Source organism: Gobio gobio (assembly GCF_949357685.1).
Source record: "Gobio gobio genome assembly, chromosome: 21".
Classification (NCBI taxonomy): Eukaryota; Metazoa; Chordata; class Actinopteri; order Cypriniformes; family Gobionidae; genus Gobio; species Gobio gobio.
The window spans coordinates 21,776,996-21,921,174 of record NC_137117.1 but is presented as its reverse complement, the minus strand read 5'-3'; the positions used below and the strand labels follow the sequence as shown (position 1 = coordinate 21,921,174).

The window sequence follows — 144,179 nt, the reverse complement described above, 5'->3', positions numbered from 1 at the left end:
GCTCAGAATCCCCCGCTGCTCGTGTCACCCAGAGGCGACACAACAGAGCCATAAATAAAACAGACGAGAGGAAGCCCAGTCCTTTCCCCTGCATGCATGTGTAACCTCACACATGCGTTACGGTAATTTGATTGATTAGCTGGAATAACTTGTGAGACTTAGTCATATCCCCTTTTGAGCTGCTTCTACAGGACCTGCCACAGAGGTCTTCGGGTGTAAACTGTGATCTCACTTTTTTTTTTACCCCGGCTTTCAAGATTTTATGGTCATCTAAATGTTAATTTAAGTCTGATTGCGTCCTCTTATCGAAAGAGTTGAATGTTCTGCACTTAGAGACATTTAGGGTTGTTAGGCAGTGTGTTGTGTCGTTAAGGCACATCTCCCATCTGTTGCATACATATCTCTTCATCAGCACTTTGCCACAGTGTTTCACAGAACAAAAGGATTCAGTCTTTGCACACAAGTGGAAAAGCAATCATGTGTTTTCATTTGACCCGACAAAATGCTGATGCTATATTGTCTGTTCATTCTGTCACAAAGAACTACGCCGTGATAGCAGCATATGATGAGCAGAGTTTATGGACATTTGGCTCTTCGGTAATCAGCGTGTCTCACTCTGTTCTAGCTGTAGAACAGAGTGAGACTCTTGCCATGCTTATTTTTGATTGCTGTGCTGTTTCTTTGCTCTTGAATAATCTTTAATCAACTACTTAATATCACAGGATTACCTCAATTATTTCACCAGAATATTGACTTAATCAGATAAAAAATATAGGAATTTGAATATCTTCTTTCAAAAGATATTTAGGGATTGGCTCATAATTAATAATAATTACAATAATAATAAAATGTACCTTTCAGGTACTTTTCTAGCCAGTGTTCTTTCAAATGAGATGTATTTATTATTTTGTGCATTGTGTGCTTTTACTTGATAATTACAAAAAAAGATTTGTAATGGTAAACTGGTTATTATTGTGGTAAACTGGTGGTTATTGTACCAGAATTAGATCACAATCCAAAACTAGAAAGTAAAGTTCGTTGGGACAAACTTTTATGTTGGCTCCACTTGACAAAGCCTTGTCTGAAAGTTTGAACGTTTTTTCCTATTTTGTGTTATCATATTGTTAGCATGTCAGAGCATGTGTCTATCACTATTTTACATTTTGTTAGCATGTTTAGCATGTTTTAACACTTTGCAAGCATGAATTACTAAGCACTTATCTAGCATGATGATGTTGACATGTCACCATGTTTTAAGTTGTTGGTAGCATGAATTAACACATCCCAAACATGATTTAGCATGTTGGTAGCATGATGAGCATGTTTTTTTGTTGTTGTTGTTTTTTTTACATTTTGCTATAATTGTTGCTATCATGTTTTGTAAGTCGGATCAGTTAGAGAAGATATAGCAACACGAGTCAGAACAGGCTGAAGGTCTGACCCAATTTGGTCGTTATATCTTGAAAGCCATAGGAGGAGAATTTAGTCTCAGAAGAATAATAATACGTTTAAATAGTAGATCAAGCCAACATAACTAGAGACATGAGTCACATTATTTTGCACATATCTATCATACTGGCTTTTGATGGCACTGCCCTTTGGATTCTGCTCTTTTCAATGATCTGTAATTAAGGCATTTGGGTGTTGATTAGAGCAGCAGGGACATGCTCAGTGACAGTGATTGTCACAGTAAACAGATCCTGTGTATTGAGCCAGACTCCTCTCTTTCACAGAATCCAGGTGTCACATGGGTGCAATACTCTATAAATACATCAGACATGGATTTAAGAGAAATGAGAATGTTATAATGTGTAATAGATGAGGCCATACTTTTTGATGTGCATGGAAAGTTTGTAAGTTTACTTTTAAAAAGAACATTGTCCCTGCGTCCGAATATTCCTACTGAGTAGTATGTCAAAATTCATAGTATTCATAAAACAGTAGGCAAAAAGTACTACTTACAGCCAGATTCTGAAGTGCACATCCACTGGACACTTTACTGTCCCATGAGGCCACGGGAGAGGATTTGTGAATGGCAGTGAAGACCTTAAACCGGGGGACATAACAAACAGTTCTCATGTTATCTTGAGTACCTATAGAGTAGGATTGTATCCTTCATATCTCAGAAGAGTCTTTAGTTTTATCAGATTTATAAACGACAGATACAGCTGTACCGCTTCTTCCCGGAAACAGTCGAGCTCCTGGAGGAGTGCCGTGGTTGGAGCTAAAGATTCACTATAAGTTTGTGTTGTTTACATTATATGCACCTGTGTGAATTTTACTGTAGTCTGCCGTATCCAGATCAGATGGTGGACCTGCGCCTAGACATGACACAAGGAAGCCCTGAGGTGTCGGCAGAGTCAACTAGACTCTTCCCTGTGGCCTCTTTCCCTTCCCCTCTGTACAGATAAAAACACATATGCACTCATATGTATATTCAAACGTGCTTGCCTATAGGCTGAATGCGTAATGCTTGCGTAGATGCCTTTTTTGGGGTTTGCGCGTGGATGATGATGGTATAGTTTCAAAACTATTTCAAATCTATTTCATGGTTTGCGTACTCAGGCCACCAAGTGCCAAGTGGCCGTCAGGTTTTGATTTATTTTCTGTTGCTATTTGCTAGAATCCATGATACCATGTATCTGAACAAGATGTCCAGGACATCCAGCAAAAAAATAGGCCAGCTGTATTTTTTTATCGTGGACATGGGGTACTTTTTATCCCTGCACCAAACCCATCTGGTAGGTTTGCTGCCAAAAAGCTCTTTTTATAGTTTCATCTGTCCACAGAACCAGGTCCCTTTTGAATTTCCATCCGTGTCTGACAACTGAATATGCTGGAGTCTGGAATGAGCAAAAAGGATTTTTCTTGAATCCCTCCCAAACAACATGTGGTGATGTAGGTGTTGTAGGCTTCTTTCTGACCCCAAGACTCAAGTAATCTCTGCAATTCTCCATCTGTGATCCTTGGAGAGTCTTTAGCCACTCAAACTAACCTCCTCGCCGTCCATTAAGACAATATAGACACACGTCCTCTACTGGGCAAATTTGTAACATCTTTAGTTTATTGGAACTTCTTAATTATTGCCCTGAATGCCCTTTCGATGCTTTAGCAAATTTCCTACTGACACTTTCTATTTTGTGAAGCTCAACAATCTTTTGCTGCACATCAGAACTATATTCTTTGGTTTTACTCATTGTGATGAATGATTAAGGGAATTTGGCCTTTGTGTTTCCTCATATTTATACTCCTGTGAAACAAGACGTCATAGCTAGACAATTTCATGTTCCCAGTCACCCTGGTGTGCTAAATTTTTTTAATATTAATGGGAATATGGGAATATCTTCAGCGATATTTTACTCATAAAACATTCTAGGGGTGCCAATAATTGTGGCCAACGTGTTTTTGGAGAACAGCATTTATTTCATAATGTGATTTTCCATTCTTTTACTTCAATGAAAGGTTAGATTTTTGCAAATTTTTGGAATGAAATATCAAAAGGATAAACAATGCAGATTTATTTTTACAGCCATCTTTGATAATATTTACCAGGGGTGCCAATAATTCTGACCACAACTGTACGAGGAATTCCGCCCTTTATGACGTCATACAGGGCCATACTCAAAAAACACTTTCCGAAACTTATACGAGCTCTGAAGGGGTGTATTTGGCTCAGAAATACTCTGTCATACATCTTTTACATACATTTTTTTAACTTTGGCCATGTTTAGCATGAAAATCCAACACTTTAACAGTATAAATAAGTCAAATGCATGAAATGGCTTTAGACATCCCCTTCAAAGGTTAGATATTTTGTGGGCTGTGGACTGTGACTAGAGTTAAAACATTAAAGTCTGCATGAAACGGAAGTTGCAATTGTCTTTTCTTCCTATTGTGACGTATTGGGAATTGATTTGATCGTTGGATCATTGTTGATTGCTATTGCTGCGATCTCATGTGAGTGACTAGTTGCTGGGAGGTTATTGTGCCGCTCTCACACCGGTGAATCAGAAAAGAGATAACGTAGGAAAGAGGAAGGAAAGTTATTTTAATTAAAGATTACAAGGCCACATTCATTTTAAAAAGTAAAGATATGCACAGAAAAACCATTGCAAGTCTTTATGATTATGACTGCTCACACTAAGCATGGCAAGGCTTCATCAGAAAAAGAATAGTGGGTGAAAACTGAAATTGATTGAAAGGGATTTTGTCATAGCACATAGCACTATATCAGACATAGCACTTCATCAGCAAAGTGACAGCAAGCATCACTATTTACCTTGAAGACCTACCTCAATTCCACAAAAACCGACCACAGAGAAGTTCACAAAGTCAACTTCTATGGAAGTGCTGCAATTGCTAAAACTTTAATGACAGACTCCAATGGTAAAATGTGAAAGAATGTTGGTGTAATGATCATTAAACCTGGACAGTCGGAGCACCAAGATGAACTTCAACATCTGCATTGGCCAGCTCAATCACCTGACTTCAAATTATGGTGGGCAGTTTTGGAGAGAAGAATCAGAAGCTGATTCCCCCCTCCAACATCTAATAGTAATTAGCAGATGTTCTGATTGTCAACATTCCCATGGAGACTATTCAAAGGTTGTATGAATCTATTCTAAAGAAGGTTGAAAGCTGTATTAAAGGCAATTGGTGATAAAACACCTTAATATAGAAATATTACCCAGGTGCTAACGTGCTAATTGGTAACACAATGCTTTGGTTAACATAGCAATTGCTAAAGCAATGTAGAACAGTTTACATACACCTGTTCTCAAACTAAGCTCATGCTCCACTTTTCACTATGAGGTAAACAATAACCCAACATATCAGAAGCTCTTCTAAATAGACCTTTATCAGCAGAAACAGCAGAATTCCTCGGAGCAGTGCATCGATTCGTCTGGTTATGTATATTATTTTCAATGTGCTGTTAACTCCTAGCTGACTAAACACCTCTTAAAATTATATTCTGCAGGATAATTTCAAAATCCAAAAGACACAAGATCAGAATGAACATATTTAGGTATTTGTATTAAATATTTAGTCATTATTCTGTAATTTTTGATTGACAATCATTTTACTGGATGTAATTCACACATTTATGCCAGAATTCTTAATTTTCAAAGCAGTCACTCCGTCAACACGTCACTGTTTAATATTAATTAAATGTTTCATTTCTTTATTCAACTATTTTAATACGGCCCTTATGAAAATTAACCATGGTTTTACTACCAATAATAATAAAAAAAAAACATGGTTGTTGTTACTTAAACCACATTGTGTTAACCACAAATCAACTATGCTTTTGCTACACTAACCATAGTTTAACCATGGTATTTGTAGTAAAACTTTAATACAACTGGTAAACAATTTGTGAAAAAAACATAGTTGCATTTTTACCATGATATCAGTCAAATTCATTTAAAAATATAAATTCAACAGGTATTAAATCAGAAAGAGAAAAACACTGTTAATGATAAGATGAGCACTGGACTGCGGCAGGTTAGTTGGGAAATTAATGTATTTATTTTTCAGAATGCTCATTAGGAAGGGAACAATAGCAGGTTGAAGATATGAGATGTAAACATCCTATTTCGAAATGTATAGGCCTACACACGAACGTACTCCCGCATATTATTTTAAAAGAAGGACCTTCATCCCACCACATCAGTCTCACCCATGCTTTCCTCAATTGTTGTTGTGTCTGGAAATCGTGAAAACTGAGGCAAGGGTGTCACTATATTATATACTTTATAATTGTAAATTAGGGCAGCTGGCTCACTGCAGTAACTCCGGCGAGAGGATTCAGCCATTCGTTTTGATTGCGATGGGATAGCACCGGAAATATCAATACACTGCTTCACTTATCGGCTAAACATTAAACACTACTAAATCTCCCACTTATCAATAATCTTGCACAAACAAAACATTATATTAAACTTAATTTTAGCATTTACTCTCTCTTCCGAGTGCCATGGCAAAGCATGCTGGGAAATAGAAATCCCCAGCCCAGTTTCAGTTCAATTTAAGTTGCTCTAAATTAAAAGAAACAAGTTCATTAAACTCAAAAAAGAGAAACAATTTAGATTACTTAAAATGTGTCAGTTTCATGAACTCAAACGAAAAAGAAAATTCTAAATACTCATAAAAGTTATTTTGTTTGAACTATTTTGTTTAATTTAAGTTTTCCCTACTCAAACTAATTAATTATTTTGTATATAAAAGCCCAGAGACTTTTGGTGCGTTCCAGGCAGATTTTTGAGCTCGTAAGTTACAACTTTAAACCACGACTCTCACAACTTTGTAGCGTTCCAGGCAAAGTCACGCCAAACTGCCTGAGCACAAGGAATTGTGGTAGCTAGATGTAAACAAAGCATGGCGGACCGTACGGGGTGTATGCTCATTGACAATCATTTCTATCGCCAAAGGTGCTTACTACTTGTTTATTTGAGGGAAACGGATGAGAAAAAACGGCAAGAGAAGCTGTTATACCTTTTATTTTATGTTATTTGTATATTTGTTTCATAAACACCGCATCCGTAGGGGCTGCCATTGTTGTGACGTCAGAGCTCGGAACTGAGTACATCGATCTAGTACGAGTTCACGGGTTTGACTGCCATTCCAGTGCACTTTCACGGTAGAAGGTTGGCAAAACACGGGTTACGGGTTGCCTGGAATGCAGCATTTATTTAACAAAATCTTAAACAATCAAAATCTTGTGTCTAGCTGTCTGCCATTCACTTGCATTGTATTGAAGAGAGCAGCTCAGATATTGTGCTAAACTTCTCTTGTTGTGTTTATCAGAAGAAAGAAAACCTTTGGAAGAACATTAGGGTGAGTAAATGCTGAAAGAATTTTAATTTTGGGTGTACTACTCGCTCTGAAAGCTTTTGTATAACTGGCATTGAATACCACAGGAAGTAATTTTGACTTGTGCTTCAGGAATGTGCTTAGAATGGAAGTACACTGGGCTAATGTGTTGGAGGGATTGAAAGCAGAAATGTGAAGGATGTTTTTTTTCTTAAAGCATGAATTCTTAAATTAATTATTCTAATCTCATTCCAACACATATAAGCCTTTTAAACAGTGTGCATTTTGGTGTTTACTTCTTGGCCCCATGCACCTCTTTTGTAAGTCCCTTAGTGTACGTAACTAAGGTTTTTGCTTACAATATGTCAGGCAATTTTAAAGGTTTGGGGAATTTGTTTGGGAAAAGTCTTTCTTCAGTACAGCTAATGGTGCAGAAATTCCATACTTTATCTTTAAAGCCCGAGATACATTGCACGATTTTAGCAATCCTATAAGATCATTATAAATCACACTGTGCAACATGGATCTATTAAACTTGGGTACAACATGCATAAAGAAAGACTGTACGATGATGACACCTTGACTCGTAGGCTACGATGCACGTTTCTATAGAAGAATAAAACGTCATCAGCGTGCGCTAGTGGTAACAGATCCATGATGAATCACACATTTGTAGTTTTTATGTGTGCTGAAAAACAGAGGAAGTGGTGAAAGAGGAAGGGAAAAGAGCTTGAGGCTAGCAGTTTTAAGTTTTAGCGCCATGTCGCATTGATTTCATGTCACATTTGTATTGGCTGGTCAGTAGACGTAGGCCGTAGCAGCAAACACACTGTGGGATGATCATGCTAAATTTCAGACACTGTCAGAAAAGGATCGCAGGCTATCTTTGGTCGCATTTTGTATTATTAAGGCTACACTCTATTCAGCAATGATCATTCCTATGCCATGTCTCCTTCCTCCACAGCGAGGACTGTTTGAGCAGTGAAGTGCGAAGGAATCGATTTTAACAAATATTTAAAATGCACATTTACTTCATCTTTCCTTGCCAAAGGAGCCGCTGTGACTGTTGCACAATGGCTGACATTAATGAACATCTGTACATTAATTAATAAATAAACCTAATTTCACGAGTTCGCACTTACATATAATTTATAGAGAGTAATTTAAAGGAACACTCCACTTTTTTTGAAAATAGGCTCATTTTACAAGTCCCCTAAAGTTAAATAGTTGAGTTTTACCGTTTTTGCATCCATTCAGCCGATCTTTGTATCTGGCGGTAGCACTTTTAGCATAGCTTAGCATACATCATTGATTCTAATCAGTCCATTAGCATCTCATTAAAAAAATTACCAAAGACACTTTCAATATTTTTCCTATTTAAAACTTGACTCTTCTACAGTTACATCGTGTGCTAAGACCAACTGAAAATGAAAAGTTGCAATTTTCTACACCTATATGGCTAGGAACTACTTTCTCATTCCTGCGTAATAGTCGCGGATCTTCGCGGCCGTACCATGGCTGCAGCAGCGCAATGATGGAATGCAGTGCCTGAAAGTAGCCCCCAGCTAGGTAACTTTCAATGTGACCGGCACTAAGTTCGTGTAGTTGCAGAGAAAGTTTCAGGCTTGCAACCGACAAATTGTGTTGTGGATTTACCTGTGTGATTAGCCATATTTCTGTGTGTTGTAAAGGGCTGTGATAGTAAGTCGAAGGTGTATACTACCACCATGTTTCACAGAATACCAACGAATCATTGCGCCGCTGCAGCTATGGTACGGCCGCGAAGATCCGCGACTATTACGCAGGAATGAGAAAGTAGTTCCTAGCCATATAGGTGTAGAAAATCGCAACTTTTCATTTTCAGTTGGTCTTAGCACACGATGTAACTGTAGAAGAGTCAAGTTTTAGGAAAAATAGGAAATAGGAAAATAGGAAAAATATTGAAAGTGTCTTTGGTAATTTTTTGAATGAGATGCTAATGGACTGATTAGAATCAATGATGTTTGCTAAGCTATGCTAAAAGTGCTACCGCCAGATACAAAGATCGGCTGAATGGATTCAAAAACGGTAAAACTCAACTATTTAACTCTAGGGGACTTGTAAAATGAGCCTATTTTCAAAAAAAGTGGAGTGTTCCTTTAATGCGTATTTGGAAATGGAAATTTAAAAAGTGTGGAGAAGGGGTTGAGAACTGTCAACGAGCGGAGGTAGGACTGCTGCGTATATATATACACCTCTATTGTTGATTGGCTGAGTGCTCTCCACCTGTGTCAATTATCTGAACGTGCTTCTCCCAAACCTTGTTAATAAAACATAATTTAATACACATGATTTGGCTGCACTAATAACCACTTTTAGAATGTAAACAAAAACAGTTTTTAAATTGATGGATTAAATCGGATTAAATTGTTGATTAGTTATTAAAGTTACTGTTGCCTTTCTATATAAGCTTGATCCAATTTGGCCATTCTCCTCTGACCTCTGGCATAGGCATTTTCGCCAACAAAACTTTATATTTCTCATTTACGGACCATTCTATTTAAACCCTAGAGAAGGTTATGCGTGAAAATCCCAGTAGATCAGCAGTTTCTGAAATACTCCAGTCACTTAAATCACATTTATTCCCCATTCCCCATTCTTAGTTTAAATTTCAGCAGATCGTCTTGGCTATGTCTACATGCCTATAAATGCATTGAGTTGCTGCCATGTAATTGGCTGATTAGATATTTGAGTTGGTGAATAGGTGTACCTAATAAAGTGGCCATTGAGTGTGCATAATAAAGAGATTTATGACAAATGACCAGATATTCTGCAAAACATCTTGCGAGTGAAACTAATTTTGAAGAGCATGTTTGCCATTTGAAACACACTTGTGAAACACATCATGTTCGCTAGTCTTGCAGTGTGTCTATCTGATGTTCCACAGTAGCCTGGTTGAGGAGTCCAAGGACTCCATTGAATCCTTCCCCTGTCATATGTTGCTGAAATGATTGAACACACTGACCTGTGTATTGCCCATGTAACCCATTAGATGTATAAATGTCTCTATGTCATAATGAAGGCAGCGTCCTTTGATACCATCTCTCTCGATTCAGCTCTATTAGGCTACTGATGAGTTTCATTCATTCGTTTCATTCAACAAAGAGTGTTTCTTTTCTGTGGATGTGTCGCCCATGTTGGTCCACGTCTCTAAGCCCCTCGGACAGGAAATGGTGTTGTAACTCAATCAATGTGCTGCAGAATGTGATGAATACATCCGCTCTTATGATGGCAAATAACCTAGCATCTTATCCCAGTGATATTATACCATCCGAGACTGACCGATCCCTTCCCAACCAGCCCCCAGATAAGGGCCTCTGTGCTCTCAACTCCTCTACGCCTCTTATTCCTTCGGCGCACATCTAAAATGTTTAAGGGAAATTGCAATACGACAGGGATCAGGATAGGCCAAGCAATAACTGAAAGTCAGATTGGAAAGGATTAAACTTGTCTGACTGCCATTATGCATTCACTGATTGCAAGAGGGGGGACCAATCTTTACCAGATTTATTCTTGTCCCTTATCTGCGTACTCAATCTGTTCCAGCACTGATGTTGCACATTGTTTGACACCTGTAGGCCACAATTCTTTCAGCGCCCAATCGGTGGCAACAACGACATCCATTAAATATTAAGATGCCTCTCAATCCTGCAATTATTCACAACAGCTCCATTTTGTAACGATCACTGTTCTATGTTAACGTTGGCTTTGGAAAACGGAGTTTAATGTGTCTTTGAGACTGAAGGATGAATGCACCAATAAACAACGTGGTCAGACTTGTGAATAACCAGTAGGCCCTGCGGCTCTCCAGAAGGTGATTTATTGCCATGGCAACACACGGCTTCTCTTGGGGTAAAGGCCATGGGTGTAAAAGTAATTTCCAAAGCAATAATGCAGCTTTCACCTGCTCATTACTTTTGACATTTTCCTCTTTTGTTTCTTTTTTGGAAGAGGACAAAAGTATTGAGTGCCTATTAAAGACATTATTCATGCAGCTCTATGGACTTCAGATCCATTACATACACATAGGTATGATTATTGCTATGAAAACGTTCGGAGATGTTGCTTAATGGTTTCTGACAGAACACAGTGGAGAACTTCTCCTCGCGCTCTGCCCTTGAAATCTCTCATTAAGCTTTTGCATTGAAGCAGGGGTCATATTGCTCATACAGATATCAAGTGAGTTATTGCCCACCAAGGGAATTGTCATGATAATGTTTCCCGTAAATATGCTATTAAGAGATCTGTCTATTTACCTTACTTCAAACATTCATGGCTTGACACAAAGCTCTGCTCTTTATATTCTTTGTATATTATCTGTGCTAGGAAACTGTGAAGTTTGCTGTACTGTATGAACAAAACTTGCAAGTCTTTTTCTAGAAAGGCCGAAGTGGCTGTGACCCGTCTTGGCTTCACCGTTGTTTTTGTATTCACTGGAGACCTGTCAGTTAGGATAAAGATGTTCTGTGATGCCCAGCATGCGAATAGTTGGCTTTGTAGGGCTGCAGATATTGATGCTTTGGGCTAAATGCAAGTTTAATTGATGTCTTTCACTTGCAGGGTCAAGCTGGTTGAGAAAGATGGAGAAATAAGAAAAAAAAACACGGAGAATATAGTTTGCCAACAGCCTTGACATAAACAATATCCCTCGGTTTAAAGGCAACAGTGCAGTGATGATGTGTTACCATGGACTGAATGAAATGTCTTTACAGTAATTTTCACATATATATTATACAGCTTGTTTTATTTGTTAGCGCACTGAAAATGTATCATTAAGTGGTCTGTGCAAACAGAAAGAAACAAATGTACTCCGTATCTGACTGTCCTCTGCCTCATTAGCTGAGTTAAAATTTCAATTAGAGATGTAGCTGATGTCCTCCATGTCACTTCATATTACTGTGCATTATGAGAGCTGATGACAGCTCTATATTATCTTGTGCGCATTTGCAGCTTTCACATTATTCGTTACTCTCTACGATATGCTTAAAGGTCCCATGGCATGAAATCTTCATTTTATGAGGTTTTTCAACATTAATATGAGTTCCCCTAGCCTGAATATTGTCCCCAAGTGGATAGAAATGTTGATCGGTGTAAACCCGAGTTCTGGCTGTCTTTCTCTGCCTTTGAGAAAATGACAGGCCAGACGAGCTAATCCTGAAGTCTCCTGGTTTGACGTCCAAGCAGGAACGGTTTCCTCCCTTTCCTCCGCCCAGAGAATCTGGCACGCCCATGCAAACGCTCGACAGATCATTGCTTGTGAACGAGTGAACGCTGGCAGTTTCTCAGTGTTTGGATGTACAAATGAAAACAGAAGTGTTTTTTCAGTTCCTTCTGATCTGTGATCAGTGATTTCTTATGTGTAGCTAATTATTTATTATTCGTGCACACACTGCGGCTTCTCTCTCTCCCGACAGAACTGTGTTTTCGTGTTTTCTATCTTGTGAGTCAATGTTTTTGTACGTCCTCGTCGCGTCTCTCTGTTCTAAAATGTGCATACAGTCATGAGTTTCTGCTCAACAACGGCAGACTCACATCTTTAGAGATAAACCTCATGCACGCCGAGGCTCGGCCTTCAGCATCCCCGACCCCCAGTTCTGCATCTGGCCCACAGCGGAGGCACCAAACGCGGCGCGAGATTAAGCAGAAGGGGGGTAAGTGTGAGCATATCCGGCTAGGCTAGCCAGCTATCCCCAACTGGATTACATTAGATTACTGTTGTGTCTTTGTTTGCGCTGTGTACTCAATGCGCGTCACTGACGCTTTTCATATGATAGGAAAATATCTAGAAATAATGCTATAATCAACACTTACTAACTCGTTCATCTCGACAGCTGTAATGGTACTTTGCATGTGTTACAAAGTTGGTAGAATAATGATGAAGACGGACTCGGTGTGACTGGGACTCGTGTTTATTCAGAACTCTCAGATACAAACACAATAAACTCGCGCTGACAGACAGCGCTCTCACAACTCAGTAGTTACTATAAATAACTTTGTTAGCAATCGCTCCGTCTCCGTGATGTCCGGTTCGCGAACGAATCATTCTTTTGAATCGGTTCTTTTTAGTGAACCGAATCAGTTCACCAAATCGGACTGAATCGTTCTAAACGGTTCGCGTCTCCAGTCAGCGCTGATCCATAATTTACTAAAGTTACTAACTTTCTGACATGAGTGACAGCCCCTCCGACTAGAAATAAACTAATAACCCGAAGTATATGCTGTAACACAACAGTTCACTGAACTGAGACTGACAGAACTGATGTGAAGTGAACTCAGTCCATCCGTCTCTCTGGCAGCAGCTCGTGCGTCGTAGACCTCGTTAAACCACGCCCCCTCCGCTCATTTCAAGATGTCAGCCAATCACAACAGTGGGCGTTTTTACTGAAGTCTCGCAGCAGACATGCCTCTTGAAGCAGGGCATTCAGCCACGGCAAACAGCAGTATAGAAAAAATGCCTTTTATTTCTAAATTATGACATTTTATGATGTAAAAATCATACTAACAATATAAGTACACCTCAGGAAACATTATAAAATAATAGAAAAATGCCATGCCATGGGACCTTTAAGCACATTTATCGATGCATTGCATATGTGTGGAATCTTTGTGGTGTCCCTATATGCGTTTTCTTCTGTAGAATGTTCCAGAGGAAACGCTGACAAGTTGTTGATGGCATCATCCCATCACACCCAACGCCTACACTCCACATGCACATACATACGCAGATACAATACACAAATGCAGAGACAAGATTGATGACCATAGGCTTCCCAAATGGTTGTCCCTCTATAATAGACAACTTCCATCCAAGCTGCCCAGTGCATGATGATTGGATTATGGTCATAATACACATTCATAGTAAACAGCCTTTCCTCTATCCATAAATCACACACCACCTAGAACACCCAAGTACAGGGAGTGCAGAATTATTAGGCACGTTGATTTTCTGATCATATTTTTTTTCCAGGCACATTTGACCAATTCCAAACCACAGTAATCCTAATAACTACTATTGATTTAGTATTTAATAATGTATAAGTGATATATAATTGTTCATGAAGGCTGGAAATGAAAAACACCTTATATTCAGGTGTGCAGAATTATTAGGCATGTTTTCTTTTACAGATAAATTGAGCCAAAAAAGAGATTTAACTCAGACTGAAAAGTCAAAAAGTATTAAATGCCTATGAGAAGGATGCAATAATAATGCAATACTAGACATTGCAGTTAAGGCATGACCACTGGACAGTGAAATGCTCGTTGGGTCAGCAGGGTCAGACAAAAACATGTGGCGGAGAAAAGACACCTATTAACCGCAAAAGAATTAAGAATTAAGGTGAAGAATTAAGGGTGAAACCATCAGGAACCCTTTAGTCTCCAGCGCCACCATTTTCCAGAGCTGCAACCTACCTGGAGTCTCCAGAAGTGCAAGGTGTCAGGATCTCAGAGACTTCAGTTAGGTAAAGAATCCTAAAAAATGACCCCCACTAGATAAGAATCATAAGCTGAAGTGTTGTAAAAAAATAACTGTTTATGTTCACGTAAGACATAACCGACTGTAAAAACATTTTGACATCATTTTTTGTGTATTTGTCTGTTCAAGCACGAAAAAGACGAGAAAGCAAGCTCAATTTAGTAGCCTACTTTTGCGCTGACGTCTGAGAGGCGGCTTTCGGTGTGTGCACAAAACCCGACTGAATTGAGTTCTCTTTCACGTCACGTCAGGGTCAAAAAGATGTGTGACCTGTGTAAGAATCTTTATGCTTGCTTATGTGTGCTGTTGTGGTTTCATCCACTAATGTTGGGTAGAAAGCTGAATGTCCTTGAGATGTTCACTTGAGCAGAGTGTGTACGGTACCAAATCAACTCACCTCTTTTCTTAGAAATTGCATCAATAACTGTTTTTACAGTAAGTCTTGTGATGAATATAGTTGCAATAGGATCTAGCTTTGAAATTTCATTTTACAAGTCCATTGTTGCAAGCCAAAGCAAATCTATCAGTATGTGATTACATCCCTCTAGCTATCCATGTCTGCATCTATCAATTTTTCCATTTAGGCCCCACTTGGATTGTAGTCCATTGTCTCATCCAGTTGTTGAGATTGAAATAGACAATTCTGCCTGCAAATGAGTCTATTACAGGCTGATTCATAGGAAGAAAAGAACAACAACTGTTTGTGCCCGTCTATAGCTTCTTTTGTGACAGGATGTGTATAGGGAGATTGGTCTAATTATCAATATGATGGGCTCACACCTGAACCTGCCAGCTTTTGTTTAGCTGGATCATCCAGGGGAAGTTGATAGAGATTATAATGTCTTCTCTATTTGAGACATCTGGAAGCTCACAAATGTGCGTGTACAAAATCCCTGTAACGATTCGGTGTGGCTAAACAACACGTGCGACACAAAGACTTTCAAGGAAATGGTATTTAATAAACTCAACCACAGGAGATATAATAAGGCCTAGTCCACACGTACACGGGTATTTTTATAACCAGAGTTTTTCCTCTGTTTTAAAAAACAATCGCGTCCACACAAGCACACAGGACAGTCATTCAGTGTCCACAGAATTTTATTCACTAGAGAAATCAACACTTTCACTAAATATATTCACTATAATAGCCTATATATATTCATTATATTCTACTTAACCTGTTAATGATGTCTTGATTATTTCATGTAGGCTATGTTTAAATGAACCTGTCATGAAAATGACAGACACAAATGATTATATTTCAACAACGAATTGGATTAAAAAAAAAAAAAAAAATTGTATAATTAGATTTAGAAGTTATTGCAAAAACTGCCTTATGTGAAGTTTACATGTTAGCTATGTTATTTGAATGTTGATTATTATACCTAAAAATAAATAACAACTGAATTTAGTTTGGGTTCTGTTAGGGCTCCCTAAAAAGGGAGCCCTTACTTGCACATTACTATAATATTAAAGTTAATAGTATAGTAATGTGCAAGTAAGGGCTCCCTATTTAGTTTACAGCAATATCTTCAATAAACTTTTAGTTATAATTTAAGGACAGACATTTCCTTTTCAGTAAACCACTGTTTAATAAAAATAAATAAAAAGCAATTTTGTAAAACTGCTGTACCGAACCTGTACCGAACCGTGACTTCAAAACCGAGGTACGTACCGAACCGTCAGTTTTGTGTACCGTTACATCCCTACTTCTAAATGTTATTCAGGTTATTTGTGAAACTTCTTTTCGAACCATATAATGATGATCACAGACACAAATATGATGCTTTAAAAAAAAAAAAGGAGATTGAAGTAATTTTTAAGAATTGTTTTGACTCGACCAAAACTGATATTGTCCAAATGGGCTGTTTATTAGCTGTATAATTTGCTATTTTGCTGCCTTCACGTGCTATCGGAATTAGCGCAAATACTAGTTTCCTAGTAAAAAAAATTAGACACGAACGCCCTCTCAAGTCAAAACTTGAATGCGATTTGCTTGTAATTATGTTTTGGGAAGTTCGACATTTACGATAGCATGTGAAGGCAGCATTAGCCCGTCCATTTTCACCATAGACTGTAAAAAAAGATAAACGACACAACTTCGCTCTCTTCTCTTGAAGTAAGTGAAGCCGCCAGTGTCCAAATATGGCACTGACATCTTGGGTCTTGAGTCTGCACAGTAGTGAGCGTGAAGTGGAGCCACAATATCAAGGTCCCGCCCACACTCCTGCCAGTATGTAGAAATTAAAGGTAAAGGTGCTGTATGTAAGTTTTTCACTTATGTGTAGGATATGTATAGGAAACATGCAAAATTCACCATACTTGTTTCTCAGAAAAACAATGCTACAGCCAGTTGTTCTACTTTGAAATGTGCGTTCCGTGTCGGAATTTCTGTTTTTGTTTTGGTCTGTGCAAAACCGCACGTTGCCAATTTACCCAATAGTATTTCGACACCACAGGTTGCCAGTTGGCGGAAAACACAGTGTATTGCAGCCATGGAAGCCAGCAAACAAGCTGGGTCAGAGATCGCAGATTCTACCCAACCTAAAAATCCTCAGAAGCCCTCTCATGTGACTTTACATGTGTTTCAACACAGAACACGATGAGCTTTAGCAAGGCAAAAGAGATGATGCCTCATTCTAAAGCTTTATTATTCTCTGTTGAATAGAGTTACTTTACAGAAATTAGTAATTTATACATACATCTTCAATTATTTTGCAACACTGTGAGTGTCTAATAAAAAGGCTACATTTGTGTTAATCATTTATATGTGACCCTCATGCAGTGGCCACTTGAGGCAGCACAAATCTGGGTTATTAATTCGTTTAGAGGTTATATTATAATGAACCTTTTTGCTTTTCATTATATAACAAATGACACCCTCTCCAATTATCAGGATTGTTCACTTTCCTTTGAAGTCTGATTGCAAGATACAAACACGATCTAAATTGATGTCTGGTATAGCGTCCATAATCGTGACTGGGAAGAAAATGCTGTCAAATGTCCTTTCAAACAGCCATCAGAACACCCCCAACCCCTCAGGGATGTGAGTTATCTCTGTATTGTTGGTCTCTCACTCAGATGGGTGTCACACAGAGAGGTTGAAAGCTTCCGAGAAGTATTGCCTCCAGAACTCACTCTACATGTGTGATGCCACTGCTGGGATGTGGATGGGGTTCATAAAGCCATGTTCTCTCACACAGAGGCAAGCAACCGGAGCATCATGGCAGAGGGAAGCACATCTCTATGGGAATGATGAGAGGTGCGAGTAAAGTGGGTGGGAAAATCAATATGTTAGTATTTAGGTGGTTAGAGAGCATAGTGAACTCCACAAATAATGCATTTTTGAATATATTTAAAAATGATTTTAATTCCTGTTTAGCAGCTATTACTCCAGTCTTCAGAAAGCTGATTTGGTGCTCAGTTTTTTTTTTTTTTTTTTTTGGTGCTCAATTATTAATAAGGGTTATTTTTATTACTAACAATGTTGTTAACAGTTTTTTTTCTGTTTAATATTGTTGTGGAAACTTTTTTAGGATTCTTTGATGAATAGAAAGTTCAAAAGAAAAGCATTTATTTCAAATAAAAATATTCTTTAACATTATAAATGTCTTTACTGTCACTATAAACAATTTAATGTATCCTTGCTGAATAAAAGTAAAAAAAAATTTAAAATCTTTTTACCCCAAGCTATTAAATGGTAGTGTATCACGGTATAAACAAAAATATTAAACAGCACAAACAAAAGTTTTCAACATTGATATTACTAAGTTTCTTGAGAACTAAATCAGCATATTAGAATTTCTCCACTAGACCCCTGAAGGTGTGCTGTGGTATCTGGCACCAAGATGTTAGCAGCAGATCCTTTAAGTCCTGTAAGTTGCGAGGTATCGGATGGATCGGACTTGTTTGTTCAGAACATCCCAGATGCTCGATTGGATTGAGATCTGGGGAATTTGGAGGCCAAATCTCACAACTCACACCTCAAACTTCTTGTGCTCCTCAAACCATTCCTGAACCATTTTTGCTTTGTGGCAGGGTGCATTATCCTACTGAAAGACGCAACAGCCACCAGGGAATACCGTTTCCATGAAAGGGTGTACATGGTGTCAAAGTAACATCCACATGGATGGCAGGACCCAAGGTTTCCCAGCAGAACATTGCCCAAAACTTCACACTGCCTCCGTCGGCTTGCCTTCTTCCCATAGTGCATCCTGTTGCCATGTGGTCCCCAGGTAAGCGACGCACACGCACCTGGCGGCCATCAACGTGATGTAAAAGAAATGTGATTCATTAGACCAGGCCAAATTCTTCCATTGCTCCGTGGTCCAGTTCTGATGCTCACATGCCCACTGTTGGCGTTTCGGCGGTGGACATGGGTCTGCATGGGCACCCTGACTGGTCTGCGGCCATGCAGCCCCATACGCAACAAACTGCTATGCACTGTGTATTCTGACACCTTTCTATCAGATCCAGCATTAACTTCTTGAGCAATTTGAGCTACAGTAGCTCATCTGTTTGATCGGACCACACGGGCCACGTGAATCAATGAGCCTTGGCTGCCCATGACCCTCTCACCGGTTCACCACTGTTCCTTCCTTGGACCACTTTTGATAGATACTGACCACTGCAGACCAGGAGCACCCCACAAGAGCTGCAGTTTTGGAGATGCTCTGACCCTGTCATCTAGCCATCACAATTTGGCCCTTGTCAAACTCGCTCAAATCCTTATTCTTGCCCATTTTTCCTGCTTCTAACAAATTTTTTTTTTAAATGTTGAAGAGATGTGTATATATATCCTACACCCAGTATTATATAAAATTGATTGGGAAATTCCACTAATGGCTTGGTGAGCATAAGATACTTCTTTCAAAATCATAAAAAAAAATTGCAATTATATATATATATAGATATATATAGATATATATATATATATATATATATATATATATATATATATATATATATATATATATATATATATATATATATATATATATATATATATATATATATATATAAATAGTATATATATATACTCACCTAAAGGATTATTAGGAACACCATACTAATACTGTGTTTGACCCCCTTTCACCTTCAAAACTGCCTTAATTCTACATGGCATTGATTCAACAAGGTGCTGAAAGCATTCTTTAGAAATGTTGGCCCATTTTGATAGGATAGCATCTTGCAGTTGATGGAGATTTGTGGGATGCACATCCAGGGCACGAAGCTCCCGTTCCACCACATCCCAAAGATGCTCTATTGGGTTGAGATCTGGTGACTGTGGGGGCCATTTTAGTACAGTGAACTCATTGTCATGTTCAAGAAACCAATTTGAAATGATTCGAGCTTTGTAACATGGTGCATTATCCTGCTGGAAGTAGCCATCAGAGGATGGGTACATGGTGGTCATAAAGGGATGGACATGGTCAGAAACAATGCTCAGGTAGGCCGTGGCATTTAAACGATGCCCAATTGGCACTAAGGGGCCTAAAGTGTGCCAAGAAAACATCCCCCACACCATTACACCACCACCACCAGCCTGCACAGTGGTAACAAGGCATGATGGATCCATGTTCTCATTCTGTTTACGCCAAATTCTGACTCTACCATCTGAATGTCTCAACAGAAATCGAGACTCATCAGACCAGGCAACATTTTTCCAGTCTTCAACTGTCCAATTTTGGTGAGCTCATGCAAATTGTAGCCTCTTTTTCCTATTTGTAGTGGAGATGAGTGGTACCCGATGGGGTCTTCTGCTGTTGTAGCCCATCCGCCTCAAGGTTGTGCGTGTTGTGGCTTCACAAATGCTTTGCTGCATACCTCGGTTGTAACGAGTGGTTATTTCAGTCAAAGTTGCTCTTCTATCAGCTTGAATCAGTCGGCCCATTCTCCTCTGACCTCTAGCATCAACAAGGCATTTTCGCCCACAGGAGTGCCGCATACTGGATGTTTTTCCCTTTTCAAACCATTCTTTGTAAACCCTAGAAATGGTTGTGCGTGAAAATTCCAGTAACTGAGCCGATTGTGAAATACTCAGACCGGCCCGTCTGGCACCAACAACCATGCCACGGTCAAAATTGCTTTCATCACCTTTCTTTCCCATTTTGACATTCAGTTTGGAGTTCAGGAGATTGTCTTGACCAGGACTACTCCCCCAAATTCATTGAAGCAACTGCCATGTGATTGGTTGATTAGATAATTGCATTAATGAGAAATTGAACAGGTGTTCCTAATAGTCCTTTAGGTGTATGTATATATATATATATATATATATATATATATATATATACATATATATATATATATATATATATATATATGCTTTATGTAACTAATATATATATATGCATGTTTTTTGCGATAAAGCGATTGGCTTTAAATTTAATTAAGGGCTACAGTGGACCACAGTAAGACAAAGTCAATTTAAGTTTTTTATAATGCCACATGAGGGCTCAATTTCCTGGTAATTATTGAATGTGCAACGATTTGAGAACAGAAACTATAATTAAATCCCCTCCTTGTGACATTATCATAAGGAAGAAATGTAATGCTCATTATTCCTTATGTCCGTGAATAATCTCAAGGCATACACAAAGAACTCATCAAGTTCAGCTCTATCACTTGTGTTTTGTTGTCAGCATTAGAGTATTTCGTAGGTGTCAAGTATATAACAGTGCATAATGCATTAATCAGCCTAATCCCTTTTCTTTCTGTCTTTGCATGTCTTTCAGCTTTAATGATTTGCTGTTGTTCGATGTATGTGTTATTTGCTGTGTAATTATCCCCATAGATCTGTTAGGGTAGTGGTAAAAGCTCAGGCACATATTTCAGCTAATGGAGTTCTCCATTTGCAGAGTGCGAAGTGTGAACCTTTCAAAATCTGACACTGTGTCCTTATGAGATGCGTGTCTGCTACAGTTCTCCTGTCTCTTCTTCCTTTCACCCATCCTCTCTACCCCAGTATGTGTACTTCAGCTGTGCTCCGTCCCACTCTCAAGTGTTATGGAGACAATTATAGCCTTAATAATGCTCAGATTTCAGTGCAGAACTGCTCGTACTGCAATTATGGATGATGCTGATCTAAAACTTTAGGGAACAAACCTTAAAAGGATGCATATCATGAATAAAATAGTTTTCCTTCAGTCCATATAGACCATTTATTGCAACTATGCGCTGCAAAAAAAATTCTTGCTCCAAAACCCTTGGATTGCTGATGTAAATTCATTAACGTAGCATGACTGCAGATATTTGCATGCCAACATCTGGAGAGGGCTCTCTGCTAGCTATCCCATTAAATGGCAGTTGCTTGGTTAGCACAGGTTTCTATATTAAAAGTCCTTGCAGTTTATTGGAATGTTGATTGATGGGCATTAATAAAAAAAACATTATCATTGCTGAACACTGAACAGATGATATTCATTGTAGGTCTATTTAATATGGTACATTTATAATGTATGTATGGATTAGGGAATTCCACAAATGGCTTGTGCAAAACTACTTTATCTAATCATTTTGAATGATGTTTCTAATAAAAAATGCAAGGTCAGAGATCAAAGTTCAAATCTTTAAAGGCAAAAGGATTTTGACCTTGGTGTCAGGCAACATCGACACACTATTGACTACACTATGCTCACAAAGCTACAAATGAGAAGGGTAAATCTAAAGTTCAGACAGACACATCATGCCCCCATATTTTTTGTGCCATAATCAATATAAGCATACTAAAGAGTTCAACATAAACAAGTTAAACGTGCACTGAGTTTACAACCAAAACATGAACACACATCACAGAAGGTGCTAGTTTATATAAAGCATGCATTTATATGCTATTAACTTAAATTTAAATTAGTTTTAATTCCTCACAGCAGCAGTGTTACATCTGCTTTCCGAGATGCTCACATATTATTGTAGCAGAGTTTGTGCTGAACAAAGAGTAATCAGACTTTAGCCATGAAAATGTTACAAGTGACAGAAATAAGCACACATGTCAGGGCATGTCAAAACACTTTCAGGGCCCAGAAAAGAGCTCAGACTTCAGAGGGTAAGTAGCATATAAGTCTCACTAAAATTATTAAATAATTCAGTTTTGTTCAAGGTAATTAAAGCAGCAGTTTTTCAATAACAATAGAATATGTAAAAGTATAGAATTAGTGTAGTATTTGATGTTGGGTCTAAAAGCACAATATAATTAACATAATAATAATAAATATCTGGATGACTTTTCCATTTTGTTGACGTGACATGGTTAGATTCAGATGGTAAATACAATATATTAAAGCTACACTAAGTAACTTTTCCGTTCACTAGAGGTCGCCTATTCAAAACAAAGGCGTAGTTTGATGATGCCAAGTTTGAGCGCAGAATCTTGTGACATGTGGTCTTCACCTCACAGCCGGTGGAAAAGAATCGGGATAGGACTCGGGCAGAAATCCTGTTCATGGATGTGATTATTAACGTTACTGTAGTATGAAGGAGAAGCAGGAGCGGTTGTTAATAAGAAGAGCGCCACACAAGCCTCGCGGACAGCGGGACCTTTATTATGGCATAGTCGCCAGCGGGACTTTTATTATGCCACAGTCGCCGGCGCCATTTCCGCTTTTCCGGCCATGACTATGAGGTAACGCAGCTCTGTTTATCATATTAGAGACATTTGAGTGTGTTGAAAAGGATGTTATGACGTTTCTCTGTGTGTTCGCTCGGCGGCTGCTATGAGAGTTGTTCACACTGCAGTGAGAGTAAAGCGTTTCTGCAGAATAAAACCGGAAAACGAGGAGAAACGCAGATATGACGCCATTGACAGGCGACTCCCTTACACCCGGTTCCTTGGGTAAAATAGCAATTTTCTCACGATTTACAAATAGTTGGAAACATATGGGATATTGTAAGTACTCAACTGAACAAAATATATAACACTGGCCTTGTGGTTTTGGGATATTTTACCGAAACATTTTTACATAGTGCACCTTTAAGTGGGGTGTCCACCTTGGAGATAATCACCTTATTTATAATGAAACCATCATATTTAAAAAAATATATAAATATATATATATGAATCATATCATATAATAAAATATAATTTATTGTTACTACTGTAAATCTGTATTAAATTATTATGGGATCTCCTTCAATGCTTTTAGAATCTGTATTATTTATTATTTATTATTTTGCTTCTATATTTTTAGTATATAATTCTATATTAACATATTTTAATGACGCCATATTTATTGAACAAAAATGTATTATTTTATTTATAAAAATAAACAGAAAAGAGTTTGCTAAAGTGATTGTTTTGAACAAGTATTAACTAAGACAAAAGCTAAAGTATTTGTATAAATACTGTGTGCCTTTTTCAGAAAGGCCTCCCTCGCCACCCCATTCATTTATACGATTTTTAAACAGAATAAACCACTTTTAGGATTTATTTTCACACAAAAACCTGTTGCTCCATAAATGTTCAATACAAACATATATATTTTTTTCTGCAATCATACACTATGGGAGCAATGAAAAGCAAATTTTTCTTAAAGTGTGCCTTTAGCCCCGTGTACCCTACTGTATAAAATCCTCAGTGCACTAGTCTGCGTACTGTAGTACACTTGATGCACTGTGAGCATATCTGTCCTAGAGCGCCATCTAGTGACCCAAAATAAGTATTTACACACAAGTGAGCTGGGATGCAAATCTGCTTAACCCATTTGTGCCAAAATTTTCTGAATGGTTTCATGCATATAGTCATGTTAATAGTGTCCTATGTGAACATGTTCTGCATTTATTTTCCCCTGGTTTTAGTTTTCTTTTTCTTGAAAATCGTATTTGAATGTGCGGCAACTATAGTTGCCGGTGGGCAAATATGTTGTATGCACCCCTTCAATGTCAAATTTGACTAGGAGGAGAACATTTGGCATCTAACTCAAAATAACTGCTTTCAACAGATCAATCTTTATTCATAAACTAATTTATTATGTATAAAAGTCGAAGAACATTCAATACAAACTCAAAAAAGCTGCATCTATCTTATAATCAGTGGCGGCTGGTGATAATTATTTTTGGGGGGGCGTTTTTTTCCGGGGGGGGGGGGGGGGGGTTACTAAATTCAAGCATTAAATTAAATTAAATTCAAATATATAGCGCTTTTCATATCATTACAAAATTTATGATTTATACATATTTCAAAGCAGCTTCACAGAAAATGCATCTACATTACAATTTAAATTGATTTGTACATGCTATGCATTTCAGAAATGCACATATACAGAGCACACAGATTAGCTAACTATCTATTATTAATCGATATAATACCTATGGCACAGAAATAAGAATTCATTTTGTTAATGAATAGGGTATATAGAGATGAGCATGGAAGAGAAAACAGAGTCTTCACTTTTTACACATTCATTTCCCACATATAATTGAATGAGGAAATGAGAAACAAAAGAAAACAGCCACAAAGGACTAGCATGTTGACTAGAACATACATTTTGCTCTCCTTTCTTTCTGGCCAGCAAATTTCTCAATGATTCTCTGATTAAAGTCAGTCATCTCAGTAGTGTCATGACGTTTGCATTGTTCAGTCAGATATTTGAGGTCTCTTACCCCTGTTGTTGTCCACAAAACTTCAGTACCAACACTTTGAAATAAAAGACAGGGAAAGCAATAAAGGGCATTGCTAACAACACATCCAGCCAGCCACCTACGTTTCTCATAACAAGCGCGTGGAGCTCCGAGTGCAGCTGCGTCCTCTGTCACTGGCCTGCTGCTGGATCTGTAAATCGCGTTGGTCCGGTTCGGGATCTTCCAACGAACGCCTTGTGAAAGAATTTGATGTAACTGCTGCCATCTCTACGAAACTGATCATCCTAAAGGTTTTGGCAGAGTCGGAGTGCTTGTGTCGCCCGTGCACTTTCGCTATAGTGGCCAAGAACGGAAAGTTGAATGACAGGTGACGAGAACCAATCAGATTGGATAAAATAACACGCATCCAATTCTGATTCGCCAGGGACGCAACAACCTGCGTCCGGAGGAGGATCTTTAAGAACCAATTAGAGACCAGCTTCAGGTCACATGCTGCCCGTATATTTTTAGACTCAGATAGACATCCATTTGTCCGGCGTCCCTCGCGCATGAAACCGCATGAAACATATTGAAGAACATATAAAATAGTTAACCCATCAAAGCCAGTTTTTATTAAATGCTGAGGCTCTTACTAACAGCCAGCACATCGTATGAGTAAACTATTTTATTTTTATTTCACTTTTATATCATTTTTGTATACATGTATATTTCTGGAATTTTGATGGGGGCGGCGCCCCAGCGCCCTCTATTGACCAGCCGCCACTGCTTATAATCTGTTGAATATGAAAATACAACAAACAACAAATACATTTGTCTTAAAGTGGTGGAACATAGTGCTGAACAAAGTGCAGCCATTAAGTTGCCCTAACAGGTCATTGTGTATCAAAAAGTTATGAGTAACGAAAAAATTACATCTATATAACATCTATATAACAAAAATAAATAAATAGTCCCATAGAATCACTGTAGTAGGTGATTTCATATAATAATGTAAATGTAAACTCATTACTTGTCTGAATTTCCACATTATAATGGAATCATAAGCTACTAGTCATAAAAAGAATGAGTGTCCTTGACCGATTAGAATGAAACACATCCAGACTGGATGAAGGATCCTCAATATTTTGGCCATTACAAGACATAATATCTTTCCCTATTGAATTAAGGTCTACTGTACAGTATATGTCAGTTAAAGGGTTAAGTTATGTTTTAGGTGGAATATTATGAATGCAAAAAGCACTAAAGACCAAAAATCCTGATTTATTAACCTGTTAATACAGTATACCCCATTTCCGCATTATATGTACTTATATAATTATAAGCGTATAGTTGCCGCTTGGACTTTTGACTTAGTGTACAAAAAACTATAGATCTCTTGTAAGAATAGTTTTGTTTGGACGATTCTAGAGACCTTCACAATTATGTGTATATATATGTGTATAAATGGGTTAAATGTAGTCACTTCCTGTGCAGTGTACTCTTGTAAGAACAAACAAAAAGTGGGGTTACTTTTTACAGTTTTTGCACTGTAAAAAAAATAAATGTAGCCTTTAATTTAATGTATACAGTAAAATACTGTTAAAATTACCATTTTTGGATGTGAAAAAGAACATCTTATAATTTACAGTGAAAAACCGTAAACTGACATTCCTACAATTCCCTGTGTGTGAAATAATGCCAGTGTTTTTGCTATTAATTATATACTGTATAGGGTTTTATGTTACAACTTATATTGCTTAATTAATGTTTATTGCAATAGTGTCGTGTGTTAGGTGTTTTGTATTTGTGTGTATGACTGTGCACCTTCTATTTATTGATATTTAACTCCGCTTGTGAAAAAGGGCTACTTGTGATGAAATGTAATTCTTCTTGTGATTTCTCTTCTTTATCACTTGTGTCATTATGGTGGTTCTCAGTAAATGTTAAAGGTACAAAACTTTTGCAGTGTGGCCTTGCTAATTCAGCACAAAAGGGCTGTTGGCTTTACTGGTTTTAAATGTAATTTTGTAAATTAAACTATTCAGGTTGTTCTGTAAATATGTTTACATTTTTACTGTATTTTGCAGTAAAAAAAAACATATTTTTACAGTGTCTTGATGTTTTAAATGAGTTGAGAGGGACTATAATTTTATTTCATAAACATCTCATAAAAAAAAAACTGAAAAAAGAAGCATGAGACATGAGTTTTAATATTCTTTATTGATTTATAGACATTGATTTTTTTCTTTTTTTCTCCCTGTGGTAACTCCAAGTTTCTCTGATACCAAGTATTTCCATAATTTTCTGTGTTTGATTTAAATTACATCTATATTATTTTACTCACATATGCATCTATTGGTTGATTTCCTTATTGCAATAAACAAGAGTAGCCAGTATGAGTTGAATATTGCTACGTTCCATCACACATACGGTTTTCCCATCTGACAATTTAATTCAAAAATAACTTTATTGGCAAGACGAGGTTTGACCGAAGCTTCTCCGTCCGCATCTGCTCCAGGAGAAGCCTGGGGTGGAATAAGGCTAAGGCTAAAATAGACTTCACCAACTAACATTACACCTGCCCTGAAAGGTTGAATAAATCTACCAAAGACAATTCTGTACAGTGATGACATAGTTCTGACTACAGGATGAACATGGTCTTTACAGTGTTGACGGATGGGACTAAGCGAGTTTGTCTCAAGCATGTGGAGTGTGTTAGCTGTGATGGCTTTATCACCTCACATGGTTTCAATGGAGCACTGGACACCTGGTTTCAGACTACAGCATGTGTCAGTGCGCATAGTGTTACCACAAAATGCTCATTTGAAATCAGCCAAATACTCTGTCCTCTGATTGTTTAAACAATTCAGTTTGGGACAGAAACAGCTGATTGCAAATGTGCAGTTTAAAAGGAATAGGTCACTCCCCAAATTAAAACGCTTATTTAGCCTACTCCCCCTCATGTTGATCCAAACCCACAGGCTGTTGTTTTTTCCCCTCATAGAACACAAAATTATTATCATTATTAATATATATTTTTTAGAATCACTATGCATATGTATCTGCGAATGAAATAGTTTTGGAAAATTCTGATATTAGAATAGAAGTACATTTTGTTTAGGCAACAATGTTGCTTTGAAACAACACCAATGTCAATGGTCTGTACTGTAAAAAAAACTACGATTAAAACAACTTTACTGTTTTAAAAAATTATTTTTTTTTTTTTAGAAAATGATAAAGCTAACATTTCAACCTAGTTGACTAAATTATATATGTTATAGACCGTATGTAGCCTTTTCAGTGCTGCGCTAGTTGTGTTCTGTCTTCCGGTTTGTATGTCCACAGCATGAAGATAAGATCTTATATTATGGATTTATGAATGAACTGCTCATTTTGAAATGTTACCGGTCTACTGACGTTTGTTATGCTTTCTGCTTTAAACATTACAATGCTCATGATAACTTTTCTTAACTCTACAATAAGTAATTCCACTTCACCAGCTAATTATTCATCGACAGCGATGCTATAGAAATATATAGAACAACCGCAAAACCGGAAGTTCTAAAGATGGCTGCGCGCTTGTTATATAATTGGTCTGAACCATTGGTCTGAACAAAAAAGTTAGACTGGCTGAATTAAAATGCAAAATCATTCTCCCACAGTAGGTGGCGTGAATTTCAATGATTCAGAATGTCAAATTTGCAGAAAGACGAGTTTGCAGGTATGATAATTATATTTAGCACTATACGAGAGTCATAGACTCTTTTTGTACACTTCATGGTGTTTTTTCCTTGCCCTGGTCGCTATAAACTGTTGTTGTACTGTGATTCTTCATAAATCTCTCCTGTTTTCCACTGAAAAAAATAACAGCATATGGGTTTGAAATTACATGAAGGGTGTGCAAATGACGACATTAGTTTCATCTTTTAGCGATTTTTAACTATCCCTTTAAGGTAGATTCTGCCTATCACAAGTTTTCCAAAACCGGATTCTATCAGTACACACACTGCACTACACGATACACACCGACATGAAACTACACCATACTAGTGCCTCGGTAACTAATGAGAAACAGAGGTAAAGTTTCATCAAAGCACAATGGTGGACGCTAACCACAGTTAGCATGAAGTAATGGCATTATCATGACGCTTCCCACACAATGCAAACAAAAAAGTGAACTAAGCTACATACACGAAAGGCTCTGGCTGACTACACATTGTTTGCATTCAGATATACCCTGTCCCCCCCACTCAGAGAAGAAAAAAAGACCCTTTAATATGAAGGGCCCGTCTCTGTGTGTGCCCCTTTCTTGCTTTTAAACTCCCAGCTTTTGTACTGTAAAGGCTAATTTATCTCTTCGGAAGAACATGGAGGCCTATTAGCAGCCATACAGAACCATTTATAAATGATTTTCTACAACAAATGACAAAATTCAATTGCTTATTGCATTGCAATATCCAAACAACAGTAAGACATTGTCACACTTTGTTTATCAATGGAAGACTGCCGCGTAGTTCCACCAACGCGACAGGCCCTTGTTTGATGTTTTCTGTATTTGTACTTCACTTCCTCTAAATACGCTTTCTACAACGGGTAAGCCACATTTCGATCCCATCCGAGTGCAGGTTTTCAATCTTCCATAGAAAAATATTCGTTTTTTTTTTTTTTTTTTCAATTCTTTTTTTTGTCAGAATTTCCACAACAATATTTGTTCAACGTAACAGTGTACTATGAAAACGAACCAAAAAAACAACATCAAAACAATTAATTGATCATAATAAAAACAAAAAATGTATATGCATTGCATGGCTTTAGATTCAAGACAGGAAGTTCATACCAAAAAAAGGAGAGATTGCACAGTCGTGTCCTTAGTGACCTCCTCTGCGTCTTCACTCTGTTCATTTTTCTACTCTCTTGGGGTTCCATTGGAGTGGCTGACCTGCGGTGTCAGTCCTTGCCGGGATGTGGGCTGTCTCGTGAGACTGAACGCAGAAGTCGGACAGAAGGGGGGCCGTATTGCTAGGGGTTGCATAATGTCCACCGAACATACAGAGACAAAATGAACAGAGGAGCCTAAAGTATGTACTGTTAGTCCAAGTGTGTGCTTAGGTTTGTTGCCTTTCTCTGAGAATCAAAGTACCCGTCCATCTTATTTCAGCATCTACCAGCAGTTACGTCATTCTCTACGCACATATTTCACTTCTGAATATTTTTCTAAAGTCAACCAGCTTGGGTGTTCTGAACTAAACTACGCTACGCAATAGAATAAATAGACATCTACTGATTTTCTAAGATCTAAGACAGAGGTCTGGGAGTTTTCAGTCAACCGCTCCTAGCGCTAACGGATGTAAAAGCCACACAAAAGAGATCTCGAGTATCTCTCCTGCATCTCTCTGTTTCTGTAGAGAGATGCTACTGTATGAAGTCAGACTTTTCAGCGACGCTGAGCTTCTAAAGCTCATTTCGAACCAGCATTCGGAAAGAGTCGGGCATCCTTAGACCTTCCCCACAATCCCCTGCTGTGAGTCTCGACATGGTGGAACTGCGACTGAGATTGTGTTTTTTTTTGTGATTTTCTCTTGCAAAGATGCCAAAGCCAGACAGGACAAGTCGAATACAGCGAATACTACGAGAAGCGTACTGATGTAACATGGTTTCTGTAGGTTTCTCAAGGTGCATAGGGTTGTGGGAGCATTTATTCAGAACAACAGAAACATTTAACTGTAGTCTTTGTGTGTTGGTTTTGTGTGTTTTGGGGTCTCTAGAAAGTTGCCTAACTCATTCCAGCATGTCTGGCTACGATGTGACTTCTGCTACCTCACAGTATGAGTATAAATAGAGGGAAGGAACAAGGATGTCAGATAAATACAATATTGCTCTATTCCAACAATCCCTGCATTTGTCCATTCACCCACCAACAAATAAAGCACTCAAATCAAACGAACGGAGATGGAGGAGGCAGTTCAGGGTGATGGAAAGAGAGTTGGAACGCCAGTTGCACCCTCCTTCGTGATTGCTCCCGCTTTGCGCCCCCTTCTGCTTCGTTTGATGATTGACGTTATTGTTGATGAGCCGAATCTAGTCATTGCTGTGATGTTTCACTATTTTTTCGTCTTCACAGTGTGCTTTTGGAGGTGAGGCTCCGGACTGGCTGTGATTGGCTAAGGGGGTGAGGGCGGAGTCAGTACGGGGAGAACAGGATCGGACCGTGTGAGGTGCGTATGGGCCCCGGAGCTGGTCTCAAGATGGCGTGGCTGAGGGGCGGACCCTGCAGGAGGTGATGGTGATGGTGATGCGGATGGGGGGCGGGGGCTGCTGCGCGGAGAGCCAGTTGATTGTTGGAGGCGGCCGCTGCCATCGCCGCAGCAACGGCCAGAGGACTCGGCAGGAGGCCGGCGCCTAATGCTTTGGTGAGATCCTATTTAAGATAAAAACATTATGACTCAGTGATATCATATTGTAATGTGACATCCAATTACAATTTTTTTCATCTTGACATACTGTACTCTAATTTGACATCCAATTATCGAATATAAATTTTAGTGCATGTCAGCGCACTTAAATTAGGATTGTTTCCAGTTACCACTTACCGCAAGGTCAGCTCCCCTGTGCTTCTTGTGTCGGCTCAGGAGGGGGTTTGGCTTTCCTGCCACTCCGTCCCGGTGCCGTCGACTTGATATGTGCTGCAAACAAACCAAAAATAAAAACATAGTCCGTAGATGAAAATTCTATATAATATTTTGGGCTCGATAACAACAATAAACACACAGATATTTCATATAGCCATTTCATGATATATGAGCACCATAACCCTTGCTCACCTGTTTGAGCTGTAGTTCTGAGTTGACCCGCACATTGCAGATCTCACAGTGGAAGGTGCGTTCCTGAGTATTGGGGTCTGAGGCCCCGCCTCCCTGCTCCCCGCTGGGCTTCGGACCCAAACGAGGGTATGCCTTAATGGGCCCCAGTCCGCTGCGGGCTTCCAGAATGGTTTTGTGTTTAGTGCCTGAGGAGCACAGAGCAATACAAAGGTGGTTTTATAAATGAGTGTAATTATATATAAAACACATGTGCGGACTGTATACATGCATATAAACTATGGTTCAAAAGTTTGAGTTTGGTAAGATTTTTTTTATTGTTTCTTATGCTCACCAAGGCTGCATTTATTTGATCAAAAACACAATAGTATTGCGAAATATTGTTACAATTTAAAATAACTGTTTTCTATTTTAATATATTTTAAAATCGAATGTATTCCTGTGATGCAAAGCTGAATTTTCAACATTACTCCAGTCTTCAGTGTCACATGATCCTTCAGAAATTATTCTAATATGCTGATTTGACGCTCAAGAAACATTTCTTATTATTATCAATTTTGAAAACAGTTGTTCTGCTTAATATTTTTGTGTAAATCGTGATACATTTTTTTCAGGATTCTTTGATGAATAGAAAGTTAAAAAAACATCACGTTTGATAATTTAATGCATCCTTGCTGAATAAAAGTATTAATTTCTTTCAAAGAAATACAGACCCCAAACTTTTGACCAGTTGTGTATATACACATAAATAAATCAATGAATAAATAAATATTTAAAATAATATAATAAATAAAATAATGCAACAATAATAATAATATAAAACGAGAATATTATGATATAATAAAATAAAAATAAAAAGATTAAATGTATTTATCTATAAAGATAATATAAACTGCACTGTTATATCCAGTTGCTACCACTAGAGAGCACTTGAATCTTCCACTTTGAATTATCCTTGAATGCAGCTGCTCATGCCAGGGATGATTCTTATTCCTGTCCACATGTCTAATAGGCAGTCACTCCATTCTTTTATTGGAATGATTTGCATTTGTGAATCATATCCTTTTTGAATTTCATAAAGGTTACATTACTGTACAGGGCTGCTCATAAAACAAGATATATTGCTTGGCTTTCAATTTCAAAACTTTGTTGCAAAACTGAATTCTTCAAGTCTTCGAGCTTTTTTAAAATGTGGCTGTCCTCAATACAACGAAGCTCATCAATTTTCCATTTCCTGTGTTTGGAGCCATGCAACACATGGTTCTCCTTAAATGTTTCGCCGTCATGTTCCTGGCCTCACAATGTCAATGAAAACACAGCTAAGCTATATGTACAAAAAACACAAAAACACGTGATGTCCACATGCTTGGGTTCCTAAGAACTAATGTCTTTGTTTTGTTCTTAACCAAGAAAACATTGGGAATGTCGACACATTCTCTTGCCAAATCAAAAGCAGACTTCATTTTCTCCCTTTGACCAAAAGAGAACTGAGATTAACCCTACTCCGAAAGAGTGAGCAGCCAGTCAAGTAGTAGTAGAAGAAGAACGCCGTAATCTCAGTTCTCGCGCATGCGTCGTGGCACTCCCGCGAACTCTCGTCAGAGGCTCAAATTGAACAACAATAATAGTGTGATAAAGTCGTTATTTTTGTTGTTTTTCCGCTCAAAAAGTATTTTCGTCGCATGATAGACTTAATACAGAGCCACTGTAGTCATTTGGACTCCTTAAATGACGTTTTTACTTACTATTCTGGGCCATCAAGTTTCAGTCCCTCTGAAAGCCTATGGAGGAGTGAGACAGCTCTCAGATTTCATCAAAAATATACTAAATTATGTTCCGAAGATGAACGAAGGTCTTACATGGTTGGAACAACATGAGGGTGAGTAATTACTGACAGAATTTTCATTTTTGGGTGAACTAACCCTTTAACTTTGGGTTTGAGCAGACAAGGCAAGAAACAAGCACAAATGACCTTTGTGCTGTTCAAAAATGCACTCTTGCAATATTTACACAAAAAATTTGTTCCAGACAATGAGCGTTGCTAGTTTCACTGTATAACGGTCATTAGTAAATGCCATCTGAGAAATAAACAGATAAAACAAGATTTGACAGCTGTGTCGTCTGGACAGAAATAAAGTAAGCTAAAACTCTCCCTTACTCTCCCGACTTATATCTGTGGCTGTCTGCACAACATATGATTTGATTTCTGGCCGTGGTTTGGAGTTTAATTTAGGGAATGGACTGTATTGATTCCAGATAGCTTTCCTTAACCCAGGCCATGATTATAAATTTCCATCAGCAACAACGCCCTGATATCACTCATAACTTGTAATGTTTACTTTAAAACATGGTCGTGTTCCAAGAGGAACGACTTGCGGCTTCCATGTATCAAAGTGTGAATGTTTAATTTTCAGACCACACAAACAATTGTCAAATACTTTATGTACTTTTTTTTGGCCTGGGGAAAAACAAGCTCAACATGAGAAATCCCTAATCAGACGGTATAAACATACTAAAACTATGACTGCAGTTTTTCCTGATAAATAAAAGAGGAGATCAATAATAAATAGAGTTGTGTGTGTGCCTCTGCAGCAATGTCTCCTCAACATCCACCTTCATCTCTTCAAACAGGGTTGTTTGTGTTGACACAAACTGAATAATGGAGCAGAATGAGATCTGCTCAGGCATTCGATATACCACGAGAAATCAAACACTCCCCTAAATACTACAAGCTGCACTGCAATTCAAAAACTGATCCATTCATTTTCGTGCACACCTTTGGGGCAAACCAATAGGACAAGTGGCGCTGTAAAGTTGTGTATAAATCATGAGACGAGTGAAAGCATCTAAAGACGCCTGTTTCAGAAGTTTAAAGCGTTTTTTTCTGTGATGGACATAATTGCTAGTGTTCCTCTGTGAGATGCCTGGAGCTACGCATATTTCTGTTGCTCACAGAACAAGATAAATCTTGCAGACTCTTCTTAAAATAATTATGTCTTCTGAAGTAATTTGTGCAAGTATTGAGAAAGACAACCAGAAGGTCTGAATTTAGCGTTTGCCAAGTGCAAAATTTTAGTAAAAACTATATAAATCCTTAAATGTTAAGCACGTTATTTCCCAGTTTGTCCGCAAATTTATTAGGAACAGCAACATAATACATGGTTTTAATGCAATTGAAGGATAGTCAAACTCAATGCATTCAAATAATAAAAAAAAAGGATCAGTCAGGATCAGTCTTCTACCATCTATGTATCTAGGATGCATATTTTATGGAATAAGGAATATAAAATGTCCATATGGAATGCTTCTTCCATTAAGCCATAAAAAATAAAAATTTAGCAAGCGATTATATATATATATTTGGTGACAGGAATATTTACTGTATATATAATGGAATATAAAACTGAAAATATTTATGGCTGGTAAATTTTTCTCAATACACCTGCCACTGCCAAAATTTTACATTTGTGTGCTTTGCATTTGCACATTATATGTGACCTGCACTGGCAAAATGATTCGCAATGAGCAAATGTTCAATTCAAATGAGTTATTCTCTATTAAAAAACCTACAAAATGACGTATTATTTGTTGAAATCAGACAAAAAAATTATTGAGCTACACCTGTTTGAAGTTGATAGTGTCAACCCGACAGTTAACCAAACATTCACATAAGACATAACAGATAATTTTTGTGTGAATACTCGCCCTGACAGATATTTTAAAATACTAAAAACTGAGTTTAGATGAGTTGTTGCTAAATGAATGTTCACCTTTATTGTGGGCCTCCAACTGGGAGAGTGAATTGACGGCCACTTTGCACAGTGAGCAGTAAAGCAGCTTCTTGGCTTTGTCCTCTTCGGTCTCAGGGTTGCTGGGAGTGACTGATGGCGCCCCAGGGGCCCCAGTGCCAGCCTGTTCTGAGTTAGAAGAGCCACAGCCGGGGGATGAGGAGGCGGCTGGCGGTGGTTGAGGGTTAGTGGGGGTGGGCAGAAGCGGGCATGCAGAAGGACCGGGGGATTCTGGGGTAGGGGGAGCAGAAATGGCCATGGGCCCCGGGGCCACCGCAGGTCCGTTTAACTGTGGCGCTGGCCGCGTCTCATCTGCGAAGCAAAGCAAACAACAAAATGACATTTTAAATGGAGTATTTGTGGAAGTTAATGGGCTCTGCTGTTTCATCTTTAAAAATTACTGCAGCGCAAGAATTCAAGAGCTTTCAGTTCACGCCACAGAAATTGTTTTTTTCCTGTAAACCTCAAACCAAGCGTACTTCAAATACCTCGTCTTAAAGTGTACAAGCCAAGCTTTTATAGACCACATAAAAACAAGTTAGCAAAAAAATTGACTTCATAAAATACAATTATTTACATATGTTTGTATTTTTTATGAGGCTTCACATTTTGTTTAGTTTAATTTACGAAGTAAAATGGGAGATACAGAGAAATATGTAACAATACCGTTTAGAGTATTTAGGACGTGAAATAGCAGTCTTTACTAATTGAAACATGTTTCTGTTGACATGGAGACTAAGAGCAAGCAAAACTCATAATAAATGCCTCAAATAAGGCTATTATGCATGACAATGGGGAAAATGTCATTTAAACTATAGTTAAAATGTTTTTATTGATCAAAACTACAGAAAAAACAGTACTATTTTTAAATATTACAATTTAAAACACATTTAAATATTTCTTATCAATGGTGAATACAGTGGTGCTGCGTAGTATTTTTGTGTCAATGCTTTTTTCAGGATTGTTTGTGTGGCATAAAGTTCCTGCATTTATTTAAAATAGAAATCTTTTGTAAAATTATATATGTGCTTTACTGTCACTTTTGTCAGACTTTTTTTTACATCACAAACAACTTACAAGTCCATGTGTCACTGAAAAGCAAACCTATGACCTGGCATTGCTAGCATAGGTTACCCTACTGGCAAAAAAACATGTGCAATAGCTTTCTCATCCTACATTGGGTACATACTAAAACACCCTAAATGGGAACGGGCGTTACACAGTTCAAAAAGTCTTAGCCCACAGATTATGGCTTTAGAAAGAATCTCTTGGGAAGAAAAGTAAGGAGTGACTTCACTACTCAATTTCCTTGCAAAGATTGCACATGTTTTTGTCATTTTACAAACATTTGACCACAAGGTCTTACATAAGCTCGTAGTCATTCCAACTCAGTGTCTCTCTCCTTAAGAAACACACTTAGATTTTATTCACCATGACATTTGAAGTTCAACAGCCTCTGCTGTGGTGGCAAATCCTGAATGGCAGGTGTATAAGAGCTGGTTAGAGGCAACCAGATCCCTCGTTTAACAGGAAACAATTCTCTCTCTCTCTCACTCTCTCTCTACATTGGAAGTTTCCAGGCAGATTTCTCTATGTGTCTCTCTCTCTCTGTTTGCGGAGCAGATGAGAGTCTGTGCTATATTTCTTTTGGGCCTGAGCTCCTGTCAGAACTTTCTAAATATCATCTGGATCAAAGTACGGCTTGATGACATACTGCTCTTTTGGAAGATGCAGGATGTTACAGCAAACCCCACGACCCTTCAAAAAAAACACCAAATATAGAACACCACTTTGCACAATAGCTATTACAGCATCAGAATGGACGGACCGAACCATCTGGCTTGTACTCAGTGCAGATGTGGTTCTGTAAAGCCTGAACTTTTAACTCTGAGCTAATATTCTCAGTGCTCCTTTTCCACAACACACACCATTCCATTACAGGCCTCCACCCTCTAACAAACACACACACTCGCACACTATGTGTCTGTAGTAAAAAATGTGGGTTTGGCTGTGCACATGTGGTTTGTTTTAGCAGATCGTGGTTCTGGAGGTGGAGGAGAGTGTGTAATGGGGGATTTCAGAATCCTTCATCCTCTGGACGGTTGCCATCCACCACCATCACTGACATGCCCTCCATGTTCGCTGCAATATGCACCCATCTGCCCTCCATTTATTCTTGCTCTGCATATTTGAAAGTGCGGTTACACAACATGCACTCTCAGAGGACTCATATTTAATGCTTAAATTAACACTCGCCTTCCTTCAACTGCTGAAGGAGTCAGCCGCTGTAAACACAAGCTAGTAATGATATAAATATTTTAATCAAAGTTCAGAGGTCCAACAGAACCCCAACAAATTGTTTTAAAATTGCAAATCAACAGTGGCATGGAATCTTGGGCATCACTTTGTATTACAAAGAGGCGGAGACAGGGCTGGTTGAGGGATGTCAACATTTTTTTACTTTTTTTTACGTTTTGTAAAATGTTATACACTATCATTCAAAAGCTTATAGGATAAGTAAGGTTTTTTATATATAAAAAAGTAATTTATGCTCACTATGGCTGCATCTATTTGATCAAAAATACAGTAAATATAGCAAAAATAATTTTGTGAAATATTACATTTTAAAGTAACTGTTTTCAATTTTGATAAATTTTAAAAATGTGTTTTTTTTCAGTGATGGCAAAGCTGAATTGTTAGCATAATTACTTATCTTCTTCAGTGTCACATGATCCTTCAAAAATCATTCTAATGTGCTGATTTAGTATTCAAGAAGCTTTTCTTATTATCAATGTTGAAAACAGTTGTGCTGCTTAATATTTTTATGAAAAATGTGATATGTTTTTCAGGATTCGTTGATCAATATAAATTTCAAAAGAAGAGCATTTATATGAAATAGAAATCTTTTAGAACAGTATAAACATACTATCACTTTCGATAAATGTAATGCATCCTTGCTGAATACAATTATTATGGTCTTTTCTTTCTTTCTTAAATCTTACTGAACCCAATTTTTTTTAAACTATTTTGAACTGTTTTTATGCCAAAGGAACAAACACTCTACTAACCATGATATTTGTTTTAACAGTTCAGCTTTGAATACATGCTGTTTGGTTTTCTAAATTACCCTAATATTCATTTTTATAATACAAATATATATGAAAATATAGGAAGGACTTTTTTTTTTCTTCTGATTTTACCATAACTGATAGCAAGGTACAATGGGAGGTGGAGAGCATGCCAGAATGGTTTCTGCTGTCACTGAAAACAAATACTAAATAAAGCATAACAAATGATAACAAATTCTATTCGACAGTAACTTAATTATAACACACAACAGCATGAAAACACCTGCAGAACAATTGGGGGAAAAAAGCTTTGTCTATTAGTCACATCATGCTGTGAGTTATTCCAGTTATTGCATAGGACAAAATTGGCCTTGACAGAAAGCGTAAATGATGACTGTGCATTTAGTAGAATTATGATAGCTTAGTTACAGACTCCATACAGAACCTGAACCCACGAGAACAATCTCTCAGTTTCCAGACAGTAAACTAAACCTGCTATTAACGCTGCTCCGGTTTCACTGCCACTGAAAGAGCTATAGTGGAGAAGATGGTGTATGACGTGGTGAAGGAGGGGTCTGGTTGTGACCAGTGCAGGTGGATCAGATGTCCAAGGGGTCAGGTAGAAGAGAGGCCGGCCTTCACCCACTCCATACCCTGCCCATCATTAATGATTAATGAGCCCTGAAACAAGATGCCTGAATGAGCTTTGGGACTTATTAATTATGGAGTTGGGTGCATTAATTTGCCTCTCTCAGATCGCTGTTTCCCAGATGCATCTTAGAGCAGGCCTATTTACCAAACGATGCTCTTGTTTTTATATAGTCCGCATGTAAGTGTAGCGATTCTGCCACTGTAGCTCAATAGAACCATGCTGTCGGAGATGGAGAAAGAGCTGGAAATTGAATGCCACTTCAAGCTTATGCTGTGAAATATGGAGGCCCAGACGAGTGTCGTGCAGCCTTCTGTCTCTATATAATCTCCAGATGTGTAGAAGACTGCTGGAAACGTATGGCTTCATTAAAAGGAGTGACTGTGCAGAAGTGGATCTTGGGGACAAACAGAGTGCTAAGACGGTTCAATGCCAAACCTCCCGCACATCCTGCCAAATCTCCACGCTATTACGGGCCCTGTTAGCTGCGCAGTGCGCACAAGCCTTCCAACAAATCTTCACTAGAATAAAAGTGTTTCTACTACTGGAAATGTGAAAAGTTATAAATAAAGAGCAAAGCAAACATCATAATTAGACAAACCACAGCTGAAATTACTTGTAAAAGAGCTAAGAATGTATCTAAGCACAAATTATATTTGTGTGAAATTAAAGTGTATATTAAACTGTTAATATTATTTTTTTAAAAACTATACTTTTTTTATATATAAAGTGTAATTTATTCCTGAAGACTATCAGTCTTCAGTGTCTCGTGATCCTTCAGAAATCATTCTAGAGAACAGTATTTATTTGAAATTAAAAATATATATATATTTTGAATGGCAGTGTATAAAAAATTTTTGGGGGGGTGAACTATTCTTTTAAATTACCAATGGTTCAGCAGACAAGGACATGCAGAAGGCAGCTGAAACTCTATAACCACTAAAAAGGTGACTCCATTGGTCTGAGTATTGTCTTTCTACCTCTGAGAAGATGTTGGCTCCAGTGATGCGTGAAAGAAAATCATCAATAAATTACATCTCCGCCAGCTGAGGTCCAACACGGCTTAGTGTTTCTCATGAAGCGTGGGAATTCTCCTCTTGAGCTTTCACATAAAAACCCACACAGGCACGAGTAGAAAGCATGAAGTGTAGACAAGTGAGATATAATGATTAGGCCCGAGCCCTGATTCATCCCCAATATTTAGTCGCATGCTTTTAAACTCCGACTGCAATTTGGGGTGGGTGGGTGATACAGATATGAAAAGAAACACACTCTGTGAGCTCTAAACTTTTGCTAAATACATTTACACTGCACAATCTCACACACACACACACACATAATTCTCCACACGCTGGGATTGCAATGTCCAGATGGAACTGCAGCTGTCAGGACTCTAGGGGTTGGCAGCTCAATGAAGACTCTGTTGTGAAACTAGTATTATGGGCATTAAAACAAAGTGATTGTCGGAATATACAAACAAGCGAGCCACCGGCCCGCTAGGGGTCGGGGTCATAGGAGTGAGCTTTGGATGGAAAACTGCATTCTTTCATATGTATCTGGTTTCACATTTAGATCATGGCCGGTTTGTTTTGGCTCTCTCCCACTGGAATTCTTTCTAGGGCTAAGGACTGTAGACAGTTTTCTCTGGACAGGCAAATCCCTCAGTGAGAGACACGGCTATACTGTCCTCCTCCATCCTCTGTGACAGAGACGATGAGCAGGATGAGGGGGAGGTGGGAATTAAAGCAGTTAATCTGTAAGTCATATTATATAATGTAAAACTAAGGTGTTCGTAAAACAGTTTGCTTTTTTTTTTTTTGCGTTGAATTCATTTACTTGTCTCATTTAAATGTCTTGACTTCACTTAAAATGTCAAGTTGTCCTGACATTATTTTAACAATTAGGTAAAGTTCCATTTCAAATAAATGCTGTTCTTTTGAGCTTTCTATTCATCAAAGAATCCTGAAAAAACATCACAGTTTCCAAAAAAGAAACTATAAGCAGCACAACTCTTGCCAGCATAGATAATACAAAATGTTTCTTGAACACTAAATCACCATATTACACTTATTTAAAGGCTGAATATAAATAAAAATAGAAATTTGAATTGTAATATATCACAATATTACTATTTTCCTATATTTTTCATCAAATAAATGCAACCATTGTGAGCAGAAGAGACTTCTTTCAAACAATTAAATAACTATGAATAAATAACTATAAATATAAAAACTACTGTAAAAACTATGGTTTTAAAATGTTTAATATTATTGTTTTCAGAATGAGAATTGTACAATGGGAAATGCTGACAGCAAGCATCACATCAATATTCATCACACTCACTCGAGACAAAAACAACACTTCCAATACCTTATGTCACAAACATCATTTTGAGAAGAAGATCAAACACATCCTGATGTCATAAGACAGTAAGTTAGTAAATGTAACAAAATCAACATCAGTGTAAATGCAGTCTACATCTAGTATATTCAGATATCTATCCATGGATGGATGGGGGGAAAATAATGTACACTTTGCAGCTATAACAGCTTCAACTCTTCTGGAAAGGCTGTCCTTAAGGTTTAGGAGTGTTTTTATGGGAATTTTTGACCATTCTTCTAGAAGCGCATTTGTGAGGTCAGGCACTGATGTTGGACGAGAAGGCCCGGCTCACAGTCTCCGCTCTAATTCATCCCAAAGGTGTTCTATCGGGTTGAGGTCAAGACTCTGTGCAGGCCAGTCAAGTTCCTCCACACCAAACTCGCTCATCCATGTCTTTTTATGGATCTTGCTTTGTGCACTGGTGCGCAGTCATGTTGGAACAAGGGGCCATCCCCAAACTGTTCCCACAACGTTGGGAGCATGAAATTGTCCAAAATGTGTTGTTGGTATGCTGAAGCATTAAGAGTTCCTTTCACTGGAACTAAGGGGCCAAACCCAACCCCTGAAAAACAACCCCACACCATAACCACCAAACTTTACACTTGGCACAATGCAGTCAGATAAGTACCGTTCTCCTGGCGATCGCCAAACCCAGACTCATCCATCGGATTGCCAGACAGAGAAGTGTGATTCGTCACTCTCTTCGTCACTCGTCTCCACTTCTTTAGAGTCCAGTGGCGCCGTGCTTTACACCACTGCATCTGACGCTTTGCATTGCACTTGGTGATGTAAGGCTTAGATGCTGCTGCTCGGCCATGGAAACCCATTCCATGAAACTCTATGCACTGTTCTTGAGTTAATCTGAAGGCCACACAAAGTTTGGAGGTCTATTGACTCTGCAGAAAGTTGGCGACTTCTGCGCGCTGTGCGCCTCAGCATGTGCTGACCTCGCTTTGTGATTTTACGTGGCCTACCACTTCGGGGCTGAGTTGCTGTTGTTCCCAATTGCTTCCACTTTGTTATAATACCACTAACACCACTTGACCATGGAATATTTAGTTGTGAGGAAATTTCACGAATGGACTTGTTGCACAGGTGCAACCAATCACGGTACCACGCTTGAATTCACTGAGCTCCTGAGAGCGACTCATTCTTTATACACCTGTGGCCATGGAAGTGATTGGAACACCTGAATTCCACACTCTGGGAGCCTATAGATTATTTGTTTTTTTTCCCCCATCCATCCATGGATGGATAGATATCTGAATATACTAGATGTAGACTGTTTGCAGTTACAATGATGTTGATTTTGTTACATTTACTAACTTGTCTTATGACATAAGGATGTTTGATCTTCTTCTCTGATGTGTGTGACATTTTAAGGTATTGGAAGTGTATGAGAAACTTCAAATAATAAGAGCTAAAAACTTGTTTGTATCGAATCCATGGTCCTTCTGAGGCCTTTAATATAGATTTATTTTGCGATTCATGAATGTAGTTCAAAAAAGTTAAAGCTTCTCATAAAACATCTACCTGTTGCAAGTGCTGATTGTTTGATCCTGATTGAGCCTGGCAATAACAGGAGCATGGAAAGTGGAGGGAGCATAGTCATAAAGACATAGGGAAAGAAGACTGGCAAATAACAGGCACAAGAGGGAGTCACCCTCCCTCTGGCAGTTTATAAACTATGCGCCCCCATTTCATCGCACCATCATTATGATCTGCCAATGTTTAATCACTTCTCATTAAAGCAAGATCAACTGTGATGTTTCCCTTCTCCCTCTTAACTAATCCTCAGACCTCTGAACTTTTTTATATCCACAATCTGTGTCACACAAACTCACTCACTGCTCATCCTCTGCTCTAACCCATCCCTCCTAATCCCAAAGTTTATTCTGAGGCAGAGACAAATAGACTTTTAATACCTAATAACCCTGCACACAGCTTCATAAACACATCAGCTAGGCCTTCCTAATAAAGCTGCAAAACAAGTGTTGATGGTCAAAGTCACGCCACTCTAGTAAAATTAGGCTCTATGTTCGAGACCTTTACCCAGACTTCCTCAAGATGTTTCAACAAGGAATGCACCATCTTATATTTCATAAACTAGCTATTTTAAATATTGTGCTGGGACTGAGGAATGTTGTCTTTGTCTCTTTCTGTTATTGTGCAGTTGGGGCTGTAATTACCCTGTGACAGACCCCAGACCTTCAGTGCTGGGAATGTTCGATTGGTTGCTTCTTGGAGAGTGAGGTCAGACCACACAGATTGAATATTTGAGGCGTTTTCATGTCCTAGTTTTGATTCATAGGGTGAATTAGAGTATCCTCGCTTTCCAGTCACATGTTTTGAGAATTTTGAAGCAGAATACACTGCCTAGCTTTATATTCTTCAAATGAATGTCTTTACTTCCCAAAAGCTCTGTGTGAGTGAGCATAGAAGACCAAATGTGCATGTTTTACAATCGCAATACTGTACAAAGCCACTTATTCTTAAGCTCTTACCTGTTATGTTGGGCTCTGTGTCTGAGACGGTCGGCAAGGGTCCAGTTGGTGAGGGGGACGAGACGGGCCCGGGAGGTTTGTCACTCTCTTGTGGGCGGCTCTTGGAGGTCTCGATGCCTTTGACTCTCCTAGCATGACGGTTCCCCTTGTAGTGGGCTTCTGCCTGACTCTGAAATGAACACACAGGTGATGCTGCTTAATCATTCTATGAGCGTACCTTTCAAAATCCACAAGGAGCTACACACAAACAAAACAGGTACAGAGTTACAAAGTTTTTGATGCTCACAGGCCATATTTGACATCTGGTACTGGATGTCCTGTCCAGGAGTCAGAAAATTATACTGTACTTACACTCTTGCCTCAGGACACTGATGCCACATGACACTCATTTTCTGTGAGTGTGAAATTGACTGTCTTTGGCGATTTGTTCCAGAAATGTTTTTGTTATACTGGTTGAAAGTCTCTTCACATCCTGATAGCAATCACTATGTTAAGTGGTCTAAATGTATTTATATGTATATATCATCTCTGGAAGGCATGGGACCATAAAATGTTCATCCAATCATTGCATTAGGTCTGAATACAATGTCCTACCTGCAAGTCAGCGTATGTATTTTCATACCTCCGCGCACCCTGCTCTCGCAGACGTCACACGTCATAAGCGCATTTAATGCTAAGCAGAATTGTGAACAGACAGTCACAAAGCACCGCAACCGAAACAGCAGCAACCTTTTACAATACAATTGTAAGAAATGGAAACCTTGAGATTGTGACTCTAGTTTATGCATTTCAATGGCAACACTATCAATGACGAAATTAATCTGCAGCAGTCAGGTGGTACAGGTCACTGCTCTTTAAGTTGCTTACGTTACGCCGTATCTCATCTTGGGACGCTTTGCAAACTATGCGTGTTTTAAGGCGTGACGCTCTGAAGGGAGGGTGGGATCTCATCGGAAGCCGGAATGCACACAAGATAATTTCGAGCTACAGGCAAAACAGGCAATTTTGAGGTTTTCATTGTGTTTCAATGTGTTCATTAAGCCCTCATCTAGTGATCCCAATGCTCCAAATAGCAATTAAACATCTAAAAGTATCTTTATTTGTACGTTTTCTGAGAGGGGTACCTTTCCTGTGTCCATGAAAACGATCTTACTCACGCTGACTGACAGATTCGACAGGTGCGCACTAAGACGCCTCTCATATACACGCCGATATACACATATACACAGAATTACAGTATTTCAAAATCTGTCATGGCGAGTATTGACGCAAACATTATCTGTTATGTCTTATGTGAAGGTTTGGTTAACTGTTGGGAAAAAACATCTAATGTGTTAATTTAGATCCGTGCGGTACAGTAGGTCTTAATATATAGGTTGTCTGTTTCATTAATGTTAATCAAACAATTGTGGTATCATGGAAAAAAAGTATAATATACATTTTTCTTATAGATATTTGGTTTTGACTTGGTGTGTGTCAAATTTGGTGTTATTACCAGAGATTTTAAGGTATGGTTGCTAGGTGATTTTGTTTTGGAACCTTCAGAAAACTTTAACTTGATTTTTCTTAAAATTGACTTTGCTGTCTCTATCAACAAGTGTTGCTCGGTCATTTTTTTTTGTCAGATTTCAACAAATCATACATCATTTTGTACGTTTTTTAATAGAGAAAATAACTCATTTGTGATCATTTGCTCACTGCGACTCATTTTGTCACCACGGGTCACATATAATGAAATATTAAAATAAAATTAACATGAAAAATTACATCAAATAATTTATTCCACTAGACAAAGAATATGATGTCTTTTTCCATGATTTCATTATGAACACTGTGTATAAGTAGAAAAGATGAGACAAATGTTAAGTGAAAGGATATATTTAGTAATCTCAGCGGTCATTGCATAAACAGTGCAAAACCAAAAGAAAAAACAAAACAGTTGACTCCTGTAAAAGCTGTAATCTGCATAAACAATTCCACTTCTCTGATGTGGCGCAATCTAGTCCACTCATCGATCACGCTGATTTGACCTCTAGCAGGAACACACGACAAGATATTTCCAGAAATGTTCACACAGGAGCTGTCGCCTGTGGTCTACATCCTCGTTACAGGGGAGCGGGGCCGCCACGCGGCACATCGCGTATCTGTCGTGCCTCCCAGCAGCACGCTTCAAACAGATCACCTAACAGCGGCTTCCCAAAACAGCCATGGCCTCAGAATCATTCTCATAAGGACAAACATGATGATTATTAAGTGGCTGGATTAGCTGTTGTGTGAAACTGAGAATGAGTTGACAACAGTTGCTGCAGACACTGGGAGCAGGACCAAGAGACTCATACCAGAGTGTCATCCAGGGCTCAGACGCTCACAGCATTAAAAGAGGCGTGGAACCTTAGCAGGGACTCATGGGAACACAAGAGATTAAGACAGCTAGGATAGGCCTTTAGAGACCGTTAGGGTACAGTGAGGGAATGGTATGAGGTTGGCCCTTCCTGTCTGTTGTGGCAGGTTGTGGGCTGTAATTGGTGATGACAGAGCCTTATATAGCTGGTGGTCTGTAATCGAAGCCTTTGGGGGTTTGAAGAAGCTGCCCATCTAAAGCACACAGGAAACTGAGGAGGATGTGGGAAAGAAGCACTGAAAGAGCAGTGATCCCTGGGATTAAGGAGGAAAGAGGAGAGGATAGCGATGTGGTTCTAGCAGAAACCAACAGAGAACTCAATGGAGATGGGGCTAAAGCACAGGTGCTCAGTGTGTTTTGGAGACAGAGGCCACACAGACAAAAAAATGAATGTAAAACTGATCAGACTTGCAACAGCGAAGAAAACAATTCAGAGGAAAGAATCCACATCCAAAAACAAATGAGAAACACAGTTCATGCCATTGCTATGTCCAAGCAACAGACTCAAACAGTCTAGGGCGGTAATCACAACCACGAGTTACAGAGATGTCAATACTGGAGATTCCAAGTTTTTTTTTTTTGTTTACTAAAAAAGTCTGTGACTAGGGCTGGGAATCGTAAAGAATTTAATGGTTTTGGTTCTAGTTCCAATTCCTTTTAATGATTCTTTTAGTAAGTATTTGAAAAAAAAATGTTTGCTGTGCCATTGCTAAAATGTCATTGCTAAAATATTTATTTTTTATTCTTGAATAATAATCAGAATAATAATTACGTGTCATAAATGAATGCAAATAATTGGCTTTAACTGTATTAAACAAAATTACTCGACAATCAAAACGTGGAAACATTTTTTTTTTTTTTTAAATAATACTGACTAAACTCTTAATGTGCATCTTTACACATTGCCGAATGAACCAATCAACTGATTTCTCACAGTTAGTTGTAAGCTGTATTTGTTTGATTCTCTAAAAAGAACCTGCTTATTAGAATCAATCATTCAGGAATCACTCTTCACCATATACACTATGATTCACTAAATTCGCGATTCACTAAAAAGAACGATTCATTAAAGTCATTCGTTCAAGAGTCAGACTAGACTGGTTGCAATGCATATTTTTGATTCACTAAAAAGAACAGGTTCGTAAGGGTTGGGAATCGGACTACACTCTTAAAAATAAAGGTTCTTAAATGGTTCTTTGGCGGGGTGTATGGTTCCATGAAGAACCTTTTGATACCAAAGAACCTTTCCATTGCACCAAATGTTTAGACTATAAAATGGTTAGAAATTTTTTTTTTCTTTAAAGGCCCACTGAAGGGACTTGAAACACGCAGCATTATTCAATGTGTTGACGTAATTTCCTTTCAAACGGCTCCAGCTGTTAGCAGCTCCTCCCCTTTTTTGAAACAGCCAATAGCGTTTCGTTAATACCACAGTTTGACTAGAGCCTTTCTGTTTGGCAAAACCGTTTATAATCATAATCTCTGAAATACAGCATTTTGTGCAGAATTTAAATGGGTCCGATATGTTTTGTTGTCTGCGTCGACTCGCGCATATGATCCGCGCTGCGCTCTCGTGTCTCTAATCAACGGCTCTGGTCGAGACTAGGTGTGTGCGCTGCGGCGGTGCGCGTGAAAGTAACTCGAAACCAGACTTCATTCGTCTCAACTGAAAGCATATTTACACTGTCTGAATTGTTTCCTATTGCATATACACTCACCTAAAGGATTATTAGGAACACCATACTAATACTGTGTTTGACCCCCTTTCGCCTTCAGAACTGCCTTAATTCTACGTGGCATTGATTCAACAACGTGCTGAAAGCATTCTTTAGAAATTTTGGCCCATTTTGATAGGATAGCATCTTGCAGTTGATGGAGATTTGTGGGATGCACATCCAGGGCACGAAGAGTGCCCGTTCCACCACATCCCAAAGATGCTCTATTGGGTTGAGATCTGGTGACTGTGGGGGCCATTTTAGTACAGTGAACTCATTGTCATGTTCAAGAAACCAATTTGAAATGATTCATTGTGACATGGTGCATTATCCTGCTGGAAGTAGCCATCAGAGGATGGGTACATGGTGGTCATAAAGGGATGGACATGGTCAGAAACAATGCTCAGGTAGGCCGTGGCATTTAAACGATGCCAAATTGGCACTAAGGGGCCTAAAGTGTGCCAAGAAAACATCCCCCACACCATTACACCACCACCACCAGCCTGCACAGTGGTAACAAGGCATGATGGATCCATGTTCTCATTCTGTTTACGCCAAATTCTGACTCTACCATCTGAATGTCTCAACAGAAATCGAGACTCATCAGACCAGGCAACATTTTTCCAGTCTTCAACTGTCCAATTTTGGTGAGCTCATGCAAATTGTAGCCTCTTTTTCCTATTTGTAGTGGAAATGAGTGGTACCCGGTGGGGTCTTCTGTTGTAGCCGATCCGCCTCAAGGTTGTGCGTGTTGTGGCTTCACAAATGCTTTGCTGCATACCTCGGTTGTAACGAGTGGTTATTTTAGTCAAAGTTGCTCTTCTATCAGCTTGAATCAGTCGGCCCATTCTCCTCTGACCTCTAGCTTCAACAAGGCATTTTCGCCCACAGGACTGCAGCACACTGGATGTTTTTCCCTTTTCACACCATTCTTTGTAAACCCTAGAAATGGTTGTGCGTGAAAATCCCAGTAACTGAGCAGATTGTGAAATACTCAGACCGACCCGTCTGGCACCAACAACCATGCCACGCTTAAAATTGCTTAAATCACCTTTCTTTCCCATTCTGACATTCAGTTTGGAGTTCAGGAGATTGTCTTGACCAGGACCACACCCCTAAATGCATTGAAGCAACTGCCATGTGATTGGTTGATTAGATAATTGCATTAATGAGAAATTGAACAGGTGTTCCTAATAATCCTTTAGGTGAGTGTATAGTGCGCTATGTGCGATTCACCATGTAGAAAATAGTAAATGTGTGAACAGCTGACCGATTTCAGCGCTGCTTCAGCGTCTATTTATAGTGTAGGGGGCGGGCGCTTCAGATTCTAGAGACCATTTGATTGGACAGAAGATTTGATGAGAAGGTGAAGTCTGCGATGATGTCATCAAATTCTGTGATTCATTTTAACGGAAGTGAGAGACTGTAAGTTTTGAATGTGTATATCTCCTAAATGCGAATTTTGCCATTGTTTTGGAACACACCAGCTTATTCCTAACCTTAAGGCTAACATAATCATACTAAACGCTAAAAAACTTTAATTTTGATTTCAGTGGGCTTGTAAAGAACCTTTCACAAAACGGTTCTTCAGGGAACCAAAAATGGTCCTTCTATGGCAGGGATGGGCAAACTCGGCCATGGAGGGCCACTGCCCTACAGAGTATAGCTCCAACCCTGATAAAATCCCTTTTTGGTTCTTCCTGGCACCTTTATTTTTAAGGGTGTAGACTGATCATGTTGTCCATTTCACGCTGTAGATTCAGTAGCGCTGTTGCGTTGACACCGAATAGTAGTACAGAGTTCTTTTGTCTTGAGTATTTTTGTATTTTATGGCAGTCCGCCCACATTGGTGGAGGAATGCATGTGCTAAAATGCAATTGAACGTCATTTGGTTCTGGCTTTTTTGTAAAAATCTGATAAAATGACACTATCATCCTTTAGAAACGGCCAGTTCCTAACTCCAATTCAACTCTTAGCAATACAAATCCAATTTTCATGTCTGAACTCTTTGAACCCACATAAAAAATTCATTCATTGAAATTCTATGTGAAAGTTTTTATAATAAAGTTAGTTACAAGAGAGAGCATGCATTGTGTGAAGAATACCTCAGCCATTAGATATGAATACAAATCAAGTACCAAGCCAAATCCATAATGTGCATGAGAATGAAGTGCTCGTATGAATGCAGCGCTATCTATAGAATAAGGAAATGAGCAAAGTTCTCGCCCAGATGGCACAGGAGAGATGAGATGAGTTGGTTTTGAGAGCCCAAGATTAATTCTTCTAAGCACAACAATGGAAAAAAACAGGGAGCATGAGCATGAAGAACTTTTCCAAGGACAAATTAGGACACAGAGACCAGATTGTCCCAGTCTCATCGAACCACGCGTGAACAGTATGTAACGCAACATACGCCAACATAAATACAATTACCACAACAAAATGGGAAAGGGCTGCATGAGGAGGATTGACAGCTGTGGCTATTCCCGAAGCTCAACACACACATGGAAGGTTAATTTGCCCTAGTGACGGAAAACCAGCCGGTGAATGACGGAAATTGTGCGACATCGGTGGACCACTGCAGCTCTGGCAGGGGGAGGGACACGCATTCAACCCTGTCCTGCAGCAACAGTGACACAAATTGGTGACATCACTTCTGCAGCGCGGCAAGGTTATACCTCCATCTTGCGCTAGAGAGAAAGGGACACTGGCAGCACAGCATAACACAACTCTGAGCTCCTAGTTTGATGAATGCATCAGATAACACTTGCTGGCAGCCAATAGTCTGCTTTTTCCACTACAAATGTCCTCAGTTATCGGCACTGGGGGGGGGGAGAGAGAGATTTGGAATCTATGAATCCATAATGGAGCGTGAAATGATGATGGGAAGGAGGTGAGGGAATAGATATTTTCAAGGAACAAATGCATTGCTTCATTCAGCATAGTAGAGGAAGCAAATGTAGACTCGTTGCTCTGTGTAACCATTTAATGAAATATGGCATTGTATAATTTAATCTCCTAACGTAGCCGAATCATTTCCAGTGCAACAATGCATGAAAGAACTAGCACAATTTCTGATAAAACATACAAACTTGCAAGCGTTTGATGTCTTTTCTTTTTGATCTCTCAGTTTTTCCTCATTGATTTGATGCAGTGAACACTTGATGCCTGATAACTTTAAATAAGATATAAAAATAAATAAATAATAGTTTGAATGGTTAGGACAAAGACAAAAGAATGTGTTTTTGTTTGATGGTTTGTGAGTGTGCATGTGGCACTTTCCATGAACACAGCACACTTTTTTTTTTAATTCAGCACACAAATTACGTTTTTCTAATGTTATAAGAACTATATAATCTAACATAAAATAACCAAGCTAGTTTTAAATACACAATGTATGTATCCCCTTAAAATCATACTAAATTAATAATTGTAAAAAAAAAAATTTGCAAAATGTAAGAATAAATAAATTATATTAATAAATAAGAGAAGGGGGAAAAAATCATAATTTTCACATAATGTGTTAAATTGATATGAGTCATATTATTTGTAGTTATTAATCATCAACCCTTACTTGTGTTATTTAAAAATATGGTAAAATATGTTGAATAAATGGATAAATGAATGAATAAATAGATAAATAATAGAAAGTCAAAAGCATGCCCCTTTTTTGTGGAAAGTGCCATGTGGTTCAGTGTAAATGTGTGTGTGTGTTCATGTTTTTCTCTCCCGGTGGGGACTTCAACCTGAATGCATACAGACTCATGGGGACTCATGTCACCATGGGGACCTAAATTTAGGTCCTCATGAGGAAACAGGCTTGAACTGCTTCAAACTGAAAATGTAAAAATGAAGACAGTTATGTGGATAGGGGTAGGGTTAGTGTAAGGGGATAGAATATACAGTTTTTACAGTATAAAAACCATTATGTCTATGGAGAGTCCCCACAAAGATAGTGAACCAGACGCGTGCGTGTGCGTGCGTGTGTGTGTGGTTAAATGTAACGATGGCAAGCAGGGAGACGTTGCAAAAACAGGGGTGTTGAAATTATATGCCTATCTTTTACAAACCAGGACAGCTGCAGGTGTCAGAGATGTCCAATCTTTGTAGTCAGGTGCTTAAGGTTTATTGAACAGCATGCATTATTATTTACAAGCACACTTGTATGTGTCAAGTTCGTTTGACTTGAGGGTCATGAACTAGGCTGTAAATGAAAGGCATCTTTGGGTGGCGCTTTGGGATATGGAATTTATAGCTGAACTAACAACCGTCTAGGTCTAGGATATTTACTGTGAACCAAAACAAAGCAACATTAGATGATGGAAATAACTGTAGTACATAACTTCAATCTTATCTTCACCTCCATGAAATATTATCACCTCCAATGAACCTACTACACCTCTTAAGTCCAGTTGTTTCACAGAATTGCTGAGTTGTCTCAAAATCTCTCCCCATAAATCATTAAAAGCGAGCTGGGCTAACAGCTATTTTCGCAGGTCTTCACATGCAGGCTTGGCCTCTCCGTCTTCTCCCTGTTTTTCATTGTCTGTGGATGCGGTTTAAAGAAGGCCATACATCTGCACGACTGGAGGCAAGATTACAGGCTCACACCAAGAAAGCCACATTCTGCCCATGATTACAGTTCTCGTCCGTAAAAATAGCACATGGCTAGTGGGGCACTCCCAGGTCCTGCTCTGTTACTAATCTCACACATGTCACAATGTCTGCCACAGCTGCAACTGAATTCAGCCCAGAATATTTCAGGCTTAAGTCTCCCCACCAAACAAGCGCAGCAGCAATTTGGTGCATAAACAACCAACATAATTGCTTTCATTGATGCTCGAGGAATATTGGAACGGCAAAATGCGCGATACGGATCTTGTAATAAATGACTGTGGTAAGTCTAGAATGGAAAATTTGAACGTTGTTTTTGTAGGAAGGATGTAGGAAGGTTTCTGTAGGATTTCCTGGTGGAAAAATATCTTATAATTGAGATATTACTGTATGTTGCGAGAGATTTTCTTAAAACTCGTTTTAATTGTAGAAAGAAAGAAAAAAACGCTTCATGCTGTAAGCATCCAATCTGACATGCTATGCGGATACAGTACTTCAAAGAGGATTTGCCATCGGCTATTTCCGGACTAGAAAGCAGAGTGTGTAAAGTATCTCAGCAACATAAACATAACACTCATATTACATAGAAAACTCACTCTAAGAAATCTGTATACGATTTCATATCTTCAATAACACAAGCCATTTGAGTAAGCCAAAGAGAACATGCATGTCAAACAGTCCAATATCAGATACCTTACCTCAGAGTTGAAACGGATCTGGCAGACATTACAGGAAATGATCGGCCGTTTGGTCTTTACCAGTGGGACTCCAAAGGTGTGGTTGATCACTGCCTTCTGAACAGGATCCATCTGAACACAGAGCAGGAGAAAGAGAAAGGGGGACAGGGAAAAGAGAAAGGACGTGTGAAACTAAACTCTGGTCCTGCTTCCATTAGACAGACAAGGTCATTAATCATGTTGATGGAAAGGTCTAGGTGGCAGTAGAACATGGCTAAAGGGTGGCCATATGGTGCAAAGAGTCAGGACACCTGTGAGATCAAGTCAGGGTGAGCAGCTCTACTCTTGCACAAATGTTGTCCGTCCCTGCATTCAGTTTCAAAATATCAATGACTTGGCTAATAAACGAAGACAACCTAATTACTCACTTACCATTAAGGAGGCCGCAGTACACTAGATAATTTCTAAACCAGCATATAGACTGCATACCAAAGAATCTACTGGATAACATTAATTAACAATGAGCAATACATTTGTTACAGTTTTTACTGGTAGAAATGTGACTATTGTTATAGTTAAAGGTGCAATAAGTGATCTGGGAAATGCTAACTTTAGCCTGCTAGCATTGAAAGTATACGATCCCTCCCTCACTGCAAATCGCTGTCTAAAGCCACGCCTCCTACAAAACACGTGTCATTCACTGGGGAGAAAACTTTTTAGTACAGTGAGTAACAGTACTACAATAACTTCTGCACAGCGTACGTGAATGCGCTGATGACGTATGATCTCTGCGTGAACAGGCTGAACAGTGGTTTGAAAAAATTATCGCCTTCCAAAGACAATATATTTTTTATAAAAATACATTTAGACCGCTTAGCATACTAATTACTATCAGGATATGAGGAGACTTTCAACCAGCATAACAAAAAAAAAATTCTGTAGAGAATCACCTATTGCACCTCTTTACAGATATTAAATAAAATTATTGTCACTAAAATGCTATAATATATTTAATTCTACATGATTTACAGTCAAAAGTTTGGAAACTGTACTATTTTGATTGTTTTTGAAAGAAGTCTCTTCTGCTCACCAAGGCTGCATTTAATTTATGTTATTATATTGTGAAATATTATTAAAATGTAAAATAACTGTTCCCTATTTGAATATATTTTAAAATGTAATTTATTCCTGTGATGCAAAGCTGAATTTTGAGCATCACTACTCACTACATGATCCTTCAGAAATCATTCTAATATGATGATTTGCTGCTCAAGAAACATTTATGATTATTATCAATGTTGAAAGCAGTTGTGTAAAAAATTTTCAGTATTTATCTGAAATAGAAAGCTTTTGTTACATTGTACTACCGTTCAAAAGTTTTGGGTCGGTAAGATTTTTTTAGTTTTTTGGCAAAGAACTTAAAGAAATTAATACATTTATTCAGCAAGGATGCATTCAATTGATCAAGTGACAATATAGATATTTATAATGTTGCAAAAGCTTTATATTTCAGATAAATGCTGTTCTTTTGAACTTTCTATTCATTAAATAATCCTGAAAAAATTGTACACAACTGTTTTCAACATTGATAATAATAATACATTTTTCTTGAGCAGCAAATCAGCATATTAGAATGATTTCTGAAGGATCGTGTGACTCTAAAGACTGGAGTAAAGATGCTGAAAATTCAGCTTTGAATCACAGAAATAAAATTGCATTTTAAAATGTATTCAAATAGAAAAAAGTTTTTGCTGTATTTTGGATCAAATAAATGCAGCCTTGGTGAGCAGAATAGACTTCTTTAAAAACAATCAAAATAGTACAGTTTCCAAACTTTTGACTGGTAGTGTATATATTAAAGGTGGGGTAAGTGGTATTTCAAAACTGCTTAAAAAAGTGTCTCGGGCTGAGTACCAAAACAAACGTACAGCCAATCAGCAGTATCTACTAATGACGAGGAGAAGAGAGCGCTCAGTGCACGTCATTATTCAAAAGACACGACACAGGACGGACATTATCCGAGCGATAACAGAAAGAGATGGCACATAAAAAACAAATGTGGAAGATGTCTGTGGAACAAAAGAAGGCGATCAGGCAAAAAGTAGCGCTTTCCAGCGCTGGAGAGAACTCAAGGAGGCGAAGGCCGAGGTTGCTCTATTTCTTCTCGATAAGCGAGTAACATTGGTTTTGTTTTGTTTCACAGAACTAATATATGCTGGCTTTTGCTTGAATATGTTTGTGTGTCATGTTTGCTTGCTTGTCCATTTGCGATTGTATTGTCGTTCCCTTTAACTTTGATAATTACCCATTCATTTCTGTAAAAGCCTGGAGCGTCTAAACATCCTCATTGTCTGTTTCAAGCGTCAGCTCCCAGAGTGTGTCCGAAAAGTAAGATAATATACTCCTAATATATGTTTGTTTCCTTTGGGTCCTCTTTTCGTGATCGATATAACCCTCTAATATTGTCATAATTGTAATATGTTCGTTAGTTGGACTGTCGTGCTCATGCTATCGAGTTCATGAAAACTGTGTTTGTGTTTTTGGGATGAAAGGGATTACTTTTTCACGGAACATTCGACCTGGATTACCATAGTAACACACATTGCTTTCACTTATTGATGACATCATACCCTCGGTCAGCTGGCACAGTAGATTCTGCCATAGTCATTGCCTGGGTTACGTTTGTGTGGGGCGGAGCTATCAAAATAGGGGCGTGTTTGTTTTGGTGATTGGAAATCAACATCGGTTACCAGAAATCTCTTTCCCCACCTTTAATTTGTTTGTTGTTTCTGGTTCAGTGTCCATAATGTGAATGGTCAGACTTTAATTTTTTTAACCCACTATCCTAAGTACCGCATCTCATAGCGCCAATGGCTAAGCCTCTGTTTATGACCAGCTTAATGCACAAAGCCTGATGGTCGCAGTCCAAAAATCGTTTGGCCTTGTGGTCTGCATTCAGTTCTCTATTGTCATATGATTCCCAGCATTATTATTCACTTGATATAGCTTTCATTTCATTTGAATATTTTATATTTTAATACGTGACATTTTATACAATATGACGCAGCTAATCTGCATGCATACATTTACAAATTCATCAGCACTGAACAGTCAAACTTGGACTAATGAAGTAGAAATGACTGTGATGATGTCCAATGCTGAAAATGTTTAACCTTTCAGAAACATCGATAATGGTTGTGCTTTTTATTCCAAATTCTAGACTAAGACAGGCCAGTTTGGAACATCTCCTCTTGGCTGGGAAATGCGGGGAGAGCCTGAAATGAATATTCTCTTAGTCAAACAAAAACATTTAGAAACTCTGCAAACCGGAACGTATCCAGGCAACCCCCCTACTAGAAGCAAACACAGAGCCGAGTTGTGGTTCAGGATGACAATCGCACACCAACTGTAGGTTAGCGGCCTTGAACCGGACTTCCTCCGATTTTTGCCTCTTATCTCTTTAGGCACGGTCCCGAAAGCTAGTTTGTGCACTGCGTCACTATAACCGCAGACGGCCCTGATGCCATTGTGCATGTGCAAAGTCCACACTACATCAGTCAGACAGACAGACAGTGGATTAGCTGCAATGATGTTGTTCTATGGCTATGCCTTCATGAATCTCCAGAGGATTAAGTGAAGCTGGCAGTTAGCTGGGTAATCAGAACACCTCCAGCTAGAACACATCAATAGATACAACTGTCAGTACTAACAGCCTCAGCGAGGAAACGGATGGGGGAGGGGCTCTGACGGGCTGCACGGGAAAAATCAAAGCTCGGCAAAGGCCTCTCATAAGAAAAAGATTACTTTTAAAGGCTCATGTCTTTTTTGAAAGTCTACTGCTGCATTATAACTCAGAACGCTCTTCTAATCAAGATTTAATAGCATACAGAAGTTAAAATGCGTTTCTAGACCAGAATCCTGGGTGTTGGTCCATCATGCTTCGCATTATGAAGTAAAAATAGCACTGCATTGAAGTGGTCTTCAGCTGGTGTTACTTCATTCCTTTGACTTTCTCAGCCGAGACATCTTGGCTCATAACTATCCCAATAATTTCCTTAAAATCAAACAATGTTGTGATACAGCTTTATGATGATGCTAGAATCAAACTATTAAAAACCACCAAAGCACAGCTGAAAGATGCCGTAAACTGGGATAGTTCACCTCAAAATGAATATTCGGTCATCATTTACTCACCCTTCCCAATCTGTATGACTATCTGTCTATGCGGTAGTTCGGAACACAAAAGAAGATATTCTGAAGAACTGTTTTGTCCATAGAATGAATGTCAATGGGGTCCAAAACAACACTAAACTCCATTGACTTTCATTATATGGAAGAAAAAAAAGCATATATCTTTAAAACACTCTATATGTTATATAAAATACTTTTACACAGAAGAAATAAAGCCATATAGGATTGGAATGACATGATGTAAAGTAAATTATTCATTTTTGCATGAACTATTCCTTTAAGGCGTGTGTGTTGATCATGTTTTATCGAAGCCTCTATAACATACTGTATTTTTATGGTGTTGGCAGACACTGCATCTATACTAGTTATCAAAGTGAGCAATTAACAGTGCATGTTACATTTATCCAATTGGCAAGCACAGTGTCTGTCATATGACCTCCCGATGCTCCCTCTGGAAAACCACATCCCACAAACTGTTCAAAAATAGCCAGATCCAAACACAGACCCTTCACTCTCAGGAAAATAAGGTACAGCGCTGTTACTGGGGCAGTACCCTAAGGTACAAAAGCGAAAATGTACTAATATGTACTTTTAAAATACTAATATGTACCATTTAGGGTAAGTAAGTTAGGTATAAATATGTACCTTTTAACTTTTTTGTACCTTAGGGTACTGCCCCAGTGACAGCGCTGTACCTTTTTTTCGGAGAGTGTTTAATGACCCTTTAAAGGGATGGTTTGAGCAAAAATAAAAATTCTGCCATTCTGCCATTAGTTTACTCTTTCTACTTTTTACTGGGTTTTTTTTTTTTCATACAATGAAAGTCAAAGGGGTCCTATGTTGTTTTGGACCTTTTTGACTTTCACTGTATGGTCAAAAACGTGGAAAAAGTCTTCAAAATATCTTCTTTTGTGTTCTGCAAAACAAATAAAGTTCTGAAACAGGTGAATAAATGATTTTGGGTAAACTATCCCTTTAAAGGAAATATGTAAAATACACTTAAAACACAAAATTTGGATAAAAAATTTAGTTAAAAAACTTAACTCACAAGAGTCTCCCCTTCCACTCACAACAAGATCCCATGTCAGTTAATACAAACACTGCATGCCGGACACCACAAGCCCAAAATGCACTGCGTTCAAAAACAGAAGAAGGTGCAATGCCAGATAAAACATCCCGCAAAGAAAACGAATGCCTTTCAGCGTCCAGCGCTCGAGACCCGGAGAAAAGTACCCAGCTTTGTTACCTCTCTGCCTGAGCTAGCTGGAGGGCACTCACCTTTATATCCTCAGCAGCGCCTGGATCTCGCAGCTGCATTGGATCCTCCATGAGGGAGCGCGTGTTTGTGTGTGGGTGGGTGAGTGCGAGAGTGTCACTCATCCTGAAGGGATCCTGGCTGTCCCACCACACCACCTGATTCTCCCACACTCTCGCGTGTGCACGCTTCTGTGCCCCCTTCTGGGGATGACAGCGAGCAATTCTTGCGTTTACAGGTCCAGGATATAATTAATTGATTTCTCTCTTTCTAGTCGTGCCTCTTCTTTTCCAGTCGGTCGTCACTCTTACCGTTAGGGTTCAGTTTCTCGTTCTCCGCTGTTTAATCTCATCCACCTTCCTTCCTTTCCTCCCTCCATCCTTCCTGACACTTCACAGCAAGCCAAGACTGCGTTCCTGGTTGGATGATCTCTCTTCATTTTCCTCTGCCTCTCACTTGCTTTTTTCTTTCCTTTCCTTCCCTTCCCCTTTTTTTCTCCACTAATAAATTCTGTCGTCCCTTCTTGTGCTCTTTCAATGATCTCCTTCCTCTTTCTGTCCTACATGCTCACTCGCTGACTGCTTATTTTACCCAGATGCACTAAGAATGTCATGCACTCCCTCAGTTTTTTTTTCTTTTTTCACTCTCCAAATCACCCCTTCACTCCCTCATTCTATCAAGAGCACTTATGCACAAGCTGCAGAATTCAGCCCTCCTCCATCTCCCCCGTCATGACAGTCCTCTCGCTCTTGCCACATACCTCTAAAACTCATGTGGAACCAATACAGCTGTGACCTGGGCTCAATTAATAAAACTTCCCAAAAATACTTTAACTCATAATGCCTTGTGATTGATATCTTCCAGCTATTAAGGTCGAAAATTACAGTTTTTCGAGGGGGTCGTCAGAGGTAAAGGGCACGGAGCCAAAAGATTTCAACTCCAAAAGTCCACGTGGAGTTGCATTACTCAGCGAGGAAAATTGGCAAGCTGTGAGCATAAACGTTGCCTTTTGTGAGCGAGGCTTTACTCGAAGGTGGCTGCAGGTGAAATGCAACAAGTTGGTGCACAAGCCGCCCGATTTGACGCCTCCGAAATTCCTGATTCTGCAGAATAAGCGAGTGTCTGGGGGAGCTTTTCTGCACCTTCACGCCACAACCAGCTGCTTCGTATAAATTATTCAGGTGCCTTACTGCCTGCAGGCAAATTGACTTAGACAGGCAGGTAGAGGCCAAATCACATTAAAGGCAAATTACAGCTGGACTGTAGAGGAATGGAAGTTTGTGATCCACCCTGGCTCGATCTACAGCTGATCAAAAGTATCTGACATTGGTGAAATGTACATAGCAAAAAAATTATTTGGCCAAACCCACACATAAAAATAAAAAAAGTACTTTAAACCGATTACAGCTTCATCAGCTTTGATCAAGTTGTTGCATTCCAACATGAATGCGATTCCAGACGGAACAACTTGAGCAGTACAGCAAACAAATCTTGTTTATAAGCAGTGTTGGGGAAGCTACTTTGAAACTGTAGCTTGCCAAGCAAAACGAATCACAATTTAGAGTTATACAAACAAAAAGTAGCCAATTACACGGTATGTTTTTATAAATAATAAAACCGTAACTATCTAAGAATATCATTTATAATTTAATCAGAGCCATTCGAACAATGAACAAACATTCTTAGTATGTGACAGTAGACTTGAACAGGTACATTTATTTTAAAAGTACAATAAAGCCACCCTAATTTACATAACTGAGTCCAAAAAAAAGTTGCTACAAGAATCTGATTATTTACTTGACCTATTCGACCTAACCAATTCACTAGATTGTGTATTTTCAGTTGTGGCTCCTAGACTATGGAATGATCTTCCTTTCTCTGTGCGATCTTCAACTTCTGTACAGATGTTCAAATCATGTCTTAAAGGTGCAGTGTGTAAATTTTAGCAGCAGCCATCTAGTGGTGAGGTTGTGAATTGCATCCCCCAACGCCCACCCCTCCCTTTCCAAGCACATAGAGAAGCTACGGTGCCTGACACAGGACAAAAATGTCGTTGTCGGAGAGAGCTGAGAGTGACTGTAGAGAAGTTTGTCCATTTAGGGTTACTGTAGAAACATGATGGCGCAAAAGGGCGATTTCACTGTAAGGGGACACGCGGTGTATGGAGATAGAAATGGCTCATTCTAAGGTAACGTAAGGGTACATTATGTAAGGTCTTTATCAGTGTTGCCACAGTTACTTTGAAAAAGTAATCTGATTACTGATTACTCCTTTAAAAAGTAACTTAGTTACTTTACAGATTACTTGATTTTAAAAGTAACTAAGTTAGATTACAAGTTACTTTATTAGTTACATTCAGCAGTTGCCGACAACACCCCTGCCGCCTCAAAATAGAAATGACAACCGTTTTTGCCAACACTCACTTTATTGGAAGTGCATTTTTAACAGTAACGTCAACAATGTATCTCCTGACATTTTAATTGAAATTGAAAAAATATTTACTGAAAAAAACAAACATGTTTTAATAAAAAATTTAATAAAGACAGTCTTTCTTGACTTCACTTAATATAAATACTCTCCCCGAGACGGAAGAAGAAAGCAAAAATATATATTTTTACTAAGGAAAATGACAAAAATAGTAACTCACAGTGACTTGGATAAATTACTTTAATCTGATTACTGGTTTGGAAATAGTAACACGTTAGATTACTCGTTACTGGAAAAAAGTAGTCCGATTAGAATAATGCGTTACTAAGTAACGCGTTACTGGCATCACTGGTCTTTAATCAATCATTTATTTATAACGCACATTTTAAAACGCATATACAAGTGCTGTACAAGAAAATAAACCTTTCATACACAAAAAATGTGTACCATGACCACTGAATACATAGTTATGTATATTATATTGCATTTCTGTCAATAGATCCTCATAAATACTACACACTGCACCTTTAAGAGCTATCTGTACTTGCAGGCGTTTCATAGGTAGTTTATATGTATTCACTTATTTTTATACTTTTAATTTTTATTTTTCGTGTATGAATGGTTTATTTTCTTGTACAGCACTTGTATATGCTTTTTAAAATGTGCGTTATAAATAAATGATTGATTGATTGATAGAATGAATCACACTTCCCAGTGCTAAATTTGAAAGAACATAATAAAGAGATTGGTTGGAACAAACAATTCACTACAATGAATCAAAGTGTCAAACAACGCTTTTTATGAAAGAGAGGACATCTTAGTTGAACGCATGTGATCATTAGTACACCGTGCACATTTTGAGTTCCAATTTAATTAATGAAAATTCTGCTAAATAAATAAATAATAATAATTGAAAATAATCCCAGAATTAAAACGATCCTGCAGGTGAGACATTAAACTTACCAGCAACACTAAGGCTACTATGGGGTTTGATTTCCGCTGAATGCATTACACTATATAAGTGTGTGTGTGTTCGTGTGTGTGTATATATTGGTGAACATTATATAAATACTTCAATAAAAGTCTATGTATTACAACTTGTGTGAGGGATTTCTTGTAAATGTCAGTATTCCATTAGATGATAGCGTAAACACTGCAGTGTGCTTTCAGCAGTGTCCTAGAGAGAGGTCAGCCTGTCCTTCCAGCCACTCCAACATCGCCCCCTACTGGGCATCAGGAGAATCTTGCTGTCGGACACCCGGTCACTCTCACATTGAGCCTTTAACTGTTGTGATTAATAGCCTGCTGCAATGCTAAAACGGCCTCAATCTAAAGATTACAGCTCTGTGTCTGAATATAATAAATGCAGAAAGTACGAGAGATAGTAATTAAGCTCTCAGATGCTGACTCTTTCACAATCTCATGCATATTTCAAAACATTTAAACATCCCTTGGCTTTTACTAAAAAGAAAATAATGTGGCAGAATTGGAAGGCATGTGATGTGGATTTATTGAGCTGGCATGGATAGAGTGTTTCTTCCTTCTCAGTGTTCCTAGACTGTGCCAAGGGGCACGCCATCTTTCATACTGGCAACAAGTGCAGGCAAATATATGGAAGAGCGAATACGTTCGACGGACACCTCAGATCCCATGACCTTTCCTGTTCAATTCGCTGACCAGCATTCTCATTTACATAACAGAATGCAATCTGGGAAATGTGCGGAACAAACTGCTGAGTGAGTGAAATGAGCTGCATGCTAATCAAAATGATTAGCTATAAGTCACAGTGACATGAGAGAACTCATACAGCATTACACTGCCCAACGGGAGGCAGTCAGGAACATTCAAATACACAAACAAGCCAGCTATCACAAATAGACTTAGTGGTTTAATACGTAAGGTTATCTTTATGTAATCAGATCCCTTTTTGGAAGTAACGAGAATGCTTTAGAAAACGACTTTTCTAAGAATGCTTTAGAAAAATACATGTATGTGCTTTGAAGAGCTTGACCGTTACAATCATCATCTTCACTGTTTCCCGTTTGTGTTTCACAGATGGAAGTAATAATAACACTGGTTTGGAATGACATGAAAATGAGCATTGTTTTAATATTTTGCTCCTGCATGCAAAGCAGTATCACTTTTTATTTATTCATTTATATCTGAAAATGTAAAAGCCATTTTCTTTGTTATATACACTATTGTTCAGAAGTTTGGGATTTGCATTGTTTTTGAAAGTCTACATTTACTTCATCAATAACAGTAAAACTGAAATATTGTGAAATATTATCATTTAAAATAACCATTTTCTTTTTTTATATATTTCAAAATGTCATTTATTTCTGTAATGGCACACTTTACTCCAGTCTTCAGTGCCACATGATGAATCATTCTAATAAGCTGATTTGCTGCTCAAGAAACATTTCTGCTGCTTAATATTTTTGTGGAAACCATGATAAAAAAATGTTCCATTATTCTTTATTGAATATAAAGTTCAGTACTTGGAATAGAAATCATTTGTAACATTATAAATGCATTTACTGTCACTTTTGATCGATTTAATGTGTATTTTCTTAAAAAAAAAAAAAAGTGAATGTATTTGTACAACTCAGAGTTACAGAATTTACCAAAAATAACACAATGATTTAGGCTACGTAAGTTAATTCAATTTGTTAATTCTAGGTCTTTATGTGTAACTTTTCATTATTCAACAAATCAGTTAAAACTGAAAGTTTTCATTTCTTTTTCAAAAACTTATTTTTGACAAACTGACATAAAACCGAGAGCCGTTACATTAATATCACCATAATACCCAAGATACTTTTTACATTTTTCAAATGTGCATTTGTTTTCTCTTACTTTTTTGGCAAATACAATTGACAAACTTTCCAATAATGTTGGGACATAGACAACTTTTGTTGACATTGTCTGCTCTAAAAAAACATTTTTTTTAAAAGAGGCAAGATCTGACCAGACAAAACAAGATAAGTCCCAGAAGGAACATACACGGCCCAGCCAAAAAAAAAAAAACCTGTTTGGATTTAATTAGGCAAATGCTTAACCCAGTGTCTACACCGGACGCGAGCGGCGCGATGCGACGCTACAAAAGACAATATAACCCATTGTAATCAGTGATGTTGTCTACACTGGATGTGAAAATCCCCAACAGCAAACTGATGCCTTGTTCTATTTATGACGTACTGACATGGACAAATGCTTTGCAACGGTCGCTTTGTCGCGTCCAGTGTAGACAGCTTTTAGCTGTTGTGGCGCGGCGCAATGCTGTCAGTGGTCGCGTCTGGTGTAGACACGGTGTAAGAGTCTATGATTGGATCATTATTGCCGTGATTATTATATTTCTAGCATGTAATATGTTTGGCAACAGTTCTTCTAACCCTAATTGATGAAATGGGTAGCTTTTCGTTTCTTAAACAACCATGTAGGAAAACAAATCATGGCCATATTCCAGGATGAATTGGCACCTCTGAGTCCAGACCTTAAATTCATTGAAAGTCTTTGGGATGTGCTGGAGGAGACTTTACAGAGTGCTTGACTCTTGCATTTTCAATACAGGATCCTGACCAATATTAATGCAACTCTTGATGGAAATAAATGTTGTGATGCTATTATTGGCCGGGCAGTGTATATGTTCCTTTCCAATAAAAAAAATACAGATGTATAATTTTATAGAAGTAATGCAATAATGCAACACTGTCAATAGAGATGTTTCAGAGGCTTAATCTCACCGCGTTGAAGTTGTGGAAGAGCCCAACGCTGTGTGGAGGAGTTGCCTCCATTTGAAACTGTAGGAAGGGCTTCATATCCAGATGAGGCTGGAGGACAGTGGGGGTCCGCAGAAATGTAGGGACAGCCCCAGCTCGGTTGATGCTTCCTGCAGAGACAAGAAGAATGAAGTTAAAGAAGCCAAACTCACTAATTCTTACTTTAAACTTTTCAAATGAGCTTAAAATCCTGTCATCAGGTTAAATTGGTAGCATCAAGCCTGAATAAAGCGCCTTTGCTCAAATACAGATTTTTATGCCGTAGAGAGGTGAAACACGGAGGCTCAGAGGTGGCTGTGCTGACACATTTTTTTTGTCAGCACAAAACTCATCAGAGAGATGTCAACCTTTGGTTATGAAACAGCCCCCTCTTTCTCTCTCTCTCTCTTTCTCTCTCTCTCTCTCTCTCTCTCTCCCAATCCACATCACCGAGTCTCTGTTCCCTGTCAGCCTGTCTCCTCTTATCCTTTACAGCCCGCGCAACCTCTTGCATGAGACCATGCAAGGACCCTCTCGTCAGAATTAAGCTTTAGCGAGTAGTTACTTTAAGCTGCTTAATTTCTGCTGCTGGATTTTCCTCGCCTCGAATTCCCTGCAGTCTTAAATCTGTTCCCTTCTATCTCTCTCCCTCTAGCTGCCTGTCTCCTTCTTAATCTAGTATGATTTTTTGCCCTTCTCCGCTTCTATTTCAAGATGGCTCGTCAAGCCTCGACTCTCTCCTGATTTCTCCAGCGCTTCCGAGCGCCGTTGAGATGGTTTCCTCTCGTAGAAGGCGTCATTAGGCTGTGCTGCAGTCGAGACTGCTGTGGGCATGCATGTCAGGATGAGAGGGGAGACAGAACGAAGCAGAGATAGAGATAGAACTGGAGAGATATGCTGCCTCAGCCTGGCCACAGCTGTTTCTCCTGCTCTCCTGCTGGAGCCTCAGGCCTGGACGAGCCTTGGCATCGTTAACTCAAATTAGGCATGCAAGACTCCTCACTGGCTGCGCAGCACACAGGGAGATAAAGAGCGAGGGAGAGATAGAGAAGAGCAAGAATAAGGAGGCAGACTGGTTGCAAGATTGCCTGGTGAGAGAGAGAAAGTGCCAGTGGTCGCTTGTGGGCACTGCTGGTCCCTGATGCAGTGCTCAACTAAAGTCACATGACTCACACTCTAAATACTCCCTTTTGCTGCAAACGGTTCTCTTCAAAAGTGCCGCAGTGTGCCTTAAAGGGATAGTTCACCTAAAAATAGAAATTATGTAATTTACTCATCCTCAGATGTTATTTGTTTCATGGGGCATTTTCCTTAAGTTTATAGTTACCAAGGGCTTTCAAGTTCCAAAAAGGACATAAAAACACAATAAAAGCACCATAAGATTTCAAAAAGTCATCCATACGACTGTATTTCAAGTCTTGCAGATTGAAATTTAAGTCATTATTTTCTAATCCTTCACCTTCATCGGACAAACAATCACACTTTTGTTACAAATGTATGAGCTATATATATATATACACACTTCCGTTTAAAAGTTTAGTGTAGCTGTTTTTTTTTTAAATAAATGAATCCTCATTTAGCAGGACATTAAAGAAAGTCGGTGCACACGTGTAACGTTACCAAACGGTTTCCGGGTGCAATCTTTAACAGTTAACAGTCGGCTTGTTTTAAGCGCGGAACACACTTCAATCCGAGTTCCCACACGAACATATTAAGTATTCAGTCCAAATTTTTATCATGAAATTCAAACGATGCCTTTTTGACGCTCTATGTGGCGACTGGTCACTAATCACAGACAGTTCAAGCGGCCGCGCGACGCGCACACGCGTGAACGCGATCATCTGTGAAGGCGATCGATCATCTCTTACTAAAGAATAAACATGAATGACCATCTGAAGGTATGCTGAGGATACATTACAACTTACTGTCATGTATATATGTGGTGTAATCACTCAATCAGTGTTTCAACGGCAGAAAAGACGTCAATATAACTGCTTGTAAACTAAACAATGTCATGTAACATTAGCATCACATTTACCTCAGGCAGTTATTCAGTGTTCACAGAATTTTATTCACTAGAGAAATCAGCTCTTTCACTAAATATATGCACTAGGCTATATTAGCCTATATATTCATTATATTCTACTTAACCTGTTAGTGATGTCTTGATTATTTCATGCATGTTAAATAAACCTGTCATGAAAATGACAGACACTGTGTATAAATTATTATATTTCAACAACGATTTGGAGAAAAAAACTATTTTATAATTAGATTTAGAAGTTAATGCAAAAACTGCCTTATGTGAAGTTTACATGTTTGCATACAATGTGTTATTTGAGTGTTGATTATTATACCTAAAAACCTAAAGGTTGTTAACCTTTGATATTAATGTGCAAGTGAGGGCTCCCTATATAGTTTACAGAAATATCTTCAATAAACTTTTAGATATAATTTAATTAATTCAAGGACTGACGCTTTTTTTTTTTCACTTTTTCTTCAGTAAACCACTGTTAAATATAAAAAATAAATAAAAAGCAATTTTGTAAAACTCGTTCCGAACCGTGATTTCAAAACCGAGGTACGTACCGAACCGTCAGTTTTGTGTACCGTTACACCCCTACTGTCAGTCTTTTATTTTTTGTGTCATGCGTCACAACACTTCCTTGAGTTCCAGGCGTTTCCGTGTTGTAAATAAAATCATTTTTAAAATATTAAATGTGTCATTCTCTTTAAGTCACGCTCAGAAATGTGTCATTTGCATATTAAATCCCCATCCCCCCCGCACGACACTGTCACCTTTTTTACTCTGAGGAGTTTGCAGGTCTGAACTTTCATTTTTATGCAAACAATCTGTTTAAGAGAAAAGAGTTAGTTGACGTCTGAACGTCCAATTCCCCCTTCAGCCACATAAACAAGACAGAAGACTTAGTTCTAATGTAAACCGCCACTCTGGCTGGCACTGTTTGCTTGTCACTGCAATACAGCGCTGACATAATTCAGGACATGTGTGACTGATCCAACGAGAGAAGACCCAAACCCGTTGAGTCTGCTCACATGCCAGCTGAGAAACGACACAGATTTGTTGACAACCGAGAGAGATGAAGAGAGAAACACAGAGGGGAGCAGAACACGAGTGCACTCGAAGTGTGTGGGGGACAGTTGTCCTTGCAGCAGAGTCAAAGTGTGTGACAAAACAACACGGCCAGCATGCATAAATCAGGTTCAGTCTGCTTCCTGCCCCTAGTGTATAATTACCTCATTAAATTAAAGAACACTTTCAGGGCCCAGCTCACACTGTAAATCACCGTGACAGGGTAAGTGCATGCGAGCGCGCGTGTGTGTCATGCGTTTATGTAGGATAAAAAGGGGAATAAGATTTCATACTTACTGTTCAGATAACGTATGGCGCGAGAACGCGTCTTATGACAACTAAGACCACTGGATTCAAACAAGCACGTTGATTGGACACTGCAACACTACAAGATCCTCTGCTGACAGACAAAGTGCCTTGATGATAATACCAGCGGTCTTAACAGCCTCATCAAGCCCATGTGGCGCAGGAGGAGATGTTGTTCTGCCACTGTATCTGAGTCTGTTTCTTCTAACAAGCTGCGGGAACCTGATCGGGCTGGAGCAGGGGGGCGGAGGACTGGGCTTTGGTTGTCGTTTAAAGCCAGTGACATGCTAGGAATCTTGCAACACACATCGGGGCCATAATCACCCGTTTAAAGATCCTGCGGCAAGGGGGCAGCCAGGGACCGAAGGACAAACGCGCGCAGGGATAAGGGCGCTGCCGTGAAAGGAATCTTTGGGAAGAGGATTTGGGAGAGAATGATCCAGGGCTGTGTGTGGATATGGGAGAAGTGCTATAGAAAGAGTGGGGGAGGAGGGGTTTATAAATAGAGAGAAGGGCACGGGAAGATCAAAGGCGAGGGGAAGCGATTCAACAAACTCAAATAATTCTGAGCCTGTTTGGGCCTGATAAATAGAATCTCAGGCGTGCCTGTCGCTCTCTAATACTGAAGCTTGGCAATCCTATTTCTTACCCCATGCGTTTGCCATTTTCTGAGGGCTGGCGTAATTGTGAGGAGCGTGGGGGAAGATAAGGATGAAACGGTTTGGAGATAAGGAATAATCATGATGAGGTCAAGGCTGACACAGCCACGGAAGGAAAAGAGGCAAGTTTTCTGCGATGGCTGAAAAATAAAAGGATGTTAATGTTAAAACAAGGCACTGAGCTGTATCTCATTAGCTGGCTGGTCACCTTCAAACTGCGAGGTCAGTAGTTTAATTGGTTGCATTGGAACAGAAACCGGCGACTTGGTTTCTTCAGGTGTGGAGAGGCATCCACAGTGTTTCTGGCCTCAGGCTGCTCCCTTGGGCAACATTATAGCAAATTTGAATGCATACAGTACACAGAAAGTACAAATTGCTGTCATTATTGTGCTGGCACTCTCTCTATTTTTTTTTTTACACCTAAGAAGCAACATCATTTTGCACTCTTTCTACACTAAATAATGTGTTGGCTCAACAACAACAAAAAATAACAGTTTGCATACATTTTTCTGAGTTATGACAACTTTACCTTCAACCAACAAGCTACATTGAGTTTGAGGAACTTAATAATTTGTGGCATAAACACAAAATTTTAAGTTGATTACTCAAAAAAATCCAGAGTTGTAGCCCTGGAACCAATTAATCCTATCTATTTCAGTTCAAATCAACAGCTATCATACTTACATAACTTATTCAACATGTATATTTAATGAACATGTAAGACGTTTCTTGTCACTGGCATTAGCGCAGTCATTGCTTTAGTGTCAATGTAGTGTTTACCTAGACTGGGTAAACCCAGCCTGGTCTGCCAGCGATTTGATTTCGCCCTGCAGCTCAGTCTGGAAACCTGTACATTCATTTATCCTGCTTCTGTCACACTTTTGCGGGAACCAAATCACAGACTGGCTTAATCCATCTGCCGCGCTATTGGCGGGTTTAACACGATGACGGGTAGACAAGCGATGGGTCGTTGCCCGTTGATCACGCCTCTTGTGGTCTGATTGGTTGAAGGACTATCCAATTGCATACAGAATCTTTTGAATTATGCTCCCTTATCACGCCTCTTGTTCAGTAGAAAATACATAGCAAACTCAATGTTCAATCTTAAATTGAGCTTGGTCTGGTGATAGCCAGACAAGTGTTTACCTTCATGTATCTACTCTTCAGCACAATGGTACCCTCAAAAACACTAGAGAAACTCTTTTAAACATCAAACATAACAGCATTAAACACTAACAGCTCTTTCCGGCAGTGGCTCAGTGGTTCATGTAGGTTGTCTACAAACCGGAAGGTTGGTGGTTCGATCCCCGGTTCCACCTGACCAAGTGCCGAGGTGTCCATGAGCAAGACACCTAACCCCAGCTGCTCCCGACGAGCTGGATGGCGCCTTGCATGGCTGACACCGCCGTCGGTGTGTGAATGAGTGTGTGAATGGGTGAATGTGAGGCAAAAATGTAAAGCGCTTTGGATGGCCGTAGGTCTGTTAAAAGCGCTATATAAATGCAGTCCATTTACCATTTCCCTTCACTAAAAACAAATAAATTATCACTTAATTTCAACAATTATTATCCTTATCCAGTCCCATAAAAAACATTCTGGGAACTAGAAATCCACTGACTAATTTCCGAAGTTATCAAGAGAATTTTATTAAGTTACTACAACCTAATTTAAAAAAAAGACAATTAACACAGAAATTTGAGTTTAAATTGCAGAAGATATTAGGTTGATGTAATGATCAACATTATTATGTCAACAGAACTGTAAAGATAATGTTTGCAACTTAAAAGGTAAAAATTGTGGTATCAGGTCCCCTGAATTACTTTTTAGTGATAGACCATGATGAGAAACAAGTATAAAATAATAATAATAGCATGCATGTTTTGTTTTTGACATGCATTTTACATTCAATTGTATTAAGACATTTACCCAATTTGTTGAAAAAAAAAATATTATTATTATTCTTATAAACATGCCAATCTTGTCAAAAGGGTTTCAACCCCAAATTAAGCTAATAATCATCATCATTATTAACATAATAATCATAATATTAATATAAAATAATAATTTAATTTGGTTTAAAAAAAAAATGCACATTGACAATTTATTTTGTCAATATTTTAAATCATATTTTAAATATGCCAAATTGGTCAAACAGTTGCAAATTTAACCCAGATTAATCTTACAACAACAACAACAAGAAATTATTATTATTACATTTTAAATTCAACTCTTTTAAGAGGGCTAAAAAATCTAACAACATGTAAACTAGAAAACAAAACAAGGAAAAATTATTAAATGATTAAAATATCTATTTTGTATCCTTCCATATACTTCATTTCTCTCGTCTTCTCTTCACTGTTCCCTTCTGTACGTTCAGGTAAAACATGAGTGAAGGAGGAATGAAACGAATGTAACAGCAAGAAATGAGAAAAAGGGTAAAAGAAAGGGGTGAAAGGATGGCTGGCTTTAGATGAACACAGATGTCCCCTGGCAAGCAGCAGTGGTCCTGAACAAATTAGAGTGAGTGAGAGAGAGAGAGAGAGAGAGAGAGAGCAAGCTAGCAAAGGGAGGAGGGAAAGCCAGGGTCCCTTAGAGCCCCTCACTGAGCACCTGTCGTGCAGATGATCCAGAAAAGAGTGAGATTGGAGCAAATGCAGATTAATGAGATGAGAGATGCGGAGAGATGTTTAGTCCCCTCTGAATCCACTGCTCTCTATCTGTCTCCCTCTCACCAGCTCTGTATACTTTAATCATGGCCATCCTGATGAGCTTTAGATTAGCGGAATTCAGTGCTGACGAGTAACTAACTAAAAGTAGACCTAAGGTTTCACACCTGATCTCACATGATCTCAAAGGCAAAATAATTCCTCATAGTGACCGTTGTATGTACACTTCACAAATAGAACAAAATCATGAATAACATCCTCTTCAAGGGCACAAAACAGCATTTGGAATTTGTCTATTCAATTGTAATTCTATTTGGTTCCACTGGTGGCACAGACATTGCTCCACCAAAAAAAAACATGATCCAGTTGACATTTTTATTATTATGTATAAAGTCACAGATCTGCACTGCATATTCCAGAACTGAGTGTTCTGTGTATTTATTGCTCGTATTACAGCAGACAGGTGCCATCTCCTTCATCCATCAAATGAAAGCTGTAAGCAGGAACAGTTAGAGTATATTAGAGGAGGTACTCAGCATGGGACAAAACGTTTGTACGTCTTCATTATTTTGCTTTTGAATCTCAGATATTTTAATTAAAGCATGCCGCGACAGAACGGCACAGTGTGTTTGCAAATCATGATTATGTGTCTCAGCAGCTTTTTAGACATGGTTTTGTGTTACATTTACATTTGTTGGAGAATAGGTATGCAGTGAATTTTGTTAATATTGCCAGAGACAGTTTTATCGTGTACTGCTGACGCCAGTGCATTTTCGTGCCGAGGAGAGATTTAATTAGCTGAAATCTAAGAAGGCCAGACAAGATCCGGTGATAAGGTCAAGGTTTGTATTCAACTGTCTACAGTTGTAAGGAAAACAATCAAATCAGTTCTCCAACTGAAATTCATCAGAACTCATCACTTTTGCTGATCGAAAAAACAAAAAATCACAAACTGTCTGAGGTAAATTAATTTCTTTCTTTTCATTCATCTGTATGCTGACAGACCCGTCCGGTCGGGGACCAGGGCCTATGTCCGTCCTGTCCTCAGCTGTGACCAAGGCAGCAGAAATGGCTCATTCATTTAACCAATTTAGGTCCAATTACTGTGACGGCAGCATAGCGCTGCTCGCTATTCCAGTCCTGTCTCAGAGCGGCAGGGAAAGACAGCCTGCCCCTCATCTGACCGCCAACGCAATCCACCGTGAAAAACCAACCTCAGAATAGAAGACACAAACACAATCTTAAAAAGCTAAATCACAGCTGAAATTAAATGAGTGTAGAAATTCTGCTTGTAAATTTCACAAATAGAAGAAACAGCAAGTAACACATTGAATTAAATTGGAAATTTTGGAGATAGTTCCTTGTTAAGTAATCAATAATTAACTATCAATAACTATACATATTATAAAAAACAGTATTGTGTGTCTGAGACGTAATCATCTTTTTTACTCAAGAATATAGTCATAAAATGCATCGCTACTTACTCAAGTGTTACCTAGTCACTATGCAGGAACTAGGCCTACTAGTGATCTGGATCATTATTTTAAGGTAAAAAAAATAATGGTCCAGGGCTGCGTTTCCCAAAAGCATCGTAAGCCTAAGTTGATCGTAAAAACGATCGTACGAGTGATCTTAATATTAAGGTCTGTTTCCCAAAAGCATCGGAACTTAAGTAGCACTTGAAAATGATCGTAGATCTACGAGTGCTCTGGAGTAATCGAAAAGCTCTAAGTGTATCGTAAGAGGACAGAGTTATGAGGTCACCTACAGGACAACAGGCAAATTACACCTTTAACTTAATTCAAGTGCATTGTGATAATACTATAAGGTTTTGATTGTACTTTATTGTACACTTTTTTATTATTATTTTTATTTTAATATTCTCATTATTATCAATGTTGATAAAAAAACAGTTCTGCTGCTTAATATTTTTGTGGAAACGGACTTTATGATCACTGGATTTTATTATTATTTTTTTTATGAGGGCAGGTAACAAACTAAAAAATTATAAATACACATCTGAATTAAATGAGGATATTTATTTCGTCTTTTTGAAATGTATCTTTTCGTGTTTTTTTTTTTTTTGTTCAGCCATTTTGTCAGTGCCTCAGCCTGTAGGTAGTTGCTTTATATAGTCTAGACGTGTTTTGATTGCTAATCCACATCAGATGACAATTATTAGGTGAAACGTTCCGAGGAAACGATTCCATATAAGGTTATATTTCAGCACTTCGCAAGTACTCTTAAGTAGCACTTAGAGCGCGTTCTCGCGCGTTCATGTTAAGTACATTTTTGGGAAACACACGTGGAATTGCTGCGAGTGATCGTAACTTTGCTCGTATAACACGCTCTTTAGAGCTAAGATACATCGTTATTGGGAAACCCGGCCCAGATCAATAGTAGTTCCTGCATAATGACCAGGTAACGCTTGAGTAAGTAGTGATGCATTTTATGACCATGTTAAGAGTAAAAAAAAATTTGCACACATTTCAGACACGCTAATGTTGTGATTAGTAATTCATTAATAATTCTTTATCATTTGTCTTAGTTACTTATTAGTTCTTAGTGATACCAATCTCATTCAGTAATTAATTATTGATTACCTAATAAGGAACTATCTTAGTCCGAAATCTGATATTACTTACTGATTAGTTAAAGGGGCACTTCAGCGCTGGGAAGATGAATGTGTATTTAAACTGGGTCATTTATGTAGTATAACTGTGAAATTATTTTTGAATTTGGTGCCTTCTGGACTAAGAAAAGACAGAAAATTTATTTTTGTCTCATGTGGATGAAAGACAACAACTTCCAGAATGCACTTGCTTCGCTGCCCAACGAGGCCACTCCCAAAGCCCCGGCTATTGGTTATCACTTGCCACCGCGGCACCGCCCCAATGTCGTTTTGATATTCATAGTAATAAAATAATTTGTTCAGTTAGAGAATAAACACTACAATTAAAAACTGAACGTGTCTTTTCAATAAAGTGTGAGCGAGCCGAACGAAAGTCACGTCACAGACGCAGCAGGAGTCAGATTTCATTCATCACGAGAGCGAAGAGCTGAGCAGAGCTGAGGTAAGCGCGGTTGTCATTCACAGCACGTGTCGCATATGGAAGCTAAACTATCATAGGAATTCATTGAAAAGTTGAAACCCTCACTTTGCTCCGCACCGCTCCGTTATTAATGGCCGAGCCAAGCAGCCGTGCGCATTTACATTCTGTGAGTGAGATCCCACCCCTGTGGGCGGGTTGAAAACATGCGGAACTAGCTCCTGTAGTCTCTAGGCTCTGGCAAAAAAATTGTCCTATGATGCAAAATGACGATATTTGCGTCATCTGAGGATTTTTTTCCAGAAATAAAATGCATAATTCTCTCGTCTCGGGGATATGAGGGGGGAAAGTACCATAATTCGAATATACTACCGGGTTTCTACTGATACAAAGCTTAATGCTAAATCACTGAAGTTACCCTTTAAGCTTGTTTCTATATTAGTTAATAGTAGTAGCTGAAGTGCAGTACTACTCAATAATCCTACATTACATTATGTTACCATCATTTCTTACAGTGTGCTTTTAATGTATAAAGAAGTGGCAACAGCAATTTTGTAACTGACTCAATAATATTCATCTGCTAAGTATATGCATCATAAGCCTAATCAGTCAAGACTGTAGCTATATTTCAATCCAAAGCTGAACTTTTACGCAAATTTGAAATATCACAAAACATTTGCGAAATTAAGCACAGCTTCTATCCCAATTGTTCAAGAAAACAGTTATCACTTCCTGGGAAAATAGAACAAAAGATCTGTAATAAAAATGGAAGTTGCTGCAATTGGGGGAAGCCACTGTGACTCTTTTTTGATACATCATGTCATGTTGGGAGGTCATTTTGATGACATCGATGATAGACTTTGGCTCAGGCATTTCAGAATGATCAATGAAATTGATCCACTGGTTATAGTTATCCAATCACATCCTCTGTTGAGGCAAAGTCATGTGAGTTTTTTGTTGCGCTTCGAGGGATTTATTCGGTAAATCTGTTTGCATCGTAGTTTATGCATATATCTTTTTATCGGATAAAAATATTATTCGCCTCAGTTGAGTTTTTTATGTGTATTTTTTTTTACTTTATTCGCATCCTAGCTTTTTTATCCAGCGTTATTTATGCAATATCCCAAAGATAACATACAAATAGGTGGATGGAAGCAGCTTGTGACGAATTAAAAAAAACATATCTGCCGGTTGCTTGGTTTCTATATCTTGACCATTTCAACAAAAGTTGCTTATTCAGTCAGATTTTATAGCTGGAACTGTTCATTTAAAAAAATAAATTATATTAAACATTTTATACGCCCTTAATCCAGTGAGCCCTGGGTTACCAGATGCATCTCTAACCCACTGGCTCGATTTCTTCACTCAGACTTGGCACATGAAAGTGGCTGGAGATCTGTGGAGAGAGCTCATTAAGATTCTCATTTAATTAGAATGAACACACTTCTCGACACTTCTGCACTTCGCCTGACTTCCTTCAGCCTAAACTCATGTGTGTCAGAAAATATGGAGAAGAAACATATGCATAAAGCTTACCAAACACGGACGACAGAAGTTTTAGAGTCCAGTGTCTAAAGAATAAGAATTGAATGAGAGCCAATGATATTGTCTGGAATGAAATATTAGCATACTGCTGAATGTAGGGAGTGCAGAATTATTAGGCACGTTGATTTTCTGATCATATTTTTTTTCCAGGCACATTTGACCAATTCCAAACCACAGTAATCCTAATAACTACTATTGATTTAGTATTTAATAATGTATAAGTGATATATAATTGTTCATGAAGGCTGGAAATGAAAATCCCCTTATATTCAGGTGTGCGGAATTATTAGGCATGTTTTCTTTTACAGATAAATTGAGCCAAAAAAGAGATTTAACTCAGACTGAAAAGTCAAAAAGTATTAAATGCCCATGAGAAGGATGCAATACTAATGCAATACTAGACATTGCAGTTAAGGCATGACCATTGGACAGTGAAATGCTCGTTGGGTCAGCAGGATCTGACAAAAACAGGTGGTGAAGAAAAGACACCTGTTAACTGCAAAAGAATGAAGAATTAAGGTGAAGAATTAAGGGTGAAACCATCAGGAACCCTTTAGTCTCCAGCGCCACCATTTTCCAAAGCTGCAACCTACCTGGAGTCTCCAGAAGTGCAAGGTGTCAGGATCTCAGAGACTTCAGTTAGGTAAAGAATCCTAAAAAATGACCCCCACTAGATAAGAATCACAAGCTGAAGTGTTGTAAAATACATGAAGAAGGTTTTTTATAGGCTTTATGGACAGATAGGTTGAGAGTGACTCTTGAAGGACCAGCACCACATCCTCTAGTATCACTGTTTGAAGAATTCATCTTCCAGAATCTGGCAGTACGTTTTGGGAGTTCATTTTTAGTCCATCTCTGCAAAACGGACTTCAGGATGGACTAAAATGAACTCCCAAAACGTACTGCCAGATTCTGGAAGATGAATTCTTCAAACAGTGGTACTAGAGGATGTGGTGCTGGTCCTTCAAGAGTCATTCTCAACCTATAAAACCTATAAAGCCTATAAAAAAGCAGGCTTCATGTATTTTACAACACTTCAGCTTGTGATTCTTATCTAGTGGGGGTCATTTTTTAGGATTCTTTACCTAACTGAAGTCTCTGAGATCCTGACACCTTGCACTTCTGGAGACTCCAGGTAGGTTGCAGCTTTGGAAAATGGTGGCGCTGGAGACTAAAGGCTTCCTGATGGTTTCACCCTTAATTCTTCACCTTAATTCTTAATTCTTTTGCAGTTAACAGGTGTCTTTTCTTCACCACCTGTTTTTGTCAGATCCTGCTGACCCAACGAGCATTTCACTGTCCAATGGTCATGCCTTAACTGCAATGTCTAGTATTGCATTAGTATTGCATCCTTCTCATGGGCATTTAATACTTTTTGACTTTTCAGTCTGAGTTAAATCTCTTTTTTGGCTCAATTTATCTGTAAAAGAAAACATGCCTAATAATTCTGCACACCTGAATATAAGGTGATTTTCATTTCCAGCCTTCATGAACAATTATATATCACTTATACATTATTAAATACTAAATCAATAGTAGTTATTAGGATTACTGTGGTTTGGAATTGGTCAAATGTGCCTGGAAAAAAAATATGATCAGAAAATCAACGTGCCTAATAATTCTGCACTCCCTGTATACTGAGCAGAATATAGTACATGCCTACTATTTGCTTAAAATACCATGCGAAACATAATGCTAAATGTTTTATTCATACAGTCCAATGTATAAATCATAAGCAAAGGAATGAGACAAGACTGTACAAGATCACTGGCGGTGTTGAGAATGGAATGCTAGTGAACTGTTTATTGCATACTTTGAAGTACATACTGTATTTTGCCTAAATACTATATGAAACTGCATATAACATCAATTGCTTAATGCCTATAATCCAGTGTATAAGGTAAAAGCAACAAACAATGAACAAGTCAAGGCTGTAACACAACATGTGAAGAGTGGAATTTTAGCTATTTTTCTGCATACCATGCTGTATAGACTGTCATTGCCTAAAAATAGTGTTAAAGTTGCTCAAATGTAGTGTGTAAAACAGTATACAGTAGGACATGTTTCAACTGCACATGTATAAAGTATAAGCAAAGCAATGAGAAGAAATAATGAGACAAATAAAGACAAGACTACAAGATCATTGGCTGTGTCTGGAATGGAATATTAAAACATTAACATTTAAACATTACATACAGTACTTAACCTACAAATTTCGATTAAATTATTAAATGAACAATAGATAATAGATTATTTTATCAATAACTACATTTTGCAAATGTAGGGGGTTTATACACATGCACCATTTTTCAAAAGTTTGGGGTCATTTGTTTTTAATATTTTTAAAATAAGCCTCTTATGATCATTTATTAGATCAAAAATACAGTCAATATAGTATTATGTGAAATATTCTTATAATGTACAGCCATTACTCCAGTCTTCAGCGTCACATGATCCTTCAGAAATCATTATAATATGCTGATTTGGTGCTAAATAATCATTTATTATTATTATCAATGTTGAAAACAGTTGTGCTGCTTAATAATAATAACAAATCGTATTGACCCCAAACCTTTGAATGGCAATGTATGTACAGAAATCCACATACTGTGCACAATATATGTCCATGCTGCATACCACAGAAATAGTATGAGCAGTATGCCATTCCAAACATAACCTACGAGTGTCTGACTGTCTCAGCCCTTTAAATGACCCATGATAAAAGCAGAACTGATTCAAGCAGAACATCTCCGCTGTCACCAGAATCGTCTGGCTGCGTCACATGCTATATTTGGCCACAAGGAGGTGCTACAGTGACCTTGCTTGTTGACCCTTCCGCAGATATCAAACGGGATATAAATCCCTTTTATCCTTATTTCACAGCTCTTAATCAATTAGCCTCCCCTTCTCTATCTTTAGACCCTGCAGTATCAACCCCTCCCCAAGAGATTCAGAAGTTTTGCAGGGAGATAAAAACTTCTTCCCAACTGCATCACTAACTGCATGTGCTCAGCACTTTGAAGCCTCGGATCCTGACCATCATGCCTTGCTATATGAGCCACGTCTGCGGTCCGTGTGTGTGCGTGCTGAGGGTGAGGCGAACAAAGAGATGATTGACTGTGATAAGCCTCCAAGACGCTACAGCGGGAGGCTGGTATGAGCCCCAGCATGTCTGACATTAATCCCACACATCATACCTACACAAACACATTCACGGCAGCGCACTTCCACTACACGGTACTCTATCTTGACTGAATACTTAAAGAGATAGAAAAAAGTTACGGGAGAAAAGTGTGAAGCAGCTAAACGAATTGTTTTTGTGTGTGGAAGAGAGACGAAAACAGATAAAGAATGTGTGTACTATCAGACCTGTGATTTGTCACCACAAATTATACGCCTATGGCAACTGCACCGTCATAATGGCCCAAATGATATTTACGGGTGCTATAATTTCAGTATTTTGCGTTGATTTACTCCAACCTGAATTATATATTGGGTTACAGTGTGTGCACATATTTAGGAGGTCACCATATCGGTTCAAATCCAGCCACGGACTCTAAATTAGATTAAATGAAAGCGGGTGTTAAATGAGCTTGTGTTGAACAGGGATCCATCTGATTTAAGCACTTCTGTAAATGGACACAGACAAACTAGACGTGCAAACTAAGCAGTGCAGCCCTCCTCGCTTCTCGAAACCAGAGTCAAGTTTGCATGTACGGACATTACAGAAAAACACTAGCCGCATCCCATTATTAAAGGGGTCTTGAATTGAGAAATCAACTTTCCCTTGAGCTTTTCGTATATAAAAGGTCATCGTAATATAAGAAGTTTCAGATCGGAAAACGTCCTTGTTAGTCAAAGTCAAGTCAAAAAGCTTTTATTGACAGCTGGCTCAGCAAACAAGAGATCTGCGAATGTTCTTCCCTGTGATATCTGAGTGCAGTGAAAGAAGAATCAGACTAGAACATGTATAGGCCAGGGCTCGCAAAGCCCGACGTCCCGGGGGCGTTTTCCAGTCGCGCTACCAAAATGTATCACCGGCCGGCCGGCCTGCCTGATGGGCTATCTTAAATAGTGAAATTCCTTTCTTGATGTGCGTTGTTCACTCTCTAGACTTGATATTTGAAGGAAAAATACAATCGCGGAAATTTTCAACATGCTGATTTGTCTGCAGTAAAGTTTTGCTAATGCGCGTACTTAGCTTGTGTGCAATTTGTGGTTATATCCACCGATCGGGCTGGCCAAGTAATACAAAATAACATTCCAATTAATTGTGGGTGGATGGGATATAAATCATTGTGTTTGTTTGATAAAGACATATTGCGATCCCTGTGGGCAAATCGTTCCGGTTGCTGTTTTTCCACACGTTTTCAAAACAATTCCCACATGCACTGACAGGGGAGCCGAAGCTCATTATAATATGCAAAACTGTTATCCAATCATAGCAGTGGGCGTTTGCTTCCAAGTCTTCAATGCGGCACGTCCATAAAAACAGAGCGTCCCAGGAGCTAGGCTCAAAACCAGGGTAGAAAATAGCCTATTACTTATTGATTATGATGTTTTTGAATGTACAAACCATGTGAACGTCATAAGTTGACCTCAACTCTGATAAAAAATGAACCCCTTAAATTAACGAAGTTAGTTTTAAAAAATCTACAAAATAATTGTTAGCTATACTACAAGCTAGCTAAACATTTAGGCTAGTATCTTTTTAAATATCAGATCATTCATTCAGTTCTGGTGACATGCAGCAACTATAAAAGCGGGAAACATACTAATTCATATTTCATATAATGGGATACTACCATTCAAAAGTTATTAAACAACAGTCTAATGCATTAAATGCATTAGATTGAGTTACAAAGATAATTTTTTCAAATAAATGGTGTGCTTTTTATTAATCAAAAAATCCTGAAAAAGTTTTAGTTAAATATTAAGCATCACTGTTTTTAATATTGATAATTAATAATAAGAAATGTTTCTTGAGCACCAAATCAGCATTTTATAATGATTTTTGAAGGATCATGTGACACTGAAGACTGCTGAAAATTAAGCACATGAACAAATTAAATTAAAAAATATATTAAAATAGAAAATAGTTATTTTAAATTGTAATAATATTTCACAATATTACTGTTCTTACTATATTTATACAGCCTTGATGAGCAAAAAAGACTTCTTTCAAAACAAACTTCAACGGTGTACAGACTGTATAACAACAGTGAGGAATAGCAGTGTTTAACTAAATATTTATACCATAAAATGCCAACAGAACCCCAGTGACTCAATGAATCGATTTCTTTTTGTAGGTTATAATTAAACGAGTTAAATGAACTCATTTACTAAACTTCACAACACTACATGTGAATATTAAGAAGAAGAGAAAGTGTGCTTGATTATTGCCTCATAAATCAATGTGCAAAACAATGCGACAAAACAGAGATTGCATCAAACTAACACTGCTATTCAAAAAAGGGGCTTGTTCGAAGCTATTTTGGAAAAATCAGAGCCACTGTTAAAATGTATGTTATTAACATCCCCAACACTGCTGTCTCATAACTATCATGTCATTTTCCTCAGTACTCACACAAACAAACAAACAAACAAACAGATACAACCGCACACATAGCCTGTTTTCAGTCAGGAAGGTTACCAGTGGCTAAATTAGGGTGAAGTAATGACAGGCAACACGTGTGTAATGACACCCCAGTGAGATCATAGACGGCCAAAGACGAAAAGCCCCAGAATGGACTGTGCTTTGATCTTATAAGCAGGTGAATCAAGGCTGCGAGGCTTTAATTACCCGTCTGTCTCACATGGAAAAGTGCTGAGTCTGTCTGTAGAGTTACAGGCCAGATGCAGTCGTGCTGAGAGTACCTTTGCTCCGCTCTGAAACTGATTAAAGTTGGAGAGAAGTTCACAGGTACTTTCTGTCTTCATCTCCCCCCCTGTCTGCGGCCCCTGTGTTATACCTCCCCCTCATGGCACAGGGCTCCGTGCACGTGTTCCAGACACAGAAGCAGATTCACACCCTAATCCGCTGATAAATCTGGTCTTGGCTCCACTGCGGGGCCCAAGGGTGGTTTCGCCCTACAGCAGGACGGCTCGTGGGAGATGGGTTCTGCCACTCAAGACATGCTTCCTCATCAAGTCCAGACAGGAACCGCTTGAAGCCGGCTAGAACATTGGCCATCGACCATTATCAAGCAAAACTTAGGTTGCTCATAAGAAAGAGTGAAAAGGAAAAAAGTTAAAAGGTTATTTGCAAATGGCACATTTGCTCAGGCACAGTTTAAAACACACAGTTTGATAGCTTTTTTAATAAGGATCTTACAGAAAATATTCATTTAAAAAATATATAAAACTATGAACAACATTTTGTAAAGTATTAAAAAAGAATGATTATAAATGTATTATTTTATAATTTATATAAGAATAACATTTGCATTAAATAAATTAACTCTTGTTATTTTCATATAAAGGAACTACAAAAATTATTAGATTACTTACTTAAATATTAGAAAATATGTCAAATGTTTTAAAATATTCTAAAATAATATAAATATAAAATGAACAACTGACTTTTGTTTTTAATTAAAAATTAACTAAAAAAAACTACTCACTTAAATATTTAAAATATTAAGAATATATATTTAAATATAGAAAATATGTATAATATATTTCAAAAATATATCCTTAATTAACAGTTCTAATTTTAACATTAGTCTAACACATTAAATACATCTGCCTCATGATGATTCATTCACCAAATGCATTCATAGTGGCTATTGTGGTGTATTATTGCGTACTACTGTGGGTAACTCATCTGGTAACTCAGATGTTTTCATCAAGGGAATGATTGCTTGGCTTAGAAAAACAATTAGATGTATTGAGGTCAGTGCTTACAAAAGAAACCTGCTTATTACTACAGGAAAACGAAAAGCTAAACAGACAGAAGCACCGCGAGACCAGCCAAACAAAAGAGTATTCACTAATAAGAAAAGATCACATATCATGCTGCTGTATACTGCAAATATATGCATGTGTATGAACGTAACAAATGCATTCCTATCAGGCACCAAAATGTTAAAGCGCTGTGGCGCTGACATATATCCTATAAAGACATCGCTGATTCACTTTACATTAGCTTTCATTAATCTCTCACCCCATTCTTCTACACCTTTTATACCTCCTTTATTCTTCCTCGAGTTCCTATATTTTTTTGCCTATTGTTATAAATCGCCCATGTTTGGCTGAGGGCCAGTTTGACTGGCAAGATGATCCGTTCTTATCCATCTGTAATCTATGAGAATGTTCCTGGCTGTAGGGCAAACCGGAGTCTTTGATGGATGGTCGGATGGCGTGAAGTGCTCAGGGTGATTTTGAAAAGGGGATGTACGCTAGAGAGAAAGAGAGATGGGGGGGCTAACGATCTAATGCACCTTTTATCCATATCCTCATTGGCAATTACAGAAACGACTAGACTTCTGAGTTCAACCATTTGATTCTTAATCAGTCTCAAGAGTCTTTGCTCTGACCCTCTGAATAATGCGGTTATCTTTAAACTGGCCCTGTGCCCTGAAAGTGCAATAACCGTTTTATTTGTAGAGCACTGCAGCTTTGACCGAATGCCGTGGAACGTGGCCACTCCCTAGTTTTATTCCCTTTCTCCACCTGCTGGAACGTCCCCTGCAGCAGTTTCCCATCTATCCTCCCTCAATTCCATATCTAACCTTCCTCAACCCAACCCCCCCTTATTAAAAGTCTGGGGTGCACGCCCAGGTTAAACAATGGCCGTCCTGTCTATCTTACCCTTGTTCTCAAAGCCTCCTGCCCTCAGGTATGAAATTCTATCACTCAGCACAAATGGCTGGATTAGGCCAAATTCATCTACGGGGGGAGTGGAGAAAGAGGGCTGGGAGATTCCTGCACAGATAAGAGGGAGGAACATGGGTAAGATGATCCACCACTGGCCATTTTATTAGTAATTCCTGGAGGCCTCCACGTAAGCCACTGTTTCTTTAAAAAGAAAAACTGCAGAATGGGTTTTGGTACGTCACAGGACATGAATAATGGAGGAGGGTTTACAGAGCACAGGAAGGTTCATATCTGTGGAGTGGTTTTGTGTTTTTAGTGGCGTGATAAACAAGTGTATCTAGCGATCCATCCATGTACCATTAATGCCACCAGTCCAATCTCTTTAAGTGCTCTGAACTCTTTGAATGTGACGTTATTGGTGTATGTTCACCGAAGTCTGACTGCCCTCAACATTGTCCTTAACTGCTAGGTGGCTGTTTACTGTTCCAAGTCAAAAGGATCCTTTATTTCTTAATCACACAAACGTCACAGAGAAAAATAATTACTCCAGTCTTCATTATCCTTCAGAAATCATTCTAATTTGGTTCTGAAGAAACATTTCTTATTATTATCCAAGACGAAAACATATTTTTGAAGAAACCATAATGCATATTTAGATTTAAAGAACAGCGTTTATTTGTGTGTCTGAGACATAAGCAATCTTTTTTTTTTTTTTTTTACTCTGATTAGTTATAAAATGCATCACTAATTACTCAAGTGTTACCTAATCACTACCTAATAATACTTGTGATCTGGACCATTATTTTAAAGTGAAAAACATATTTTTCATTTTTAAAGGGGTCCTTGATTATGATTTCACTTTTTTCACTTTAGTTAGCATGTTGGTGTTTGAGCATAAACAACGCCTGCAAAGTTACAAAGTTGCAAAAGGAGATATTTTCTTTTACACAGTCAATTTTTTAAGAACTACAACAAACGGCTGGTAGGGACTACAACAAGCTTCTTGCCAGGTTTGTGACATCACAAAGCCTAAAATTGACATAAACCCTGCCCCCGGGAACACGCAACAAAGGGGGTGAGGCCATGTTGGGCTGCTTTAGAGAAGAGGAAGAGTTGTTGTAGTGGAGCACATTTAGGAGTCTGCTCAAGCTGTCGCATTCATCTTTTCATATTTATTACAATACAGTACGTAATAGCAATAGTATCATATGTTTGTATATGTATAACATATGTTATAATCGTAATTATACCTGTTCTGTCTTCATGCAGCATATATTCTCTGGCTCTGAAGGCATTTTACAACAGTTCCCACATGAGCGATTTATAGATTATTATGACAGAATATACTAATTGATGACTTGAAGATAGTTAATGCCACATCAGCATTCAGGAACATCTTGTCGCATTCTACAAGTTGTCACTTCTTTGTGAGTCTCTCCATCATTGTCCGACTCCGGTTTGAACATAAAAGGCTGAACAGTTTCTGACATTTTCAGTGCGTGTCTGCGTGAGGTAATCGAAGCTACTAACAAAACAAAAAAAAGGGGGCCGGGAGCACCAGCTCATTTGCATTTAAAGGGACAGCTAGAGGGTTACATTTAACGGTTTTTGCTCCCCCTCAAAAAATGACAATTATAACATGCTATAAAAAAATTATCAATGGGGTATTTTGAACTAAAACTTCACATACACACTCTGGAGACATCAGAGACTTCTTTTACATCTTGTAAAAAGGGGCATAATGGGACCCCTTTAAAATAATGGTCAGATCACTAGTAGTTCTTGAAGAGACTAGATAACACTTGGATAATGTGTGATGCATTTTATGACCACGTTGAGAGTAAAAAATAAATCCCACACACAATAATGTTATGATTAGTAATTAATTAGTAAATCTTTATCATTTGTCATAGTTAGTTTTTAGTTCTTAGTTCAATCTCATTCAGTAAGGAACTATCTCAGTCCAAAATAGGATTTTTATTTACTAGTGTAATGGAAATTTTGAACAAAACAAACTATATCAAACATTTACATTTATGCATTTAGCAGACGCTTTTATCCAAAGCGACTTACAACTGAGGAGTACAAGAAGCGATCCATCATGAGGAAGCAGCAAAACACAGAAAGTGCCTGAAGTACTAAGTTTTGGACATCGCACAGAGCATCACACACTAGGGCAGGGAAGAAGTAGAGGAAAATAGAAGGAAAATAAGGAAAAGGAAAGGTGTTTTGTTTTTGTTTTTTAAGATAAGGTTAAGTGCTCGCGGAAGAGGTGAGTTTTCAGCTGTCGTTTGAATGCTGTCAGTGATTCTGCAATTCGGATGGAGGTGGGAAGATCGTTCCACCAGCAGGGAACGGTGAATGTGAATGTTCTGGAGAGGGATTTTCTGCCTCTCTGTAATGGTACCAAAAGCCAGGGCCGGCCCGTGGCATAGGCGGAATAGGCAAATGCTAGGGGCGCCACTCATCCATAGGGGCGCCAAAATGTATTACTGATACTATTTTATTAATATTAATTTGAAATATTACCAAATAAAGCGCAAAAAAAACGTAACTAAGTCCCCCGCCTCTTTCCGGTCCGCCTCATCAATCTCCCCCTGCCGATCTACTTGAACTGCGTCAGAAATACAACGCGCGATCAGTTTATCGTTAGGGGAATTTGTTGTGTCGCGTCGCCTCTCGCCGCATCCAACGCAGACAGGATTGCTTTCATTTTTTAGGGTGCTTGGCCGTTCGCGCCAGGTGTTGACACGGTGTAAGTTGCCTGATTATTTATGACGGATGGCCGAATTGAAGTGTCTAAAAAAAAGACAGAAGCCCTCTGATGCAGGGAAGATAAGGGATACACTGCTCTTCTTACGTAGTAGGCTATTTGTGTCTTGTTTCTAGTCTAAATATCTAAAATTCATAAATCAAGGTTGAAGGTGCATTTACTAGATAAGTTAAATGACAGAAGATAGTTTTCTTGTTTTCTTGAAAATAAAATCAAAATGAAGTGAGTTTTTGCTTAAAACAAGCAAAATTATCTGCCAATGGAGTGGAAAAATAATCTTGTTTCTGATTGAAATCTTGTTTCTGTCCCACAGAATTAAGATTATTTTTCTCACCCCATTGACAGATAATTTTGCTTGTTTTAAGCAAAAACTCAAGACATTTTTCTTGTTTACTTGAAAATAAAATCAAAATGTAGTACCGGTATGTCATTTTACTCATCTAGTAAATGCACCTTGATTTAAGAATTTTTAGATATTTGGACTGGAAACAAGAAAAAGATTCTAAATAAGAAGAGCATTTTTTGCTGTGTAAAGACAGAAGTAAAGGGATGTAGGCAAATTAGTTGAACAGTTAATGAACAGTTTATTTAATTGCATAGTAGTAAAATACTAATGTTTGCTAATTAATTCCAGTTATTTTTACCTTAAACTTTATGCAAGCAGCTGTTCTGGGTTCTCCAGAGGTCACAGACAGTGTGATTTTGTAAAAAATAAATAATATAAAAATATTAAACGCATGTAATATCACTTTTTTAATAGCCTAATGTTTTTACTCTGCAGTTGTGCAGTTTTAAGGGGGTGTATAGCAATGTATAGCTAAAATGTATTTGCCGAAATTAGTAATGATATTTATATACAGGTTTATTTAAAATGGCAACATTTTATGTAAAATTCACATTAAATATCAAAATTTCTCAGTTGAATTCCTGGTGAAAGCATGAATGCTCATAGTTTAGTGGAAGATTGCTGCCATCTACTGGAAAACAAACACTTTTGCTAGTTCTCAATGAACAGTTTGTGCATGAATGTTGGATGCAATTACTCTTGCTATTTGTGTTTAGGCTGTAATGTGGCATAGGTGTAATATTTGTACAGTTTTACTATCATCAGCCTTTAACAAATAAAAAAATATCATGAACATAATGATGGGGTAGAATGGACTGGACATCATATAAAACAACAACAACAATAAAAATAAAACATCAATGCATTACAAAAATAAAACAGTGTTTCCACAACTTAGAATGATAATGTGTAGTGCTAAACCTTGATACAAGGGGCACCAAGTAAAATCTTGCCTAGGGCAGCAAATTGGTCAGGGCCGGCCCTGCCAAAAGCCGTTGCTCCTTAGCGGAGCGAAGGCTTCTGGTGGGGGTGTAGACTTGTAGGAGAGAGTCAAAGTATGCAGGAGCGGAGCTCGTGGTGGATCTGTAAGCGAGCGTAAGCGCCTTGAACTTGATGCGAGCAGCGAGTGGTAGCCAGTGCAGAGAGATGAAGAGATGAGACACATTCTTGCTTGATAAACTTAGATACTTTTCTTAACAGAACTAGTGTGTTCGTTGTCTGTAGCCTTGAACAAGTTCTTGGAAAGTTGTGTGTTTCACTCAAGGTGTGACAGCTGCAGATAACACCAACTAAGGAGTTTGTTATTGTGTTTTTGTGTTATTGGCCCTCGCCCATTGAAATGAGTGTATAAAAGAACGAGTGAGGGGCTTTGTCTTTTGTCTTTTCTGACTGCACAACCTGCAAGCCGAATTGACCTTCTTGGCAAGAATAAATGCTTTTAAAGACACTTTGCTTGTGTTTTTCAATTTCAGCTTCACCATGATAATTATTAAAGTTTATTTTTTCCCACGACAATTATTAGTTAATCTTGTTTCCATATTAGTTAACAGAAGTAGCTGAAGTGTTAATGTATTACTTCTCTCTTTTTTTATTTCTTTTTTTATTAAATGCATGATAGAACAGTAACAACTGTCATTATTGTCATACCATAATAAAACAATAATATGCCAAGGTCCTTCTGTCTTTTAGTCCAGATTAAGTGCCAAGTCCTTAATCACATCGTCTGTTCTCATAGCTTTTAATCTTTTAGAGAACTCAGTAGATTCAAAATACACTTTAATCTCAAGTTTAAATCTTTAAAAAAAGTACTTCTCATTTGTCCTGCATAGTTACCTATTAATGACGGACCATTATTCTAAAGTGTTACCTAGAAATATTTAGTTACATTTTTTCTGTGCCTGAAAACTAATGTTAGACGTACCTGAAAAACCTGAAAAGCATAGTTTATTTTATTAGTATCTTTGCTCAATAGTATTTATTTGTGCTGCTGCTTGTATTTAAATTATTTGTTCTTATTATTTTCTTTATTTTTATTTGACAGTAGTCCTTTTTTCCCTGAACATAGCAAATACTGAACCGTACCGAAACCGTGAACCTAAAACCGTGATACAAACCGAACCATGAGCAATCTGTACCGTTATACACCTAGGGTAACGTATGCGAGGGGGTGCCACAAAATGGAGAATTTTCAAAGGGTGCCATGACTGAAAAAAGGTTGGGAAACACTGAGATAGAAGAAGCATAGAAACAAACAAACAATATGCATAACGCGGCCAAAAAACGGAAAGAAAAGGGTGGGACTGAGAAGACGAGAGAGAAAAAATTGCGGAATTTAGATACTGAAGCCGCTAAATGTCACAAACTAACTGAAATATTTAGCAGCACAGCCAGCAACAGCACCTCACAGTTAAATATTAGCAGCAGTGAAGAAGTGAGCCAGACAGCTATGCAGCAAAATGCCACCAGTGATGATGATGAGGGACAGAAAGATGAGCTGGTTCCACAGGCAGATCCAGGGCAAATAAGTATGGAACATGAGAGGAGAAAGACAGTTACTTGCTAGGGATGATGTTAGGAAGAGATATTCATGAAACTTCAACATTTTAGCTGTAAAATGCCACATGCAGTAATGTTGTTGTTGTCGAGTTTCCGCGCACCGATTGCTTTGGGCCGGGCCTAGTCAAAGTCCAGGGCCGTTTTTTAGTCCCAGTCCGTTCCTGATCACCTTTGATCAATGTAATGCATCCTTGCATAATATTAGTTCAGTATTCATTTTTTAAACAAAAAAACCCCTCCATACTTTAATATATAGTTAGGGGTTTATACAAAAACTACTTTTCTGAAGAATATACTTTCAATATAATGAATTTAAAAGGGAAATGGGGAAAAGCACCATAAAGTCGTCATAAAGTTATGGAAGCTTGTTTCCGCCACAGAATTAAACATTTTAAAAGATGATTGCGACTTTTTATCTCAAAATTTTGACTTTTCTCAGAATTGTGAGATATAAACTACCAAATTAGGGGCGGCAGTGGCTCAGTGGTTCATGTAGGTTGTCTGCAAACCGGAAGGTTGGTGGTTCAATCCCCGGTTCCACCTGACCAAGTGTCGAGGTGTCCATGAGCAAGACACCTAACCCCAGCTGCTCCCGACGAGCCGGATGGCGCCTTGCATGGCTGACACCGCCATCAGTGTATGAATGGGTGAATGTGAGGCATGGGTCTGTTGAAAGCGCTATATAAATGCAGTCCATTTAAACCTTATGATGTCCAATTCTGAGGGGGGAAAAAAGTACTTTTCTTTAAAGAATTGCGAGTTTAAATCTCACAATTTTGACTTTATATCTCGCAATTGCATGTTTTAAAGTCAGAATTGCAATACTGAGGGGAAAAAAGTCAGAATTGCGAGAGAAAAAAAAAGGCAGAATTGTAAGGTAAAAAGTCGCAATTACCCTTTTTATTCTGTGGCGGAAACAAGCTTCCATATAAAGTGGTTCTACATTCTTCTAAAGACAAACAATAGCTTTGTGTTTGTCTAAATGATTCATTCACAAATCTGACTGATCAGTATGTTGAGTTCAACTCACAACTGTGGCATTTGTTTGCTCACTAAAGGGAACGATTATTCGCCACATGGACTATTTTAATGATTTTTTTTTAAAAAGCTTCAATGCTCCAAAAGAGTGACCAGGTCCCTTTATATTATTCTGAATTTCCCCTTGTGTGATCCGCTGAACAAATAAAGTCATACAGGTTGTAACAACATGAAGGCGAATAAATGTTTTAATCTTTTGGCAAACTAATCCTTTAAAACTGAGAGAAGCAGACGCTGAGAAATACAGAGAAGAGAGTGAAAGAGAGCATAAGAAAAACAAAACAAGCAGGGAACTGGGTTAGTCTGAAAACATATTCTCTTTGAACGTAAAGGTCCCAAAGGCGGCGTGTGAAAGAATAGACAGAGGAAGACAGAGAGAGGGGAATCCTGACCTGCTTCTATGAATCTCACACTTCCACATCGCTCTCCCTGAATACTGTCACCTAATATGACTGACTGCAGAATAGTTCGATTCTCAGACGGAAGAGCGTTCATTTAACATTCATCTGACACTGAACAGTGAGAACCAGCTATTAATAAGTCATCCTTAGGCTACTTGTCAAGACCTAGAAAATACATCCACAGTTCCAGGAGGATCTAATCGCCATTTAACCTTGAGTATGGACTGCATGTATGGATTCTCATGTCTCCTTTCACAGACGCACACACCGTTCCTTTATACAGTTCTGCTTCGTCCTCTACTTTTTGCAGTTGTTTCTTTTTCTCCTCTTTCCTGACCTCTTCTTTTTACAGTTTTGTTTCCTCCTCTCCTTTTTAGCCGTTTTCTCCTCTTCTCTCCTTTTTAAAGTTTTGCTTCCTCCTCTCCTTTTTAGCCGTTTTCTCCTCTTCTCTCCTTTTTACAGTTTTGCTCCCTCCTCTACTTTTTAGCTGTTTGCTCCTCTTCTTTCCTCTTCTCTCCTTTTTAAAGTTTTGCTCCCTCCTCTCCTTTTTAGCTGTTTCCTCCTCTTCTTTCCTCTTCTCTCCTTTTTAAAATTTTGCTCCCTCCTCTCCTTTTTAGCTGTTTGCTCCTCTTCTCTCCTTTTTACATATTTGTGTCTTCCACTCCTCTCATTTTTAGTTTAGTTTCCTCGTCTTTTTAACCATTTTTGTTTCTCCTCACCTCTTTACAGTTTTTCATCCTCCTCTCCTGCATAATATTAGTTCAGTATTAATTTTTACAACAACAACAAAAAACTCTCCATAGTTAGGGGTTCATACAAAAACTTTTCTGAAGAATATACTTTCAATATAATGAAATGAAATGGGAAATGGGGCTGCAAACTAGAATGACCGTAAAATAAAGCATCATAAAGTTGTCATAAAGTTATGGAAGCTTGTTTCCTCCACAGAATAAAACATTTCAAAAGATGATTGTGACTTTTTATCTCACAATTGTGCGTTTACATCTCGTCATTTTGACTTTTTTTTCCAGGATTGTGAGATATAAACTACCAAATTACAAGAGTTATAACGTCCAATTCTGAGGGGGAAAAATTACTTTTTTTTTCTCTGAATTGCAAGTTTAAATCTCACAATTTTGGCTTTATATCAAAAGTCAGAATTGTTTTTTTCCTCTCTGGTTTACAGTTTTCTTTCCTCCTATAATTTCCTTGTTCGTTTAGTTTCCTTTTCTCCTCTCCTTTTTACAGTTTTGCTTCCTCCTCTCCTTTTTAGCCATTTTCTCATCTTCTCTCTTTTTTACAGTTTTGTTTCCTCCTCTCCTTTTTTTTGTTTGCTCCTCTTCTCTCCTTTTTGCATATTTGTGTCCTCCTTTCTTCTCATTTTTAGTTTAGTTTCCTCGTCTTTTTTACAATTTAGTTTCACCTCTCCTCTTTACAGTTTTGCATCCTCTCCTTTTAAGTAATTTCCTCCTCTCCTCTCTGTTTTACAGTTATCTTTTCTCCTATCATTTCTTTGTTTGTTGTGTTTCATCATCTCCTCTCCTTTTTACAGTTTTGGTTCAAACTCTCTTTTTAGCAGTTTTTTCCTCTCGTCTTCCTCTTAGCTGTCTTCTCCTCTTCTCTCCTTTTTACAATTTTCTTTCCTCCTCTCCTGTCCTTTTAGTTTGGCTTCCTTGGCTCCTATCCTACTGTTTTTCTTCTTTTTCACTGATATTATCACTCGTCTCCTCTCCTCTTATATTGCTATATGGTTTCCTCCTCTCCTCTTTTACACAGTTTTGTTTCTTCTTCTCCTCCACTATCTTGTTTCCTCCTCGCAACCCTGCACTAGTTTTGCAGAAAAAGGAGAAACGCAGAAGGAAAGGTGAGAGAGAGAGAGCTCCACGGCAGTGTAAAAGTGCAAGTTTGCTGATGCTGCTTCTTTCATTGTTATTGTGCTGCATTTTTTAATGAGTCAACTGCCCCCTCTCTGCCACACAAAGGCCTGATTGAATGTGGCATCCCATTATCATGTAAAAGAGCCCAGCTTCATCTTTGAGTTGCTGACTGACAGCTGATATCATCTGAGTAATTGCACTAGAGACACACACTCACTCACAGTTTGGAGGAGCTCACAGAGGAAGAAGGGGATGAGAGATTTGGAATTTTCTGGAGCTAGTGTGAGTAAGTATGGAGGGGGCGGTATATCTTCTTTTCAATCGTCTCCAGCAGGAAGAGTCTTCTGGGATGAGAGCTGTGTTTTGTGCACTGTTAGACTGTGTTTTAGACAACACTGCGCAAGAATCCTCTGCACACACACTCACTCACTCTCAGGTGGGCGGTAGAACAGAAAGGCTAAGCGAACAGCAGAAAGGTTACGTGTGGCGTGAGCCAGGAGAGGAGGAATCTGCAGAACTGCAGACACTGAACCCAACAGAGCGCTGCATACAAGTGTTCATGACTCCTCTTTAAAGTTTGAGGAGCTTGAAGCTTGACAAGCTTCAAAGTTCAACACCAGTCAAGCGACTCTTCTGAAGAATAAACAAAAACTTCTTAGAAAAAGAATCAAAATATACTACTAAAAAAGTTATTTTATGGAACGGCAATATTTTTTAAAAACATAACTACTGAATATAAATAAGATATATGATAATTATAAATACATTAATGCTAAATAGTTTGGGGTCGGTATGTTTTTGAAAAGTCTCCAAGACTGCATTTATTTGATCAAAAATACATTATAAGCAAAATTGTGAAATATTATCACAATTTAAAGGAACTGCTTTCTATTTGAATTTATAGTTACACTTTATTTTACGGTGTCATTGTTACAGTGAAATTATATATTTAAGCACTGATAAATATAAATTAACTACATGCTTACTATAGGGTTAGGGTTTGGTTGAGGGTTAGTTGCATGTAATTATGCATAATTTACTGTTATTACTACGGTAAGTACATATGTACTCGTATGTAACGAGGACACTAAAATAAAGCGTTACCAAATTTATTTTAAAATTTCTAATCGTTCTGACCCCTGGAGTGTATACGATTCTTTATTTTTAATTTTTTCCACAAAAACATCTCAATCAAAGGATGTTATTTAAAGAGTCACAGCAAAATTAAACAAACCCACAATAATTCAACAAATAAATGAGTAACGAACAAGCTTTTGAATAAGTAGTTACTAAATTATTTAAGAAAAAATGCTACACAGGAACTGAATGACTCAGTGAATAATTTGTGAATCATTTTAGCTCATTTAAATGAACCACCCAAACAAACCGATTCACTAAAATAAGCATTCTTGCAAATGTTTCAAAATGTACACAAATGAGTGTTTGATTATATCAGTTTACTCGGCTGTAAAAGACGTTACAAAAAAATGAAGACCTCTGTAATGCTATATTACTAAGTGCTGGAAAGATAAGCTAGTTAATGGGAAAAGCTGATCTATTGGAAAACATCTGAGCTAGTCACACTACTGAACAATGCTCAGAGCTGTTGTGCTTACATGCGCCTCACACACACACACACATATGGGTTGGTGCATCATCTCTGCAGTACTGTTCATAGCATGCTTTTCCATCTAGCGATGTTTATCCTCTTCACTATTTTCTTTCAAACTCCTTTACTTCCTCCTTCCTGCATCACTGAACACCCCTCCTCTCTCTCTCTCTTTCTCTGCAGTAAATGATGATTGAGCAAACAGCACGCTGGAGGAGGGCTGCAGAAAAGATGGTTATCTGGCCTTCACGTGCCGCGCATCCCAAATCAACCAACTCTCCACTCTTTTCTGTGTTTTTCTCCTCTCTTTCTTCTACAACCCCCTCCCCCTTTTTTCCTCTTTCTTGATTTTCCCTCCGTGGCTGGGGAGATAAACTGGCAGACAGTGTCAGCGTGCAGCATGTGGCACAGTGTATACTTTAACCCCAATCTCCAGCTTACCCAGGAGAGACGAAGGAGAGCATGAGAGATGGAGAAAGAGAGGGAGCCACACGGAAAATGTCCAATGATGGGCTGCCCCCTGAGGGTCCGTGTGCACCTGTAGGTTCATTTTCAACGCTTCTGTGATTTTGATGTTTCTCCTCATAGCCCAAGAGCTGTGTTGAAGAGGAGCAAAAGGGGAAACGGAAGAGAAAGACTGCAGTGTTGTTTCAATTCCACTCCACCACGAAAGACATATGGCATCTGAGCTGTCACATTACTACCGCCGTAAACGTCTTCAAGGGAACTCTGGGACTGAAAGTCGCCAAATGTTTCATATGTCATCTGGTGTTGTTGCTTGAGGAGTTAGTCTCTGTTTCATTGGGGGGGAAAGCTGTTTACAGATGAAAGGTTTTGCATAGTTCATTAGGCATTAAGATGACGCATTTAGATAAGCCTGCAACTCTGGGAGACGTGCGGAGTCTCCATTCCGTTTGCCGCCTATGCACAATTCATGTCGCTTCACAATTGCTCTTACCTCTATATATATCCATATTTCTTCACTTCCTCTTATTCATTCGGTCACTACTATTCCTTAATGTACGCTTAATAGGTGATTGTTAAAGGGATAGTTCATACAACCTGTATGACTTTCTTCATTTGTGTTCTGCAAAATAAAAATACAAATCATCATTTACATTTAAAATGAAAGCCAATGGGTTCCAAAACAACATGGGCAAAAAATATTTTAGTCGTACAAGTTTAAAATGACATGAGGGTGAGTAAATTATGACCGAATTTTCATTTTAGTGGGAACTATCCCTTCAAGAGCTCTTCTAACTGTGTCAAATATACAGATCAAAGAAGACCATGTTTACTGTTTCTCCTCCTCTCCTCTTTGTCTCTTATGCCCACACTCAGATAGCCATGAAATCAATGTGGATTAAGAGGAAGCCGCCGCATGTTTTCCGTAGTGGAGAGGATATTAGCCAGCACTCCAGACTTATGGCAGCGAGAATATGGCGGTCCTTGAAACACTCATATGCTTATATTATCTCAAGAATGGGTCTTAACGCTGGTCTTGATCTGGTGTGTTCCACCTGCACCATGAAGGACACTGAGGGCAAAGTCATTTGTTGATATCTCACGCTTGTATGCCGCACAGCGCTGTCGATTCCATCACGTGGGCCATTAAATTGATCTGTTTGTGTGATCAGTCTTGCGTGGGGCAGACACAACAGGCAACGGAGTCCATCAAGTCCCCGGTAATTCTCGGCGTAATGGCTTCCCACCACAAATGAAAAGATCAGTCCTCTCTTTTAAATGCCTGTGTATTTGTACTAAGCATTCAGATCTATCACTGTTACAGTTGCTTAGACATCGCCTCCATCCCAATCAATTGACCTGTCTAAAGGGCCAGTTTATCTGCAACAAATATCCTTGGAGTAATTCCATTCTCAGCCTGGGTGGAACAAACAGGAGAAGTCAGAATTTCTGATTCAATGAATATTGATGTGTACCTCTGGCCACTGCTGACATATGTGGGCAACATGGCCGCTGATCCAGAATAATGCTAGGAGTCATCCACGGCGCAAACATAGGCACGGAAGCAGAAACAAAAAGGGGTGCTTTCACGGCCACTCACTGTCTAGCTCATTGTGAATAAGGCTCAATGATTTGCCGTTTATTACTTTTTGTTTCAGATCTATTCAATTAAATCAAAAATAAAATACAAATACAAATGTGTACAATGACCTAAATCATGGGTGTTCACCCGGTCATGGAACCCACATTTTCCCATGTCATTAAACCGCGGCCTAAATTTGTAGCAACTTGAACCAAGCAAATGTATTGCAAGAATAATACTTATACAGTTTAAATATGGCTATTAAATAGCAGTTCCAAACTAGAACTTTCCGACCTTTTTCACAATACAATAAAGTTAGTAAGTTGGTATGCCATCAAAAAATAGAGAAAATAGCACAAAGTGAAAACGTGGTTTGGGTTAAGGTTATGGAAACTAGTTGCAACTACAGCTGTGTTACAGTTAAATACACAATACTAACATGAACTGTAAACACTGATCATGGTGAACAAAATTAACTTTACATGCATGCAAATCCTACCAAGCTGACATACAACGTACCAGTTACGCAATGTATTGGTACTTTTTGGAGAGTTCATGACTCAATAATTGAAAACATAACTACGACGTTCATATATTGTGAAGTGATATACAGCTCAAAAAAAGAGTGCACGGCGCGAGCACAGTATAATGTCTGACAGGACAGGAAAGTTTGTTTTTCTGAGGTGAGCAACTTTTTATTTCATAATAAGCTGCAAAAATATTATTAGAATAATGACATATAGACTGACAACATCTCATCAGCAGATAGGCTACAGATACATACATGCTGCCTTCACATGCTATCGGATATTTCCTACTCCCCACTTCTGAAGTCGTGATTACGAACTCATCACATTCAAGTTTTGGGTGGGCATTCATTGGACATGAGGACATAGTTTTAACAAGGAAAGGAGTATTTACGATAATTCCGATACCACGTCGTGAAGGCAGCATTAAACAACAGCATTCATGCACGTCTTTCAAAATAAAAGTCTTACATCAGGAAAAAAAACGGAAATTTTTGAATGAATAAAAAAAAATTGAAACGGAAATCTTTTGTAACAATGTAAAAGTCTGTACTGTCAGTTTTGATCAATTTAATGCGACCTCGTGTATTCAAGGTGCAAGTAAAATAGTAGTTTTTACTTGATGGTTACACCACTTGACATTTTTAGAGTCGTTAAATAAAAATGTTTTGTAGAAAAAGGTACAAATGTTTTCAAAAATGTATGAAGCTAACCAGCTTGCCAAACTAGATTTTGAAAATATTTCTTCTGCTCATCATTTCAGACATCCTTGTTTGTCACTGACCCATAAATACTCCTCTCTTCTATTTTTCCATTCGCTTCTCTTTTATCTGTCCTCTGTGTTGATTTTGGTTTCTCTTTATCTGTCTCCTTCCCAGTATGTCTCTCTCCGCTGCTATTTAAGGCTATATCTCGCTAGCAAGGACGTGCACATATAATTTAATGCACCTTGGAGGTCTCCCCGGTTTGTCGTCTGGACAGTGGTGCATGCATGGTGTCAGAATGTGAGATGCGCATTTCCTCCAGAGTGCAAGTGAAGAGCCGGGTGAGGAGGGGAGAAATGGTGGCGGAGCTGGGAACAAGGGGGAGAGAGACAGATGGGAGAACGGCTGCATGTAATGGAATGCAGCTCGGCAGTGCTGTCAGCTCACTTGTGGGGCACCAGGAGGGACCGATATGATGCTTCTTCAAAACGGATTTCAAATCATGAGAGCCCTCAGCCCTCTTTTGTCCCCGCTTCTTGTGTGCGTTTTCACCCCCTCTCTCTCTGTTTCCCCCCTCCCTTCATACTTCCCTCCATGTCTGTGACTGCGGCAATGCAGGGCAGTCAACTGGAAAATCCACTGATTGTTTCTGACAAAAATAGAGGGGGTGACAGAGAAAAGATAGATCGTAAAAGAAATTAAAAAGAGAGAAATTGGATGGAAAGAAAGAGAATGGATGGCACATCAAGAGCAGGGAGAAAGCATTTGAAAAGAAGCAGTTTTAGAGGTCACTGGTTTTGTAAGCTGCATGTGACCATGGACGTCACACACCTATTCTACCAGGGGCAGGAGCAGTGGCAGTACCTAGGCAATATAAGACATGACTAAAGGAAAAATAAATACTTTTAGACAACTTAGGTTCAGATTTACTAATGGCTTGAGCAAGCATAAACCCTATTTTGGCATTTAAAAACTACTGTCAGGATTCACTTTAGACACGCAGTGAAAAATCGGCGCTTAAAAGGTGTGGAGAGTTATTTTTGCGGCTGACCTTATTGCATATGCGTTTGTAGGAGTTTCCCTTTCAGACGCAAAATGTATGGGAGGAGAGTATTCAGATGAATCAAGGTTACGCTCATCAATTTACTGGTACTTGCGCCATTAATTAATTAATTAATTTCCACCCCAAAAAAGCATGTCTTAAAGGGGTCATGAATTGTTTTTTTTTATATATACTGTTGTCTGAGGTCAACTTATTGCGTTTGCGTGGTTTTTACATTCAAAAACATCATAATGAATAAGTAACTATTTTCTGACCTGGTTTTGAGGCTCTCTGAAGACACGCTCAGTTTTGATGGGTGTGCCGTACTGAATACTTGGAAGTAAACGCCCACGGCTAGGATTGGATAAGATTTGCATATTTAATGAGCTTCTGCTCCCCAGTCATTGACAGCGTGTGGCAAACGGCAACCGGAATGAATCGTCCAGCCCACAGCCAGGGCTCGCAAAATGTCTTTATCAAACAAACACAATGATTCATCTCTCATCCACCCGCGATTGATTGGAATGATATTTTTTTATTAATGTTACATGGGCCTCCCAATCGATGAATATAACCGCAAACCGTACACGCGTGCGCCCTTCAAATAGAGTCAAGAGAATGAACTCAAGACAGTAGTGAACCAAGAACACTACAAATAAAGTATTCTCCAGCCTGTGACAGCATGCTAAGGTATGTTCTGTTAGTCAAGTACACATAATCCATAGATATCAAACGATCTGTAACAATGCAATACTATCACATATAAAAGAAAATGTTTTACTCACATTAGTGTGTTGCTTCATTCGTTCATGTAATCTCATCCTGTCTGCAAATCCAGTCTCTTGTTTACAAACGACTCCGTGGTTAAATGAACATATGTGCAATGTCTTCCCCATGTGAGCTGGATATTCATTAAAAATAAGGTTCATCCGTGCATTCATAATATTGGAATCCGAATGCTTAAAAATCAGCATCCGAAAAGCTTAAGTGGTATGTTTTCTGCTTAGAAATCCGATGCTGTTTAGCTCTATGCTGCTCTTAGCTGTCATGTTAGTGGCACGAGTCGGTGGGCGGGGCTACAGAATCAGGCATTGTTCTTCATCTGTTGAGGCGGTGCTTCACTACACTCTAACGTCATAGGCGGGCACATTCTGAGATCGATCGTTTGCTGGACTTGGTGTCAATAAAAGCTTTTCTTTGACTAACAAGGAAGTTTTCAGCTCTGAAACGTACAGGATATTCTTATATTGCCATGACCTTTTAGCTCAAGGGAAAGTTGATTTCTCAATTCATGACCCCTTTAAACCAGACGCTGCTTTGTGCTGCTCTTGGTAGATTGTGTTGATCATTATAATTTGCGCATCATCAGTAGATCACGCGCAGAACTTTCCACTCCTGTCTGCGCTTTTTGGGAATGGCCCTCTCATGCTAATTTTCCCTGTTTCATTAATCTGGCCTTTAATAGTTCTTTTGTTCAACTCTAAGATGAGAAAGTTTCAGCTTAGTTTCATAGTTCAGTTTGTTAGTTCCCAACCCCCAAAAAACCAACCCTGTATGTGCCAATGTGCCTGAAACCAAATAAAGGGTATACATCTGCGTCACTTTCCCGCCGGAAACACGCCCCCTCAGCCAGGACTGATTGGTGGATTTCAAATAATGAGCAGGCAGAAGAGCTAATGCATGACTGGAGTTAATAGGGGAAAACGCGAGTAAAACAAACGGTTTTCAGTTTAAACTAAAGGTTGGGCTTGATATAGTGTTACTTACAACTTACCAAAGATCCAGTGAACCATGAATATTGACATGAAGCCAGGAATCGTGTTTTCCTGACATTTATATGAGTCTGACTTCGATACATTAATATTTATCACTGTCAGTCATCAATTTCGAGAGTGAATCCTGCATGTATATACGGATGGGCCGATGTATTGAAGTGTGTATGTGGCTGCTTGTCAAGAATGGAAAACAAAAGTTATATTCAAATTCTGAATATATTGTAGGCCTAATAATAATTTTCTAATATCGCCTAGACAGCACGCAAAGATCGCTCCCTTTATAATCACTTAAAAGCTGTCAATCATTCAATGACCGCAATCTCACACAGTTTCGTTATATTACTCGAGTATTACTTAGTATTATTACTGAAGCTGACTACACAATGAATCTCTTATTTACATAATATCCACACTTAAAGAGGATTAGCGCACCTGCAGAACTCTCAGCACTGGACAACAACTCGAGCGGTGAGTGAATTCTGATAGGCCATTACGTTTTAGAACGTAGCACTATAAATATGCAGGGTATTTTTACTTTTGGTTTCCAATTCGCAATTACACATACTCTGTGTATGGGGAGTGGCGGTACTGACTGAACATTTGACAAGATATTTGTCAATGACGCATTTAGAATCTGTTGCGCACCAAATCCTCCGCCACTGTCCTGTCAGTCATCTCTCCTTATTATCTTCACATGAGTGAAATCTGATGTACTGTAATGTAACTGACTACGCAGCAAGCCTAACCATGTCCATTTAGGGGCTCCGGAAAATGCATTATTCATTTTTCCGTGCCTTTTCTGAATTCAGAATTAAGCCTGGTTTATACTCGGCAAGTGTGAAGGTGCATGTGGCAAAAATGACATCATCGTGATGTGGGTAGTCATGCACGTTGACTGCACGAGACCCCATTTTGTGTGACGGTGTGCACTGCATTTTTTTGTAACTTTGTACACAGCTCCGCAAATCTGGTACATCTGTACCGGTACAGCATTTTACTGGCACCCAGTTTGCACTTGTTTACATTTACAAAATTAAAATCCCTTTTGTTTCACAAATCTGCTGGTGACATGGGTAAATGACACCGGTGCGTGCTGGCATATTTGATGAGATTTGATAAAACAGCACTATGAGTTCACTGCACCTGCCAAACGCTGAATCAGCATCACACAGCACTTCCTCTTCATCTCCTCCATCAAAGATCAAATAATATTTGATATGCTAGTACTCTTTTAACCAAGATCATACTGGACAAACCTCCCACATTCAATTACATGCATATGATAATGGGGTCTGCATTTGGTGAGTGAAACTGGTTAGAGTTAATGAACAAGACGCAAGTTTTTGTGCTGAAATACAGCATGCTAAAGTGGTACGACTTTGCCCTTGAGTGATCGCAAGCAAGGCAAATGTCTAAATATGTCATTTCGTACCCGACTTTTCCTTTCCTTCCTCTATCTCTCTCCCTGTCGCATTAGCCTTTGAGGCTCCATGCTGTGAAGGTCATCCTTCCTGCAGCTATGGATTACACAGGCGCGCACACAAGCAGAATTGGATACCGTCCTTGAGAGGAGGTCTGCCTAACACCGTCCACCTCCACCAAGGTGTTAATGTTTGGTGAGCCATTGGGATTCACCCAAGAATAAAGAGCATATGAGGTTCAATGACGTATAGAGTCCACAATAAAGAACAGGAAAAAAATCTATTAAAGGAAGGGAAAAATGTTTACATATTTAATTTAGACAAAAAATACCATTGCAGAGGTGTATTCAAGTTTCTGCATTTTAATGTATTTATGAATATATTAGTAGGACAAAAGAGCGTCAAGTGATTCACCCATGAATATGCTGCATTCGCCACAGCGTTTTGTTATTTTTGTACTCAGGAGCTCTGATTTTGGGAGGGTGAATTGAATTTATTGTTTTGTTTTGCATGGCATGGAGGTCCTTATGTAAGTGTTCTGAAGTTACGCTTCTAAGTACATAGAGAGTGACAGAAAAGTAAGCCCGAAATAGATGCATTGTGGGAGAACTCCAGCATCAAGCACCAGAGAGCAGTATGACTCATGCTAACCCCATTCACGAGTAATACGGTCTCTCTCGCGCGCCGCTCTGGTCCGTATCAAAAATCACCCCTCAGAGCTGCAGCAGCACATCTCACATGTACTTCACATCCCCATTTTCTCTTCATTCTTAAGTTCAAAGACACTCATCACCTTTCATCATTTCTCTATATACGAACAATAGGCGATTTGGGCCTCCGGGGAGAGCGGGAGAATGGACGGGTGTGAAGGGTCTTGATTAAATGATTATGACTCCCTAGAGTAAGCTAGCGGCGGGCCTCAACTGCGTTCTATGATGTGTTGAAGGTGGACAGGGAAGGTTGGTCTAACGCAGGTTCTCTCTGCTGTCCACTGCCTGCTGTGACCTTAATTTGTTCTGTCTCGAGTCAGTACACCCACTGGGCGGCTGATGCACCTTCAGGGAACAAAAGGAGAGCTTAACAGAAGCTAGCATCCTAGCGAGCTGACGTGTGTGTGTGTGTGTGTGTGTGTGTGTGTGTGTGTGTGTGTGTGTGTGTGTGTGAGAGAGAGAGAGAGAGAGAGAGAGAGAGAGAGAGAGAGAGAGAGAGAGAGAGAGAGAGAGAGAGAGAGAGAGAGAGAGAGAGAGAGAGAGAGATTGTGTGTGTCCAAAGCAAGAGAGAAGCCTAAGTAGAAATGACAGAAGAAGAAAAAACAGGGAATGAGGCTTGGGTGGAGGAGGAACAAAGCAGGATTCATTTCCCACAGCTAATCCGCTAATGAAGATATGTAGCAGTGCATGTGCTGTGATTATTGGGGTGCCACAAACCTTAAACACTCCCATCGCCAGATCTGGCAACATTAATGTAGAAACAGACAACAAAAATACAGGAATGTGGCGGCTGGGGCCGTATTTAGCAGCACTTTTCAGATGTGGTATTGTATAATATGCTCTTTAATCCAATCCGGTGGCAGTGTAAAGATATTTTGTGCTTAATTCCATGAAAGGCCATGTATATGAGATCAGCGTTAGACGTATTGCAGTGTGAGGATTGTGAATTCTCCAGCGGCTCTTGCTGTTGTCTTCGCTCTGCAGGGGCTGCTGCTTCGTTCCATTTGCTAAGCTAATTTTATGGAAATGGCCCACGTCTTCCTCCACAAGCCGCTTTGCTGTTTTTCATCACAGAGTTCTCACAACATGTTTAAGCCACTGGTCGCATCTTAATAAGAGCACAGTACTGCTATTTGAGCTGTAAATGGACCAATGATGGAGGGCTTTGAAAAGAACCCAAGAAGACCAGGTCCTATGTGCTTTTCAACACTTGAGTTGCAGAGGCAGTTTATAGCCTTTGCAACTCAAGTGGAAGAACCACTTCAACTTTCATTTATTCGTGTTTTGTTTGTGAACAAGTCAGTGTTTTTGAACAAATCATTCTTTCATCAACAAATTGCTTCTAATGAATCGGTTATGTGAATGGTTCAATGACTAACTCTTAACACACAAAAACACACTCACTTGTAGCCACATACTGGTGTGATGAAAGGACCATTAAGGACCCTTCGCCGCAATTGTTTGATTGACAGGCGATCAGACCAATCACATCGCCGAATCTGCCGTTTTGTCCGACAAAGCAGTCAAGAGAGTTAGAAGATTAATATCGATGGACTTGAACTTGGAAAAACGGTTCCGCGTTTGAAACAACATTTCTTTTAGTGTTCATTCATGTTTATTTCATGCTTATCAATGAACTAGAAGGAAGAGATAATCGGTTCACGAGCAGCTTTAACTGAGGCGCTACAGCGATCATGACACATTAAAGAGCCCCAAAACGGTATTTATTGTTTAAATGTCTTTTAAAAAAATTAATACTTTAAAGTTGAGACTTTGTTTCATATCAAAAGTCCTGTCTGTCGGCGTATTGCCAGTGTCCTCTTTGCTCCGCAATGTATTTTCTCTACGTGAGGACATGTGTGTGCTGTGAGAGCGCCATGGCTTGTCGGACATAGCAACAGTAACTAAAGGGGGCGGGTCTTTGCGAACGGTCAATTGACTCACTCTTAAAGGAACACAGCAACTTTTTGGGACTTTAGCTATTTCACCGTATCCCCCAGAGTTAGATAAGTCCATATATACCATTCTCATCTCCGTGCGTGCCATAACTCTGTCTGACACACCCACCGCTAGCCTAGCTTAGCACAAAGACTGGAGGTAAATGGCTCCATCTAGCCTACTGCTCAATAAGTGACAAAATAATGCCAACATTTTCCTATTTACATGTTGTGATGTGTATAGTTACATCGTGTACTAAGGCCGACGGAAAATGAAAAGTTGCGATTTTCTAGACCGATATGGCTAGGAACTATACTCTCATTCCTGCTTAATGATCAAGGAACTTGCAGGCGCAATGATATTACGCAGCACCGGACTTCCGTCAACATAACCAACTTGACAACCTGCTTGCACAGAGAGCATGCTTTTCAGACGCTGAATATCATTGCGCCTGCTACACCCATGGTACGGCAGCAAAGTCAGACAGAGTTATGGCACACACGGAGATGAGAATGGTATGTATGGACTTATCTAACTCTGGGGGATACGGTGAATAAGCTAAAGTCCCAAAAAGTCAGCGTGTTCCTTTAAAACACTCACTTGTAGCCACATACTGGCATAACATGAATATAATTTTCTAAAGCACTCTGCCTTAATCAATGTGACTAATGGGTTTTATTAAATAGAGAGTGATTTATGTTATTTGTGTATGAACCACTGTGTTCATTTTATGATTTGTACTAATGTGGATCTATATCAGAAAAGACAGAATTGTGTAGGCCTATTTTTTTTAAAAAATGAATCAAAATCCCTTCCACTAATGAGGACCTGGCTAGCCATGTCAACCTGGTGCACCTAGCCTAATCTCCACACAGGCATGCGCGCACACACAAGTGCGTTTACCTCCTGGGCAGGGGCAGGTCTGAGCGCAGTCCCTCTGTATCCTCTGCCCTTTGCCAGATCGCAAAAAAAAAGAAGGAGGGGAAACTGAGAGGAGGTGCAGGTGTGCATACCACAAGCTCATGACTGGCGCATCACTTTTCTTTTCACCAAGGAAGCTGTCTACTAGCCAATGACTCTATGGCACTCGTCCAAACACTGCTGCAAGATCCACATTCTAACACAGACACATGTTCCTCCCTTTATCTCCCTCTAACACACACACACACACACACACACATACATTCAGGCAGGTCTGAGCCCAGCCTGCATAGCTAGAACTGCCTCCAAAGCTCATTAAAACTCCTCAGACTCTTTTTAATGATGGATTTACAATGAACATTCAGTCATTTGGGCACATAACTCCAGACGACAAAGGGTCAAGCTAGTCTCCAGGCCAAAACAATCACATTACAACAGTTTGTTTCCACAAGCTGTCAGACCGCTCAACACTCTATATTTAAAAATAAAATAAAAAAATGATGTGCATGAATTTAACCTTCAACTGAACCTCTCTCCCCCAGGACTTTTTTAGACATGAGATACAATGCATTTGCATTTAAAGTCAATAAAATCAATATTTACTAGTCTTATTGTACCTCTGAAATTACTTTCCTTTTTGGCACAAAGCCCTCCTCTTCATTCTGGCTGTACGGAAACATTCACTTTTCCCAGTCCAATTAAATTCTGATGGGTAAAATCAAATCAGAACCACATCATTTTTATACAAGTAAAATTTAACAATTACATTTTTCACAAAATATTGCAAGATCATTAACAAAACTTTTTTACTACAAAAAAAGTATAGCATGGAGCAGAAGGCAAGATTTTCCTGGATATTCTGCTTCTTTTATGCTCCACATGGGAAATATACATCACATCACACATGTATCAATTGAAATGAGAGTAAATACATGATGACAGGAGTGTCATTTTTGGGTGAACTATCCTTAAGGCATATAGCAAGACACATTTATCTAGAGCGACTACCAAAAAGTGCTTCAGCTTCCATGCATGAATCCACCCAGAAAGGGTGTTGTCAATATGGGCTTGGAGGAGCGATTTCTCCCTCTCTGCTGCAAGCTATCACATCTCCACCACCCCTCCCTCATTTCCCCCTCCACACTCCCAAGCATCGACCTTCCAGAATTTCAAGGAGAATTGATTTTGTTCCTCTTTTTAGAAACCTTAACAACAGTGGGAAACAATGTAATGCCAACTATAAACATCTACAGACCTGCTTTCCTTGAATGGCAAACACTGTATTTTGCCTCCTCGCTCACACACACACTTCTCCTTCACGCCAGTCCCTTAGAAAAAAACCTGGATATATAAGCTTCATAATTCATCGAGCCATCCAATTTGTCAGGAATTTGCGCTCAAACTATTGATAAATGTGTGCTGTTTGTGGACGGATGTATGCATTTATCATCCAGACTGCATGGCGCATTTCATAAACTGTCTTATTCAAAGGATGACCCCATCTCTGGTATTGTATAGTCAGGCTTTTATGATTTGTTTGCTCTCCGAGTCCTGTCTATACAACAAAGTAAACCGTAAAGCAAACAAGGAGGTTCTGTAACAAAGCCAGGATCCAGTCAGCCATGTGCCTCACAGCAAACACAGTTACCAGAGTGCCTTTTGTTAGAAAATACACCGTGTTACGGGATTCCACTGGGGGTTGGCCGTGTTCTTTAAAGAGCAGCTCTGTTGGACACCTGGCACTAACACACACTGTGCTTAAACCATTAGAGAATGTATTTAGGCCAGGAATGAGGTGTAATGTGTGTGTGTGTGTGGATGAAGATACAGTTGGGACCATTTCATTCAGTCCGCTGGGCCTCACACAGCCAGTAATGCACTTCCGTCTCCCAGAGCTCCTGTTATAGCCAATTCATTAGTGTCTGTTACACCCACTATTGACAGTCTTCTAGCACCCAGCAAGTCTGTATGTCTGGCTAAGAGTGATGGCTAGGTTTGGCGGGTAGAGGGGGAGATGGACAGAGATGTAAGCGCTCGAGGAGTGTGAAGCTCAAGCCCAGTTAACCTGCCATGTGGCGGAAGAATAAACTGACCTCCTACCATGCACACAGCTGACCTGTCTGAGAGAAAAACACACACATGCTGATTTAGTGAGTAATGATTTCCCCCTCGTGGCTAATTTATTACATCATTGCCCCATTTCTTCAAAAGTTTCCTGGCCCGTTCTGTCAGATATCGGATTTTCTTGATGGTTTTGTGTACTGAAATCATGCCAGCTGAGACAAAAACAAAACCATTTGTGGAGAACGCTAACATAAGGTTTGATTAGGTTATAAAACGGTAAGTGAATGTGCAGTGGCTAACCAGCATTTGCTCAGCCAAACCACTAGCAGGTGTTTAGCCATAATGGGTGTGGAACCGCACATAAAATCAAACTAAAGAGTATCTGTACGAGGGGGGAAAACAGCATGGGAAAGAGCAGTTTGAGTTTCTCCAAAGTGAACTAAACAGGGGTGACAAACTGCATGTTTAGCATTACATAGTCATGCTGTAGCATTTAAAGTTCTGTTGATAAAAACAGCATATGCTGGTTAGGTATGTTTTGAAGCATGGCAGCTGGTTTGAGTTGGTTTATGCTGCCATGAGCTGGTTTAAGCTGGTCCTGAGCTTAAACCAGCTCATGGCCATCATAAACCAACTCAAACCAGCTGCCATGCTTCAAAACATACCTAACCAGCATATGCTGGTTTATTCAACAAGCCCTTAGCATTCTTGGCGGAACATCCATGTAGTCTAGACATATGAAAGATTTTCAATAAAGATTGGAGAAGGCTTTCCGTTAGTTAGCATTGTCATTCAACTCCATGGTAGAGCACCCAAAAGAACACAACCTGAATGGGCACGTGGGAGGGAAATTTTGGAATTAAGGAAGGAAAATAATGGGTAACAGAATGAAAATTAAGTTCTGATTGGCTGATGACACTGTGGGAATGCACACAGCAAAGACAATATCAGTGTTGTTATTGTTAACTAAATCTATTAAACTAACTTATGCCAACTAACTAAAATAAAATTGTTGAAGTTTAATAAAAAAATCTTACATAAAACAATAAAATAAGGCTAGCTAGAAATATTAAAAAAATATATAGAAATGACATGCACATAACAAAATGACTAAACTAAAATTAAAATTAAAATTAAAACTGAAAACATAAAATACAAAATTAACACTTGGCAATATAGCAGAGATGAACTCATAAAATGAACTGGAGAAATCATAAAGCTAAATAGTCCCACCTTACAATTAAAGGGTTATTGGAACAAAAATTTGGGGATTACAAATATGGCTGTTGAATGCCAAACAGTCCTAAGCCCTTCTTTAGTGACTATTCTGTGCATTGTGCCCTGCAAACATTTATATATATATATATATATATATATATATATATATATATATATATATATATATATATATATATATATATATATATATATATATATATATATATATATATATATATATATATATATATATATATATATATATGTATATATAATCTCACTGGTATTTACTGTAATATATTAGAACCTTTGCAATTGATTAATTGAAAGAAAATATGAATTATATCAGATTAAACAACTATTTTTGAGAAGTCATCAATGGAGAAACATGATTTTTGCCCACATAATGATAGTTACAGCATCGGCCAGAAGGGGCAAACTCTAAATCTAACCTGCCAAACCCAGACCACCTGGCTAAAAAGAGCAGCCTAGACCAGAGCAGTTTGTGGATGTTCTCACAAACTAACCAGTAAAAATACGCTGTTAACCAGATAAACGTTTTAGCTGAGAGCCATGCTGCTCAAAACGCAACAATCAATTATGCTAGTTTTTTCTTCAGTGTACATCGTGCTAAAGAAAAGTACACATTTAAAGATGACTCAATTGAACTGCACTATAATATGCAGTGTTCAGGTGATATCTGGTCTGGGCTTTAGGGGACAGATTTCATAATTGCTGTGTCATTCTCTTCCAGTCATGCAGAGGAGGTGAAAAAGAGGAAAAATGCTGAGCTGCTCAAACAAACAAAAAAATTTCACAACCTCAAGGGACAGGCGAGTGTTAAGGTTGACCGCAGCAAAAGAGAGGAGGAGAGAGAGAGAGAGAGAGAGAGAGAGAGAGAGAGAGCAAGAAGACAGAAGGTGAGGGGGGAGGGGATATATGACAGATAACCAGGTAGACAGGAAGCGTGAGAGGACGTCGTATCATAAAGACAGATGTGCTTGCAACGAACATAAAATCAGAGAGGCAGACAGACAGAGAGACAAGCCAACACATCAGACGACTCTGGGCACTGTGCCTAAATGTCACGGAACATAACGGATCCCTCCAGGGGAAACAAATAAGGGATGACATGTGTAAATACAGAGAGATTTTTTAGAGTCCTTTGTTCTGCACTGAACACTTAAAGCGATAGTTCACCCAAAAAATTTAAACATGGTCATCATTTACTCACCCTCAAGCCGTTTCAAAACCGTACAGCCTAATTTCTGCTCTTTGTTCATTCAGTGAAAATGTATGGTATGCTGTCGAACTCCAAAAAATGGCATATGCACTGTATTCCAATCTGTCCCTCACTCTCAAATCTACAATACAGTATATTTAAATATGGTGCATGAAAACATGTCACATCAGGTTAGACATAGTAGCTAATTTTTCCATCTGAGGAGCCAAATAAATGTATAAATGCACACAATCTGAATAATCACAAAAACAATTAGCAAATTTAGCATTTCCAAGTTCAAGAGACCAAAATCATTTTCTTTCAAAATTCACATAAAAACACACGGATGCAAACCCAGCAAATGGTGCTAATTGTCTCTGGTTGTTTTATGCCTTGTAACTAATTATGTCGCAGAAAGTCTGAACAACCACAGATGCAAAATAACTTTTAGATTTCTAAGGAAATAATTTTCAGGCACTAGCAACCTTAAGGTCATGGCTAAGGTCATACTGTTAAAGTGCATACCTTGAAAGTCATTTGGATAAAAGCTTCTGCCAAATACATTTATGTATAAAAAAGCTACCGTAAAGCTCAAGATAAATACAGAGCACAATGAGAACACTCATGAATGACATTTTTGGGAAGTATTCCTTTAAATGAATTGGCTGTAAGAGCTTTGCTTCTCTGTGTGTGTGCTCCGACAGGTGTGCAGGTGTGTATGGACTGACTGGTTGGCCACAATGGAAACTCCACACTGGGCAGGCGGCAGTGAATGCACATCGCAGCGCTGCTGCTCGGGTTACTCACCTCTCCTTCAGCAGCCTAACCCACTCTTTGTCTCAGTCCTGCCGATGAAAACACTGGGGACCAGGCGACATGCCACGGCTCCAAAGAGTCAATGTGTGTCTGTATGTGTGCATTTGAGGCACTGAGGTCTGTCTTTGAGTGTGGGGCTCAGCAGAACTCCACTGTATACACTGCAGAACATCTATGTCTCATTATCAGAGTCAGATTAGTCATCACCACCACAGGGACTAAATATCTCAACCTGCTCACTTTTCAAAAGCACATACTTAGCGAAAAGACGTAAGAGGAGAGTAAGAGCTGAGTTTACACCAAGAAACAATTATAATGACAACTCTAACTATAAAGTTTTAATAAATATTCTAATTTAATGAGAATAGGGACATCTACAACACAACTATAACGATAACAACACAGAGAAACGATATCATTGGAATCACTTTCAGATTTTTTTTTACAGCTGATGAACGATAAAATGAAATAACAGCCTATCAAAATCCATTTGACTCTAAAAGGGTCCTTTTACACCCTTTTACAAAGTCTTGATTTTGTTTTGGGGGTGTACTAGAATAGTACTAGAATGCTTGATTGTTGAAAAACATTATTTTTCACATATTTTACATTATTGCAGCACCTCTCCTCCCCAATCTCCCCAGGAAGCCCCTCCTTCCGAAATACAAAACGTGTTCTGATTGGTTAGCTGGCCCAGTGTGTTGGTGATTGGCGAACCGCTTAGAGTGTGTTCCCTTATCATAACCACAAGTTTCATCTGCTCAGGTGTAAATGTTAACGATGCCATCAATTTTGACATACCAATTTGAGCCCGATTCAGACCCTGAGAATGTTTACGAACAAGAGGATTGTGCAGAACCTTTGCAAGCACGGATTTTACAGGAAATTTCAGAGTGGTAAGTTCCTAAAGATCGGTCTTACAATAGCAAGAGCCCTGTAGCTTGACACTTTATCAAAACCGTAATGTTAGCTAGCAGGCTAGCGGAGCCACAAGTAATAAAACATAGTTACATGTTGTGATCCGTAAACAACTGATTGTCCCGACAAAGTGGGAACTGCTGCGTCTTTCAGGAAAAGCTTTTGTGCGTAGCCAGCATTGTACACTCTAAAAAAAAAGGCTCGTAATCATAGGGGAACCTTTTTTAGTGCTATATAGCACCAATTTTGGTGCTTCAGTGGTTCTTCAGCGGTTCTTCAGAGGTGCTATATAGCACCTTAGTCAAAGAACCGGTGAAGAACCTCTGAAGAACCACTGAAGAACCTCTGAAGAACCGCTGAAGAACCACTGAAGCACCAAAATTGGTGCTATATAGCACTAAAAAAGGTTCCCCTATGATTACGAGCCAAGAACCATTTTTGGTGCAATATAGAACCTTTTTTTTTTTTTAGAGTGTACTCTCTTAGGTTCTAGAAGCTGTCCTCCGTAAAATGTGCAGCAAACAGATAGGGTTTATAATGTTAAGGTTATAATGTTCAGGAACAGTGTTAAAAATTAATTTGAACCACTGTTTTTAAGTTAATCTGCCTTAGGAAGGACAAACAAAAGGGTTTTGGAATCAGGGTAGAAAAAATGTCTCTTCGACATGGAAACAACACACTACTAATGCGGGTCGTCTTCGTCCTCTCTAGCACAGCTCAACCAGACCTCGTCCCAACTTCAGTGTTCGCTTTTTTCATTTAATGAAATTAATATTATTGTGCGTTGGTGTGCATGCTAATAGTTATCGTCCTTAATAGGAATGGGCCTTTAAAGGGCTAAAAGCAGGTGCAAAATAAAAGGGTGGAGGGTCAAGGTCATATAGATAAGGACTGTAAATGAGTCATCACACACACACATTCTGGACAAAAAAAGAAAGTTCATAAAAGACATGTTTTACATCACACTACAGCTCATATAAGGGTGTTATCCGCTGAAGTGTGTGATAGTGTTTTTGTTTACTGGAGTGTAAAATAGTGCAAAGATGTGCCGTTTTGAGTACATCTGCAATCAACCTAAAGGTCACCACAATGACAAAAGTCTTTGTTCGATATACCAACAACCCACATTGAAACAATAATCAAAAACAAAGACCTGAGATTAATATACAGTTCTGCGATAGAGCAGAATGTATAATTTAGCTTTGCATTCACAGCAGATGTGTCCTCAGATGTGTCAATAAACATGGAGTCATAGCAGCGCCAAGCACATTTGTGCAAAGACAATCATTAATTATTCATTTATTAATAGTCTAAACCTTATTTTAAAAAAGGTATATAGACGGAAATGTGGTAATGAACACAGATGCTGACAGAGTGCTTGAAAACATTCCTCCATCAAATGAAGTAGCCTACTTGAAAACATTCATTGTCAGACATGACTGATTAGATTGGATAGACGCAGCTGTAATCAGACGGGTTAATGAAGCCATTAGCCCATCTCTCCAATCACAAACATCATTCCTGCCTCTTTTGATGGGAACGGAGCGGCACGTCTGTGCTCGTCTGTTTGTTCAACGAGGCCGAATTCAAGCACTCACAAATTCTGCAACCCCTTGCACACAAACTAAATAAAATGCACAATTTAAATGGGAAAGAACACAACTTTAAAGGGAAAGTGGATTCATTTTTCCATTATTCCATTAAAATCGAATTAAATGAACAATTAAACGAGAATTAAATCAAATAATGCAAATTAATAATTCAAATAAACTAAATAAATATAATAAATTGACCCACGTCATTCCAAACCCTGTATTACTTTCTTGTAATACAAAAGGAGATGTTTAGCAGAATGTCCAAGCTGCTCATTTCCCCTAAATAAGAGTGAATGGTGACCTCCATTCTGCTTAAATATCTGAAGGTTTGGAACAACACTGGAGCTATCCTAAAAATAGGAAGTCTATAAAAACAGAAAGAGGCAAGAATACAGACTTTTTTTCTGAATTATCTTGCTTGACTTTAACGTAACATATGTTACAAGACTCTCCTAGGCTGAGAATATTTAACAAGCCAGCCCATTCTGCATGCTAGAGATGGTAAAGACATACGTAAGGCTGTTTGCAGTGCATAACCATACACTGCAACTATAAATTATTTCTGTCTGTAGTAATAATGGCATATGCACATGCACACACACACAGAGCAGACAGATCACACATTACAATCCCTATAATCATTATGGTTGGCTCCCTGAAAAACATGCCCAGAGGAAAAAAAAACAGCGAGAAGTGTAGCAGCCCGGCTGTTAAATTAGCCCAGGCATGCGTTAAACAATGTGGCCTCAACCGGTGTTCCCTCACAGAGCATTACACAAACAAACACACACACACAGCAACACACAGGTATGTTACAGGTATACTAAAACAGACTGGTTATGCTGATCTGCTAAGCCACACAATGATAACTGTCCGACATGATTGTGCTGTTGCAATAGAGTGCAGAGACTATATTCACACATGAATATGAGCTCGCTCAGATGCTGCAGCCTCTAGTTACCATACACACACACACACACATCTACAGCCTAGAGCAATAGAAGAACTCTCCAGAAGCACCCAAATGACTGTAAAAAAAATTCTCATGCTCGACATTAATAAACTGCCGATGTTGTTTATAGGTTTAATTTCAGAGCTGAAACCCGAGCTCAAGATATACGATTAGAAACTCTTGGAAGAAAATTGAATGATTGCAAATTAAGAGATGCAAAAGATTCTCAGCCAATATTAAAGAATCTTTTCATTTATTGTATGGGGTTGATTATGGATATTTAATTATGCAAGCTCATTTTCTTTATTTGTACATTGAGATTACCTTTGCCGTCATCTACACACTTAAACTTAGCCTATTTTTAAACAATAATAAAAAATTAAACGTACTGTAAACATTTTCAAAATACTTTTTACATTCAAATTGTGTGATGCCTAAATTGTGCAGCAAATTAACTTTTCACATGATTATATCATGTAGATATAATAATAATATCAGTCATTTATCATTATTGGCCAGAATATTAAAATTATTATCGGCCAGAATTTTTATAGTGGTGCATCCCTATTGCAATCATGATAACGATAACCAAAAAGATATGCACAAAGAATACAATGGAATAAGCCAACAATTCAACATATTCACTCTCTCTCACACACACACACACACACAAAAACATGATATACCCGGTCATTTTATCGTCATAAACTAAGGAAGTTCAACTTTTTTTTTTCATTTTTGAGGGTCATAATCCCTCTGAGAATGGACAGCGGGAGTCTGCCCAAAGGTGAAACAGCTTGTATAGCTGGACACCCGCTGCTAGAACTGTGACCTTCAACGTCAGCCTGAATTCATCTTGAAGAAACCACTGTGATTCATACTTGCACATCAGGTTCACACAAGTCATTTTTAAGTTGAAAAGAGTGGCGTTAAGGACGTTTTGAGCTAGAAGCTCTACCAGACACTCAGTGTTTGTAAAGTTTCGACTGAAGTGCCAGGGGTGCCGCAGCACTTAACACAAAACCTTGGAGAAGAACCGAGGGAAAACTTACCTAAGATCATCCTCGCTCCAATGATCAGGACCAGCTCTTCTCGAATTCTAATCCAGGGGAGCACAAGATCTTCTCCGCGCTCCTCTCTGAGTCTCTCTTCCAAACCAGAAGTAAGTCAAGCAGCCAGCGCAGCATGAGAGAGAGCATAGCTGTTGTCCATCCTGTATCTGGTATGTCCTCTCTCCAGGTGAGTGAGCAGTATTCTGAGGGGAGGGATCTGCAGGTCTTCTGCCGTCTTCTCTCAGGTGAGTCAGAGGGCAATGTGGGGGAGGGTCTGAAGATGGGGGTTGGTGGGGGGGTCAGAAATGCCAGAGCCTTTGGTCAGTTAATGAGCCGAAATCCCTGCAGGCGCACCGGGATGAACCGTGCTTCTCTACAGCAAACACAAGATGAACAGTTTCCCTTCAACAGGAACATTTCTCAGATAACATGAAGAAATGCCTCAGTAGCACAGTCAAGCCGGTGTCTGCTCTGCGCTCTCTCTCTCTCTCTCTCTCTCTCTCTCTCTCTCTCTCTCTCTCTCTCTTTCTCTCCCTATCTCTCTCACTCCCTGCTTCTTGTTTTTGGGGTTGGGTATAACCTAAAGGCACCTTCCCTGCCTGCGCTCTGATTGGTGGCAGTCCCAACCAATTGGAGAGGCAGCAGCCGCTTGTCATCCTGCAGAGTGGAAAGCATGGAAGCATTGCCACACTCTCTCTCTCTATCTCTCTCTCTCTCTCAATTTCGTCCTCCATCTCTTTCACTCTCATAATCGGTCTGTTTATGGCAGTCGCAACGGTGGTGGTCACTTCTCCATCTCTCATTCCTCTTTTTCGCTTCGCAACCCTGTGACGGTGAACTTGTAAGGGGATTAACGTCCTCTCCACAACTCCCTCAGGCTCCATCTCTCCTTTAGTCTTTCTGTTGCAGGGAATATTCGTTACGCAAAGCTTTTCTCAATAGTTTGGGGTACATTTGAGATAGGGGACAGAGCGTTCGGAAGAGATGGAACGGAAAGCGACAGAGCAAAGGAATGAGGAGGAGGAGGAGGAGGGGGGATTAAACTAAATTCAAACTGACAGAGGGATGAGGAGACATGGAGTGACACAGAGAAAAGACTGGAAGGAAGAATGAGAGAGACAGAGAAACTAACAAAGAGAGAGAGAGAGACCGACACAAGCCGCAGTCTTATTTAGCACAACTGGCCCAATTTCAAAACGTCATTGTCGGGATAAAATGCACCGCATAAAGAATTTAAAATTGAACATCTTTGGTATGTAAATGTATCGGCTCGCCTCAGACAACAGCTGAGCTTATGGCAGCCTTTCCGATGGAGGAAAGCCATGCTGCAGGGGTGAATCAACCATTTAAAAAAGGCTAGAGAAAAAAAGAGGTGTCAAAAATGAATTCTCTAAAGCCACACACACTACGTACACTTGAGCCAGGGGCTAGAAAAATTGCAATCGTTTATTTTGTCTTCCTTTTTGTTCCTTTCCCCCCTCTCTCTCTCTCTCTCTCTGCTGTTGTCTCTGGCTTGTGCAGTAAGTCAGCGAGTGGGGATGTGAATACTAAGGAGGCTGGCTGACACTCTCGATAGTGCACTGCACAGAAAATAAAGAAGGGTGGGGGAAAATTGGGCATATAAGCTGTAAAGGTGCATTACATGCGCATTTGCACGCACGCCGTCATCTGATCCCAGAGGGCACTCATACACACTATTAAACCAGCACCTGAGCAAACAGCTCATTATGAGGATGGACTCGTGTGTGCCCTGATACACCAATGGGTAAACACACTGATACAGGTGAGGTCTTTATACTGATCTTTACTGATTAACTGCTTATTATTGAAGCTTTGCTTAATCATTCACTTTGTAAAGGTCAGGAGGAAGGTCGTGAATCAGGGTTTGTCAACTGTGGATGCAAACAGCGGCAAAGCCAACAAAATGCACCCTCCTGTTGAGGATATAATGTGTTTTGGATGCTGGTATGCTGGTGTTTTAATTGGCAACATTTCAAATCAGTGTCAATTTTGGATTGAATTGACCACAACCCACCGGTTTTTGAAAGGAATTTAAATTGGAAATACAGGAAGAGAAATTTATTTTCAGGAAGTTAAGGCAGTAATGAAAGTTTTCATATAGGGTGGAATGGGGCTAAAGGCGTGTCGGGGTAAAAGGCGCCTTTGATTTTATTTTCCTCTTGCGCTATACCGTTTTTCAAGATGCACATGGAAATTTGGCTGATCCTTGACGCGATCGGGGGCAGCAATGCAAAATTGATTCTGTGCTAATTTAATCTAATATTTTATGGGGTTTTTTAATGTTGCAAATGAGAATCGCTAAAAGTATTGCATATATTTTAAGACAAAGGTCTTCATAGTGATTTTCAGTTTTGTTCAAGCTAATTGAAGCAACAACTTTTCAATAACTGAAGAATATGTAAAAGTATGGTATTTTGGGTAAAAGACGCCCCTGCTGGTGAGGCTAAAGGCGCAATAATTAACATAATAATAAATATATGGCTGACTTCTCCATTTGTTGACATGACATGGTTAGATTCAGATGGTATAAATTATTTATTAAGTGGGGTGTCCACCTTAGAGATAATCACCATATTTATAATGAAACCATCATATTTAAAAATGTGATATTAATCATATCATATAATAAAATACCATTTATTGTTACTACTGTAAATCTATATCAAACTATTATGGGATCTCCTTCAATGCTTTCAGAATCTTTACTTTTTTAAATAATTTTGTTTCTGTATTTTTATGTAAAAACATATTTTAATGACAGTATATTTATTGAACAAAAATGTATTATTTTATTTATCAAAATAAACATAAAATAGCCACCTTGTACATTATAAGAATTTTTATCAAATTTGTAGGATTTATTTTCACACAAAATCTGTTGCTCCGTCAATGTTCATACACTATGGGAGTAGTGAAAATGAACATTTTCTTTAGGTCTGCCTTTAGCCCCATTGGACCCTATAAGTCCTAAAGCAGGAATGGGCAAACACGGTCCTGGAGGGCCACTGCTCTGCAGAGTTTAGCTCCAACCCTAATAAAACACAGCGTCCAGGATGACTAGAAGGCTACAGGCAGGTGAGTATTTATCAGGTTGGGAGCTAAACTCTGCAGGACAGTGGCCCTCCAGGACCGAGTTTGCCCCTTTCCTGTCCTGATGCTTTCAAAAAAGGTTATGTTAACATTCAACATTTGTCTTGACAAGCTTTCCATCTCTAATTAAAAACTACACTTATTGATATTAAATTAATTTCTTTGAATTCCAATTATTTTAAATCTACCTCCTGAAATTCGAAATTCGAAAGTTTAAATGCATGTTCATTTCAATTATGAATCTGACCAGCACCAAAATCAGCATTTTAACAATAGCATTTTTATGGATGGACAATTTGATAAGCAATGTCATGGCTGATAACAGATAAATGGCAGATATGAAACATTCTATTCTTTGTCTAATAAATAATTGAAAAAATACTCAAAATCATTTTAAATGCTGAATTTAGGCATCATAGCATTAAAATGTACAGCACAAGTGTGTGTGTAAGTATGCGTATGGTGTACATGATTTGTTCAAAATTAGATATAGTAGTGCTATTAAATTATTAATATTATTTTAAATCATTACTTTTTTAAGATTAACTATAAGTGAACATTGCATGATGGCAAAAGTAATCTAAATGTACAAAATTGAAGAAATAACCACAAACAATTGAATGTCAACTTGTCAATAAACCAGTTTGGACTAGCCTGTGAATTTCCACGCATTTAACCTGGGCTGCATTTCCTAAAAGCTTTGTGAGCCTAAGTTGATTGGAGAGACCACAGGTGGCAATGGTTACGATCTACATATGCTTACGATGCTTTTGGGAAACGCAGCCCTGTTTTTTTTCAGTGAGGCCATCTGAGCCTGTGAACGTCAAAGCACTGATAAACAGGTTGATTGAATGGACCAGCCCAGTCCTGGCAAACCGAGTGATGGCTGGGTGGACAGTGTGCCAGTGTGTACGGCAATGCAGAGCTCACACAGTAGTGTGACCGTGTGCGTCTCATCAAAAGAGGGGATAGGGTTCCCTCATTAGTTGTGTTGGGATCAATAATTCAGAGCAGGGCCTTGTTGCGCTCAATGGTCCAAGCGCTAATGTGCTGTCTACCCGCTAGGGACTGGGACCCAGCAGGACTTTAATGGATGTCATGATGAGAGGGTGAAATCCAAGAATGGGGATCCTCTTGCAACCACTGGCTCCATGTGCGTGTGTGTGCGTGTGAGGTCTAGGATGGGTATGGTCACAGCATGAGGAGAATGGCTATTAAAGAACAGGTGTGAACAGAGCATCAAGAAGAAGAGCTGAACGTGACAGGTCAACCTACAGTAACTTCCACATCCCCACTGTTACTCAATTAACTCTTAATAATCTATTTCTGTATTTGACAGATTTGGCACCACAGAATCACATCCTGACTACCTTGGAGTCATTACAGTTTAAAAAGAGGAAAGTGTAACACCTCTCGCAGTTCAAAACGCTTATACTACGTCTGACATCATGTCACGCCAGTTACACTTTTTTCGTAAATTACAGCTGCAAAGGGTGGGCCTACGGATTAAGAATGGGATGTCATTAAAGTTCATGTGCATGTTAAAGGGTTAGTTCACCCAAAAATGAAAATTCTGTCATTAATTACTCACCCTCATGTCGTTGGACACCCGTAAGACCTCCGTTCATATTCGGAACACAAATGAAGATATTTTAGTTGAAAGCTGATGGCTGAGAAAGGCTTCACACAGGCCTCCATTGGCATTCAGTACATTGACACTTCCAAGATCCATGAAAGGCACTTAAAACGTCGTTACAAAGTCTATCTCACCACAGTGGCTCTACAATAATCATACAATGCGACGACAATAGTTTTTGTGCGCAAAAAAAAATCAAAATAACACCTTTATCCAACTTGTTCTCGACTTCCGTGTATGCCTCCACGACGCATGCGCGAGAATATGACGCAGATCCAGCGTTCGGACATATGACCCAGAAGCGATTTGTTTACGAGCAGAGGAAGACGCGCGTGTCTAAGCTGTTGGATTCTACATTGATCGTGCTTTAGGTCTCGGCGTAGTGCTCAAAATGGGGCTTAAGTGTGTATTTCATCGATTCCCGAACACCGGCGCTACGTCATATTCTCGCGCATGCGTCGTGGAGGCGCACACGGAAGACAAGAACAAGTTGGATAAAGGTGTTATTTTGATTTTTTTTTTGCGCACAAAAACTATTGTCGTCGCATTGTATGATTATTGTAGAGTCACTGTGGTGAGATAGACTTTGTAACGACGTTTTAAGTGCCTTTCATGGATCTTGGAAGTGTCAATGTACTGAATGCCAATGGAGGCCTGTCTGAAGCCTTTCTCAGCCATCAGATTTCAACTAAAATATCTTCATTTGTGTTCCGAATATGAACGGAGGTCTTACGGGTGTCCAACGACATGAGGGTGAGTAATTAATGACAGAATTTTCATTTTTGGGTGAACTAACCCTTTAAGGCAGGCGTCCCGAAACTTTTGCCAACATATTATATCCACCTTATTTTTCAGGTAAGAGCGGGAGCAGCCATTTGTAATTTTAATGTGTCTGGTGTCTGGCAGAAGCTAGATATTTTACTTTATAACATGTTAAAATATGGATATTTTTCTTACACAAACCCATCGCTTTGCTTCAAAATGCCTTTATTAAGGCATTTAAGGACATTTAAGTAGATTTTATAAATGTGCCTTCGAGAAAAAACATTACTGATGTGCATCTTGAGATAAAACAATGACACTGGCATATTTTAAGATAAGTTAGTGCTCAAATGTGCATTTTAGACTAGGTTCAAGCCTTGTCTGTGAAACCTGGGGTAAATTCTTTAACTATTTAAAATTGTCCAATGCTACAGGATGATGCGTAAAGTAAACAATTTGAAGTTCATGCAGCTCAATAATAAAATCTGAATTACATGCAGTTTTCTCCATAAATGCTCCTAAAGAGTAATTAATTTAATATGAATGATGGAACAGGCTGTAGATATAACCCCTGGAGATGCAAAGGATACGGTACCCAATTGTCGCTCAATTTTCTTAACTGGAAATCGTAAAAATAAAATAGTGTTTATAACCATAGTGATAACTGCTGCTCGCCTCAAAACGTAAATAAATATAGCAATAAATATAGCTATAGGCCTAGATATTAAAAAAAAAAAAAAAAAACTGACTAAGCCAAATAAATAAACTAGGCTTTTTAAAATTCCATCAGTTTCCTTGGAACAACGTCTCGAAATTACGTGGGAGTGAGGCGTGACATGAAAACACATAAAAACTCTCCCTTAAACTAAATACATAAGAACAGGTCCACACTTATCCTATTTCTATGGCATGACAGAGCATGAATTCCCCACACCCAGAGAGTAGAAGCAAGCATGCATATCCTCATTAAAACATAAAATATCTTAACAATATCACACGACAATAATGTTATTCTGAATCAACAGCAGTCTGTTCTGATATTCCAGCAAAAATAACGACGAGTGATGTTACATTTATACAACTGTTGAAGACAATGAACAAAAAGTTGATATTGAGTAACTTACATAATTTCCAGTTACCCCTAACTGTTTTTGCTCCACGAACATTCCAAAGAAGCCAAAGAAGCTTCCGAGGAACACCAGCGGTGGCGTTTAGTTCCCGAATGAATCAGTGTTTCTGAACGAATCGGTTGTATCTTGCACGAATGATTCAATGATTCATAAAAAACAGAGGTTCGGTTCGATATAGCGTAGGCTACTAATACACTAATATGCTTATCCAAATTCAGTCACATTTTCTCTCCAGAAGTGTTTTTAAACTAATTGGTTAAGCAAATGATACTTAGCCTACTCATAATAAACATAAAGTAATTTGTTGCCTACTGGTGTAACGATGTAAACAGCCGAAAGAGTCGCTGAAAAACCAGTGTAAAACAATAATATTTTGTAAGACAACCAAGACAGCATAGTCTGGAAATGATATAGGTATACCATAGCCTACTTTATCAGAATAATTATCAAGGTCAAAGTGCACCACTTTTCAAAAAAGTGGTCACATTAGGACGCAGGCCCATGTGAGGCCATAGTAGGCCAAGAGTCAGAAGAATGTAAGTCAAGTGCTGCTGTGTGAACCCTATAATCGGTCTATATCCCTGCAACCATATAGAGGGAACAGATAGAAAGGAAGAGAGGCTGGAACACCTCTGCTTGCCACCATTCAACCATAAAAGCCCACTGCCAGAATAAACCTGCACTGCGACAGACTCAGAGGACAGGGCCCTGACTCCTGTTCTACAGTCCATTTCATTATGTTCTAAAGCTCCTCTCTATTTAATAACCCCTACAGCCAAGGCAAAAGTGCTATGCTGTCCTCTGCAGGTTCAGAGGTGCTATTACACACGAGAATCATACATAAACACAACATAAAGCAGCACATCAATTGATTTACATATTCAATTATGGATGTATGATGTAGCCTGAGGAAAATTCCGATATTATTAAAAATTGTTAAAGTTTTTGTAAGAATATTGCATAGTTTTGCTTGGAGTCAATGGTTTTATTTGTTGTAATGCCATGAAACATGCCTAATTGTACAGACATAATTTTTGGCCAGGCTGTAAAACAAAGAAATTATGAACATATGCAAAAACAAGCGAGAACCAATTAAATATTAATAACTGGTTATGTTGTAGTTAATGCATTTTTCCCCCCCTGTGAGTTTTTTTTTTCCCCCTACGCATTTTTTTCTCTCCCCTATCTCGTCTCTGTCTCTCCTCATCCTTCCGTCTCCTGTTCTCTCGCCTCATCTGTCCTTACCCCCAGGTGACCGCAGTGACCGCTGGAGAGGGGGTGGGGTGAGTAGAGAGCAGTCTCGAGGGTACCCAGTCTGCGCTGGGGTGATGGGGGTATGTGGCAAGCAGGGTGGGGCTGAGAGCTGTGGGCCGAAAGCCCCAAGAGTGGCCGAGAGCCGTCATATATGTATGACGCTTATGTAACTGCAACATTTAATATAGGGAATCAACCTTGAGGAATTCAACATACCTGCTAAGTCATATTTCATTCCAAAAGTACCAATTACACAGAGAATTATGGTTTATTTAGACAGCTATTTTTACATAGAGCCTTGGGGAATCACACCCCCAAACGTACACACTTCTGTAGCGCAGCAGCCTGGACCGCCTCCAGACTGCAAACTAAACCTTGCAAACTAAGCCTCTCACGCAAGCACCAAGCACTGCACTCAGGGCCAAGCAGGGACACAAACCTGGGACACAAACAAACCTGGAACTAGCATGCAAATTTAAACACTGTGTGCAGGACCAGATCAAAGATGCAAAGACATCAAGAGCCAGAGAGAGTAAGCGAGAGAGAAATAGAGCTTTCCATGTTGATGTACTCAGCTGCAGGGAAAGGCTCCATGTGCTAGGAGGACTAGGCCAAAAACATTTTAGGGACTCTGTGAAGGCTTCCCTGTCTGGCCAGAGGCCCATGGGTATATTGGAATATTGAGGTTCTATTTTTAATGTGTTTAACGAGAGACCAGAGCACTAGAGATTAAATCTGGACTCTGAGTTGGCCAGTTCAGCAGACACAGATATAGTATATCTAGGGATAGGGTGAAGCCCAGTTGTAAAATCTGTGTACTCACAGACCTTTCATCATCATCATCAATTCTCAACATGCTCCTCTGGTACTAAGAACAGATCAAACAACCACTCTGGAGGGGAAAGGGCCATATATAAATTGTGCATGTTGTAGGCTATATAAATTGTGCATGTTGTGTAATTGTCGTAGTAGCCTATCCACCTTATTTTTCAATGCAGAAGTAAGGTGCTTTCGTTGACTTCCGATTTAGTCACTATAGGGAAATAACGAGAAGAATATATCAAAGTCTAGTAAACTGTAATATAATCCAGCACTATAATCCAACATGTTTATAATTTAGAAAATACATTAAAATAATATAGTAAGAAACACCAGTTTGCAGTCATTCAGTATAACAAGCTGTTTTGTACAGCTAAAAATAATTGGAAGCGAATGACACCGGAAGCCAGACACATTCAAATTACAAATGGCTGCTCCCGCTCTTACCTGAAAAATAAGGTGGATATAAAGGTACACTATATTGCCAAAAGTTTTGGGACGCCTACCTCAACATGCACATTGATTTTTAATGACATCCCATTCTTAATCCGTAAGGTTTAATGTGGAGTTGGCCCAACCTTTGCAGCTATAACAGCTTCAAATCTTCTTGGAAGGCTTTCCACAAGGTTTAGGAGTGTGTTTATGGAAATTTTTGACCTTTCGTCTATAAGCGCATTTGTGAGATCAGGTACTGATGTTGGAAGAGAAGGCCTGGCTCGCAGTCTCTACTCTAATGAATCTCAAAGGTGTTCTATCGGGTTGAGGTCAGGACTCTGTGCAGACCAGTCAAGTTCCTCCACACCAAACACTTTGTGCACAGGTGCGCAGTCATGATGGAACAGGAAGAGGCCATCCCCAAACTGTCCCCACAAAGTTGGGAGCATGAAATTGTCCAAAATGTCTTGGTATGCTGAAGCATTAAGAATTCCTTTCAGTGGAACTAAGGGACATAGCCCAACCCCTGAAAAACAACCCCCACACCATAATCCCCCCTCCACCAAACTTTACACAATGCAGTCAGGCAAGTGCCGTTCTCCTGGCAACCGCCAAACCAGTGTCCTTCGGATTGCCAGACAGAGAAGCGGGATTCGTCACTCCAGAGAACACGTCTCCACTGCTCTAGAGTCCAGTGGCGGCGTGCTTTACACCACTGCATCTGACACTGACACACGAAGTTTGGAGGTCTGTAGCTAATGACTAAAGTTGGAGACTTCTGCACACTGTGCGCCTCAGCATGTGCTGACCCCGCTCTTGGATTTTATGTGGCCTACCACTTTGTGGCTGAGTTGCTGTTGTTCCCAATTGCTTCCACTTTGTTATAATGCCACTAACAGTTGACCGTGGAATATTTAGTAGTGAGGAAATTTCACGAATGGACTTATTGCACAGGTGGCATCCAATCACGGTACCACGCTTGAATTCACTGAGCTCCTGAGAGCGACTCATTCTTTCACAAACTTTTGTAGAAGCAGTCTGCATGCCTAGGTGCTTGATTTTATACATCTGTGGCCTCCATGGTGATTGGAACACCTGAATCCAATGATTTGGAGGGGTGTCCCAATACTTTTGGCAATATAGTGTATATAAAGTGTATAATGCATCATAGCAAATGAGAATTAACTCATCAGAATATAACTTTTTAGTGGTTTAAAATCAGATGATTGACTTTAACATGGAATGACGTTCTTAAGGTGCTGTCACATTAGTGAAATTTGTAGCAGTAATAGCATTCATAATTTTATGAAGTCAAGCTTTCTCAACTTTGTCGCAGGACATCTTTTCAACAGCAGTCGCTAATGTTGCCAACATTTTGTCACAGGCAGTTTATGAAAAAATGTAAACATTGTGGCACTTGGAGAAAATTCATGTAAAATCTCGCTCAACCAATAATTTTGGGCAGGACAACCTGTTTGACCAAACAATAATTTTTTATAACAAGGATTTTTTGCAATAGCCTACCATTTGGTAGCAGTAGTGGCACAAAAACGACACACTTCACCTTTCAATGTCATTACAAGCTGCAAGAGCATTTTCTTAGCTAAACATTGGTACATTGATAATAATTTAAAAAACACAAAATAATAGCGACTAATATTGTCACGGAACGCTTGACAACGCCTCCTCCTGGTTTCACCAGATCCTTCTCTCCTGCGTATTAGAACTGCATTTCCCCTCCTTCCTCCTCTGCTCATTATCATTGCATCATTATCACCTGTGGACCCTTAGCTCCCCTTTATCTGGACTGCTCTGCTCATTGTTCATTTGTGAAGTCTTGTTTCACCTATACTCTGCCTCTAGCCTTTTACTCGGTTTTGCTCTTGTATTTTTGACTTGGACTCTGATCTCGTTTTTGTACCTAAGCCGCCTGCCTCTGACCCGTGCCTGTTTGACTTACGTTTCCTAGATTGCCCTTCATTTGTTCTGTTTGATCGGTATGACTGCCTATCTCTGTTGGCTTACCTGTGTAAATAAATTACTGCAGATGGATCCGAATGCCTCAGCCTCTTCGTCACAAAAATATTGTTTCCTGATGATTTTTTCTTATAAAGATACAAAGACAAAATGTGTATTCTTTACATCCCCATTCTATGGAAGCTTGTTTCCGCCACTGAATAAAAAATAAAAAAGGTAATTGCGACTTTTTATCTCAATTCTCAATCAGTGATATAAACAAACTTCAATACCATTATAAAGCATTAAATGAGGCAAGTTTGCACCAAAAAGTCGGTCATTATACGGTCATTATTCTTCCTTGCCATGTCATTCATGCACATTTCATACAGGCCACTTCTGGGACGGCTGGATGGGAAATGTATTTCACAACCTAACTCTACGTTTTTCCTTCCTCTCCTTTCTTCATCTTAAACTGGTAATGACTTTTGCGTATTGGGGGAGCTGCAGCGTATATGCCATGTGCTCTTAGAACATACTGTATATATCAACAGCAGTGTGTGCTGGCGGACGGGTGGTGAATTTAGAGACTGCACTGAAAGGTCAAAGGAACGTCCAGCACCCAGCCCACCATATCAATAATAACCTACACTGCAAGAGGAAAAACAACAGCCATATGAGTAGAAAATAAAATGTATAGCTATAAAAAGAGATCTAGCATTTTATCATGTTATGTCAACCTTATTTGTTGTATCCTAGATACATCAAATCTAATGTAGTTTGAAAAACGGAAAAATAATACAACCTTGCATAGTGCAAGGTTAAAGGGTTTTATTTTGATATTCATTAAATATGCGTAAGACCTTCACGGTTCCGCTTCAATGCCCTTGAAAAGCACAGAGCCAGCAGCCGGCGTATGAGTATCCGTTTGCATGACTGTGGATGATCACACTAAAATTAGAATATTGATCAAGAGTGGATCCATATCAGTTATGTTCCTGTGCAACAAGAAGGAACGATTTCTAGAAAGCTCTTGGAGGGATGAGACTTTTCCAAATGGACAGCCTGTGTGCTTTTCCAGCTCTGCGTATGAGGGGAATGTTGAAGTTGACTGCCACTCTCTCTCACACAGAGATGCTAATTTCACACCTTTGGCAGAAGACAGAGAGCCTCCTAATACCATGTCTGCACCCATCTATCTCAGCAAACATCCAGGCTTGTACATATAGACGCTTACACATATACACACTTGAGACACACAAGAACTTCACTATAAACATCGCTGGTTTTAAACTGGCTTAAAAGCTTTACTGCAAAGTTCAAAAATCACGACACGTGAACATTGCCTCAGTCCTAAAGAGACCGACCTTTAAAGCGAAGCTCCTTTTCTATTTTACTTCCAAATATTTAAAGTCACAAAATGTTTTTTTCTTTCTTTCTTTTTTCACATCTTTTTTATAGCTTCACATTGAAGTAAAAATCAAATGAGCAAAAGTATATTTAAAAGGTCATTCCTGGCAGAATATAGTTCATTTATGGCTGTGGACAATATTCTTCTGTTGTTAGCACATTCAATCAAACACACACATTAACACAAAGCCTACAGGCACACACACACACATCTGGTTCACTATCTTTGTGGGGACTCTCCATAGACGTAATGTTTTTTTTATACAGTACAAATTGTATATTCTATCCTCTTACACTTACCCTACATCTAAATCTACCCATCACACAAAACTTTCAGCATTTTTACATTTTCAAAAAACGAATTCTGTATGATTTATAAGCTTGTTTCCTCATGGGGAGGACTGTACAAACTATATTCTGTCTCTTCTATACCCTACCCCTAAACTTTCAGCATTTTTACATTTTCAAAAAACATCAGTGTTATTTATAAGCTGTTTTTCTCATGGGGACCAAAAACTGTCCATTTTGTTCCTATAACAAAGGGTTTACCAGGACCACACACACACTCTTTCTTATTGCTGATGAAGAGACAAGAGGCGGCGTAAATCTACCGAAAATGCCAGTTCAAATGTCCAGGAGAAGTATGCACTTCTTCATAAGAAATACAATCTTGTTAATGACAACATTGACATGACTAAATTAGGAGGACTAGATGCTGCTCATAGACTGAAGCACTCTGGGTGTTGTAACTCCATCTCCTAAACTATTAATCTATGTCCTGGATGCTATGTATATCTATTGTAAATGCCATAGTACGCAAATAATTTTAACCCTGAAAATATAGATTAACTTGCAGTGCTATTCCATAATAGACTGTATATGCAGCAAAAAGGCTCTCCAGGGAAAACAGTTTTGTGCCCGCATGATGTGTTCACTTGAGACTCTGCAAACAGAAATAGAAATAAGTGGATGTTCTTACCTGAACCCCACATTAAACCCTCTTCCTCCGACTGTTTCCCGTCCTCTCGCCTCCTCTTTCCGCCTCCGAGGGTCTTTCCACTTGCACCCTGACACAAACTCCTCGTAGAAACCCTCACTGGCATGAACAACAGAGCGTCCGGACCGGGTTCTTGGAGGCTCCAGGGATATTTGGAGCCAAAATAGTCCTGATGAACTTACGGGAGTGTCTCCTGCGCAAAGTATCACACAGTTACACAGAGACACACATTTCCCTCTTTTAGCCCATCCCACTCTCAGTCTCACCACACTGAGAATACAGGACAAGTGCAATAGATTCCAGCAGATAATCACACCAGGACCGTAATAAGTATGGACAACTGTGTGAGGAAGGAGAGAGGAGGAGATCGAAGAGGAGAAGGAGGGAGCGGGTGAGAGAGGGAGAGAAGAGTCAAGTGTCAATGAAAGTACGGATTGGGATGGAGAGGGAGAGAGGTACAGACTGGGGAATGTGAGATACATACCTGATAGCTGGGAAGATGTAGACGGCCTGCGACAACTGGAGCATCCAGGTCTTATTTCATAATATGCAACAACTTTGTTGTTGCATAACGAGTGATTTTTACATTAGAGCTCCAAAAGTGATTAACAGAGCCACTGATGTTGATGGCTCTGCTGAAGCTTGGGAATCTTGCAACTAGAGAAGGATATTAGGAAAATTCTCTAAAAGAAAAAGCCATGCAAATATATCTAGTCAATTCCATCCATTTGAGGTTGTACATATAGACACTTCAATACACTTATATTAGCTTCACAGCAATTTCGAATCTCAATTGTCTGAAATGAATCTTGTTAGAGAAGATTGTAAAAAAAAAAAAGGCAAAAAAACCCCCAAGTAATTAATTCTGTCATCAATTACAATTGAATTATAAAAAATAAAAATAATTAATAAATTTTTAAATAAATTATTATTATTTAATCAATTATTAATCATTTTTAAATAAATCGTTATTATTTAGCAATTATCATTATAATTAATTTTATTTATAAATATTTATTTAATATTTATTCAATATATTTTTAATAATAACCAACAACAATTATTATTTTATTACAATTGATAAATAAATAAATACATTTATTTCATATTTGTTTATCTATCTTTCAATAAATAAATGAAAACACAAACTTCTGCCTTTTACGTTGAAGTTTGGGAATCTTGCAACTGGAGAAGGATATCCAGTCATGTTGGAGTTGCGGCACATGACTGTTGGGGATCTGGGTTCGATTCCGGTCTGGGTCATGTCCCGATCCCTCTCTCTCCACTTTCCTGTCAGTTCTCCAGTGTCCTGTGTAGTAAAGCAAAAAAACTATGAATAAAATTAACATTTCAGCCATGCAATGTAATTCCAGCGAGTTCCATCTAGTAGATGGTATTCACTTTGTGGCTTTGCCCAAGCCACAGACAAGATGGAAGCCATACAACAGCTGATGGCGACGTATTCCCGCTTAACTCATCCTGAGCGGGCGACTGCAAATGAGTGACAGCTCCGGTGTGGGGTCTCGCCTGAAATGAATGCGCCAAATGTCATGTCTGATGTGAAACTCTAGACGGAATATTAAGTGACAAACTATCACCACAAAAGAGAGAACAAGCAGCCGTGAATCTTCAATATCTCAAAAATAATTTCATGGAAAAACCTCCTTTAGAATTAACATGACCAGGCTAGTTGAGTGATCTTATATTCACCTTTCAGACAGATTAACATATTAACAGCAGAATTTGTTTGTGACACACAAACCAACCCTCAGGGAAGTTCCTATCAGATGAAGGGCAGAGAGGGGTGGAGGGGCCGCTTTTTTGGAGCTGTAAGCACATTTCAACAACCAGGCGCAGTGAGATACAGTTACAGAACATGGTGACAGCAGCAGGGCCTTTCCCTATACCCACCAGTCATAAACAGCTTCCAAACGCTCACACCGCAAGCCATTAATGTTGTCTGACACTCACTATGATCTCACTTTATGGCGTATGTATTGACTTAGGGTAATTGGTTAGGCCCGAGTAAGAAGGGACACAACATGCTGAGGCCTCTAGACTCAAGTTTGTGTCTAGTAAATATGATGTGCAGCCCATGGAAATCTACTATTTGTGCAGAACTATATGCAGCCAGTAGCGGTTAACTACTACATAACACAGGAATCTTTATAGGGCTTGTTAAGGATTATGCTTGACATGAGGTCTCAATTCCAAAGCATTTACTATGTGGTTTTATAGCATATAAAATAACCAGATTCTCTGATTGATTTGGAGTCAATGACGCAAGACTCGTAATAACTTATTCAAAAATACTTAAAAATGAAATAAATAAATGTATAAATAAAAATATATAACAAATATATAATCTATCTAGATTCATATATACAGATCCAGCATAACATTATGACTGGTGAAGTGAATAACACTGATTATCTCTTCATCATGCCAACTGTTAGTGGGTGGGATATACAACCCCAAATCCAGTGGTGGTAAGTAATGAAGTAAAAATACTTTGTTACATTACTTAAGTATTTTTTTCGGGGATCTGTACTTTACTTGAGTATGTTTTATTTGCATCTACTTTCACTCTTACTCCACTACAATATTAAAGACAAAGTTTTCTTTTTACTCCAATACATTTCCCCATGCCCGCTCCAAGTATTTATTACACTTGCTTTCCAAACCAACAAAAAACGTGGGTACAGGAGAGAATCAAGCTAGTAAGCTGGTTCTCCCTGCATGCTGTCAATCGGTCACGGATGATCCAGTCGGGGCTAGACTTGGAAAAGCTGACTAGGTTTGCCACACTAACGTTAGCTCAGTGTTTCCCAAACTTTTTTCTTTCGCGGCACACTATGAAAGCATCTGTAACACTTTACAATACGTGTGCACTACTATGCATTAATTCATGCTTAACTAATGCACAGATGATCATGAGTTAATGTGTGACTCATGAAGAACTACATCATTTATTAATGATTACTGCATCAGCAACTAATGAACATTATATATGATTAATATGTTAAGTAATACATGCATTTCTATTAATTAAATATGACAATGTATTAATTCCCTAATAACACATTATATTAACTAATAAATGTAAATTAATCTGTTAATTATCACAATGGGTCAAAGCCATGTATTTCAACTTCCAGTTGTCTGCTTTAATTAATCATTAGATAACGATTTGCAAAGGTTTCATTATGTCATGACTTCACTTGTTGAGGCACATCACTATTAACTAATTGTTAAGTAATATGTCATTGTGGTTATGGTTTTTTAATTAATTTTAGATTAGTTAATAGTATCTTGCACATCTTTTTCATGCAGCTAATGTTATGGAGCATGTCTATTTTAAGTTCAACCCCTATACTGTGTTAAGGTGCATCATTGTCTCTCATGATTGCAAATCTAACAATTTCTTAATTGCAGCATCTAATCTTATCATTTGTTCAATTAAAGCATTGCATATCACTCCCAAAACAATTGATCTGCTTAATTATTGATATTTACAGTTAATTTGAATATTTACTTTTTACTTTCGGTACTTGAGTATGTTTTAAATTGGATACTTTTGTACTTTTACTCAAGTGATGTTTAAATGGAGGACTTTCTACTTTTACTGGAGTAATTTTTTATTTAGGTATATATACTTTTACTCGAGTATAACTTTTGAGTACTTTTACCACCCCTGCCCAAATCAGGAAAAGTTGGGACAGTATGGAAAACGCAAATAAAAAAAAAAAGAAATGATTTCTAAATTTACTTTGACTTGTATTTCATTGCAGACAATATGAGCACAAAATATTTCATGTTTTGTCTGGTCAACTTCATGTCATTTGTAAATATGCATCCTTTCCTGTCATTCAGACCTGCAACACATTTCAAAAAAAGTTGGGACAGGAGCAATTTAGGGCTAGTAATGAGGTAAAATGGTTAAATAATGATGTGATTTGAAACAGGTGATGTCAACAGGTGATTGTAATTATGATTTGGTACAAAAGCAGCATCCAAGAAATGTCTAATCCTTTAGGAGCAAAGATGGGCCGAGGATCGCCAGTTTGCCAACAAATACGTGAGAAAATTATTGAAATGTTTAAAAACAATGTTCCTCAAAGAAAGATAGGAAGATATTTGGACATTTCACATTCAACAGTGCATAACATAATTAAAAGATTCAAGGAATCTGGAGGAATTTCAGTGCGTAAAGGACAAGGGCGCAAGCCTAAGCTGAACAACCGTGATCTCCGATCCCTCAGGCGGCACTGCATCAAGAATCGTCATTCATCTATAAGCGATATCACCACATGGGCTCAGGACTACTTTGGCAAACCTTTGTCAAACCACAATACGTAGTTACATCCACAAATGCCAGTTAAAACTGTACTGTGCCAAAAGGAAGCCCTATGTTAACAGGGTCCAGAAGCGCCGTCGACTTCTCTGGGCTCGGAGGCATCTGGGATGGACCATCACACAGTGGAAACGTGTACTGTGGTCAGATGAATCAGTATTTGAGGTATTTTTTGGGAGGAATGGACGCCGTGTGCTCCGGACCAAAGAAGAAAAGGATCATCCAGACTGTTACCAGCAACAAGTCCAAAAGCCAGGGTCTGTCATGGTATGGGGTTGTGTCAGTGCCCTTGGCAAAGGTAACTTGCACTTCTGTGAAGGCACCATTAATGCTGAAAAGTACATAGAGATTTTGGAGCATAATATGCTGCCTTCAAGAAGACATCTTTTCCAGGGACGTCCATGCATATTTCAACAAGACAATGCAAAACCACATTCTGCACACATTACAAAGTCCTGGCTGCGGAGGAAGAGGGTACGGGTACTTGACTGGCCTGCCTGCAGTCCCGACCTGTCTCCAATAGAGAATGTGTGGCGAATTTTGAAGCGCAAAATGCGACAACGAAGACCCCGTACTGTTGCCCACCTTAAGACTTGTTTGCAGGAATAATGGGACAAAATTACACCTGAAACACTTCATCACTTGGTGTCTTCAGTCCCTAAACGTCTTTTAAGTGTTGTGAAAAGGAATGGCAACATTACAAAGGGGTAAATGCTTTACTGTCCCAACTTTTTTTAAATGTGTTGCAGGTCTGAATGACAGGAAAGGATGCATATTTACAAATGACATGAAGTTGACCAGACAAAACATGAAATATTTTGTGTTCATATTGTCTGCAATGAAATACAAGTCAAAGTAAATTTAGAAATCACTTCTTTTTTCTTTTCTTTTTTTGCATTTTCCATACTGTCCCAACTTTTTCTGATTTGGGGTTGTATTACAGTCTAAAAAAACAAAGGTTCTATATGGCACCAAAAATGGTTCTTGGCTCGTAATCATAGGGGAACCTTTTTTAGTGCTATATAGCACCAATTTTGGTGCTTCAGTGGTTCTTCAGAGGTTCTTCACCGGTTCTTCAAAGGTTCTTCAGAGGTTCTTCACCGGTTCTTTGACTAAGGTGCTATATAGCACCTCTGAAGAACCGCTGAAGAACCACTGAAGCACCAAAATTGGTGCTATATAGCACTAAAAAAGGTTCCCCTATGATTACGAGCCTTTTTTTTAGAGTGTAGGCAGCAAGTGAACATTTTGTCCTCAAAGTTGATTTGTTAGAAGCAGGAAAAATGGGCAAGCATATGGATTTGTGTTAGTTTGACAAGGGCAAAATTGTGATGGCTATATGACTGGGTCAGATCATCTCCAAAACTGCAGGTCTCAGGAAGGAACAGTGGTGAATCAGCGACAGGGTCATGGGCGGCCAAGGCTCATTGATGCATGTGGGGAACGAAGGCTGACCCGTGTGGTCCAATCAAACAGACACGCTACTGTAGCTCAAATTGCTCAAGAAGTGAATATAATGTTGATGTTACTTTGACGCGTACCAACTACCTAAGCTTTGCTGCAGACCATGTAGGCTAAACCCTTTCGTGGAAATGGTATTCCATGGTGGCTGTGGCCTCTTTGAGCAGGATAATGAGCCCTGCCACAAAGCAAAAATGGTGCACAACGAGTTTGAGGTGTTGACTTGGCCTTTGAGCATCTGTGAATTGAGCATCTGTGAGATGTGCTGAACAAACAAGTCCAATCCATTAAGGCCCCACCTCGCAATTTCCAGGACTTAAAGGATCTGATGCTAACATCTTGGTGCCAGATACCACAGCACACCTTCAGGGGTCCAGTGGAGTCCATGCCTCGATGGGTCTGTTTTGGCAGCAAAAGTGGGACCAACACAACACTAACACACACACATATATATATAAGGGGGGAGCGGGGCTGTGTGTTTTTTGTGTTTATTTAAAATAAGACATTATTGTATATATTATTTTGATATTATTTTAATCTTATATCTGTTAACAGTTGAGATAGTTCTTTAATGCTAATCTAACCAGCAGAAGACAAGAGCCGGGTGAGCCCCTATTAGAACTACGCTATTATATTCTATACTTTTATTAATTCTTTTGAGAAACCATGAGAAAGAGGTGAGAGTCAATGTTCAGAAATTATTAATTATTATTATGTTTTTAACTGCTGTAAGCCTATAGCTATATTTAGCAATGTGTTTGTTGTCACTCAAAAATTAGTATATTTTTAATGATTGAAAAATGCCATTATTTTATTTAAAAAAGTTAATAATTAACAAAATATTTTAGTTTGTCTTGGATATTTTTTTATTTATTATATTAGGTAACATTTTAAGCTGACATTTGGTCACGTTACAATGTGCCCCTCACATGTTACAATATACCCGGGCATGTTGTCACATTTCACTTCCATTCTTTCGGGGTAAATCACGAAAAAAGTATAGGCTACACTGTATTAATGAAACAAAAGCACATAATTGTTCTAGACATGTGTAAAATTAATGTGGGAAAAAATAAATACTCTGAACCCCAAGTGGATTTACACAAACTGAGAAAGTCAAAAAGCATTAGGTTGTGCCCCACTCTCCCCTATATATATAGGACCAAAATGTATAGGTTTTTCATCTTACACTACACTTTTTATTACAGTCAATCACAATTTTTTGTGGTAGTTTTTGGACATTCTTTAATGTGTCATTGACGCTTCTCTGGAAACAAATCCATTTATTCAATTTTGATTTGTGTTTCTGTTCGTCCAGCAGAGGGAGACATTGCACTACTATTTCAAATGTGTGCCCAGTTTCCTTGAACGAAGTAAACATTATCATGATTTTGATGCGAAATGTTTATTCATACAATACAATAGGCTACGATAAAGATTGATAATCTACATGCATAACATCACACATTTATTCAACGGTTTTCAATATCTTGTTTTACAACGTTTTTTCTTTCGTTTACGCTGTGGCAGCTGTCAGCGATTCATCAATCAATAATCAAAAGCACCCAACCAATTAAACAGCCACACCCAAACAGGTTTATAGTGAGATGGTGAGCTTCTGTTTACGCTTCAGAAATGTCTAACAACGCAGAGGTGGTTGCGTCCCGGTTTTTGTCTTTTAACCAGATGTATAGTTATGAAAAGCGTCTTCAGACTTTTTCCGAGTGGCCTTTTCGAGAAGATTGTCAGTGCACGCCAGAGTTGGTAAGTACGTCAGGGGGGGAAAGAGAGGAATAGACTAAGAATAGGCCCAAGTGGAAGTGAAAATGACAATACAATTAGACTGTGTTGAGTACAGGAACTTAAGCAGTTTTACACTGCTGCTTTAACCCTCATATGTCCTTAGTTTCCTGTTTACACTCAGTGCATTTGGGGTCAATATGACCCCTCTCTCTTGTGTGTGCGGGTGTTTGAGTGAGCATGTCTTTTCTACATTGCATTTTTGCTCTAGTACCAGGCCTTCATTTCTGTGTGGAAATTTTCAGATTTATGCTGGAATTATTGATTTTATTTGTCAATTTCTAAAAAAAAAAAATGCTTTCAATTGGAGTCACACCTGTTTGTGTGCACGAGCACTTCATTGTGGTATGGAAATTTTCAGATTTATTCTGGATTTAGATTTTTTGACAAAAAAATAAAAAACTATTTTTTTTTTTTTTTTTTTTTTTTTTTTCATTCATTTCAATGTGGGGTCGATATTTCAATATTGACCCCAAAGGTCATGAGTGTGACTTTTTTTTTTTACATCCCTTTAGAACAACCGAATCAAGCCCAGTTTTTGTGTGTGTATGGTTAGATAACTTAGAAAAAGTCACAAGATTTCATTCCACTGAGATGTAGGGAACCATTATTTTTAACTAAAGAAAAGTCGATTGGGGTCATATTGACCCCAAAGCACAAATGAGGGTTAATTAAAAGGAGTAATGGCAATCCTCTCTTCAGATGGCCAAGGCAGGTTTTGTGCACTGTCCTAGTGAGAATGAGCCAGACGTGGTCTGCTGTTTCTACTGTCTCCGAGAGCTGGAAGGCTGGGAGCCAGAAGACAACCCCTGGTGAGCTCCTGCAACACACCTTTACAATCTATCGGCTTTGTTTTTCTGAGTAGGCAACACCTCTTATTGTTCACTTATCTACACTGTTGTAAACTTGAGGTTGTAATAATTAATAACTTTGGGTGGAAAAGGGGAACACTAAACAACACAATCTCTTATTGACTTGTCTTTGTCATTTAAGGTCCGAGCATGCCAAACGCTCCCCCAATTGTGCCGTTCTCCATATGAAAAAGCCATTTGACAAGCTCACAGCCATCGAGTATTTTCAGCTCGAACAGGGGCGACTTCGCATCTACATTGTAAGTGTGAATGCATTCATAGTATAGTGTTTAGGTTTTTTTTTGTGTGGTCCTGACACCTAGCCTACAATGTTTGTTTATAATTAATTAATTTATTTATTTATTTACTACATCATATAACTATGTGCGTAAACACTAATTCTCTCCCTCCACAGACGAAGATGGGTCACAGGAAGATAGCCTACTTTCGTGATGAGGTGGAGACAACTAGCAAAAATCTGAGAGCTCTTATTTGATATCCAGTGATGCTAAATTATTTTAATGGCATGTCATTTGAATTTTCACCAATAAATTAAATAGTTTTTTCATAAATGCACCTGCAGCTGCTTTGGATTCTTTTAAAGCTTTATTCAAAAGTTTAGTTGGACCACATGAGGAACAAATGTGTAAATTGAGGAGCATCCCTGTCCCCATAACAGGGGTTTTGAGACTGGGAGCCGCAAGAGGGTGACCGAGTGTCTGTGGAAATTTAGAAGTAAATACTGTTAAAAATAAAATAAAATAAATAAAAGATTAAAATAAACGAGTAAAGTAATACATTTAGATGTAAAAAAAAAAAAAATAAGAGATTAAAATGTATACATTTTAGTTGGTTCTAAATCTATTAACCCCTTAACTGTCACTTGCCCGTATACGGGCATTCTACATTTACTTCACTATATTACTATTAAATCCTAATCTAGTCATGACAAACTATATATCATTGGAAAGGTCTAAGGCTCAAGAATGCATATTTGTTGATGATTTTGCAGAAAATATATATTTTGGAAGAGTACTGGATTAATATATGACAAGAGTGACAAGAGTTTGCATCAAAAAATCTGTATCATTACAGGAGTTTTCACCTTTGTAACAAAAAGTCAACAACCACACTTTTAATCATTCAAACTTTGATTTTCATGCTAAAAGTTCATAACATAAACATTGATTCTAGTATTTAGCCAAAAATATTCAGAAAATAATATTATATATAGAGAATATCTGCCAGATCAATCTTTAGGAATCACCAATATGGTGTGTCTAACCCCTAGTGGATTTCTGGAGGTTATGCAGCTAAAAGTCTTACAGAAAACTCATTTTTTGAGTTTTTGACCTAAAATTTTGAACACAACTTGGTTAGAATTTTGGCTTTGACTTTCTGTCTTTTTTAGGCTGAAACCTATATTAATTTATATATTTTTTTATAAAATAATATTTATTTTATTATATTTTTATAACAATAAACTTAAATTTCAATAACTTTTATATAATTTAATTCTATAATTTCTTTCCACTTCAGCAATAATCTGCCAAGTGTCTTCTTTTAAAAGAGACCAACCATAAGTCTTTAGTCCAAAGGGTTCATTAATTACAACCATTTAAGTTTGGGTAGTGCATTTTCACGAAATGCTCAAAAAGGGGGGTGACAGTTAAAGGGTTAAATTAGATTACAATAAAATCATATAAATACAAAATAAGCAAGAAATCGATGTTTTATGTATAAAAAAAAATAACAATACATTACTACATTGAGCAGAATCAAATATATAATAATGTAACAAACTACTTTTTGATTTCTAATTGTTTTGTGAATAAACTGTTTATAAAAGACCGACACATTTTTAGAATGGGGGGGTCCCACACACAGGGATGATCAAATTTCAGGCTCCACCTACAGTATCTAAATGATGCTTAACGGAACAATCATATTTAACACTTCTTCTAGTTATGTAGCTCAACTTGCCACTTTTTCTCTTTTGTGAGACCTCCTTCCATCCAAACCTTGACCCTGGGCAGATGGCCCCAAGCCCCTCCCTCTCAATACCAACTGTTGCCCCTATAACATCTGTCACTGTAGATTGTAGTGGACTTGATGAGAACTGTGGGTAAAAATAGTCTACCACTGGAGGGCTCGGTGGGCTCTGGTACTGAGGAGAGTGTTTTGCAGTGCAGAACGGAAAGAAATAAGGTCCGTTCGGAAATTTTGCCATGGTATTGTTGTTCTTAGATTAATCATTTATCATCCTTTTGAAATAAAATGTGAGGCAAAATCTTTAGCGATAACAGTATGTGTGTTTGGGATGGGGTAGGTGAGGGATTAGGGATGCTATCCCATCTCCCCCATCCTATGCCCTGGATTACTGTCTAATGCAACACTCTGGACACTGAGCCCCGATCAACTGCTTAATTCTCCTTTATCCGCTCGCAACAGAGCAAATAGAAAAATAAGACTTTTTTTTTTTTAAAGCGAGATGATGTAACTCATCTAGAGTAGGAGTTTAAAGGAAAAACCTTAAATTCTCAAAATAACGATGGTCTGGAATCACGCTTTTGATTTCATGTAGTTGCATCATTTTGTGGAAGTTTCTTCTTTTTTTTTTTTTATTAATGTTGAATTGTCCAGCAGCCCATTCTATGCATGCAGGCGCTATATGCATTTTGGATATGTTAAGTCTTTGCTAATTCAGTTAGCATTAACAATTTGTTTCCTGCTTTTCAGCTGTATTAGCTTTAATGTCCACATCTCATGAGCAGCATATGAATACCAAATACTGGTGCACAGTCCATCACTTCCTGTCTCGTCACAGGGAATGACAGGTGTCCACACTCCACACTGACTGGGGCTTCTCCTCTCAAAATGTGGCATATGGGCAAACTGACAGATGTTCCCAACAGAAAGTTTACAACCTGAGAGCGCCATTGGGGCCCATCTGTTGCTGTGTGCGGGTCCTCCCCCTCGGCTCTCCTCATCTTACACCAGAAGAGGCTCCGCTACACACCCCTGCCTCACCTCCGCTCAGAATCCCGTCCTTTCACACATAATTCAACTCCCACCCCATTCAGCCTTTATGACACACTGAGCCGAATTAATGCTGAGGGACTCACCTGGAAGAGCATAGATTAGCTCATGCAGGGGCCAAACAGACTAAACAAAGACCTATTCGACCAATGGTTGGACCAGACAGGCTGTTTAAATATATTTTTAAATAAATAAAACACCATATTAAAAAATGTATATATATATATATATATATATATATATATATATGCACCAAATTTTATATACACACGCTTAAATACATTTAAAAATATATTTAAATAAATAAAACACCATATATATATATATATATATATATATATATTTTATACATTTTTTTAATATATTTCAATAAATAAAACATACACACATATATATATATATATGGTGTTTTATTTATTTAAATGTATTTTAAAATGTATTTAAGTGTGTGTGTATAATTTTGTATATATATATACTTTTTTATATATAGTTCAATAAATAAAACATACACACATACACACACACATATATATATATATATATATATATATATGGTGTTTTATTTATTTAAATATATTTTAAAATGTATTTAAGTGTGTTTGTGTGTGTGTGTATAACATTTTGTATATATATTTATAATTTTTTTTAAATATATTTCAATAAATTATATATATATATATATATATATATATATATTTAAATAAATAAATCAACATATATATATGTATATATTTTGTTTAATATATATTTAAATAAATAAAACCATAGTACAATACAAAACATAAATATAATGGTGTTTTATTTATTTAAATATATTTCAAAATTATTTAAGTGTGTGTGTAAAATTTTGTATATATATATTTTTAAATATATTTAAATAAATGAAACATATATATATATATATATATATATATATATATATATATATATATATATATATATATATATATATATATATATATATATATATATATATATATATAAAATGAAATATGTTTTTTTATTTATTTTAAATATAAAAATAAATAAAACACAATAATACAATACAAAACATATATAATGTGTGTATATATAATAACAGAATAATGTTTGTTGACTTGTTTTTGTGTATTTTTATCAACTGCCGTTAAGTGAACTTAAAGCGCTTTAAGACTTTTCCATATAAGGATCCCTTGACCTTCATCATCCTCTGCTGAGTTTTTACCCACTTTAGACTTGCGAAGGGCACCAGTCCATTCAGGCTTATACTGTATTCCATATCTTATATAAATGATTTTGCATATCTCAAATCTCTTTGTGACCTTTTCCCTCCCCTTTTCCATCTCCTTCTTACTTTTCCCATCCGTTTCTCTTTTACTCTCCATTACTTTGCATGGCAATCAGTGTGAGCTAACTGCAGGCTCTCTCTCACACAGTCGGGCCCTCCTACCTTGCTTTCTTTTTGTGCCTCCTTCCATAGGGACCCCCATCTGTCCCTCCTCTCCAGCCATTGTGGGGGCTCAAAGCCGGGCCACCTCCACAATGCATTGGGCGTGTAGAGGGGGGAGGCAGGGTAAACACGACAGCATCACCATCCTATTAGAAGCTCTTTAACTTTGACAACCCAACACTCTCACAAAGCTCTGAGGAGACGAGTCTCGCCTCACAATGTCACTTTAATGGCTTGTTCCACCCTTCTGTGAACTCTAACCTCCCTTTACCTTTCCTCTGCTGTGGATCGCCTTTGAGTTTGTCTGACTCTTTAGTCTGATCTGAGCTCAGAGCAGGTGCACTGCCATGTGGAGGAAACCATCTATCTATCTATCTATCTATCTATCTATCTATCTATCTATCTATCTATCTATCTATCTATCTATCTATCTATCTATCTATCTATCTATCTATCTATCTGTCTATCTGTCTATCTGTCTATCTGTCTATCTGTCTATCTGTCTATCTATCTGTCTGTCTGTCTGTCTGTCTGTCATTCATTTGGAAATCCCATCCATCCGTCTGTCTGTCTATCTATCTGTCTTCTGTCTGTCTGTCTGTCTGTCTGTCTATCTATCTATCTATCTATCTATCTATCTATCTATCTATCTATCTATCTATCTGTCTATCTGTCTGTCTGTCTGTCTGTCTGTCTGTCTGTCTATCTATCTATCTATCTATCTATCTATCTATCTGTCTATCTGTCTATCTGTCTATCTGTCTATCTGTCTATCTGTCTATCTGTCTGTCTGTCTGTCTGTCTGTCTGTCTGTCATTAATTTGGAAATCTATCTATCTATCTATCTATCTATCTATCTATCTATCTATCTATCTATCTATCTATCTATCTATCTATCTATCTATCTATCTATCTATCTATCTATCTATCTATCTATCTGTCTGTCTGTCTGTCTGTCTGTCTGTCTGTCTGTCTGTCTGTCTGTCTGTCTGTCTGTCTGTCTGTCTGTCTGTCTGTCTGTCTGATAATTTTAAGTTGTTGTCTTTCTCCAAACTTCATCCTCCATCCTCCTACTCTTCCCTGTTTCCTCATCCAGCTGCCTTCTTGTATACACACCTATCAGACTCATTGAACGCCGTCTCTGTACCTTGACCTCACTGTTCTCTGGCCTATCCAGTGTGTTTGTGCGAGTGTGTGTGATGTGACTCATGAGGAGGAGGATCACAGCGTTAGCTGAAGCTTAAAGGCAGGGGATTACGGCAGCACAGACACTGATTAAAGCCTTCCAGCCTCCTATGGCCCCATTAATACAATCTTAATCACAATGCTTTATCCCCATCTCCCCCCTATGGATCAGGACCTTTCATTTAGTGGGAGTCTGCGTTGTTTGGCCAGTGGATTAGTGCCAGAGAGACAAAAAGCTGGGGAGGAATGAAAGGGGTTCAGACTGCACTTTAATGTCCCATCATCCACTCCTTCTCTCTAACTCACATTTTAAAATCACAACTCCACACGGCAACTACCCCGTACAGTAAAATATCTGCAAATGCCTATAGAGGCCCCCAAAAGTGTTTGAAGACTGTAGCCACACTTTAAGGAATACCCTGGATTAAATGACCTGCTGAAACGGTCTACTGCAGAGGTCTTCAATCCTGAAATGAATTTTTTCCAGCTGGGGTCAAAGTGATTTTAGTGGATGTATGAAGTCAGTTCCCCTCAAGTTCACACAGGTTTTCTAGCAGAGTAACCACAGGTGTAGTTCATCACCATTGTTCAAATAAATTTGACAATCATAAAGTGTCCAAATATACAGTTGCAAGAAAAAGTATGTGGACCACTTGCATAATCTGTGAAAATGTGAATAAGTTTAACTAAATAAGAGAGATCATACAAAATGCATGTTATTTTTTATTAAGTACTATCCTGAATAAGATGTTTTACA

At 38.6% G+C, this 144,179-nt stretch overlaps 2 protein-coding genes across 5 annotated transcripts; one reads left to right on the top strand and one right to left on the bottom strand.

Moving 5' to 3' along the window:
* Nucleotides 1–29,574: 29,574 nt before the first annotated feature.
* On the bottom strand, nucleotides 29,575–129,611 carry znf385a (zinc finger protein 385A). Of its 4 annotated transcripts, none has more exons than XM_079802157.1 (8): nucleotides 129,286–129,611; nucleotides 65,119–65,264; nucleotides 53,521–53,631; nucleotides 44,093–44,261; nucleotides 35,472–35,801; nucleotides 31,705–31,889; nucleotides 31,474–31,566; nucleotides 29,575–31,301 (listed from the first exon to the last, which is right to left on the bottom strand). In XM_079802157.1, the coding sequence occupies exons 1-8, from the start codon at nucleotides 129,407–129,409 to the stop codon at nucleotides 31,065–31,067; spliced, it is 1,395 nt and encodes a 464-aa protein (XP_079658283.1). In that variant the 5' UTR covers nucleotides 129,410–129,611; the 3' UTR covers nucleotides 29,575–31,064. The 4 variants fall into 4 exon arrangements, with proteins under 4 accessions (XP_079658283.1, XP_079658284.1, XP_079658286.1 ...); XM_079802158.1 differs by lacking the exon at nucleotides 129,286–129,611 and adding an exon at nucleotides 115,794–116,343; XM_079802160.1 differs by lacking the exons at nucleotides 65,119–65,264; nucleotides 129,286–129,611 and adding exons at nucleotides 58,969–59,148; nucleotides 59,257–59,639.
* A 7,193-nt stretch (nucleotides 129,612–136,804) lies between these two features.
* Nucleotides 136,805–138,265, top strand: birc5b (baculoviral IAP repeat containing 5b; the record flags this gene model as incomplete). The annotated part of the gene is made up of 4 exons (XM_079802205.1): nucleotides 136,805–136,882; nucleotides 137,621–137,730; nucleotides 137,912–138,029; nucleotides 138,185–138,265. The coding sequence occupies 4 exons, from the start codon at nucleotides 136,805–136,807 to the stop codon at nucleotides 138,263–138,265; spliced, it is 387 nt and encodes a 128-aa protein (XP_079658331.1).
* Between the last annotated feature and the right edge of the window lie 5,914 nt (nucleotides 138,266–144,179).

Coding starts and splice junctions, on each gene's coding strand:
- znf385a (XM_079802157.1), bottom strand. CDS start 129,409: ATGCCAGTGAGGGTTTCTACGAGGAGTTTGTGTCAGGGTGCAAGTGGA. Junction 53,632..65,118: donor TCTTCCACAACTTCAACGCG/GTGAGATTAAGC, acceptor CTCTGTGTTCAG/ATGGATCCTGTTCAGAAGGC. Junction 31,567..31,704: donor CAGAACTACAGCTCAAACAG/GTGAGCAAGGGT, acceptor GTTTGTTTGCAG/CACATATCAAGTCGACGGCA.